Raw genomic sequence first — 144,179 nt, 5'->3', positions numbered from 1 at the left:
GCTTATTTGGTCAGCTGGATACAAAGCACATAGGCACTGCAATTTAGGCATGGAGTTGCCTGCATGTTGTTAGATGGCTGGCAGGAAGAATAAGAATGTAGAAGCCAGAGTGGGGTGCCTAGTTGTCTTGCAGAGAAGCAAGGTGACCTCTGGAGACAACAAAACCTAAGCACCTAAAGGAGGTATCTCCTGCTCTTTCCTGCTAGAGGGAACAGGCTCCACTTAATTCCAAGCCTGAGGATGGGTGCCTAGACCTTGATGTAAATCCTTTTTGAGTAATTCTGCTGATTACTATATTTAAGGCCTATGCTAGGGAATGGGATATCTGAGGTCTGTTCCCTTTTAGATGAGATATCTCCTTGTTGCTCTAACCACCAGATTACAGGAAAATTGAGAAAGAAAGAAGGAAAAGGTATTCTCCACACACTCAGGTTATGTGAGATCACAGTAAGGCCAACATGTAACATTCACATACCCAGAGACTGAGTAGTGATAAAGTGCATGTTGGAAAGTAGAAACTGGGAACCCAGTCTGATCTGTTCTTGGGACAGTTTGTGTTTGTGCTGAAAAGAAATCTCTGTCTCATCTGACTTCCCTAACCACTGCACTGGTCCTTTTTTATTAATTTTTTTGTTCTCTGCCTCAGTGATACTTCATCTGTGAGTGTGTGCAGCAACTCAGGTCCAAGAGCAAATACCAGAAATGCCCTGGTAGCAGATTGAGAGCTCAGGTTCACCTGTTTACACATAAAAGAGGTCTAGAAGTGGGTGATGCACTTCCTGGGTGAGCCCTTTGGTGCTCAGGTGTCTTGCAGAAAATGGATGACACTGGGAACAGCTCTGATTTGAGTCCCTCTATTCCCTTCTGCCAAGTTTTCTTTGGATTTAATTGGTCATGTTCAAGAAAATTTGGCAAAGGGCTCAATGTTTTAAAGAAGTTCCTAGAAGTTTTACCCAAAAGTCTCACAAGGAAGTTTATTCTATGCAAGGAAAAGCAACACACCCATGTATTTCATTTTTAAGAATACTGTAAACTTGGCTTCCCTGTTTCTATTGCAAAAGGAATTACTTTTAATGAAATGGTCACGGTGACTGGATTCTTTGCAGAACCTGATACCCTTGGCTTGTGCTGGCAGTCTTCTCAGGGGCCTCCAGCAAGCACAGAGGCATCAAACTGTGAATCACATGTCTAGGTAATCAGTCTGGAAAAGTCCCTGAGCAGGTCGAGGCACATAATATGAAGTACCTAGAGAGCTTTCAGGCCAGCCAGGAAAGCACATACTAGTTTGTGGTGCTCCTGTGAGTAGGCAGTCCTGGACAGAAGGTTTCTGAGATCATTTTCTCACACACAGATGTGACTAGTCATCTTTCTTTTGTGACTTTTTGTGTGCTTGGGTTGATTTTGTCTCTTCTTTGGATATGGCCCTAAGAGAGTAGAAGAGTAGAAGAGAGTAGTTCTGCAAACACCAGTGGTGGTGGTGGAGTCATGTCTTGATGTGCCTGGTGCTCCCAGAGTGCAGCTTTCAGGAAAGAGATTTCTCAGATTTCCTCACTTAGAATCAATCAAGAGGGAAGCAGCACCATCTGGTGAGCAAACATCTTTTCTATTTCATGCTTGCATGTGTTTTTGAGTACTGCAAATGTTCATGTTTAAAATGACATTACAGGTGAGGACCCCTTGTAGGAGAGGCATGAGATGAATATTCATCTCCTGGACAATTACATGGGATTCTGAAGTTAGAAAATTATATTCAGGAGCATCTCTCCAAATAATAGAGACAAAAATCGGCCCTCAAATGGACAAATTTGTTATATTTACAAAGAATCAGGTTCTGTCAGTTGGAAAATTCAGTCTCACTCTGCTACTGGTCTTTTGGTAACTTCAGCCAATCACAGTTTTCTCCATTTTCTTTGTAGGACTGAGTGTCCAAAAAAGTACTGCTATTCTGGGTTTCACGGTAGGGAAGATTGTAATATATTCAACGTGTAATATATATTCAACAATGTTATCACCAAATCTATTACAGGTAAATTGCTTGAAACATCACTAACCTCCAGGTGTTGGCACATTCTTGTACAATTGTCTGTTTTGATTGAAAGCTCTTCACGAAAGAAACCTTTTCTTGAATACCACAAAGATATTGTCATTGCCTGACATAGATTTAAAAAAAAAAAAAAAAAATAGGCAGAGAATTAAATTAGTTTCCTTCCAGGCTATTCAACAAGTCTGTGTAAATTTGGAATTACAATGGAAGAGCTCTTCACTTCTATTCCCATGTTTGTGGGCAATCTGACAGATTGCCTCTTAGCAAACTTCTTCTGGGAATGGTATAAGTCTTAAGATAGGAAGCTTTTTTCAAAATTAGTTTCTTCTGATGGGGAATTCTCTAAGGGATTTTTCACACAGGATTCCATCTCTTTGTTTGTTTGTTTTTGTTTTTGTTTTGTTTTGTTTTGTTTTAATTGTTAGCAAATATGCTTGGTAAGAAAACGCCTAAATCATGGAGATTGCCTGAGAATCTGCACCTTCTGTTCCATATGGAAACAGTCTCTGTTTTCAATTTATCACACTGTTAAGTTATCAGTTTGATCACCTGCTAACCTAGCAGCCACGGTAATATAAACTAGAATAGTAAATATCAAGTATGAAGTAATAGCTCCCAGTCATATTCTAAAGGCATACAAGGATGCAAGTTCTATTGTAAAAGTACCTGTATTCTTTGAAGATTAGCCTAATAGAGTCAGACACATCCATCTTCAAGGCTTAAACAAAACACACACACAGAAGGGACCTCTACAAACTGCCGCTGCTGAGTCTTTCATAATCTCGTGATTTTAAAATCAACCATTACTGAGATTTTTGTGAGGGCTGACTCATAAGTCTCAAATGTTTGTGATTGGCCAGTACTGAGTAACAGATGGATGATTCAGATTCAGATTGTATTTAATTATCTGTGAATTCAGAGCTGTAATAAAATGAAATTAATTCCATGAAAGTTCATAAATCAAACACAAAAAGCAAATATGTCATAAATGCATAGAGGAAAAAATATAGGAAAAAAAAATCATCAGAAAATTGTAATCACTATTTTACAAAGCTACTGCAAAACCACGCTACATTCATTAGCTATAATTTTGAGGCCAGGTCAGTTAAAGTCTATATCTACTTTGCATTCCAAATAAATATAAACTTGCATTGCAATGTGCATATAGAAAATTCCATCTATATGCTGTGTTTTGTTATAGTTATGAAATGTGATGAGATAGGGAACAGGTGGTGACTTATGTTTCATTCCTTTGTATTCATGCTATTCTTAATAAATTATGACTGCAGCTGAGTAAATAATTCACAGTGAATAATTTATCCAGAGGCAGATTCTGAATCAGACTGCTGGATACGTGGAAATAGATCAGGTTCAGATTTAATGCTTTTGCCTGGGAGTTGATTTCTTTTCAAAGTCTGACTAATACACTGGATCTCTGATAGATGATTTTAAATATTCAGAACAGTTTTTATGTTGAGTTAGAAGGGGATAGATATATTGAGCAGTATCATTTCAATGTCAAAATCAGAGAAGGCCAAAATATAATTTAAAGCTACTGTGCACAGTAATTGAAAATGTAGAAGGCCAAAATATAATTTAAAGCTACTGTGCACAGTAATTGAAAATGTAGTTATCGAGAGCCCTTATGGTTCTTCCATTTGTCAATAACACAGTAGGTGTTATTGCAAGCAGGCCTGTTTTTAGAAATACTTGTATCAGACATGTAATTGTTTGAATACTTGAGTATAGCTCAAAAATGTTTTGTCATTCTTATGCAAGTCTAATTGTAACTGGATATTCAAATACTAATAAAAATTGCTCCCTCTGATGTTATGGAGAAATCAGGACCATGATGATAGCCCTTTCTGACCACAGTCTTTCAAGTTGAATCATGCCAGAACAGAAAAGTGCAATTAGTTTAATACGTCTCTCCTTGCACAAGTTTTAACAAATCTATTTCATTATCTCCACAAACTCATTGCAAGTCTCTCACCACTTCTTTGCACTAGGTTGCTCAGAAATGAGGCCTGCTGTGACTCCACGTTTCCAATGTCCAATTATAAGAGCTGATATAGTGTCAGCTCTGCAAAGGAATGTAAATACCACAGCCAAGAGAAATAGGCTAAGATAAATGTATTGCCCTTTGACCAGTAGAGCATGTGATAAAAATAAGGCCTTGTTTTTGTTAGTGTCATTGACTCCTTTTGTGGGCTGAAAACGAATCAACTCCAATGGTTTGGTTTGTCTACTAAGAAACAAAACGTTACTTCAGGTTCTTATTTAAAGTGTCACATCATTTTTATTCAGAAAGGAAGAGAACATATTCCTTAGAGACACAGAATTCTCTATCTGGTTTGCTGCTGAAGAATAGTCACCATCATTTGTCTTCTCTTGAAATAGAGGGCCTTATCAATCTGAACAAGTTTATTTAAAAATCTCCTCCATGTCTGTTTGCTCAGATTCTGTTTGTATGTAGCTACTGATTGCTGCCCACTCACATGAATTTCCTCTTTCTTCCCTTACTCACAAAACATCCAGAGCTGCTATGTGATGCTCTTTACAGGAATTATCTTAGACTATTAACGTCAAAAGCACAGTGGTATTGCAGCCCTCCAGTGGTTGCCATGGTATGTTTTCTGGTGGGACATGCTTTGTTCTCTGGCCTGCTGAGGGTGCTGTGTATTCAGCTAATCTACACCGAATTTTGCCTTTGTGGATGTATAGGGTAAGGCCAGAAGAAGAAGTTGTGGGAGATTTGCCAGGAGGCCTGTAGAAATAAATAAATAAATAAATAAATAAAACACCCAGCAAGAGGTGTTGTTTAGAGGAAACTGAGGACAAGAGAAAGACACAAGAACTTTTGTTCTGTGAAAATGACAGAATAATTATATCTACATGATTTATTGATTTACCCTAGTAATAGATTCTCTTTTTCCTCCATAGGATTTTAATGCAAGAAGATGAAGACCAATTTTTATGTATATTTGCTACTGGCTGGGCTTCACACTGTTGCCCGTGGTCAGCTTGTTACCAGCCACCATGATCCAAATGAACCTAAAGACCATGTGCATTACACAGGTGAAGCGATTGCTTGCCTCAAACTAGTGCCAAGCAATGCTGACTTTGCATTTCATTTTTTTAACAAGGTTACACTCGAGGAGCCTAATAAGAACATTTTCTTCTCTCCTGTAAGCATCTCCACTGCCTTTGCAATGCTGGCCCTAGGGGCTAGGTCAGCCACACAGACTCAGATCCTGGAAGGACTCGCCTTCAACCTTACAGAGATTCAGGAGAAAGAGATACATGAAGGCTTCCACAACCTCATCCACATGCTGAGCCATCCCGAGAGCGGGGTCCAGCTCAACATGGGGAGCGCTATCTTTCTAACGGAAAAGCTGAAACCACTAAAAAAGTTTTTAGATGATGCCAAAGCTTTGTATCAACTGGAGACTTTAACCACCAACTTTAACAATCCCACAGAGGCTGAGAAGCAGATCAATGATTATATAGAGAGGAAAACACATGGGAAAATTACTAATTTGGTCAAGGAAATGGATCCACAGACTGTAATGCTCCTGGCTACCTTTGTTTTCTTTAGAGGTAAGTCCTCCAGCATTCAGGTTCATGTCATTCATTCTAATCAAATGATCTCTTCAGTTCAGCTGCCACCTTTGGAAATTGTTCCAGGGGAAATTTGAAATGCTCTTTGCTGGGACAGAAGCCCCTCATAGCATGCTGCAGCCAGGTAGAGCAGCAGGGCCCTGCTCAGCACCAGAGCTGACAGGAGAGCCTGCAGGCTCAGCTCTGCCCATAGCAGCCAGGAAGCTCTGCTCCAAGACACAGCCTCCAAGCAGCCTCAGCTCACTTTCATGGGTTTAGCCATAGCTACAATTGCCCCACATTCTTTTAGTTTTCACTGAAGGAACTGAGATGAACACATGACCTATTCCTTTAAAAGTATCTCTTTAAAAGTGTGCAGGATTCAATGGCCTAATTTACTATACACTACATAATCCTATTTTTTCCTATTGGAGTCCTTGAAATGTATACACATTAACATATTTATATACAGAAGAAGCAAGTAATGAGCAGAAGAGGGCATTTTAAGGAACAAAGTGGAAACAATGCATTTCTGATGTGGGTTTGATGATGTGCTATTAAGCCTGACACAACAACACTTAGATATGAGATCCTACATTAATCTTATCTATAGATTGAGGCTTATGATTAAAGTCAATAAAAATTAAATGCATACAGTATATGAATGCACAAATGATGTCATGTAAGCCCTTAAATGACAACTCGTGGAAAGGCCACTTAGATCACCCAAAGAAAAAAGTAATGGAACCTAATACATGCTCTTGACCAGGAAAAAGATTCTTTCCTTACTGTGACATGCATATTAAAATGTTAAGTTTGAAAATTGTGAATTTAGCAATTGGAGGAATAGGTGAGTATAATTAGTTATATAAAATTCCATTTATGATGGGATGAGACATGATATATTCAGCTGCATTTTCTCTCTCTATGTCAGGCGACTGGGAAAAGCCTTTTAAACCAGAGAACACTGAAGAAAGGGAGTTCTTTGTGGATGCTGAAACTATTGTGAAAGTCCCTATGATGTACCAGACTGGCAGATTTGACCTGTATTTTGATGAGGAGCTGTCTTGCACCGTGGTACGTCTTCATTACAATGGAAGTGCTACAGCATTTCTAGTTCTACCAGCAAAAGGGAAAATGAAGCAGTTAGAGCAAGTGCTGGTCAAGGAAACCATCCGGGAATGGTCAGAGCATCTACTCCAGAGGTAATCTGCCAGTCAGCTACAGTGGCACCTAGATTAATAGTCTATTTTCTTTTTTAGAAATGCAAACACTACAGATTTGCTGATTCTGGGAACTGAGTGGGTTATTTTTGGCTTGTGCATCCTAGCTGTAAAAATCTTGCAGCTGGTTGGTATTTAACTATTCTCTTGTTGATGCTTGAGTGACTTTCTGCTCCCCCCACTAGGGTGGAGACCATCGTGATCAAGTCTCAGGAGTACCAAATAGCAATCCCGTCTTGGGGTTTCTAAAACAGTCTACTGACAGAGTGAGAAGGTGGCAATTCTAAGGCAAATCCCCTATACTGAGGTTTCAGCTAACGTGTTTTACCTCACATATGTCACTGACACACTGTGACTCAGACGTACGTCTAAACCCTAAATAAACCATAACTTAGGCAGTTTGTATTAATGCATACATACATAATAGGTCCTACACAAATATATTCCTTACAAGGGCCATTGCAGCACACAGTGGTTGTTATAACAGGCTGGTGATTAATTACTGGTGCCCTGATTTTCTGGCATTTTGTTTTTGAAACTATAAAAATCTAATGATGTTCTGTTAGCTCCTACCACTGAAACTAACATCAGCTAACACGTTTTACAACCTTGTTTGTCTGGGAGGGAAGAGATCTAAGCACCAGAAGATGAGTAATTTCAAGTTAATACGTGCCTAATTTACAAAGCTCTGCCCTGATTCACAACTAACAAGGCTTTGGAGTTCACACCCATGATTCTTGGTGCATCATTATAGAAATGCCGCCACAGTTAATAAAGATATAGTGGGCAGCAAATTGGATATGAGTTAATAATGTGATGCCTCAACTACGAAAAATAAAAATGTATTCTCAAGTGAAAAATCAGAAAAATCCTTATTTAAATAGATTCTTGGTGCAAGTTCTTTCAAGACCAACATATAAATAAATTCTTCATGTGAGAGGCTGTGAGAACCAAGTGGCAATTTCAGTTCTACTACTACATTGATGGTAGTATTAATAAGCATGGTCCCATCATCTTCTAATGAATGGGGCAGTATCATAGAAAGGCAAAAACAGTGGGGTTTGGATTCTGTTCATTTTGCTGTTCTTCCCAAGTTACCTCCAGGGAGAGACTCAGAAGATGTGAGCTACCAAAAGGGTCACCTACCTGCAGTAGGTGACTAGGAAGCTCTGAGGGTCCCTAGACAGCACATTCAGCAGAAAGTATACTAAGCAGGAACTGCTCACAGGTAGTCTGGAGGTGGTGTAAATCCCATCAGGAGAAACTTGGAGAATACAATTTGATCTCTGGAGCTGGACCAAGCATGTCTTGCATATCCACTCTATCTGTTCTTCACTGTTAAGGGCAGACTCTGCCTTTATTTTAATTCCATGGCCAGCCCATGGAAGGGAGACAATTAGAAGTTGGGGTGTCCTAGGGTACAGACTCTGCCCTGAACCATGTCAAATGCCACAGCTATGCCAGAAACACTGCTTTGCTTTGAAGTGCTGGGGTTTGTCACATTTTTGCCCAAGCAGACCTGTCTGTGCCTACTTCAAGTCCCTCCTTGCTTGAGTGACCTGGGCATCCACCTCTGTGCCTCATTTTCCCTGGCTGTAAAGAGGGCCTCTCATTACTGTTCGCCTTTGCAGAGTACTCTCATATTTGCTAAAGCATAACACATGATAGATATCATTATTATTATCATTAGTAGCAGTAGTAGGAATGACAGTGTCTGTATCACCATGAGAAGGGCCAGCAATCAGATTAGCACTCCTTGTACATTCATCGCTTGTACAGTCCCGTGGTATTTAACATCCATGAGAGTTACACAGCGTTCCCACCATCCTTTACCTCAGTGAACAGTCTGTCTTACCACCCTCTATGTTTCTCTTCTGCCTAACAGCAAAGTGAGACTCTACTTCCCCAAATTTTCCATCTCTGGGAGCTATGAAATAACACACATCCTTAGCAAGATGGGAATTGTGGATGTGTTCACTGACCGAGCAGATCTCTCTGGCATCACTGGTGCACCGGAGCTGAAGGTTTCTAAAGTAAGTTTGAGGCCACCAGCCCTCTCCCTCCTTTCACAAACACGTCCTACCACAGAGAAAGCTACACCTTGTGGTAGCATCCAGAATCAACAGCTAAACACAGCTCCCAGCTTCCCAGCTTACCACAGCCAGGATCACCCTGGCTTCAGTCTGTCAGTTTACATCTGAGAGGATTTTGGCCCTAAGTGACATTGGAGATCAGATTAGTTTGCTGCACAACTCTTTTCCAAGACCAAGATCAGACAAGATCTCCTGAGGTGTATCAAGAACATGAGAAAAAAAATAATAATAATAATAAAAAAAATCAACCCTCAGCTCCTCAGGAGGAGCCACTGGTGGTCCTGGGGACACCAAGGCCCGAACACCCTGCAGACTCAGTTTTGGAGGGGCAGAGCTGGTGTCCCCCACATATGCCTGAAAGTTGGCCAAGAGAGCAGGACAGCAGCATGGTCACCCCTCCAGCCTGGCTAGAAGCAAGCACAGAGCCCTGCCAGGGCTGGGGCCCAGCTGGGCATGGCCACCTGCAGGGCCTCCCCTACCCCAGGATGAAGAGGAGAAACTGGTGAGAGACAGTAGAAGGCACATGGGGGAGAAAGGTCAGAGAAAAACTCAAGATTAGGGGATGCAATTTAGATAAAACAACCTCCTTTTTATTATTTTTATTTAATTTTAACTTGGGAGAAAAGAACCTCTTTTTTATTTTTATTTAATTTGAGAATTCAATAGAGCATTATTTCTAGTGGCAGTTTATTTGCATTTGCCCAAATAATCTTTTTTCCTGCTTTTTAGGTGCCTTCTTTCCTTCTATGTAATAGGGCAAATAAAAGCATTTAACTCAAAGCAAGAACAAAGTCTGTTATCCTCTTTTAATTTGTCTCAAACAGCACAAGAATCTCTCACACATTTCAGAAGCATCTTGTCACCCAGGGTGGATTTCACTGTGGAGCTTACAAGTGGGATGTCCATTCTTCATCCAGTCTTTGCAACAGAAGATAAATAGTTTGGGACTATAATAATAATAATAATTATTATTATTTGTATATTTGTTAAGATTTATGTAGCTCTATCCTAGTCCTCATTTAAAGCAGATATGACTACAACACAGCCCACATCTCTACTGCCCCTGCGGATCCTCTGCAGTTGATTCTCCAAAGCAGGGCTGTGTTAAACAGGGTCTGGTTCACCACTCTGGTAGTTGCTTTCTTCCCAGAATGACTTTGTGTTGTTTGTTTTTTTTTTCCTAGGTTGTCCATAAGGCTGCTCTGGATGTTGATGAAAGAGGTACTGAGGCAGCAGCAGCAACTGCTGCTGAAATAATGACCATGTCCCTTCCTCCTGCCATTGAATTCAACCGTCCCTTCCTCATGCTGATTTTTGATAGAGATACAAACAGTACCCTCTTCATAGGAAAAATAGTTAACCCAACTATCACTAGCTGAAGTGACATATGAATTCTTTTTGTTATTACTGATTAAAGAAGTTGAGAAACTGCATGACACCATCTATTTTCATTTGTATGAGTTTAATATACAGTTCTTTTGTAGGAAGAATTTTCATTCTATGCTACTGTAGAAAACTGATGGTATTGACCATGACACTTGCTTAGGAGGAAGCAAGAAAAATGTTTTGAATTCATTTAACAAAGAATGGCTTTTTTACTTAACTGAAAGCCAAGGAAAGAGCTTCTAAGATTTGCCAGTATTCAGGGAGAGACATTTGTATTACAATGGAAGATTCCTGCTTAGCAAGTCATTGTCAGCCAGAATAGCAGACAAAATGATTAACACTTCTGCAAACAAAGCAGAAGTGGTTGCAATTTAAAGTACATAAGAAAGTAAATAATAGATGGGAAGAGTTGGATCCACAATACAAGGCAATGGGAAACTGAAGCTTTGAATGGAGTCAGCACTGGAAACGTGAAAAATTGTCTTAAACACAGGGAGAGAAACCTCTTTTCTCCACCATAAACCTTTTATCACTTTTAGCATTAATCTATCAGCAAATATTCCTGAGAGAGCTTCTTGTAGCTCAGAACAGAGCTGGAGGATCAAATCTGCTCTCCAGCCTGAAGACTTTGAACCAAGTATTGCCAATTCAACAGCCTGCGTGGGTGGTTGACTTCTCACACATGTACCCGTCAGTGGCCAAAAGGAGGATGTAGCTGGATGAGCTGGCAAGGTATTTGGACAGCAAGGTATTTGGACAGCAAGGTATTTGGACAGCAATGAGCTGGCAAGGTATTTGGACAGCAATTACACAACATGTTGTCAGCTGAGATTTGTAGAAAACACATAATAAGGGTCTAGCAAATTGTAGGTGTTTGAAGTGCCGTCCTTTTATAGCTACCGAGGTAGATCAGTAGATATCACCCCATAAGCAGGTTGCCTGACTCAGGGGGTGGTGGCAGCCACCCAGGTGGGACTTAGGGCAGCTTGAGCGAAGCTGGTAACCTCTTTCAGTAGACTTGCCTTGGCAGCAGGTACAAGAGCACAGTTGCCCCTTTTTTTTCCTACAGCCGTGTTTTTTTGGAAGGAGATGAAATGGTGTCATGGCATCAGGAATCGCAGCAGGAGAGGCTGAATGGGTTGGAAAGCTAACAGCCTCAGTAACATCTTTTGTGGCCTCTGAAATTAGAGCAAAGGTGATTTTATCAGTCTGGTGTGCATGTGTAAGAAACAGTAAAGCATGGTCCCCTCTTCACAGTTAAAAGGAAAGACCCCTTTCTGCCCTGTGTTCCTACTAAAAATATCCTGTTAACTGTCACACTTCATGTTTGACAGTCTTTTTTGACTAACTGCAAATAATCTCTGCACTGATAAGTGTATGAACAACTCACAAGCATTGATGGCAGGAATCACAGTGAGATGTGTGCACACTACATCATCTTCCTGGCTCCTTCCTGCACTCACATCCATCTGTTTGGGTGGCTTTGTGGCCCAACATGCCCACATCAGTAATTCCTAAGGCAACCAATTTGACTGTAGAGGTTTCTCATCTTCCTGAAATACAACTGCACAGTGCAGTAACGATAAGGCCAGTTTTAGCACAGTGCAGCACCAATAAGGCTAGTCTTAGCCATTATCATTCCTACAGATAACTGCAATTAAAGAATTGGTGTACAGAAAAGCAACAATAAAACCTTTAGGAGTAAGAGAGCTCAGTGAGGTCAGGTCCTCAGGTATGTGTCCCTTGAATGCCCTGGTGTCATTCCAATTTGCACCAGTTGAAAAACTGATGTATTTGATTTTAGTAGAGTGGTTCATGGTTTACATCAAGAAGTGTGGAAGAAACAGATGTCCCAGATGCACAATTATCTGTGACAGCCACAAGACTAAATATTGCTCCCTCCCTTATAAACCATTTTGGAGACAGATATATGTATATAAATAAAGCATAGTAGGAAGAAGGTTGTCCTCATGTGGTTCTGGGAGAGATGTGAAGATCAAGACAATCCCTCATATCAGCTAAATCAGCTTTTGCAGGCTGTAAATCTTTCTTCCTACCCTCAATACCTTGGTGTTCTCACAGACATGCACCCATTCAGAAGCAGAATGTGGTAATTCTGTTCTTCTCCCATATTCTGGGAAAAATTGATCACAAGGATGTAGGATGGAGGTGCAGGGCAAATGTACTGCCACACAGCACCAGTGCTCTGCAGTGCATCTCCTGCGTGATATCTGTGTTTGTAGAAAGTGCTGGGGAGGTTGCAAGCGCATCAGGCAATGCAATGTCTGGGTGCTGGCCGTGGGAAAACAGAGTGGTGGAAACAACGGGTGTCTGCCATCCCCACAGGGGATTTCCTGCTAATGTCAGGATCGGCGCTGGGGAGCCGTCTGCCAGACTTGCTTCATCAGGCAACAGCTCCTGGTTTATTGACATCTTGCTGTGATTTTCCACTGCAGGATTTGCCAGAGACAGTGTTGAAGAAGGCAGGCACCACATTCAGCACAAAAGAGCAGCAGACAGCTTTCTCCCTGCCTACATCCATGCTGCACTGTTTATTACGTGGCCTGTCCTCATCTCTCCTCCCATCCACCAAGTCCTACTCTCTAAATCCTGCTCTCAGCTCAGCAAGCATCACCAAACAGATTTTCCCTATTACATTTGCTCTTTGCATTTCCTCTCTGCACCAGCTCTTTTTCACAGCCTCCCACTCCCCCTCCTGCAGACATATTTCCCTCCCACCACTGGCACAGTTCCTGTGGGAGGTGGACGCTGCCGGCTCAGCTGTGCAGCTCTTGCTTTCCTCCTCTTCCCAAAACAGGGGGAGGGAGGTAACGGGGCCCCTTGCCTCCCACAGACCATCCCTTGGGCACTCACAGCAGAGCAGAGAAGGCTGGGCAAAAAGGCAGGGCTTCAGGCCACCTCCTTCCCCAACCTGCTCCCTGTGGTGCAATGAGCAATGATTGGTTTTCATGAGATTAATCTCAGGGGTGGTTAGGGACCAGGTTCATTAGCTGTTGACACAGCTGACACATCTGGGGATGAGGCTCACAGCTGCACTTGTGGTGATCCTGTCTTTTGGTGACCTGGCTGGCCTCTGGTGACCCAGAATTTTCATGGAATCACAGAATCATTCAGGTTGGAAAAGACCTCTAAGATCATCTACTTCAACATTTAACCTAGTACTAAAGTCCACCACTAAACTATACTACTAAGTTCTACATCTACATATTGGACAATCTCCAGGGATGGTGACTCAACCACTTCCCTGAGCAGCTAGTTTCAATGCCTCACAACTCTTTCAGTAAATAAATTTTTCTTAATATCCACCTTCAACCACCCCTGGCACAACTTGAGGCCATTTAACCTTGTCTTTTCACTTGGTGCTTGGAAGAAGAAACCTTTCCTCACCTCGTTATAGCCTCCTTTAAGGTAATTGTAAAGTACAATCAGGTCTCTCCTGAGCCTCCTTTTCTCCAGGCTAAACCACCCGTTCCCTCAGCCATTCCTCATAAGACTTGTTCTTTAGACCCCCCACAGCTTTGTTGCCCTTCTCTGGACACACCTTGATGGACTTCTTGTAATGAGGGGCCCAAAACTGAACACAGTACTCAAGGTGTGGCCTCACCAGAGCCGAGTACAGAGGGACAATCACTTCCCTAGTCCTGCTGGCCATGATATTCCTGATACAAGCAAGATGCTGTTGGCCTTCTTGGCCACCTGAACACACTGCTGGCTCATATTCAGCTAGCTATTGAACAACACCCCCAGGTCCCTTTCTGACAGGCAAATATTTCTCTGTATTGTTACAAATATATATATTTCTATAACTAGTAGATATGAAGAATGAGCAGTTATTATGTGTGAAGTGTCTACGGCCCTAGAATGAAAAATAAAGGAATACAGGTATGGCGGGATGATAGCATGAGATTTGAGAGTTCAGGCACAGGATGATATTGGAGGCCCCAAGGCTATAAACAGCTCACCAAGGCTCGGTTACTGGTCTTCAAAAGATTTACTCCTTTGAAGGAGTAAACCAGTCAGGAGGATAATCAGGAGAACAGAGACTGAATGACAAGTGCATGGCACACCACAGGTAGTAAGCTCAGGTGTATGTGGGTCTGTGAACCAATGAAGCAAGGTGTAGAGCATGTTAGGAGACGTATAAAAATGATCCCATCTGGATCTCAGAGCATAGAGTTTGCACCCATTGGCATCATACTCCTCTCAGCAAGGACACAGGATGTGGCCATCCCACAGTCACCTTCACTTGGGGCTGAAGCCATCAATCTGAGGACCTAGTGGAGCAGAGAAAAGGTGAGCATAACACCAGAGAGGGAGGGAAGATGCTAAAAACTTTCTGCAATTTTAACTATATGCAATCTGGACTATAAATCTTAGTTTTGTAAGAAAGACACTTAAGACTTTAAATAGACTATTTGAAATTCTCATCTTGGCCTACAAGGCAGCAAGCAGCACGCTGGTCATGTACAGATGGCCTCAGAGGTTACTGACAAGGGAAGGAGGGCAGAAACCCACGATGCATGCAATAGGCTCACATGTGGTTACATGCTGGGTCCTGATAGGAAAGGGTTCTCCTATCTGCAAAGCTGCGCTGGATGCCAGCTTGTGTAGTATTTAGAACAGGAGCAGGAGTATATCACGGGTTCACCCAAAAGGCACTGTTTTAGCACAAGATTTGATTCACAGAGTGATACCAGTGCCCCAGAGGTCCCTTTTCCAGTGCGTAGGTGTCAGCACACAAAGAACTGAGGGAAAACATACCAATGGAAAAACCTCACTGCCGCCAATCAGCGAGCTCTGACAGCTGCCCAGCAGCTAAAACTCTGTGGACCAATATGGGACAAAAGGAAATCATTGGTGCAAGAGAGAGGGATGTGAGGCGAGGAGACACCCCTGCATGGCAGCCATCTCCCTCCGCCTCCAAGGACCTCTGCCCGGCCTAGCTTCCTGTCACACCCTGCACCCTGTGCCAGGCTGCAGACCTCCCGTCCCTCACCCCACCGCCATGCGGCTGACCCCACACAGCGCTTGCTGCCCAGCCTGCGGGGAGCAGGCCCTTGCTGCCACTGCTCCCTCCGGGCACAGGGGCACAGCAGCAGCCAGCAGGCAGTGGGCTGCGGCCCAGCAGGCAGTGAGCTGTGGCCCAGGGACCTTCTGGGTGACCACCCCAGAGCTCACAAGCTCTCTGCTGCTCGGCTGAGGGGGTCAGAGGAAACCTGTCCCATCGAAAGTGCTTCAAACTGCTTCTGTAGTCTGCAAACTGAGGGAGGCAGTGCAAAAGGCATCATTACAACTCCTCTTTCTTTGTCTCCTTATCTTATCTGATATACTACACTCAGTTACTCAGTCACTAGATATTTAGCAACTTGACCAAAGGCACTTTTTTTTTTTTTTTTTCCCCCTAGGGGTAGCCATAAGAAATAAGATTTCATCATTATTTATTCTGTCTTATCTTCAGTAACTGAGGCAGCCAGGCAGTCAGCTACAAATGAGTGCAAGGCATCAACCTGTCTCTCTACTCACTGCAATGGTATCTCACTGAGCAGACAAAACCACAGTTAAAAAATTCAGCAGATCGTTTTATTCATGGTTACATGAAAACAAGAAAAAAAATAAATAAAAAAATCTTTCCACCTGCAAATGACAACAGCTACACAGAAGGAGCCATGGCCAAGCCTCTGTGTGCTCATCCACATGCACCAAAGTCACCTCTCGCAGAGGGCCCAGCCTCTAACCAGAACCGAAGTCAAAACCTGTAATCCATTTGACATGCTGGGGCTGACGGGCCTTGCTCAGGCACTGACAACAGCCAGCATTTTTAGGGACAGCCTCCTGTAGGCTGGGTGAGAGTGGCTGTGCAAGTCATTACTTCCAGCAGATCAGCATGAGAAGCTAGTTGTGCTTGTGATTGCTCTTTAGGCAATTTGAAAATATGAATTTGAAGTAATTGTTAAGTTACAGCTTGATCCAATTCTATCCATTATTTCATATCCATGGTTTGCTATGTTTTTCTACACAGAGAAGCTATTTGCCTGCTAAATGATACAGCTGAGAGATAATCAGACTACCTGGTGTGTCGAAATAGCTGGCTTCAAAATGAGGGAGATAACTGTTTAAATAATGTAACATGTTTGGCCACAGATAAAAGCCTAGCATGACTTAATATTTGTGTAGCATCCAAAACTTTAACAAAAGCTTTAGCAATATACATTAGAAGGATTTATTTTATGTATGTTTTCCAGAAATATTCTGGACTCCTCATACAGGAAAAGACACGCTTGTGGCGTAGCTCTGCAGCAGAAATGAGCTCAGCCTGTTGCACTGGGCAGCAAGGGTGATGCTGTCCCATGTAGCCCATGGGCATTGGTCAGGAAAGCTTGGCCAACTCAACAGCCTTCCCAGACAGTCAGCTTTTGCATGTGTTTTTCTCCATGAAGTAGACTTTCTCTATTCACAGAAGAAAAACTTTATAACAATTCCAGATTTTAGTGAAACACAAAGGTTCGAGACACAGAGTATGTTTATACTGGCAGTGGCAGGAAAACTCAGCCTCCCTGGTTAGCAGGGGAGGGTGTGAGGGAGGGGGTGCTGGGTCTGCTTCTGCCCATGGCCACAGGGACCTGGTCACAAGTGAGCCCACCTGGGTCAGGAAACCAGGGGTATCCCTATGGTGAGGGCTGAGGAGAGAAGGAGCTATGGGGTCAGGGTTCCCTGCTACCACTGCCAAGTTGGCTGCCACTGACTGTGACACAACAGCCCCAGTGTCCACTGGCCAGCAGCTCTGTCCTGCTGTGCTGCTGCCCACCCTGTCCTTCCCTGGGTAGCTCAATTTCCCCAATTTGCCAACTTTCAAATGTCCAAAAATAAAAAATTCAAAAATACATTTTTAGGCTGTGACAATGGGGTTCACCAAATCATTGCAGAATCAAAAACAGGTACTTCAAGACAGCCAGACCATTTTGTTTCATCTTAGTTGTTCTGCCTATCGTCTATGTATTATAACCAATGCAGGCTACGCAGGGCATGTCTCAGTCACACTCTGGGAGGAGGTCAGTCATAGCCCCCCTGCAGACAGGGAAGTGGCAGGGCCAAGGCCATGCAGCAAGGTAGTACAAAATCTCTGCATTTTTGAGATTACTGGAAGATTGTGATGATAGCACTTCAGAACAGGTTTCTGTTTCCCCAACCCAAATGCATCCCTCATGAGTTCACAGAAAGAATGGGGGGTTTTAGCACTCTGCTCCCCCCGCCTACTCTCCCAGTGCTGGCACAGGTTGGCATGCCACCAAGGCATGCTTTCTTCTCAGCTTCCTTCCTCAGATCCGCTCTCAGGTGTCTGTAATTTCATGTTTTCTGAGCAAACCCTGGCAAACAAAGGGACACAATCCACATTGTGCTGGCTCTGCACCCATTGGCTTGATGTACCCGCATTTAGATTTGGTCAGTGTCATTGTATTTCTTTTCTACAGATCCATTCATGCACAGATGTGCCTGCACACGCATGCGTGTGCACACACACACATCTTTGTTGCATGTTTTGAGATCACAAGTGTATTAAATGTTCTTCTGGTTTAGATGCTTGCAATGCACAGTGGAGATTATTCTATGAGAAAATGCTTTGCTAGCTTATACCTTTGTTTTCCAGTCTCAGAGTAAATTTGAGATAACCCTGATGTTTGCTTTGCATCTATCATGCTGACTTTGCGTACTTCTCCCACCCCCATGCCCTCTTGCTTTATTTTAAACTAGGAGATAAAACTCTGGGCAAAGACTCCATTACACAGCTTATTTTTCTTTTCAGCAGAACTGAAAAGGAGAAGAGGCATTTACATTTCATGAGTGCTTAGGACCAAATTTCCAGGCTGGCTTCAACTTCTGTTTTTGCAACCTCATCTATTTGAGCTTGTTTGCCTGCAGGCTTTCTGTACCATGCTGCAGACTGGCCTCAACACCTGCATCTATCACACCCACTTGATTTAGATGTGCTACTTCCAACATAAGCTGCAGCATGTGCAAAATTACTAAATTGGTCCTTGCCTGAGAAAGAACAGTTAAACCCATGGCCTGCCCAGGGAAGTAACACAGCTATGTCATTAGAAAACTGTTTCACAGAGAGACTGTTCATGCCGCTTTGACGGTGCAGCACGAGCTGTACTGCTATCAGCACAGCTGTACTGCTATAACCGCTTCTACAGGGGGTCTGTCAGTGTCTCAGCTCTCTCAGAGAAAACTCAAAACACTTCATACTGTGGCTGCTCTGCACACCTGGGGTAGGAGCTGCTCTGTAAGGCCACTAACTGTGGGAGTCACGCAGACAAAGGGACAGTATATCTATGCCTGTGGTGCTAGCTAGCAGTGGAAGCTGTCAGTTTTGGATGGCTTCACATGTTGAAATTTAGTCAAAAAGTCAGAAAAAACTGCATTAATTTCTGCAAGAGATAATCTTTGAAAATCAATTCACTTTCACATTACAACCATATGCACACAAGATTAAGGTTCCAATATGACCTAAAAGATTAGTTTAAGGCAATATAGTTCCAGAATGGAATTTTCTGTACAGAACCTTTTCCTCTGGTGTAAGACAACCTTTTTCATATGTCACCTGATAAATTGTTTAAGCTCAACAAAAAGTCACTTTAATGATAGAATGAAAGTCCACACAACAATTTAGAGTAGTAACATTTTTCCATTATAGCTCTACTGCATTATCTCCTCATGTACCCAGCCCTATGTCAGCTAAATATTACTGATGCAGTAATAAAACATATCCACACTGAAAAGACTATCAATTTTCTTCTCATTATTATTGCAATGGTCTGTATCTTATAGATTTCTTTCTTCAGATGAAAAAGAAAAAAAAAAATCAGTTCTCTGTTTTTTTTTATGTTCTCTTTAGTGCATCTGCTGTGTTTGCTAGCAGACTTCCATCTTCTGTAGCCCATCATGTTACACATTACCTGAGAAGAAAAAATTGATCTGGTACACAATAACAGGAGTCTGAGCATCCAAACACATTATCACATATAGTCCATACTACTCATTTACAAGCCTAAGAAGGAGTGTATTGGAACATCTGGAGCATATTAGAACAAAGAACATTTGCCTGTACAGCCTAATCTGTACAGTACAGACAAGGTGTACAATACAGTACAGAAAGGGTGGAGTATCACTGGGTCTGACCTACCACAAATATCAAAGTAGGACCAGTAACTACATTCTTACTCTAGAGAAGGACTGCAGTACATCTTTGTGTCCAAGCTTAGATCCTCTAGTGTGTATTATAAATATGATGCACCTAAGCTGTAGGTTACGTATGGTCAAGCTGAAGGTATAAGTTTGGGTGGAAAGTGTATGAACTATGATGCTCATTATACCAAAACCTGTTCTCAAGTTCTTCCTTCTCTTGATACAGAATCCTCAATTTCACGTTATTACCATGCTGGCATTCACAACAGCCCTTGTTCTCCTGTTGGTCACAGAGAGTAAAGTCTTGTTAAATATAGTCACCCAGTCAATAAAATATAGTTGAAATATCATACTCACCCTATGTTTATCTTCTAGCAAATAGAAATGTTGGCTGACAAGAAGTCTGACCACAAGACTGCATTTCTTTAGAAGGACAATGACTGGAACTTGAGGACACTACTGCTCACTGAAGAAGAATGGGTGGTGAATGGTAATTTAAACCTCCTGTCAATGCAAATGCTTCCATGTTCATTGCAATGCTAAAATGAAAAATGAATACCCCCATCAAATGCAAATTATATGATGCGGATATCTCACATTCATTCTATAATCAGCTGCTGACCAAGGTTACTATGATTCAGTATGGAATGACTTCAGTGGGTTCCAAAAATTCTTTCATTATATAGGGAGCAAAGTAGGTGCTTTCAATCAAAAATGACTAAGAAGGAATAATTTGAAGATGCTAGATGAGACCTCATGGGAGGAAAGAAGGATGTCTTGGATGTATCCAGTGACTTATTCTGATCTGGCCGCAGACCCAAGGCTATTCTGAAGGCTATTCACGTGCTTGAGACTCCACTCTCTTTGAAGGAATATATAACATAGCGTACTGCAGGCTTTTAAACTCTTCAGTTTGCACAAAACCTTGACTGTAGGAGACTGGGAATCTTTCCAAGAAAAGGCATATTGAGTAGTGTTGGATATTATTCTTATGGCTGGAGCACAGAATGGCAAGATTAACCTATTCCTGACTCCAGAGAGGCCCTGACGGTGAAGGCACTTTAAGCTGGCCTATGGTCCATGTCCTCTGCAAACACATCCTTCTACTCCAAGTGAATAAGCATTCAAAGACACTGCACTGCCAAGCCAACAACATGGAGAAGTGCCATCACTAGCCAAGGAACAGCCTTCAATGGCCAGGTTTTGAGCCAGGATGGTTACTATTTCTGGGCTCAGTTCAATGAAATATCAGCTTCCTGTTACTTGTCTCCCTCTACTTCTCCCTTCCTATCAGCTGTCCTTTCACCCTCTGAATGTAGATACATATTCAAAAAATAAAAAATAAAAAAAAAATAAAAATATCAGTATGAACAAACCATACTATGGTTTATTATCCAGTAAGTGAATATTAAGGTTGCATTTACCTCCAATAAATGCACTGAAAGACTAACTTACCAGCACAAAAATAAATACCCAAATCCTGAAACATGCAATATTATTTGTAAATATAAAGTTATGTGGTCTACAGAATCAGTAAAACCTGGTTTCCATAGTCTCTCTGTAGTGGATTCTCTGATGTCTCACAAAGGCAAGCACATCAGCTCCAGCCTTTTACAGTGCAGGCACTAAAGGCTTGCTCTAGGTCAGGTCATTCAACTTCATGAAATTTGTCTGAATTTGGTATTTTGCAGACCTTTATCATTTTGCCATAGTGGATGCAAGCAGAGGATATTTCCAAAATATATAAAAAAGGAATGAAGTGAAGGAGAGATGAAATAAATAAATAAATAAATGAAAGAGTATAACCTCAATCTCCATTTTAAACAAGAAAAAATATTGAAATATCACTGAGTCACAGTTACAAAGCTGGATGACACTTTAGCTAGAAAATGTCAGGAAATGGGAAGAGCAATGAAGTGCTGTAGCACTCTGAAGGAAATCTCTCAAAAGAATATAAAATTTTCACCTGGATCCCATAAGAAGTGAAAGAGATTCAAGCATCAACTCCATTTCCCAAATATATTTTTTTTTTCTAATATAAATGTTATTCTCACTAGCAGTCTATGTGCATCCATAAAAAGTTCCATTTCAAAGATGAGTAAGGTTGCTAAGTGACATTAGCACTTAAATCAAGGAAATGAATAATTAACACCTCACATCTGGCACTGCCCACATATTAAATGTAATATTGTTATTAAGCATAAAGAAAATCATATTGCAGTCCCTACACAGCTCATAGACAGGGATTGTTGTCCATTTAACTGTTTCATTGTCTAAATATTTTTCCTTATGGAAATAAAACAATGAACATATCCGTTAATTTTTTTTTCAATTGATAGAGGACTTTTATGTCTGTTTCTCAAAAACTAACATTATATAAATGACTGAGTGATAGACACCAAGTGTACAACGTCTCTGTCCTTTCCTCTGAGGCTGGTCGTTATAGATATCTCTTCTATGCAGCAGTGTGCAATTTATCTTTTTAACTCAAATTCACAAGAACTATGTTCTTGCCATATGAGAACTTCATAACATACTTGAAAAAAAAAATGCTCACGTATTCTTAAACATTTGTTTATTTGCCCTTTCTTCTCTGCTTTATTTGTATCGTTTCAAATAAACTCAGACACTGGTCCCAGTATCAGCAAACAGGAATGGAGAGAAGTGCATGGCTCCTGACCTGTTTCATGGGATGTCAGGTTTAGTACAGCGCATAAGCCATTTCACATTAAAGAAAGACACTAATTCCTATATGAAAACTAACCCTTGCTTAAATATTTTGTGGAAGCACAGCCAGGCAGGTGCATGCTTTTTCTAGGAAGCAAACTTCTTTTTATATACCCACCCAGTGCAGCCTACTTGAAGTCCACGCTGAAGCCATGAGAACTAACACAAGACTTGTAGCAGGTTATTGTATTTGATGTCCATGTTTAAAAGAAAAACAAACAAACAAACAAACCAAACACAATGCTCAACTATTTGCCAGCCACTCTGGACACTGTAGCTAACAGTAACTGTGCTTTTTTGGTACTTAGTAAACCTCAGCACATTTCACAAGAGCAAGGGAGCATCTTTTTGCTTGATTTTACAGAGGCCAAAGGACAAAGATTTCTTCATTACACCAGGTAATTGCTTCAGGCCAGACAGTCAAAGAGTACAAGTCACAGGAATTCAACTAGATTATTGCAGCAGTAAGGAGATGCATGTACAATGCATGTAAACATGGAATATGGATAAGCAATATCCATAAGCAAAAATACATCATATTCCAAGTTCAGAAGATCACAAGCAGTTGATGACAATATTTTCTGTGACTTTGCAAATGCAGTAATGCCTTTCTTTTTCTTTCCCTAAACATACAAATCACTTAGACCCTTTGTAATTCATGCCTTTAAAGTTGATCCTTTCAGGAATTTAAGATAGATATGCACTTGCATTTCACATCTACTGGAGAAGCTTTGGGATGACCTCCCAAGAGGACAGAAATACTTTCTAGGGATTTTTGTTTTAGTTTGTCTCTCCTGCCTGCTTAAGTCCTGCCTCATGGTGCAGACTTAGTAAGGCACAGAAAAGGGCAGATGTCCCAGCACACAAAATTATACTTCTTCCCATCGGAGAAATAAAGGTTCTGATGACACCTGCTGGCTCCACAGGGACTAGACAAACACCAACCACTCCGCTGTAGGTCTTGATTCTTATATGTAAAGGAACATCTCAAATAAGTTATTCAGAATAAAAATGTTCCCTTGTTGTGAGTCAGAGAATCACAAGAAATAAAGCTGGGAGTGGCTTTAAAGGTAATTTACTCAATTCCCTGGAACAAAGCAGGACTCAGGCTACTTCCATTACAGCTGGTGATTGTTTTAGCTGCTATTGAAAACTGATAGTGCTTCTCACACTATTCCCTTATTTCACCATTTTCATATTCCTTATGAAAACTTTCACAGTAAGACATCCTACTAACAAGAAATTACATTTCTACTTCCATGCTCAAGGACAATTAGAATACATTTGACTGTGAATTTGAAAACAGAATGGTGATGCTTTAGCTCTATATTATAAAATCCTACAGTTTTACTGCTTTGTCCATCCAGTACTACTAAGCACAGTAATGCAGACAACCCACCCCATGTGATACAGGAATAAGTGCCTCTCAGAGATGCTTTCACTGTCACCCCATATGAACAATTGCATGAGCCTAGTTCTCTATGGCCAGGCTTATAAGCAGCATAGGTATGGAGCCATCAGGGTGTTTACATCCAGCTGATTTCAATTATAATGCACACTCTAAATGGAGAAGCATCAGCCACCTTGATGAATCATCTAGTTGACAAACTGTGCTCAAGAAAGTGTGTAAAGAACTGTTTTATAACTGTTAGAGCATGTTAGTTTGTGTTATGAGCAATCTCACTGTGACACTTCAGAGGAAATAATACAGATCCTTGAAAATCATCACTAATGTCTCTCGTGCACAACTCTTGGTGCAATGTTATTTGTTTAGTCTAGGAAGAATGTAAGAGGTTAGATCACATTTAACTAATACCCAGTCCCAAATATTTTCCTAAATTAACAGTTTTTACCTTAATTCTTCTCATCAAACTCCAGCCTGGACAGAATTTCTGACTGACCTCAACTAGCTCCATCAAGACAGGGAATTATCCTGTGTCTACCCTTAAGAAACCAAATCAGTAACAACTAGCTGGAAATTCCACAGTGAAATATATCTATCTGGTTACTAGCAGGAAACAACCTTGTTAAAAAAAAAGGCAAGAAACACAAGTTCAAAAATCTCTTACTGTGACCCTGGTAGTGATACACTTAATTAAACCACCAGCTTCCTCTCTGGAACCTGATCTCTCGGTACTGGGATTATGCCCATCCTATAGGCATTGGAGGCTTAGCTGTGGTCAGGTTACAGACTATTGCTGAAATGGAGCGTGGCATGTGAGGCACTGGCACTATCAAAGGAAACAAGAGTGTTGTACCAAGGAGCTTATAATTGGAACCACAGTTAGCATAGGGAACATAAGCCCAAAGCAAAGCAAATACTAAGATAACACTGATTGATAACTATGATGACTGATTGTGTCTCCTAAACCAGACTGAGAAAAGTAACATAATTTGGGTTCAAGGAAAAGCAGCCACTGAAGCAGAGGAGTTGCCAGCTCCTCAAGAACTGCAAAAGGATGAAATTGACTTGAAATAGTATTTGGAACAAGCAGGTGAGCTTGTCTGTGCCGTATTTACCTGCAGATAGCCAAGACCCGCAGGATATTTGACAAACAACTTGATGAAAACCTGGTCTACATATCACTGCCAGGTTTGGCAGAGTTTTATATGCCTCCAGAAAAAACTTGTCTATCAGAGGAGAAACAGTCTTCAGCTCCACTGATGACTTTGCAGTTGCATATTGCCCTTCCTCACTCAGCACTGTGGCAATGCTGTGCTGCCCAAAGTTCCTACCAGAGATGCAAATGGGTGACAGCACATATATACTGCTATTGCTGTTTTTGGTCCCAGGGTTGGTTTTGCCATTAGCTGCAGAAAAGTGCAATTTTGCCAGTGTGACACGCTGGCAATCCTCTCCCAGAAAATGACTCTTTAAGCATGTATAGTTTGGGTGCTACCCATATGCTGTGTGCTGGATTACTGCTCAAAAAATTCTGCTGAATTCAAAGGGTGACTGACAATATTAATAGTATTTGGTGGGAGGAATGTGCTACTCCTGGTCGTGTGTGGAGGATACTCTCAGCAAGGTGTTACCCAGCATGAAAACTAGCAGGGGCTTCATGAGTAGAGAGGAAGACAGCTCCCTCTGAGCTCTGTGCACAGTCAGTACATCTCATAACAGCCTAAATAACATTTCTGTGTTTTATGTGCTTCAGAAAAGATTTAACTGAGAGATTTGAAGACTTTAAGATCTCTTCAAACCCTTCTTTTCATCACCTTTTATACACAAGACCTCAGCTGTTGAATATCAGATATCACTAGTGCTATGTCTTAACTCAAGCAAGGCTTCCAGTGGTGACTGTGCATGCCAGGGGCTTGTAGCAAGGACTAGGAAGAGGCTCTGTTTCTATCATCATTGCTAATAACAATATGTAATTTTGCTGAGTACAAAAGCTGGGTATTGCTTTGTACAGATCAGGTTTTCCTTATAGTGTGTGGGCCAAGACCACAGTACAACAGAACACACACAGATTCAGACCCACATTACAGAAATGAAGTTTTTTTCGACCATATCAGATGAAAATTCCTCTGTGCAGTGAGAAGAAATTTGAATTTCAAGTCCAACTGAATCAACCACAAATAAATATAGACCAGAAAGTAGAAAAAAATAAGTCCAGTAATCAGAGAACTGAACTTGTGGAGTCACTGGAGCATTCACTGTGGACATTTTGGTGTTCCCTGTTCCCTGTCAGGGAACAGGCTGTGTGATGTTAACTCTGCAGCACAGTCTTACATTTGTGTATTCTTTAATAAAATGCCTACACTTGGGGCTTACTAGTAGAAAGGAGGGTTATTTTAAAAAGGAAGAATATTTTAGAAGAACTTAAACTAAGGAATAGTCTGGACACCTAGAGCCAGTGACCATTCATGGCTCTGTTGAACATATTAAGCACATAAAACCTACAAGTGCCCCCCAGCAGTGCAACCTTGAGAAGTGGACACAAAATGGTCACACCAGGGAGGGCTACGTTCAGGTATTAAGCACTTCCTCAGGCAGTCTTGCACTTTGTACACAAATGCTGTTGTCACTTTTAGAGAAGTAATGCTCATCAGCAACACACATCAGTCTTTTCACAGGGAGTCCTGGAAGCCCAGCCCCTTTATGGGCTTTTCTCTGACTAAGCTCCCGCTTAGGCTGCAAATGGTCTTTTTATTTATTTATTTATTTATTTATTTATTTATTTCAGTTGACAAATAGAGACCAGTTCTGCCATCTCCAGTTTTAAGGCCTTTTTTTTTTTTTCTTTAAAATCCAAACCAGAATGAAATGTTCTATTGCATTTAGGAGTATTTTAAATGTAATTTAGGAGCATGAGGGGGAGAGAAAAAGTTCCATGTTTACATTTTATTTGGAATTAAGCCAATGATCAAAATAGTGAAGAATTTAGATCATGCCCACACTACAGCAATTGCTGAGTAAACACTCTGTCTTAAAGTATGTGCCTTTCCCAACTTATAGTGCTCAAGATCCAAGAACAACCTGTCAAATCTCTCCAAGCAAGATCAACTGAAAGCTTACCCTTATATCTCATAGCTCCATACAACTTCTGCAGGAGTACCCGCTTCCTACATTCGGTCATTTTTAGGAGAAACATCACTTGGTGCTTATCGGTTGCTTAATTTTGGCATACTGCTACTTTACTGAATAGATGGTACGCTCTTGAAAAGGGAGATGAAAAGGCCCTGATTTCTCCACTGAATGGAACGGCCTCATTGCAGGGCTGGGGAGCTGGCAACACCCCTACAAATGCTCTGCATCTGCTCCCTCCCTCCCTTTTGTTTCACCTGCCTCAGTGAATATTGACCTATTCTTTTACAAAATGGCAACAGGATTGGATACTGCTCCCACCACGAACTAGCTTAGTAAAATAATTCTCATGGGCAATTGGATGTATGGGACCAAATCCTGTTGGGCTACTGAAGGGCTGGATGCAGAGAGTTTATAGTTCTCTTTTTTTCTAATGAAATTTATAATGTATTTACTGGAATATAACCCTCCCTCATTATGCCATTTATGGGAAACACAACACTCAGTGTTTATCAAGCAGTTAATTTATAACAGACAAAACCAGGTTATCACTCTTTGGAAGAGCAAATATTTGTTGAAAAACTCCTATATGGGACAGCCACCTTCATCTGTTTTTTAAACGTAGTTGATTAAGTAACAGAGGAGCTACCTAATAGGTAAGTCAATCTTTATATGAAGCATTTGTATTGTACGGAGGAGGATTACATTATTACATATATTAATGTCATTCATATATATTTGTCAGCTATTCTCTAAGATGCGATGTTTTAAATGGTTGTAGATCTTAATCAATATTCTAATATATTCAAATTTTCTCTTGCTATAATGCCTTCAGAAGAAAAATAATCTTGAACAATAAACTTATTTTATATTTGAGACTACTAGAAAACATTTCTTAAAATTAAAAAAAAAAAAAACTTTGTCACATATGTTTATTAAGGAACTGCCTATTCTTTTTGTAAAGATTCTCAAAATTAGTAATAAGCTTCACTCTAGAAATCAAAAACTGCAAGCCTATAATGTGCAAAAATATCACCTTATTGTTGCCAAAAATGTTTTTCCCAGTCCTAGAGGACATGATGTGTTTCTAACTCTGTTGTCAAAGGTGAATGACAAAGCTGATGTAATGTGTGTTTTAAAGTGCTGCAATATCAGTCTTTTAGTTACTGTTTAGAGAAATTGTGAGGTTCTTACTCCTGTGATGTTCGTAACACCTGAACCAGTAGCATTTGTTGTACACCTGAAGAAGCAGGACTCTTTTCTTGATTGCTGAGTTGGTCTGGGATGTGTCAGTAAACAAGGACTTCTGAGTTTGCCCCATCCTTTCAGTCTGAAATCTGTTTGTGCTAGGGCAGCAGAGCCACCTGGAAGGCAGCTCATGGCATTCCCCTCACGTCTCCTGGGGGGGATTTGGTGGCCCTCCCAAGGCAAGCACCAACCAGCCTGTTCCAAATGAGACACAGCAGTGACACCTGCCAAGTGCAGCACTGTTACAAAGCAACTGTGCCATCCACAGAGAAGATGGAAAGAGACGGTTCTCTGCAACAACTAGTGAGCAGTTAGGCCCGGTGCTCTTTTAGGGGAACTGCTGCTGTTGCAGAAAGCCCTTTCTCTATGATGGGGTATCAGAAGTGATGCTTTCCAGTCCCTGCCTCTTTGATAAGCATGACCCTACAGGGTCTAGTTACCTCCTTGAAGAAGGGATGATTTCTTGGGGAAAACCAGCCCCAAACATGATCAGATGCAGAAGAGGTCCTGCTCTGCTGGCAGTGTAGGCATAGCTCTGGGGCAGGAACATACTCTGTGCCTATCTTCCCTCCCAGAGGAGGTCAATACATAAGGGCCAGAGTTGCTCTAAGAGCTCTTAACAGATGTATTTATGGTACATCAGGGAGAGTAAGTGCCCCAACCCCACAGAAGCAGCTGGTGCTCCACTTGGTAAGGCAGGAGCTGAATTCAAGGCAGTCCCTTCCCTATTCTGGTCCTGCAGAATCCAGACCTCCTGGGTGCCAGGAAGGGCTGCACATCATCTTAGCTGAGAGACAGCACATAGAGCTGAGAGCTGGGTTTTCATGTGAGATTTGGGGATTACATCAAATGCAGACTAAACAAACATGAAGATTTGCACAATCTGCCTCTTCAGTCGGTAAAGGCAGTAGGAATATCACTGCAGATAAAGCAAGAGTTAACAGGAAAGAAAAAGAAAGAAAGAAAGAAAGAAAGAAAGAAAGAAAGAAAGAAAGAAAGAAAGAAAGAAAGAAAGAAAGAAAGAAAGAAAGAAAGAAAGAAAGAAAGAAAGAAAGAAAGAAAGAAAGAAAGAAAGAAAGAAAATCACAAATGCAGTAAGCTGCATATTTTACTATGTTCTCTCTGGCTGTCATGCACTCAAGAGGAGGCACAACATTCAGGGATCTCGCTGCCTCCCGATTAAGTCATTACAGCCCATCTGTGTTTCACCAAGTACAGAACGTGACCTATTATCTCAAAAGAAAATAGCACACCACCTGACTGCCAAAAGCACCCTGTGACTTGGCACCCAAATGTCTCAGTACTCACATCAACATACCTTTTCAAGACTAACTCCCACAGCCTGAATCAGGCAACTGTGAAATTCAGTTGAACTCTAAATAAATGGCAATCAAATAAAACCAGCTTTCCCATATGCCAAATCACAAATTGTACAATGACTGTAATTTGCTGTTATAGATCCTTAACTAAAAAGGAGTAGTTAATAGTTGCCATGTGTTTTCTAGGTTGTTGAATCACTTACTACTTTAATGATGGGCCATACAATCCATCTTTTCATCTCTTTTATCTATTAACATGCCACTGCAACACAAAAGGATTCTGTGCAGGCTTCACAGTGGTCTTGAACATCTTGTTTAATTTGCAATGGGAAAATGAAGCTCCAAAGATTTTAGCCATTCAAAATTTTTCCATAAGGTGCAATTCAACACTGCTTTATGGGAGAAGAGTTTGTATATTGCTTTAATGGAAAGATGAATGATGAGCATATTTGCATTCTATGCTTGAAAATTGCATTTGCATGTGCCATTTTACGCAAGCAATGTGTAAATGGTGCTAAAGTTTGACGACAAAGTTTGCCTTGAGTCTTTCTGGAAAATATGTCCAGTTCTCTCCAAACATATTGTTTGACAGATGAGAGACCCTTTATTAATTTTGCTCAGAAATCGCAACTTGTGTAAAACACTTTATTTGTAATCACAGAGCAACTGTTTCATCATCATGCTATTTGGCGTTGAAACATGGTATTTTCAGGCAGAAGATGGCATTGTCAAACCTGCTGGACGTTGAAATGTAAAAGAACAGGGAATCTTATGGCAAATGATCGGGAATGATCTGAATGGACATCAGATCAACCTGTATCAGAAGAAAGAAAAGTGAAATTAAATTATGAAGGGCAAGTATTCCTCATAATGACATCGTATTTTCAGTCTTGAGCCTCATAATCTTTTGGGGGCTTGGTAAGTATAGGCAGTAACATGAAATTTCATGTTGACTTAGTAGAATAAACTAGAAAAAAACTGCACAGCAGGCTGCAAACAGGAGTACATTAGCAGCTTCATCACTTTGCTCTACACGATACTGAGGTTAGAACTGCAACCTGTTCTCTTGTTGAGTTAGAGGCTGGCCCTCTTGATAGAGCCACATACCAGGATGTTATCACTAGGGATTCAAACACAGTAGCCACAATGTTTCCTTGAGTGCTGCTCTGTATGCGGCATAGAAAACCTTGTTTGTCTTGACCATATTTATCTGGGCTTTCACAGAACTTTGACCTCCTTTCTGACGTTGCTTTTGGCAGTGGAGTGCTGATCAGGTTCACTGACAAAAATTTCCTATATCTAAATCTTCCCTGTTTCTCCAGGGTCACATTAGTACTCTCCTTCACATTTACAGAAATACTTCACCTATTGATTGGTACACTGAGCTCCAGATGTTTTAGGGATACTAAAAGTGAAATAAATAAAAACTCTTTTATTCTTGTCATGAGAGTAGCTGAAGCCCAGCTCTCCAACAAGCGTTGACCAGGCAAGAGATATAATTACAGATACCATTAAAACCTACGTCTCATTTTTTCAACAAATTAACTTTTTTTATTATTATTATTTTTTATTTTTTATTTGAGCACAACCATCTTTCATATCCCTAAAAGAATGTTTTTACTTGGCTAAGAGCTGCTGGTGCCATCTTATCATTAGGCTCTTTGTTTTCCTTCACATATGTGAAAGATATCTCATCTTGACTAAGTGTCATTGCTGTCTAGTTCCCTATTAAACCACAGCTACATATTTCAAGACTGTTGTTTGTTTGTTTTTTAAACATGGTTAGAAGAATGAATGGGTAAAAGTCCCATAGGCACAGATTCTATCTTGTCTTGGATCAACTTTGTGCAATCTGTATGTCAGTGGAGTTAATCCTGATTTATTATGATGAGCTTGGCTTAACACCCTTTCTTGTAAAGACAGACTGGTTTTGTCTCATTTTCACTTTCTACATAACTAAGTAAACGTATCTTTCTAAAAGTTTCTCTTGGGAAAACTGGGCATAGGTAACATGGCAAAACTCAGTTTTTCAAGTTTGCAAAAGTAATTTGAAGTGCAGAACACCAGCATTCTCTGAGTCATTTCTGAAATATTTAGTAAGTATTTACGTACTTAAATATTTTTCTGTTTGACTCTTGGAATTCACCATTTCTAGAACAAAACCTAGTGGCTTTTGGGTATAACATACGTGTATTTGAGTGTCTGTTTGAAAAAGAATTTTAAATAGAATGTTCTCATGCCAGCTTGTTTTCTGGCATTTATCAAAGCAGACAGTTTTTGTGCTTCTCTAATGCTTATTTTTTCCTAAGGTATTGTATCTTGTTGATACAACATGCCTCTGACATAAAACAAGCAAGGTGACAGTGTCAACATCCCTACAGAAGGGATCGTGACTGTCAGGCCACCACTGACAGATGGATCCCATAAGAATGGTAACCATGATTAAGCCCCATAACATGGAGACTGCAACCCACCTGTCAGTGCCCTGAAAGTTACAGGTGTCTCATCTCCTCAGCCGATCGCCATCCGGGATTAGTCTGTGTCAGAGCTGTCCAGAGAAAGTATCACTTCCAACATGTGCTGCCTGGAGAGCTTGTGCTTATGGTTGGCATCGGTTTCACAGGAGCAAAAGCTGTCATGCTGTTCCAACAGGTTGATTGTTCCTCTTTGAGCTGGATGTCTCACTTGAAATCTGGGTTGGATTTTGTAAAAGAATTACAAATTAGCAAAGGAAAATCAGTGAAATACTTCTGAAATGAACTGTCAATAGCGGGTCATAGCATTTCTTCTGGATTCTATTACTAAATTTGGAAACTTTTCTCTTTCACTGATTGAAATTTGACCCTTCAGATAGGAACCAGGCCTTAAATTTAGAGTGTGTACATTGAAGATGCAGAAAGATCCTTGCTACATACATGACTTTTCGTGTTGTGAATCAAATAACAAATGAAAAAGTCATTGTTTTGCTTTATTTTTTTCCCTTTTTCTTTACTAGGAAAATAATAATAATAATAAAAAGCTCATTACTGGATGCCAACATGAAAACAGGAATTTATTTACTCCTTTTATGTGAAATATGTCTTGAAATCAGCAAGGCTGACATCAAACCTAAAACTCCGAAGAAGGACAAAAAGCATAATTTCTTAGGAAGAAATAAAAATGACAATATTTCTGAAGAATGGCATCAGCATAGAAATTTCTCTAAACCTTTGGAAGAACAAGATCTTGAAGAGTTCACTCTTTACAACTTCACTGAAAAGACAGCAAATTTTGGATTCAATCTCTACAGAAAAATTGCAATGACACATGATAACAATGTCATAATTTCTCCCCTTTCTGTATCAAATCTCATGGCTACATATATGCTGGCAGCCAAAGGGGAAACACACAGACAAATAGTAAAAGGTCTGAACCTTCATGCTTTTAAGGACAGAGATCACCACTATTTACCATCTTTGTTCAAACAACTGAAAGATAACATCACAATGAATGAAGAGCTTCTCTTTGAGCAAGGTATTCTTTCCTTTATCCAAAAGAACTTCATAGTCAGGGAAGATTTCCTCAATTTATCGAAGCAGTACTTTGATATGGAATTCCTGCATGTGGACTTTCAGAACAATACACAGGCAAAATCTGTTATAAATCAAAATATTAACCAAAGGACCAAAGGAAAAATCCCAGAGATTTTTGAAGAGCTCGACCGCCATAATAAGCTGTTACTTGTGGACTACATTTTGTTTAAAGGTAACTATTGTTTTTCTTTTACAAAACAGTTATTTTTTAGAAGAAACAGGACTTTGACTTCATCTACATCAGGGGAAGTTCAAATGAATTCTCATGTCCTGTTCTCTCTACATAGATTTACTTCCTAATAGGCTTATTCACTACAAAAATATTTTTCATGATAGGGAACCACACTTTTTTATTCTTTCTTCCATGCAACAAGTAGTCAAAGAGAACAAACAGCCCTATAAGCCCTATTTCAATCTTTCTTTGAACAATCCCTCTTTGTGACTAAAGAATTTTAGTTTTTCTCTCAGCTCTTGAAATGAAAACCCTTAATCACAATAGTTTTTTGAATACATGATACTGGGTGTATCATTGGCTGATTGTGTGAAGTACACAAAATCATGACAATAAAAATGTTCATCTATTTCATTCAAGAACCTTTTTCCCTGAGAGGAACCAAAGTGTTAAGGCAAAGGAGAACCTGACAGTGACAGGGAGCACAGCCCACACTTGACTCTGACACAGCCATATGGAAGCCGGAGACACCCAGTTAGGTAAAAGCCAAGCTGAAGAGCTAGGATGGCAAAGGGGAAGAGAGGAATGCTCTGCAGGGACCCCATACTCACAGTCACTGTAGTCCAAGGCACTCAGCAGATGCCATCCACAGAAACCCCACGAAAATAAATGCACCCATGAGAACAAAGAAAATTATGCTGCAGCCATACAGCCTCTCTACATACTAAGTTTATTCTTTTAGGTTTACAAAAATGCAGCTTGTCTAATGCCAAGGTTACTTTCCCTTGCAGAAAACCAGAGAAAAGAGATAAATGGCTGTGGCTAAGATTGAAAGCAAGTGTAGAAATCAGAATCAATAGCCTAGGAGAGGTCACATTCCAGTGCACCTTACCAGACAATGCACTGCTGAATCCCCATCCAAGAGAATGTATAATTACTTTAAAAACAGGATGTTGAACAGCTGGTAGAAATTTTCAGAGAAGGTGGGATGTTAATAAAAGACAGATGCTCATGTGGCATGCAATAAACAAAAGGGATATCAGTTCTGAATTTGACTGACAACTAATCCACCTTAGAAAAATATTTCCCTTCTTTCTCTGAGAATGAAGCAGTTTATTTTGTGCATTAGTTCCTTCTGCTGCTGTAAAAAAGGCATTTAAAGCACATGCACTAAGTATACTGCAGTTGTCATCTACTTTTCCCAGACACAACTGACATCCACTTCAACGAGCTACAAAAATGATTTTATGTGTCTTTAATACACATAAGAACGGGACAGGTGAATGACTGGCTGAGGGGGTGGTGTCTGGACCAGGGATTTGGGTATTTTCATTTTGGACAGTCCTTTGAGAAGCCGGGTATGTGGGCTGCTGACAGACACCAACTCAGCAAGTGGGGCGCAAGTGTGTTGGGGAACAAGCTCTCTGGGCTTTAAATTAGGTTTGATGGGGGAAGGGAGGGGAGCTAGAAGTGACAGAGAAGGGCTGCGGGAAGTGATCACTACTGTCACAGTAAAAACAGGGAAAAATCTCTGAGCTCTCCCATAGGATTGTCTGAGAGCTCCTCAGAGAAGGTAATGTTCCTGATACCCCATCCAGAATCTTCTTGCATCCCCCCAGGGGTAACTGCACCTGCTGCTTCCCTAAAGTGCCAGTACACCAATGTGCAGAGCATGGGAAATAAACAGGATGAGCTCGAGATCTGTGTTCAGTCGCAGGGCCATGATCTTGTTGTGATCACTGAGACGTGGTGGGACAGCTCGCATGACTGGAATGCTGTCATGGAGGGCTGTGTCCTTTTAGGAAAGACAGGCTGGGGAAGCGAGGGGATTGTGTTGTCCTTTATGTGAGGGAGCAATCAGAGTGTACCCAGCTCTACCTGGGGGAGGGTGAAGGACAAGTGGAGAGCTTGTGGGTGAGAATTAAGGGGTGGGCTGGTATGGGGGACACTGTTGTGGGGGTGTACTACAGGTCACCAGATCAGGAGGAGGAGGTCAATGAGGCCTTCTACAAGCAGCTGCTAGTAGCTTCACGATCACAGGTGCTGGTCGTCATGGGGGACTTCAATTACCCAGACATCTGCTGGATAAGCAACTCGGCCAGGCACGTGCAGTCCAAATGGTTCCTACAATGCGTTGAGGACAATTTTCTGACGCAGGTGGTGGAGGAGCCAAGGAGGCAGGGGGTGCTCCTGGACCTTGTTCTTACCAACAGGGATGGCCTTTTTAGGGATGTGAAGGTTGGGGGCAGCCTGGGATGCAGCGACCATGAGATGGTGGAGTTCAAGTTGGAACTTGGTGGAAGAAGTAAGGCTAAAAGCAGGATTGCTACCTGGACTTTCAAAGAGCCAACTTCGACCTCTTCTGGGAACTGCTTGGGAGTATCTCATGGGCTAGGTTGCTTGAGGGCAAGGGTGCTTGTGAGAGCTGGGCTACATTTAAACAGCACTTCTCCAAGCTCAGGATCAGTGCATCCTGAAGAGTAGGAAATCAGGGAAGGGGGGCAGGAAACCTGTGTGGATGAACAAGGAGCTCATCGATAAGATCAAAAGGAAGAGGAAGGTCTATGAAATGTGGAAAAAGGGCCTGTCCTCTTGGGAGGAGTATAGAGGTGTTGTCAGGGCCTGCAGGGACACAATGAGGAAGGCTAAAGCCTTCCTGCATGTGGACTTTCAGAGGCTTGCAAAGGAGATAAAGGATAATAAGAAGGGTTTTTTCAAGTATGTAAACAGCAAAAGGAAGACTAGGGATAATGTGGGTCCCTTGCTGAATGAGGGGGGTGTCCTGGTCACAGGAGACACCGAGAAGGTGGAGATACTGAATGCTTTCTTTGCTTCAGTCTTTGCTTCAAGGACTCCCCCCCAGGACTCCTCGCCCCTGGCGAGAGGACAAAGAGTCTGGGAAATGGAGAGCTCCCCCCTGGTTCATGAGGGAGTGGTTCGGGAGCATCTGAGTGGGCTCAACGCACACAAATCCATGGGTCCCGATGGGATGCATCCGTGTGTGCTAAGGGAGCTGGCAGAGGTGATTGCCGAACCACTGTCTATCATCTTTGAAAGGTCCTGGAGAACGGGTGAGGTGCCTGAAGACTGGAGGATAGCCAATGTCACTCCGGTCTTCAAGGGCAAGAAGAAGGATCCGGGAAACTACAGGCCAGTCAGTCTCACCTCTGTCCCTGAAAAGGTGTTTGGAACAGCTTGTTCTGGATGCCATCTCCAAGCAATTGGAAGAGAAGAATGTTATGAGGAGTAGTCAGCATGGATTCACCAAGGGGAAGTCATGCTCGACCAACCTCGTTGCCTTCTATGATGGCATCACCAGCTGGGTAGATGGGGGGAGAGCAGTGGATGTCATCTACCTTGACTTTAGCAAGGCTTTCAATACTGTCTCCCATTACATTCTGCTAGCAAAGCTGAGAAAGTGTGGGATAGAGGAGTGGACAGTAAGGTGGGTTGAGAACTGGCTGACCGGCCGAGCTCAGAGGGTGGTGATCAGCGGCGCAGAGTCCTTCTGGAGACCTGTGACTAGTGGTGTTCCCCAGGGGTCGGTGCTGGGTCCGTCTTGTTCAACATACAGACGTAAAGACTGGGCGATAAGATGCTGGAGAGCAGCCCCGCAGAGAGGGATCTGGGGGTCGTGGTTGACAGCAAGTTGCATATGAGCCAGCAGTGTGCCCTGGCAGCCAGGAGGGCCATCCGTATCCTGGGATGCATCAAGCACGGCATCGCTAGTCGGTCAAGGGAAGGCCTGTTCAGCCTGGAGGAGAGGAGGCTGAGGGGGGACTGCATCGCATTGCGGTCTACAACTTCCTCATGAGGGGGAGTGGAGAGGCAGGAGACCTTTTCTCCATAAACACCAGTGATAAGACCCGTGGGAACGGGATTAAGCTGAGGCAGGGGAAGCTTAGGCTCGACGTCAGGAAGAAGTTCTTCACCGAGAGGGCGGTTGCACACTGGAACAGGCTCCCCAGTGAAGTAGTCACTTCACCGAACCTGTCTGAATTCAAGAAGAGATTGGACTGTGCACTTAGTCACATGGTCTAAACTTTTGGGTAGACTTGTGTGGTGCCAGGAGTTGGACTTGATGATCCTTATGGGTTCCTTCCAACTCAGGATATTCTATGATTCTATGAACATCTTCATCGACGACCTTGATGAGGGAATAGTGTCTGCCCTCAGCAAGTACGCCAACAACGCAAAGCTGGGAGGAGTGGCTGACACGCCAGAAGGCTGTGCTGCCATTCAGCAAGACCTGGACCGGCTGGAGAGATGGGCAGGAAGAAACCAAATGCGGTTTAATAAGAGCAAGTGTAGAGTCCTGCACCTGTGAAGGAACAACCTGAAGTATCAGTACAGGCTGGGGGACGACCTGCTGGAGAGGAGCTCTGCGGAGAAGGACCTGGGGGTCCTGGTGGACGACAGGTTGACCATGAGCCAGCAGTGTGCCCTTGTGGCCAAGAGGGCCAATGGGATCCTGGCGTGCATTAAAAGGAGCATGGCCAGCAGGTCAAGGGAGGTGATCCTCTCCCTCTACTCTGCCCTGGTCAGACCTCACCTGGAGTACCATGTCCAGCTCTGGGCTCACCAGTACAAAAAAGACAGGGATCACCTGGAAAGAGTGCAGCGAAGGGCCACAAAGATGATACGGGGCCTGGAGCATCTTCTCTACGAGGACAGGCTGAGAGATCTGGGTCTGTTCAGCCTGGAGAAGAGGAGACTGCGGGGGGATCTCACCAATGTCTATAAATACCTGAGGTGTGGGAGACAGAAGGATGTAGCCAACCTCTTCTCAGTGGTTTGTGGGGATAGGACAAGGGGCAATGGCCGCAAGATAGAACACAGGAAGTTCTGTACCAACATGCAAAAGAATTTCTTCACGGTGAGGGTGACGGAGCACTGGAACAGGCTGCCTAGGGAGGTTGTGGAGTCTCCTTCTCTGGAGATATTCAAGGCCCGTCTCGACGCCTACCTGGGCAGCCTGCTGAGGAACCTGTTTTGGCAGGGGGTTGGACCCGATGATCTTTCAAGGTCCCTTCCAACCCCTACAATTCTGTGATTCTGTGATTCTGTGATAACTATTTTGTTTCATTCTTTCCTCAGGCAAGTGGCTCTATCCATTTAATTCCAAATTCACAGAAATGGAAACCTTCCACATAAACAAGTACAGAAGTGTACAGGTACCCATGATGTTCAAGTCAGATAAAGTTAATTCAACCTTTGATGAGAATTTAAGATGCAACGTGATAAAACTCCCCTACAAAGGCAAAGCCTACATGCTGGTTGTCATTCCAGAAAAGGAGGGAGATTACATTTCACTTGAAGACCATTTGACAACAGACCTTGTGGAATCCTGGCTTGCAAACATGAAGAGCAGGTACTGCTGTGACATCTATTGTCCCTAATGTATTTTACGTCTATTGCAGCAAAGCAACAAAGCAAAACAAAGTAGCTGGTCTTCCTGACCCCTCTAACATGCTGGTGTCTCTGTATCTACTGAGTAGACACCCTTTAATAGCCTACCCACATCCCAGAGTGCAGCGGCATCTATGGGCAAGCAACATGAGAAAGCATCTGTTCCAAGGTGATGAGTCTATGGGTCATCTCGGTTAGAGATGCCTCTCTCTGAGGGCATAGTCAACCTAGTCTGCCCAAATTCCTCATTAGGACTTCTCTCTCTTTGAATTTAGCCAGATGTAATAAATCCATACATTTGTGTTTATGAAATGTATGTATAAACATGTATATATATGAAAAAGATATATATGTATAGTTAGGAAACCTCTCCTACCAGCGGAAGCCCAGAGTAATGGATACATTTGAATATGAAAATGTAAAAACAAATTATTCCTGTGCAATGTGATTCCTGGAGTCACAGTCACTTCTACTGGTCTATAAGTGAGTGTGTCGCCCTGGTAGCAGGGTTCTGGAAGTATTCATGGAGTCTTTTATTCTGAGTAGGAAATTACTTCTAGTATCTTTGGCATGCAACAAAGCAAATGATGTCCTGGCAGCCTAAATTCAAGCAGACTCTGTAGCCTTTGCCTCTTGTTTTAATGTCTGTGTGAATCTTAATTCCCAAGTAGTGAACATTTCAGCATTCAAGTGACCTACCACATATCTCAAGTTTGCATTGATCTATTTATTTATTTATTTTAAAGGAAAATGGATATTTCATTTCCAAAGTTCAAACTAGAACAAAAATACAAAATGAAGAAATTGCTTTATGCTCTTGGAATTAAAAATATCTTTTCACGTACAGCAGATCTTAGTCATCTCACAGACCAAGAATATGTAACAGTTTCACAGGTAAGCCTTCTAAATTTATTTGCTAAGGGTCATACAGACTTCTAGGCATACTAGTAGGACAGGACCTCATCTGCCAAGTATATGGAATCTGCTCGCTTTAAACAGCATGGATCCCACTCCGAGTCTGAGGTCTGTAGAAGTAAGGGGCAGTCACATTTCACGTTTCACCTTCTTAAGCTTGCCTGTCACCGGAGAAGAGCCCTGTCTCAGTAAGAATATAGCTTGGGGAGGGTGGGGGGTACAATTAAACACAAACTGTAAACAAGACATTGTAAATGACAGTTAAATAGCAAATGCCAGAGTAAGAAAGGAAACCCAAAGAGGGAAACCCTCATACACAGTCCAAGGATAAGTATTCTTCTTAACAAGGACATCAGAAATCCTCCCGCCCCCCCCGCCCCCCCCCCCCAAAAAAAAAAAAAAAAAAAAATCTCAGAAAGGTAAGAGCAAGAAAGAGAAGTCAAAGCAATCCCGCCTTCAATTCTGCCCACTTTGGCAGGGAAGAAACAGAATCTCACAGTAAAGCATCATCACAACACAGTTGTATTCCAAACCACATGAAATAGACCACTGCAGATGCTGTAAAAAGGAGCATCCCACCCTTGTGAGTTCAGATGGCCAACTTTATTACTTAAGGTTATTTAGCAGAGAGCTTGGCACTTGGGAAGTCTTTCAACTGTCCTGACATAAGTCATTCCTAGAACTAGGAGTGTGGGGGTTAGGAATGCACCAGCTGACCTGGCAGCTCACCAATACAGACCCAAATGCAGGAGGAGTACTCAAAAGTGCTGGAGGCTGAAAGAACAAAAAAAGGAAAGAGAAACAGAGCCTGTCACGCTGTGGTTTCAGTGGGAAAGGAAGACCCTCAACCAGTGAAGGACTATAACCAATTGTTGCCCACGTTTACTCTGTGCTACCAAGTGTAAGAAATAGAAATATACAGGGTAAAAGTAAGGCTGGTACATCTGCCTAAGTTCTCATAAAATCAACTGCAAATGACAGCCAGCCATTAAGTGCTTGCAACTGGTGAAATCACACCTCCCACTTTTGAGAAAATCTGTCCTGTACAGTTTGGTGTCAAAGAGAAATGCAGAAATGCACCGGTTGCTGTACGCCACCAGCTGCAAGAACAAAATCTCTAAGTGAGGCTGACACTCAGGAACATAGAAAAGCATACTCATACCTGAACTAGCACATCTGCACCTTAGCTATTGTGGTCATGATGGCTGTGCCAACTCCTACACTTCTGAGGGAGACAACATATGGTCTACCAGTAACAGACAGTGCTAGATTGCACAGACCTACTCATTGCAGTCCTTAATATAGGCCTACTTCAACTGAGTTTCTGGCACGTTGATTTTCATTCTTCTTGTTCACATATAGTTCTGTCACCGATTTTATCTCTACGTTGCATTTCAGGTTGTCCAAAAGGCTGTAATTGAAGTGGATGAAAAAGGAACGGAGGCCACAGCAGCTACGGGGTCAGAAATAATTGCATTCTCAGCACCTCCTGTCATTAAAGTAGACCGACCATTTCTGTTCATGATTTTTGAAGAAACTTTTAAAACTTTACTTTTCATTGGCAGGGTGGTTGATCCAACTGAAATGTGAATAAAGGTAACAGTTTTTATTGTGGTATGTAAGAGGCTTTATTTTTTATTTTCTTTAAACTATTAGTGTACATTAGAATAAAAAGAAGCACAGTTTGAAAACGTGAAAGCCTCTTTTGTCTCTCCAGCTAGCAGTAGGTCATCATATCAGTATTTCTTTAATCCCAAAGTGATGTGTTTACTTCAATAGGGAACAATATGACAAAAATTGTTTTATTGTAAAACCTAACATGCAAATTCAAAAAAATAAATCACAGAACTGAACTTTCAAAATTCAACATTTTAATGATAGTTCTGAATGAAAACCAGAGATTCACACACCAGAGTACTCAGGAAGCTCACTCTCAAACACTACAGTGTTGATAGTCCTCAACACTATTTTCTGTTGCAAAGAGACTTAAGAGCCTACTGACATCTGCGTTAACAGACTTCTGCCACTTACAATAACAGAAGCAGGGTCAAGCCCTGAAAGAGAATTTACAGCTTCTGCCTAGAGATCCTCAGGTCTGTAGAAATTGTCTGTCACCAAGTTTGCATCATCCAGGAGGGTGACCTCTTTAGAGGTGTTTATTTGGAGTATCAAATCACCTCATTTTCGCAGGGTAAATGATGCGCCTGCTGTTAAAACCTTCTTTCTACTAAAGATGAAATAATTCTGAAAAGTAACTCATGTATTCTGTACCTGGAAAACCTAAATCTGTACTACCTCAAAACACCAACCTGGACCTCTCCTAAAAACAGAATTTTTGTCTGTATTATCATCTAGGTTTCAGAGAGAATGAGGTCACAGGACTCTGTGCCTAAACTAAGACAGACTTTGATAGGGGAAAAAAAAATACCTTCCCCAAATTGGAATAAATTTCACAGGGTTGATCCTAAAATGCAAAAGGAGTTTCCAAAATGTCCCTGAAGACTATTCCCAAGACTATTTCCATTCAAACAGAGTAGTGATTCCAACAGAACATTAAAGACAGAATAGGAAGATCTTTATAACATTTAGAAAATTTTAATTAACAGAGTCCATATAGAGGTTTGAAACAATGCAAGAAGCTACTTCTTGCTATATGTAACCAAAAGACCTAACCATTCCTCTGCTTTCTTATATCTTTCAGAAAACATCTGCCCGAAAGGGGGCAGAAGAGTTTTCAGAATCATTTGGCAGAGAAACTTCAAAGGTATCTATTGGCATCCAGATGTATCCACATGAGAGATATTTTCACAGGACCCAGGGAAGGAATGAAAGATAGACTTCAGTGTAAAGCTGGTAAACAGCTCTAAAAATAAAAACCTCAGTTACTATCAGTTGTCTATTTACAGCAACCCAGACACTGGTATAAGCCCCTCACAAAAGGGTTTATCAGGCAGACTGGTACCTGACTAGACTAATAAAGTACATCTAACTTGACTTCACATTGCAGTATGAATGCACCCAGAAAGAAGAGGAATCACTCCTTCCTGCCTCAGAATGATTAATAGGAGGGATGCTACTAGAGAGAACCACACAATTATCATTGTACAGTTGACCTCCAGCTGTTGTTCTGAATTGCAGGTTAAAAAAAAAAAAAAAAAAAGACAAAAAAAAAACAACACTATAGAAGATGCAGAAGTATTGGTGCTGTCCAACAAAAGTAACCCAGAAGTAAGCAGCCCAAAAAATGATTGCTGGGATGGAGGTCTGTAGTGCAAAGGACTGATTAAAATATACACAAAACCATGTGTATTGTGCACCTGGTGTACAAGAAGATGTACAGACAAAAGATGTACAAAGATGTCTAAATATAGCACTTCAAGACTACATAGCAGGAATTTAAAATACATGGAAGGGTTACTGAGTGGAACATGTGTTACCAGCATTACATAAATTAACCAGTTAAAAAGTGATGGACAAATGACAGCCAATAACAAACAAATGACAGACTGTATACAGAACTCATTACATGCTTACAAAGGGGAGAAATAACTTGGGTTCAAGTTTCTGAACTTACTAGCTGTTGTGCATTGTTCTAATAAAGGCATTTGAGGGTCAAACACAGTTATGCGTCCTGTTCTGCAGCTGGGCACTGCTGACTTGATCTGGTCCCTGGCAGAAGTCAGACTGAGAACAGATTGAGCAGTCTCTTCTGGCCCATGGATGAGCAGCTGTACCTGGTGTGTTGAGTCTGTTGTCCCAGGGGAAGTGAGAGTGGAACAAAAGCCAAACCGGGAGGAGCCAGCATGGGAAGTCTGTATATCTGCATCAGAACTGCGTGTCAGAAACATCATGATACTTGAAGTAGCTTTTAAAGAAATCTGTGATTTACAAGATCCTATGCCAGGCTGCAGAACAAACTGAAAACTTGGCAGTTTCCACAGAATCCAAATAATGTTTATGACGGAGACAGAGAATACACCTAAATCCAGCAGCAGTGTAAGAAGCTTAAGTATTCAGACAGTAAAACACTGCTAAAGGCAAAGACACATTTTGTACTCCACACAAGACAGCATAAATCTAGCATTATTGTTATTTAAAATAAATACTTTCTGTAGGTAAATGCTTTTATTTGATTATAAAAGATGCCCTGAGAAAAAAATATTTATTTCAAGAACATGCATGTACAGCATTGTCCTAGGTTTTATTTTGAGTAAATTCATCATTCATATTTTTACATTATAAAAAGTAACCACACGCATATGCATTCACAAATCAGATCATCTTTATCATATACCAACAGATTTTAAAAAACAGTTATTTCTGCTATCAATATAGTTACGCTGTTTCCATTTTGAAATAGAGAAGCTGACAATAGCTTCATACATACAATCTCTCTCAAGTATTGGCATAAATAGAACTTTTTTTTTAAAATAGAATTGCATGTTTTTTCCACAGACATATTTTGATAGAAACATTAGCATTAATACAAACAAATGCAGATGACATCACTGAAGCATGATTGCTTGCAATAAGAGCTAATTAAAAACTAGATTCATCATTATAAATTATTCAAGTGAAAATACAATCTGAAATACTAAAAATTAAAACAAGTATTTATACAACAAAAATTATGAAATAAAACTTTTTTTTAAATATCATCTGGAGACATCTGCTTTTAGACTGCTTTGAAACTTACACAGGATTTTTATTAACTTTACTTAGTACTTGTAAAAACATTACTTCCAAATTTATGCACAATGCTACTGAAGTTTATGTTTTATCTATATAAAACTGATCAATGGTTCTGGGTTTTGGTCTTAAATTTGAAAGTTTGAAAGTTCCTTAAAATATGGGATTACTTTTTCATATTCATAACAATTCCTTCTATTTCTTGCATAAAATATGGATGCTAAGAACTGCTAAAATTGTAAATAGGCCCAATTAAGTAATGGATATATGCATTCTAGATCCAAGAACTTGAACTACAAAGGCGTAACTGAAGAAATCAAAATCCTCTCTTTAGCTGCAGCAGTTAAGAGCACATAGCTGAAGTTATATTTCGTAACATATCACTACAACATTAGAATTCTGCAACCATTACGTTACTTATTGGAACATATTTTACAACTTGGGATTGTATTTAAAAGATAAAAGATTTTAACAATGCAAGATACATTTTGTCACTCCAGGCATTATAAAGTCCCATCTGCTGCTCCAGATTTATCCCACAAGAATGTTGCTTCCAACAGTCTCCGGTTCTCTTCTTTTTCTGTCAGAAGATCTAAGAGTTTGATTTTCTGTTTTTTCTTCATACAAAAGAAGAAACACATACAATATGTTGTTGCTATATTATTAAAGAAGATAATAAACTGCTACTGCGTGTAACATTCTGAAATAACTGTTAGCTGCTGTGCTTCAAAAATTACTAGCTGCTCTACTGCACTCACTGAAAAATCCTTCAAACACATTTTGAGGGAATTCTTCGCAGGAAGTATTTCCCCATCAAAATTACTACAGTAATGCAGAGATCCCTTTAAGTGAGATGGCTAAGGTCGTACATGCAGTCTACTCATGTCTATAATGCAATGTTTCCAGCCTTACCCATGATAAAATCTGGCAGAAATGGAGAAAGCGAAGAGAGAGAAGCTTAGAGAATTCTACAGTGTTATTTCTGGGTCTTCTATTGACCATAATGTGACTTGGACAATTTCTATACTTTTCATAGCCTAAATTTTTTAATCTTTAAAAATGTCAATTTCTGCCCTAGGATGATTCATGATCTAACTAGCATCTCTTCAACAGAAAGTCTGATCGGCACATTTGCTCTGCAAATTGACTTAAGTATGGTCTCCTGTGGGTTGAAATACTCAGCCAGTGTTCTTTGTGATTCTATCCTACTCCGTAAGGTGCTCATCTCTTCTGTGGCTCCACCATTAATGTATACGGGTGCACCTTCAGCATAATTCTTGCATTTGCTTTGCCTGAATATTACCTAAGGTTTGGCAAATGACACCAAATCCAGCAGTCATTTTCCAACTACCTGCTTGTAAGCACTAGATCAGGCTTCACTGAGTTTTTTTTTTCTTGCATCTATATTTTTTTTTTTAAAAAAAAAAGGGAATATTTTAATCAGTGCAAACTTCTCTAAAGTGGGACAAACAAAACATTTGAGCTCTTGAGCATGGTAAGTAAACACCTCAGTTCTGCATCAAAGTAACTTTGGATTTTGTAAAGTTCCTAGAATAGCATGAATACATGAAATATATGGAAACAGGAATTCTTCATCCCTACAAATTGCAAAAGGACTCGTCAAAAGTGAACCTTTGCAGATACGCATTAGAGAAATTTTATGGAAAAAAATACATTTAGTCAATTACATAATATTTTGTCCAAACATACATCACTTTTGAGTAAGAATCACTAATTACATCTGTTGGTATTTAATTATTAAACAATTATTGCTCTAATCTTCCATTCTTTAAAGACGTGTAATTACTTAGAAAAAGAAGCATATTAAAAATTACCTTATACATTCAAAAGAGTGAATAAACTAAAAGGTAGTAAATCTGTGGTCAAAAAGGTCATGAGGGAATGCATTTACCACCAACTGTTTCTGAATTTGTAGCTCTTACTATCTCTTTGTAGGGCTGCTCCATTTTTAAATGAAAACAATTAAGTACTGGGCCAGCTTACAAAAGAGAAATTGAAGGTACCGTACAATAAACATAATACTAACTTGAGAGATGTGTTCTCCCATAAGAACACAATATTAAAATTCACATTCAGAGCCAAATGTAGGCCATCCAAAGCGTACTCTTCTTTCTCCAAAGATCTTTTTCTTCCCCTTGTATATCCTCTTGGCTTCTGACACTATGCAGTTTAGGGACTTTCTAAACCAGAGAAAGCATCCAGATCATTCTGTATAATCAGATACCTACTTTCAAGTAGTTTAAGATATTCATTTGGGTATGGCACACTGACACTTGAAGCCAGGTTTCCTAAATTCCATTTTCCTGCCTGAAGTCAAAGGTATAGGCTGCTCTGTTGTGGGTCTTTTTCTCCCCCTTTGTATTCAAACAAAATATATTCGTTTTATTTTAAGTTACAAATAGCAAAAAAAACTTTGAAATTTGAAAATTTTTTATAAGATGTGAAAAAATGTCTAATTAATCTTAGTATCAAACTGTTTTGTGAATACTAATCAATTTTCAAAAAATCTGTGCAACATGAATGAGTAATTGGAATTTTTACAATGGCTGCTAGAAAAGTCACAATGTGTAAACTATTATTCCAGTTTTAAGGAGAGGGAGCAAAGGAATACATTGATTAGTGTAAAAGAACACAAGTTTTTGAAGACCTAATTGTTCTAAGTAGGTAGCATTGTATGTCATTTTATGTGTTCAAGGCATGTCTCATTTACTTACACAGATAGCTGAAAATGATCAGCACATCTACTAATCTAACCGCTTAGTATGCAATCAGGCACTTTGAAATAAGCGAGTACTTAATGACTACCTATCAAAAGTAAGCACTGTGTGGAGTTATTTAAGAGAATGCATTAGGCTCTGGCAAAGACAGGAACAGAGTGCAATTTGACTTGGCATCTTAAAGTACTTCTGCTGTGAAAGCACTGACTCAACATAAAGTGTCCACTTTCATTCAGTACTCACTGTCCAACTTTTTCTACAAAGAAAAAGCAGCTTAAGAAACAATAGGTCACTATGCAAGCTTGATTTTGTTCCAGAATAAATTTATCTTGTACAAAAAAGGTGGTAAAATTCTAGTTGAGACAGAGCAAGAGATTGTATCGTAATGTATACAAGTAGACAAATGCAAGCTGTTCAGAGAACATTTCTGACATCTGTTAAACTTTTGAGTGATTTATTTTACAATTAAATAATTGTTTATACTCATCTCTGAGTAAAGTGTGGAGGGGATGTCTTGATTTTTTTTAAGGAACCTGAAAATATTGAAGTGGAAAAATATGAGTTCATACAGGTGCTTATTTAAGTCACTAGAAAGCGTGATATCACTATTGTTTCCTCTTTGTATCTGGCAAACTAGTGTCAGGTCTCTTCTCTTCCTTATCTGGCCAAGCATCCATATCTCAGTTCCATTATTTTTGTCCAGCAAGACATAGCCTCAGATTCTGTACTCTCCTTGGTCTCTCCTACCTTTCAGACTTCCAAGTACCAGCCTGCATTTCCCCATCCTTTTCAACTAGCTTTAATTTCTATTACACTCAAGTATTTTTTTTTCCCAAATAACTTCACTTTTGTCCTATATCTGGCTCCTATCCTTTCTATCCTTTCTCCATCCTGCTTTGGCTCAGCAAGCAAATCTCTGATGGAAAACCAAGGTCTGTTTGAGCACCTAAAATTACAGCTAGTCAAATGACAGTAATTAAGAACTATGAACTATTCTGTAAAAGGAATCTGCAGGGAATTAGCTACTAAAATCTACGGAAGTTTGACCAAGTAAGTACACATCACAGAGATTTTCTAAGAAAAATGTTACAATTTTATCAAAGGACCAAAGAAATTCATCTTTCATTTTGTTTCTTCAAAATGTTGAACAGTTCAGGCTGTCATTTACAGAAAACCAGCCTGAGGAAGATGCCTAGGATTGAGGCTTTTTTTTTTTTTTTTTTTTTTTTTTTTTACCTAAATGATTAACATAAGGCAAAGAAGGCAGCCTTAATAACAACCAGCATTACCAGATCATCAAAACTCTCTAAAAATCTTTGGATAGTAACACATGAACATATACAAACACATAAAAAGAAGGAAGAGGAACAATTAGACACATACATTCTATTTCTCTAACTACAGGCAGCTAAATCACAGTGACTATAGTTATTATATATCAAATGCATTAACCTTCACTTTGTCTCAATCCACCCTCCCCATATCACACCAGCTGAATGCAAACATGTGCAGAGCAAACAATGAGAAAGACTAATTAAAAGGGAATGTACAGCATTTGAAAGCATTTGTAATTGCACAAACCACATTTCTATCCTGCTGGTTTTGTATTTCAAAATCTGGGTTAAAAAAGTATCATAAATATAGGTTTAATTTTTCAGGGCTCTTTTGCACTCCCTTTGAAGATGTTACCAATAAACTTGGCCTAACCTCTTGTCAACCACTTACATGCTCATCTTTCGGGACTGACTCTCTTTATTTCCATTGTTCTTTTGGTCAGCTGAATTAAAGGAGTTGCGAGAAGTTGTGAGAGAGGAACTGGAAGGGAAGGTAGCATTCCCACTATTACCAGTGGTACGAGTCCGGAATGTATCATCTGAAATAAAGAGCTGTGGGTTAGACAAAGAATTTTGTCGGAAAAAAAATACAAAGAGAACGATCAGAATGAGACATTTTTCCTACAGCAATAACTGGATATTTTATATTTCAAAGGATTAACTTTCTGTATGTGAATGGTTTCAATTTAACAATTCTTTAAGTATGAAAAAAAACATACTAGCTAATTATCTAGTAGTGAACAGAAAAAGACAGGTTCCTCCTGAAAGCATTCTAAACTAATAATCCAAACTCTTCAACTGCAAATGGAGAGAGAAGCATTTCCAGATAGTGGTTTCTCTCACCCAGTTCAGTAGAACTTGTACACAATATGCCTTTGCTCACATAAGATGGAAATGCCAAATTCATGTTTATTTTTACTACTTTTAACTGTAACATTAAATGCACATGAAGAAAAATATAAATAAATAAAAATCAGAAAAATAGACCAACTAGACTAGCACTTAGTAAGTGCTCAAACATAATGGATATATATTGTTTCTATGGATATCTATTGTTCTTTGGGAAGACAGTATCTTTCAGTATGCCTGTTTGACAGGGCCCAGAAACTCATCACCCTCACAAAACCAAATGTAAATATAAAGTAATAACCTACTTACCAGTAAAGGATAACATACAACTCTTCCCCATTCCTGATACTGAAGATGTATATCCTGTAGCAGAGCTTTTACTTAAATAACAAACAAAACAAAACAAAATTGCTTATTATTCTTCTCAATTGTATAATTTCCCATCCTACTCTTTGATAATATTTGAAGTAATTTCTGAGTTTATCTGAAAAAATTAAATGAGAAAGATATGCTAAATTTTTTTAGATATTAGATTAGATTATTAGATTTTAGATATAGCAGTTCATATTGAAAATAAATTTATATGTGATAAAAGGTGGCATATATGAACTTAAAAGGAATTCTCAAGAATTTGTAGACCTCAGTATGCCTTAAAATGAGGTTCAAAACTACATACCTTACCCAAGTAAACAGAAAGCTGAAAATTTAGGTCACAACTCAGTGAGCACATCACCACTTTTATAGATTAACATGCCTATAATTTCATTACAGCTATTTGTGAGGTAGCAATTAATATACAAAAAGATACTTAGGACACTTGTCTATGTTGCTGTATTTTGGATGTAGTGCTTGAGTACTGAAAGACTGGCTTCGAACCAACTTGGATTTCTTGTCTTCTTTGCCTAAAATTATAAGTAGCAACATTTTTAAATATAGAAATCATGCACTTATTTAGGAATTAAGAACACCTTTTAATATTATATTCTGTCAACCTATGGTAACTGAAAAACTGATATAAATACCTCAACAATTAATTGAAGTCGCCTATTATATACCAAAGAATAAAATAAAACCAAAAAGCATAGAAATTACACTCAATTCTAAGAATGGATTATTTTCCTATTTACCTAACTGAAACTCTGGCCCACAAAAACCAACAGCAGCTTTGCTGGTTTTTAACCTGCTTATATTAAACCAAAGCATTCTAGAAGAATTTTCTAAAGAATCTTCACCTGCTGATGTACCAGAAGAGTTCCCAGAAACAGAAAGGGTCATACTTTTTGCCAACACTGATGACGTTTTATTGTCTCTACCTGAAAAAAAAAAAAAAAAAAAAGCCTACTATAAATTACTTGTCTCTGTTTAATAGCCTTACCTTATCTAAAGAAAGAAAGCATAACATATTACAAGTCCTGTGGTAATAATATCTAATCCAGTGCTACTAATACTTTGGAAACACCACAGACAAGTTCTTACATTACATCCTAAAATGAAACATACTAGAGTCATGAATTTTATTAATAAAGCCAAAAGTCGTCTTGTTCTACTATCAGGTCAATTTTCTTAAGTATCTTTAGAAGCATACAGAAAATAACGACAACGAAAAATAGTTTTATTGTCACTTTCTAAAGTTCTGGTATTAACTGTATAAGCAGTGTCTCCTTTCTGCTTCTTTCTCTCCTACCTCTGTAAAAGTAGGAGCAATAAATGTACAAAGAATATGCACACAAATAAACTTACGCTTCTTTTCAAATATTTTATCATTAACATTTGTAGATCTTCCTTCACTTTGCTGCTTCTCTTTTTCAAGTTGTTCCTAAAAAATGAATAATTTACTGAGATGTTACTCAGTTAAAATAAAATAGTAATAATAACAACAACAAAAAAAAGAGCATTTGTTTTACAACTAGGCTGGACGTTTACAAAAAACGGCATGCTTCCAACTCACCAAAATAACGGTTAATTTCTACACTTTCCTACTATCACTGCAGAGCCTAATGAATATCCAGAGAACCAATTAAATAGTACAGAGTGAAATGAGAGTACATATGCTATATCCTATATAAAAATCATGCCAAAAATGTTGATTTTAATTATGAAAAAAACTCAGAGTTAAAGTTCTTGTTTCTAACATATTACTAAGATTATGCCTGGCTTTTTTTTTCTCCCCCCTTTCTTTTGAAAAAGTTCAAAGGATATAGAAATTGACTGTTGCCAATGGAAAACTGTGGTGCTATGCATAAATGCTCTGATAATAGAACATGCACAAAATACTAGATGTGGCTAAAGGACGCAAAGATACAGGACTGTCTGCAATTGAGGATATTATCAATTCAAACATCAATGAAAATATTTTTTCTCAAACAGTAAGGTGTGTCACATAGGCTTAAACTTTTAAAAGACCAAAAATTAACATCTAAAGTTGATAGCCTTTATTAAAACCAATATTACAGTTCTTCAATTTTAGGGATTTTGTTTTTTTGCCTTTCTGTAATATTAGCTAGCCTTAGAATATCTTCTGAGAGCACATCCAAAGACAGAAGAGTTAACTCAGATATATCAACAATTTGAAGCCAACACTTGTCTCGAGATTCTTGGTGAATAGGTATCACTTCATCTTCAAAAACCTATCTAATATATTAGTTTCTTTTCTGAGCTATATTCATAATAAAAAGTGCTAAGTGAACCTAAACTATTCTACACTTTTCTTCCACTTCACTCTAATTACTACCCAAGTTAAAAAAAAAAGAAAAAAAAAAAAGAAGAAAAAAAAGAGGTAATTAATTCAGGTCAAGGTTGCTGGAATATAGTTTCTACTAAGTCATTTTCTAAAATTAAGGAATCTTCTTAATAAACATATTAAATGATATTAAAAATTGTAGCAGTCAGATACATCTAACTGGGTCCAGTAACTCCTCATCTATTCAGGACAGTGACATGCCACAGTTTTCTGTGTACACCTCTGATTCTTCAAAAGTATGCCACTCAAAATATGCTCAAAAAGACCTCTGTGATACAGAAGGTATGTCCATATCCATGTCATACATCATAGAAATACAGGCACTCTTCTGATGTCTAGCTGTAGAAACATGGTAAAAATAAATCTTATGAAACACTACAACACAGGGCTCACTAGAGGCTATTTTGCCATATCCACAAATTCCTTCCACTATAAAAAACAGTAATCATATCAACCTAAAACCTGCTAAAGCTAAGATCAAGTTTTCTACTAAGATCAAGTGTACATAATGAATATGCATCCTAAGAACAAATGGTTGAACCATGGGCGCAAGATAATGGGAAGTGGCAGGATGCACATGAGACAGATACCATATAATTGAGAAAATTAACTGCCCAAGAGAAAGCCTGTAGTACCTATTGATATCAAAGTGGGCCACAAACACAGGCTCTGTAACTATCCTGCAGAGGAATCACGGAAAATTTTTGTACAGTCTTGAACCTGTACTCGTTCACTACAGAGTTCTATTGCAAGAAGTCAGAGGAACTGTGCTAACCAAACCTGGCCTTTTCTAAAGCCTCAGGTTCCTAGCTTTGCACACACCGGGCTGCAGAGAAGGCAACAGAATGGAGGACTATAGTCCTTGAAAGTCATTTATCCGAGGTTCTGTGAAGATTTAGTAGGCTATGTGGTGAAGTGCCTGATGCAGCCTTTGCTTACAGCCATGACAGACATATCATAAACGTTTTTCTTAGTTGGAAAAGCATTCTGCAGACTTCTCTTCCAAATCCTAGGTATCTTGTAGCTGATTTTGTTCCTTATAACCTACACTAAGGCTCCCTCCTGCAAGGCTACAGATGTCAATGGCCTTTCTTGCCTTCTTTCTGGCTAACAGGAAAGCCTGTAACACACACAACACACTGATTCTTCCTTCGGGGTCCTTACCACAAAATAAACTATAACATTAACTTCTTAGCTTGTGGAGGCTGTATGTGAATTCTGAGGTGTTTCATTCACCTGAAAAACTGCAAAGCTCCCTTAAAAGAGTTCAAATGTGTATCAAAGCACTTGAGACTTTAGAACTACAGAGGTGTTGTATGTGAATATTTATTAAGCAATTCCAGTTTGCCTTTCTAACTGACACGGTAAACTTTAGGTAGCAAAGAAAAGGAAGATCTTGTTATATTTTACATAGTTTATGCTATTTTGAAGGATTTAATCCTAGTGTAAAGGGTAAAATGAAATCACACACAGATTATAAACCTACCACATTCTTCTGTAATATGCACTTCCCCTACCGTACAACTATTGCCTCAATCATATTTAGCTACAAACCATTAGAAATAGGAAAAGACAGGTTGTACTGATAAAATATACCATTTCCAAAAGGAGATGTTCTTGTCTCTCTTTTTCTTGGTCCAATAAATCATTTTCGTAAAATCTTTTCTGAAACTTCAAAATAAAATCAATAAAAATAAAAAATCACTACATGAAAATGGGAATTAGAAGCATTTGGTAAATATGAAAACTAGTAAGTACTTACAGCATCTAAAGAGATATCCATTCTGTCCAATTCTAACACTGTCTATAAAGAAAATCAAAATATTATTTATCCTTACTCAACAGCAAGCCACACTTTTAACTCAAAAGCTGTGGAGATAGGAAAGCTTAGAATAGCAGTATTCAAAATGAAACAAGCCTTTTCTCCTTAAGCACTTGAAGTCTAGGCTTGTATTTTTGTGCTACAAATGCTTAAAGTCAGAAACTGCCAGAGAGTATTCTCAAAGCACTGCTAAGTCTCACAGTGAAGGACTAATAGACCACCTATATGCAACTCAGAATACACCTGAGGAGAGCTTGGAAGCATGACGGGCTGGAATATGGACCTAGAATCTAAGAATGAACAAATGAACAAGCCAGGGTTCTAGGCAGGTGTTTATCCAATCCCTTCTGCAGACTGGCCCTGTAAGGTAGCCGCCTCCTTTAGCTACTTCACAGCTTCTTTGAGATTGAGCATGAACATGCCTCAGGAGATTAATGTTTTGTGAATGTTCACATCCCAGAGGTATTGTAACATCTGAAACTACTGCAAATGCTTTCTCTTTATATTTTAAAATAAATAAATTAGCTAGATACCTCTAACTCAAAGACTTTTGATCATTTCTACTAGGGTTACACTAGTCCTATCTGGAGACATAAGCTATTTTCTCCACAAACAGTCATTGAGCCAAAATCCTTTATCTAGAAAATAACTGCAAAGTAAGTAACCAAGGAAAAAACAACTCTTAAATTTGACAGAATGAAATATATTACAACATCTTTTAGTTGTCCATTATAATAAAACACCTATAGGTTTTTTTTTCTCCTGCTTCTATACTAAGAGACTCAACAGAAAGCCTAACTTTGATCATCTTAACTTTTAATAACCCCAACATGAAATACTGCTTACTCTTTTCACAATAGTCAGGACATCTTTGTCTTTCTCTTGACACAAAAGTTTCCGTATAGATAACTCCAACTGCTGAAGCAAATGTTTATCACTGGGAATCTTCAGAGTAGATTTAACTTTTGGCAACAAATAGCACAGCTTCATTCTATCAAAAAATAATAAGAATGATAATTCATCTTTTGATGCAGAATTTAATAAACTATTGATTTTTGACTTGCATGCTGCTATTTGACTTTAGAAAAAATAAATTATTTGAAGATAAAGGATGTAATTAGTAGGTGTAATTATTCAGAAGTGATTTCTGTTTATGGGTTGTCTCCAGACATACTGTGACATTTTCAAAAAAATTCTCCAGAGATTGGGACCACAGACGCATATTTGAAGCTCAACAGATTTATTTTTTTTAATCTTAAAAGATAAGCAGACCTCTCGATTTTCAAAATGACCTACATGCCTAGCAGAAGCTGTGAGCTGCTATAGTGATTGAGGATGCAATTTTAAAGGCAGTAAATTAAGGGAGAAACATTATTCATACAAAATATCCAAGAACATAAGCTTCAAACTTAAACAGCTCTGACACTCTACGGATGCATTTTTATCTGTTACTACAGTGCCCTTGTGTAATTCAAGTTTGGCTACTTTCAAACTGAATGCAATAAAGCACTTAGATGAACTTAACCTTGTCGCTTCTGTACTAAGGACCAAAGTAATTATCAGCCTTAATCTCTAGATACTGTTTCTAAACTGGTTATACAAAAAATGTATGCATTCCTTTTTCTATCATTAAAATCAAAATGCTCTACATATTATTTAAAAAGTATTTAATACATTTAAGAACAGAAAAAAAAATCTGCATTTGATCAGGCTGTAATAGCATATAATAGTGAATAGTTTTAAACTAAAAGAATAGATTTTTAAAAATCAAGACTGTGATATTCTCTGCTGTTCTCAGATTCCACTGGCTTGTGATCAGAAACAATCCTGTGTCAGAGATGATAGCTTTGTGATGAACAGCATTCTAAAGATTTTTCTTATATGAATTTCTCTCATGTTTTTATACTTTATACTTTCAAAATATTTTAACCCTCAAAACTTCCCATTATAAAGAACTACATCACTCAGTAGAAAATTGGAATATCATCTCCCTAATTTTTTTTTCTTTATTTTTTTTTTCCCCTTTTTTAACATCAAGAGGTAAGGTCTAGTTCTGACTTTTAAAATTCACTCCACAACAGACTGTGCATTCCTTTAAAAAAAATGTTAGGGAACAGTCCAGCAAAGAATTATGCCAAAAACATAGTAAATTGATTACAAGTCAATTAAGGTTTCCATTAAATTTTAATATTGTATCAGTAGAGCTTTCAATTGAAATGTGTTTAAAAAGCAATAGATTACATAAGATTATACACAAGGTGGGTTTTGTTGTTTTTTTTTTAATTGTAATCACCTTAACACAAGAACGTGAAACATGAATGTCAATCAATATGCACAAAATGACTTAGTTTTTAGGTCTGGGAACCTGCTGACCTAACATGTAGTAGTTATACTAAACACAAGGTCTATTTAAACACTGTTTTGCTTGGCAATAAACTGTATTAGTGAACTTTACTGAATAGATATATGTACGTTCAAACTGTGCTTACATAAACCTCTATGAAACATTAGTATTAGATACTTAGACATATTAAGGATGACAACATGATTTGTATAAATCAGCAAAGTTAAAAATCACACAAAATACATGACAAAAACAAACCACCAAAGTAACAACTTTCTTATTGGTAATAACTACTGAACTGTCTGGCTGATTTGTTCAGGGAAGAAAAGAAAGGCTCTATAAAAATAAAAACAAAAAAGCACTGTAAGAAAATGAGTAACGTACTAAATCCCCCTAGATTTTTCTTTTCTTTTTCAATTAACCTTAACAATGAAGTAGAACATTTACTCATAAGGAAAAACTTACGCTAACTGCAAAACTTTGACCACTGAAAGAATTACTCATGTTTAGCTTTACGTTTTATGTTGAAATTGATGGAAATTAATGGAGACTGCTAGGTTCCACTTGTGTCCCTAGACCCATGAAACAGATTACTTTTTTCTCACCTACCAGCGTTTCTTTTAGCTTCATGTTCTTTTTCACTCCCAGTACCTGACACTTTTGATCAGTTCCCAAACACTCAGAGTGCTTCTGAGGTTTTTTGACATCATGCCCATAAGTCCTCTACACCTTTAGAACTGGTCGTGCTGAAGGCACTGTACCTTCTTCTTCAAGCCTCATTATTTAAACAAGACATAAAAATAATCAGTATTTGTTAATACATGATTTATTTTTTCCCTGTACACTGCTACATACTCTTTGCACAGTACCTCACATTTGCCACTGGGTCATGTGTAAGTTCAAGCACAGGCAGAAAGAAGTATTTACAGAAGAATGACTTTGAAAAGAGTTCCATAATGAATTCACAAGTATCTAAAAAACGAAGTCTGTTCCAATAACTTTTTCCTTGGCCCAGTTCTGAAAAATAATAATCCACAAATATTAGCTGTAAAGTTTTCATTGTTAGCTTTTCAAAGGTTAGCCTTTGACTCAAAGATGATAATCATGTTTGTCATAAGGCACACCTTCTCAGCCTAAATTCTTCCCATCAGGGAAACCCTCTGAAACCAGCGACCATTTCTGTCAGGGAGCACTTTTGTCAGATATCCAACCCATGCCTTTAATCATTCAGAAAAAAAAAAATATATCAGGTGAACTTCTTACTGGATTGAACAAAACCTGGCACGCCATTTAGATGATGTCAGAGCTGTATTAAAATTACTGTGTAAATATTTAAAAAATGTTAATGAGAACAATTCAACCTTCATAATTTATCTTTAGAACACATAACATAGGCGAGAATGTCAACTTACTCATGTGACTAACTCATTCAAAAATTAATTTCTGAGATTTATTCAACATTTCTTATGCTGAAGCCTTCAGAGAATTATACTTCTGTAGAGGAACCCTGCTTTGTGTATTGCAGCACCTACAACTAAATAATTTTGGATTCAAGAAGCAGGGTTGGAGGGGCCTTGGCATATCGGTTTCCCACATTGCCTCTCCTCAGTTCTTTTGCATAAGCTTCAGAGATATTCCTGAAGTATATATCCAAAGGATGTTTTGACTGGTGATAATGTGAGCAACTAAATGTCTAAGTATAGTCCCACCAATTATGGAAATTACACCGAATACATACATAACCATAAATAGATCTTCAGCCAATACTAACTCACATCTTTAAGTAATCAAGGAAAAATTATCTTACGTTCAATCAGTTTCTGAATAACCTCATGCCTCTGTTCTTGTTTGCGATTATAACGTAAATAAACACAGAGAGTTCGAGCAGCTGCTTTTTGGACTGGCAGGACATTCTTGAAAGAAAGAAAAGAAATACAGTTAAACATACCTGAAGGAATAATATAACCAAAAAATGTATAAAAATCAAGAAGTAGAATAAATAGCTAAAAGTTAGTCCAACTTTATAAATTTTGATATAATTGTCCCATCCCTGTAAGTGTTAAAGGACAGGCTGGATGGGGCTTTGAGCAAACTAATCTAGTGGGTGGCATCCCTGCCCGTGGCAGGGGTGATGGAACTGCATGACCTTTAAGGTCCCTTCCAACCCAAATGGTTCTGTGATTCTATGATCAATTGAGAATGTACATATCAGACTTGCAGAATGAAAAACATCAAATATTGCCGTACACATTTTTACTTGGTAAATCAAAGCTGAAGAGGTACGATTAAAATTTTAGATTGTGTTGAAATTGTTTATGAATCCAAGCCAAAAAATAAAGTAGGCCAAAAGCTTTGAAAGAGATTAAATGTTCTCAAACCCAATGATAACTGATGTTTATGAGGTTAAATTCAGGGATTTCCAAAATCTTGACTTTTCCAAGTCAATATGACTTCTTACCCTTTAATATCACATAATTGGCATTACTAAGTACTGGGCTCTTCTTTTTCTCAAAGTGAAATGTTATCAAACTTGTATTTTCTTTTCTTGCAATATAACCCCATCATACTTCTTTCAATTCAAGATTAACAGACATTGAAAAACATTTCATGATTGTTCAATTTAATTAGAAATATAGTGTTCACCAGGGCTCAGTACTGGGCCCAGTTCTCTTAGATATTCTTATCAATTATCTGGACAAGGAGATCAAGTGCACCCTCAGTAAGTTCCCACATGACACCAAGTTGAACAGCAGTGTTGATCTGCTCAAGGGTAGGAGGCTCTACAGAGGGATCTGAATAGGCTGGACCGATGGTCTGAAACAGAGTATGAGGTTCAGCAAGGCCAAGGACCAGGTTGTGCACTTAGGGCACAACAAACCCATGCAATGCTACAGGCTGGGAAAGAGTGGCTGGAAAGCTGCCAGTGGGAAAGGGACCTGGGGGTGTTGGTTGGCAGTCAGCTGAAAATGAGCCAGCAGAGTGTTCAGGTGGCCAAGAACACCAGCAGCATCCTGGCTTGTATCAGGAATAGCATGGCCAGCAGGAACAGGGAGGTGATCAGTCAGTCCCCTGTACTCAGCTCTGGTGAGGCTGCACCTCAAGTATTGTGTTCAGTTTTGGGCCCCTCACTACAAGAAGGACATCAAAATGCTGGAGCGTGTCCAAAGAAGGGCAACAAAGCTGGTGAAGGGTCTAGAGAAAAAATCTTATGAGGAGCAGCTGAGGGTGCTGGGGTTGTGTAGCCTGAAGAAAAGGAGGCTCAGGGGAGATCTTACCATGCCCTACAACTAACTTAAAGGAGGAAATAGCAAGGTGGGGATTGGGCTCTGCTCCCAAGGACCAAGTGGTAAGACAAGAGGAAATGGCCTTAAATTGCACCAGAGGAGGTTAAAGTTAGATGCAAGGAAAAATTTCTTCACTGAAATGATTGTGAACTATTGGAACAGGCTGCCCAGGGAAGTAGTTGAACCACCATCCTTGGAGGTCTTCAAAAGACATGTAGATGTGGAGCTTAGTGACACAGTTTAGTGGTGCCCTTGGCAGGGGTAGGTTAGACGTTGGTCTAGAATGATCTGAGACGTCTTTTCCAGCCTATATGATATGATAGTCCTTTAATATTTTTATTACTTTTTATAACCCAATTTTTTCTCAAGTTGAATAGATACATGGTTGGCATAACCATGAATAGATACATGGTTGGCATTTTTAGGTGCAACTACTTGCAAAATTCTTTTTTGCCTAGAAATTTGGTCCTGAAATGTTTAAACATCCGTATGTTTCTATCAAGCACAATTTATTATGTACCATTTTGTCTTAATTTCATTTCCCATAAAGCACTGTCTCCCTACATTGAGAAGAAAGACCATAATTTACTGCAGAAAATACCAGCCTGCCAAGGAGAATGAGAGAAGAATAGGAATATTAGTCAACTCAAATACAATTCCTGTGAAGCCCGGCAACAGACTATGCTTTTCATGACAGAGCTGTCATGTAAAAATGTAGATTATTTCGTGTCTATCTGCAATTGTAGTTATGTCTGTTATGCAAAATCAGACTGGTGGAGGTTATGCCAATGTAGAATATTAATTATACACTTTTTGATTCAAATATCACAGGAAAAAACAAAGAGATAGCACCTTTGTTTAATGATTTTAACGTGTATCTCAGAGGAAAGTGTTTTGATTTACCTAGAAACAAACTGGTAACAAGCACTAAGGGAGGAAAGAAGAGTTGAGGGAGTGGAAGTTGATAATCTGTCAATACAAATTTTGCTACTCAAACTGGGGGAAAAGAGTTCTTGGAGCACTTTTTTTCAATCTTACAGGAAATAAAACAGCCTGATATACTATATGCAATGAGAAATACTACTTTAAGATTAATGTTTAAATAGTGCTACATATAGCAAATATCTAGTAATAATTGTTCTAAATACCATAAGCAAATGAAAAACAACAGGAAAGAGATGGGCTCACATTTGTCAAAATGATTGTCAACATTCTGTGAAGAAAACGGTAATAAATCTGATCACTTGATATGATATGAGGCAGACATGCATATTTTTGTAGTAACTTCTCATGAGTTCTCCACTTCAATGAAGTTGCAGCTCTCTGTTCTGCTGTTGTTAATGCAGGAATCAAGTCAGGAATAGAGAGTAACTAGAAATAAAAATATAAATATAAAAATATAAACATAATTTCATATCTTCTACCTGCATGATATGTTACAAGGCTTAAAAACAAAGCACAACCACGTGAGGAGGAAAGAAATTTTAAGCAGCCAATTAATTGCTCTAGGCAAACAGGATCAGCTATACTGTGACCATTGCCAGGAGGTGTTAGTCTAAGTTTTTCTTAAAAAAATCTGATCAGGATTACACTACCTCTTCTACACAGTAAATTCCATGGTTAACTACTCAGAAAGCTATTCCAGTAACTAGCTAAATACACCTTCAGTTCCAACCCCTTCTCCTGACAATGAAAACCTCTTTGTAATATCCTTTTACAGGTATGAAGACAATTATGACAGTCCTCTTTGTCTTTTCTTCTTTAAACCAAATAAATCCCCTTTTCCTCCTAGACTCTTAAACTTTGCAGTTACTTTTCTCAGTTTCCTACTTCATTTTGGAAGCAATTGTACACTTCATCTCAGTAGAAGGCAAGGACTTTATAGCGGTCACTTTCTCTTTTGCACTAAGCAAAGTGAAATACACTGCCACACTTGACTTGGCACTTGTTACATGTTGTATGCATTTACAGTTACAAACATCTGATAAACTTTAAATAATAGTTTCAACTTTTGTATATAAAATAAAAAAATACATTCTCTATTCAATTAGCTCAAAACAGCATCTTGAAGCAGCAGATACTTTTTATGTTCCATTTTTCAGGTGAGGAGTCACTGAATAAACCATCACCCAGAGCCACATAAAATTAAATTAAATAAGCAAAGTTGAGAAGTAAATTTAGATTTCCCAAGTCCTAATTCAGACTCCCTCCTCCCTAAAACAGACTCCCTCCAACCATGTCTAAAAATGGTAACTATTGGTAGTTGCAACATCAATATACCAAAGAAGTAGGTATTAACAATCACTCTTTCAGTGTGAATCCAATTTTTAGCTTTGTCAGTTTTGATTCGACTTAATGACTGTTTCAAAATCTGATCTATTTCGTCAAATCTGTGGTTAATTAGATAAAGACCATGGGAAAAAAAAATACAGTAAGTCTAATCTTTATTTATTTATTAAAGTTTAAAAATAAAAATAATAAAAAGCCAGAAGCTCTCTTTCTCCAGAGCAGAAGCTAATCATGAAAACCTTATTATACTATTAATGAAATAACTTTGTTACCAGCTTCATTTAAATTTAGAAAATAGATTGAAAAACATAGTATTGCATACCTTGCTTTCTGATCCACTGTTTTCTCCTCCATTAGTCGTCATTAGTTCAAGGATTTCAGGAAGGTGGCCTACTAGTGCATCTAACACCTATTTAAAGAAAGGTTGCATGAATGAGGTTTGTAAATTAACTCCAGTCAATTTTTATCTCTCACAACTATATCCCTTCTATGTTACTGCTGTTCTGTCACACCAACGTAAAGATAGAAAAAAAAAAAAAGAATGAGGTACAACTTATTTGTACTGATGAAGCTTGGTCTGGGATTTAAAACTGATGTTTTAATATAGTAATATAAGTATTATAGGATTCATTTTAGGAAAACAGAATTATAGCTTTGATTTATACCAATACCACAGTCAGTGCTTTCTAAAATATTCACAGTATACAATACTTAAAAAGGAAAATTCATTCATAAGAAAGATCTGCATTTCATAGAGAGTTAAGTAACAGCCTAGACAAACATTAAGAAATGTATTTTGGATATTTTCTGTCTGAATCCTAAAAGCAGCCTTTCCTCTAACTGGCATTGATAAATCACAGAATCACAGAATTTCTAGGTTGGAAGAGACCTCAAGATCATCAAGTCCAACCTCTGACCTAACACTAACAGTCCCCACTAAACCATATCCCTAAGCTCTACAATTAGAACAGAATTAGAAAATTCTGAACAAATTATAACAGAATATTTAGCCTTTATTAATAGAATAACCTTACATTCAAAGGTTGCTAGATTTGAAACTAGACTAGAAAATTATATCATTAAATATTACTTGGTACCAGTTCTGACTGTTATAGTTTGTAACACTGGATATTTTTATTAGTTCAATATAATTAGGATAATTTTTCAAAATTACCAGCTGCTTCTGAGTCTCAACTTTCAGGTATTCAACTTGAGAAATCTTTTAAGATTGGTCAAAATTTCATAAGCTAAAAGTAGTTCTATGAATACTTTTAATTCCCTTGAAAATGCCTAACAAAGGATACCAAAAGGAGCACCTCAAAGCAAAATTATTTTTTCCATGCCATATCCAAAGTTCCTATACAGAAAAAAATGTATCAAGTATTGGAATAACTGGTACAAGAGGAAACAGCAGTTTTGTCTCAAACAAAGACCTTTTTCAATCCAAATGTTTTGCTACAGTATCTGTTATACATACCTAAGTGACTCATGCTTTACATAGGTTGAAACTAAGGCACACTAAACTAAACCATCTCAAGAAAATCCAGAAATTCTGTACCAGAGCTTGGACTAAAAACTTTTCTGCACGTGTTAATCTTTGAACCATAGACAACTTCATCTCCTCTTCAATGGAAGAAATGTAAATAAAAGAAAGCAAAAACCTGGAATGCTATCAACAAGTATCTTGACACAGTAGCAAAACCAAATATTTCCACAGAATTTGTAAGATAATAAACAATAAAACAATCAATAAAATATTTAGAATGAATATTTTTAAAGTTACTGAATTCAGCGTGGGTTAACTGAATTCAAACACCTTCCTATTTTCCTCCTTTTTATTCACAGAAGGCTTGCTTTATTCACATCTTTATGAAGTGTCTGTGAAACAGAAGTAAAAGCTACAGATTATTTCAAGCAGTTACTGTCTTATTGCAGAGTTATTAAACGTCAAGATAATGTGCCTCAATATAACAAACAAAATAAAGTTCCAATAAAAGTATATTACCTCCAGTGACTCATCTTGTAATAGCGTAACCAGTTCCTTATGAATTGTATACACACCAGAATTTAAAAGTTTAGCAACCTCAAAAAAAAACGAACAAACAAAAAACAGTGAGATAGCAAGATAAACCATACTCTAATTCCACGGTACTGCAAGAATTATGCTGCATGTGCTTACTTTTCATCAACCATGAGGGGATGCGAAACATTTTTTTAATATCAGCCTTCTAAAGTTATGTACTTTCCTGTTGATCACATTAAAATTATGCTTATATAAAGAATATGAAACAAGAAACACACCTATTACCTAACCATGAAACATGCTTTAAGAATAAACTCTATTTCATTTTCCAAAAAAAAAAAAAATAATTTAGGACTGCATTGCAAGGCTATAAAAAAAAAATCATTCTGGAATATTCAAATATCAAACTTCGTGATCCATATAAGTGTAAACAGTCAGCTATATAATTTACAAAAGATAAAATATAAAAACTGGCTGAGGCTGTTTTGCACTTCAAGGTTCCCCAAAATAAGAAGTTTTCACTCCTTCATTATTTGTCTTGTTTTTCCTGTGATAAGCCACATATAGATTTCTAAAAAACACCGAAAGTCCATCTCCAAACTGTTAAAAAAGTCTTATAAAAATATGATAAAAATCTGAGGAATGAGATTTTTGCCATACAGAATACTTAGACAATGATTTTTAATGGCTTTCTGTTTGTATAAACAACAAATAGAGCTAAGAGCTTACTTCCAATTAAGATTAAGCTTTAAGGAAATGGTTTCTGGAGGTCACTGAAATATATATACATATATCCAGCTACCAGTGAATGCCATAAAATACTTACATCTGCCTGTCATGTGGTTGCTTAGCTATGGTTTTAAAAATACATCAACCAGCACTAAATGTACATTCAAGACTAAGGTGTAACTTTACAGATTTTTCTTAATGAGCTAAAATACTTTACATATATTCAGACAGAACCTTAAAAGTGTTATATATCTGACATTAAACATGCAGAATGGTATGCTAACTTAATAATTTCAACAATTAACTGGATTATCATTCATTAAGGCAAGGCATCAACAGGCATGGAGAGGTGGAAATCCATCTTCCTTAATATTGTGGAAATAAAGCCACCTTAGCTTCATAGAATGTATGATTCTATGATTCATTTATTTCCCTACTAGTGATTTAAATGCTTTCAGCAAGCTGCTTAGCTTATCATTTTCCCCAGCTACATAATGGCATAACAGGCTAGTTTGAGGACTTAAATACAAAGATTCTAAGTAAAACACTACAAAAACCTTGAAGACTTCCAATATGGATTACTACAATCAGGAGAGAGCACACATTTTTCTTCTGGAATTCACTCCATATAGCTAATAGTATTTATGCAGTTCAAGAATTTTTTGAACTTTTATGAAAATAATGTACTGGAACTTTTGTAAACTGAGTGGCATAATAAAAACGCATTGGCTTTTAGATCTGCATAAATTTCCAAGTAGTTTCATACGAAATTTGAGCATTGAACCTAGTCTTGATATACATAAATATTCTACACAGAATGGCAGCATAGTAGCACACTGTACAGTTCTAAAGAAGTTTTTCTGGACCAAAGTGGCAAGCTTCTTTCTCCTGTGCCTCTCACAATAGCATTCAAAACATTCAAATATTCCAATTACTGCAATTGCTTATGTTTGCAGTACTAGACCAGTTTTTTTCCAGCTTTTGATTCTTAAAAGCTCACCTCACAATAAACTATTGTAGTCTAATGTCACACAACTTAAATACACTAATATGTATACAGGCTATAATTATGTTTTGTAAGGGACTGAACACTTTTGACAAACTAATTTTAACAAGTTTTTTCAAATCTTTTTCTTTGTGTTTAACAGTCATAAATGTAACTTTAAAGAACAAAACATAAACCAAAAAACAGGTAAGTACTAACAAAGAAGTTTTGTAGACTTACTTCATAGAAGCTTATGGCCATGGTGTATCTGACAGGAACTTCAGGGTCATGACAAAGGCAGAAGAATATAGAATATAGTTCTAAATGAAAGTTCTTTGGATCCACAAAAACTATCATGGCCTACAGAAAAATAAAGTCTCTAATTAACTGTATTACTAAAGGGCTACACTATCAGAGAAGAAAACACTGAATTACAACCAGCAAGACACTTGGAGAAAACAGGTTGTGATTTCAAAGACAAAGTGTGGTATTTTTGATGGTTGTGTCAAAACACAGGCATCAGACAAGTTAAAGACTTAAGGACTAACTGGATTTACAGATCTTCCAGATGTGCTGGAGGCTCTTCTGTGAAGACAGGGATTGAAAACACAAGGTATAAAACCTCAGTTTTATACATCATGTTAACGTTTTTGTGATCTAGTGGAAGCTGCAATTGGAGACCTCAGAACATTTTAATGAGCGAAAAAACAAGCATCTGAATTTCAGTGTAATTGTGTGTGTACATACCTTGCTTTTGCTCAAATAAACCAACAGATTTATACCTACATACTTGCTGTTTGTCTATAAAAAGTAGAATAAAAATAACTGTCTACTGGCTCTTGGTGCTATCTTATTTTCTTTATAAATGCAGAATGTCAAAATACAAAATAGATTCAGAAAATCATGAGTGGTAAATTTAAATACCTCTTACAAACTAGAAAATCCTTTTTGTATTCAGGCAGGAACTTATCTCAAATATGAATCTAAATATTCAGACAATCTTCAAGTCCCTGCAATGTCATGACACATTAAAAAAAAAAAAAAAAAAAAATGAAAACCTAGCCTTGGATGGTTTGAAAGAAGCTACTCTGTTTCACAGTCCAGAGACCAGAAATCTCTTGGAACAGCACTCTCTCAGACAAAATTTTCTGACAGTTTACTAAGAATCTGAAAAGAGGAATCTTTCCTGGTAACTCTTTTGAACAACCTCTACTTTAAGTCATAATCTTGAAGTTTCCAGGGGAGAGCTGGAATCTAGCTAAAATGTGTAACTGTTGGCAATAATATCTCTACCCTTCTCGTGGTTCTACTTAGTAAACAACATACATGATACAACTTAGTTAACTTCAAATTAATGTTACTTACTGGAAAATTGTAAGCACAGTTCTTCCTCACTGAAATATACTTCTTTTCCTGTTCCAGAGTTTGAAGTTGTAGTTGATTATCATTGTGTCCATTTTCCTGCTGCAAACCCAGTGTGGAAAGCTTCTTATAAAATTCCAAAAACCGTAAGTGCTGCTCAGGAGTAAAAATGCCTCAAAAATAAATAAATAGTAAATAAATAAAAAATTAACGAAGCTTGCTTTTCTCATTTCAAATGCTATTAATAATGTCCCAAAATCATTTACAAACCTTTCAAACTTGCCAAGTTTAATCTACCCTCCCTCCTTGAGCCTAGTGCAGTATCATCATTATGAATTATACAGTTAAAGTGTTTACAGAAAAATGTAATAGCTGTAACAGAGTGAATCTTAATTTCTGTTTATATCATTTTTGATATAGTTTTTTAAGATCAGGACTGTGTATATATTTGTTTGTTCCATTCACATTGGTTTAATTTTTATTAAATATTTAAATCTTTATGGAACTCAGTCACATGAACACTGCTTGCCTCCAGAAAGTAGAAAAATTGGGCCACCTTGCAACAGATAGTGAAGAGGTATAAGAACAAAATTAGAAAACAAAACAAGCTGGAATGCAACTAGCAAGATGACTTCAAAAAATTAAGAGGTCATTTCATAAGTATGCATTTCTAAGGGAATGATCAAGGAAGGGCTGATTTTTCTAATCAAGGGAGACAGAAGAGAAAAAAGATTGATACCAAGAGGTTGAAATACTTAATGCTTTTATCCTCTTTTTCAAACTTCACTAGTATAATCAGGCTCAGTACAATTAATGACTGACAAAGGTGCCAGCTTCAAGTAGAGAAGAAAAAGGTCAGTGAATACTTAAACCATGACAGACGTTTTCAAAATGTGCAAGGTCAGATGTCCTTCAGTCCACTATGCAAGAATATTAGAATTACCAGTTGCTGAAATCTTACCAAAGTGTCATCAAACTGGAAAAGAGATGAAGTGGTACTGATATCTAACAGTGAGAGGGGAAAGAACAAGCCATATAATTATAGATCACTCAGATTAACTTCATGTTTTTGAAAAAAATTAAAAAAAAATAAATCACAAAATCTACTTTTAAACACTGAAAAGGAATCAAGAAAATGAGCAATAGCCAACAGGGCAAAGGAAAGCTTATCAAACTGATTCCATTTCCTTCTAATACTGGATAAGACCTGTGAATACAAAAAATACAGTGGACGGCATGTGTGTTGACAGTTTCATAAGCAAAAATACGGGATCAGGAAATAGAGATGAAAATCAATAAAGCAGCTTCAAAACTGCTTGAAAAAGCAGTTAAGAGAGTTACCAAATGGTTTGCTCTCAAAATGGAGAAATGTATGAAGAAAGGCCTATCCTTGTTCTGGTACTATTCAAAATTTTTACTTTTTTGGACGTTGCATTACAGAATATGCTTATTAAATATTCTGACATCAACCTAGAAGGGATACTGTTATTCCTTCAGAAGATAGCCTTAGAATTTAAAATGATCTTCAGAAACTGGACTTATGCTATTAAAACTTTAGGCCATTATTCCATTAGGACAGTGGTAAGGTATCATGCTTAGCCAGGTATGTCAAGAAAGAGAAAGATAACTAGACGACAGTTTTATAAAAATTAAAAAAAAAAAAAATAGAAAAAAAAAAGAGCTACTTCTGTTCATAGGCTGCACTTGAACAAATAGTGTCTAACTATTGCAAACTATTGTAAAAAAAAAAAAAAAAAAAAGGCTATTTTTCACAGTTAAAAATGTAAAAAGCAATTTAGCTTGCAAGACACATGAAATAGGCCTTCCACTTTGTCTGCTCTACTAGGGCATAGCACTTCAGGAAAAACGGGAACCAGTCAGATGGCATTCAGAGGAGAAAAGAGATCACAAAGTCAGTCAACCTTAAGAAGACAGGGAAGACATGATAAAAACAAGATGGACTCTGCTAGCTCCGCATTTCCGTAAACAACACTTAGGCCCTGTGGAAAAGTCCTTTCAAGTTATTTGCAGTGAAGCAACTGTCACTTTGATAGTGTCTAACCTGATCATAAAGGATCATTTTAAAGATCTGTAAGAAATACCAAAGGGCTTAAGAACCTAGGGGAAAATTCTCTGTCATTTAAAACTGTGTTCTACCCCTTCCCAGGTAAGCTCTGCGTAAAGAGTCAAGGGTGGGCAGAATGATCAAAGAAAGATCTGGTGTGCTCAAATGCTAAGGTACAGAAAACAGGAATTGGGTACAGATTTGGCTTCAGCTGCAGCTGGGAATCTGTATGGTATTAGATCTCCTTTCTCCCTTGAAACTCCTTACGGGCTATGCAGAAAAGATACCAAGCACAAAAGTGAACATACAAAGTTAGCATCATACTGTGCTGTCAAAGGTTTCTAGTTTCAAACATTCAGTCACTCAACTCCGATGTTCCAGAATACCCAGAAAGTGTCAAAAAATAATAAAATAATAAAACCAGTCAAATCAATAAATAAAAGCCATTATGTTTCCACTTCTGTCCCTGTCTAAACATAAAAGAACAATAACCAAATGGACATCTTAAGAGAAAAATCACAAAACCCAATATTTAGGCAACAGATGATTTCAGACTTTTAGTGCCATATTTGCTATTATTTCATCTCATATATTCAAATCTGGATATTTTCTAAGTGCTTCAAATTTTTTGCCCTTCCCTTAATCTTAAAATATTTTTACAGAATATTAAATCATACCATATAATCCATTGCACAGTTTCCCTAAATGAAAAGACAAAGAAACTAGGATAGATTCATCTGCTTTGAAGGACTTTTCACAGAACGATTTCACTAAGGGGAGCACGGTTTGACTCCTATCATCTGTAAAACAAAAGACATTTTTAAAGTTAGACATTTGTTATCAAACATCTAAAAAGACCACATAGAGTGGACTTCTAAAATAAGTTATGAAAAATGTAATTTAACACGCTTAGGAATCTTTTTGGCAGTCACTTACTGAGGCAGTAAATAGGAGGTAAAAGAAAGCGATGAGCACTACCATAACAGAAGTCCTGATTTTTAATACCTTACCTGTTTTCTGTCTTTGTGCATTTATAAGGAAAGGGCACTCACCACTAAAAGACAGGACAAAGAATACACGAACAGCTACTAACTTCTTTGTTCACAAGGAATACAGGGAGATAAAGAATACAGCAGTATTCCAACAATAAAAATTCCTACAATAGTAGGAATACAGGGACATCTAAACCAAACATGACCACGATGGTAAAAAGAAAAATCTGGATCTAGTGGAAGTTAATTTTTTCAAAAAAGAAGAAAAGATTCTTGTTTGAGAACAAGTTTGAGAAGAAGAGGTTCCAAGTCTTTTGGTAAACAATAAATTCACAGAGAAACAAAATAATTAAGGGGAAAGAAAATAAATGAATTGTTTAGAAATTGAAGTAAAATCCAGCAAATAGTGGCAAACACCCTACTTCCCCATAAAATAAAGGAGCAGATGTTCAAAGAAGTTGATCCATTTTGACTTCTTTTAAATAAAGCCATTGTATTTTAAAATATTCAAATTTTAAAGGGATGGGGATTTTTTGTAATGGTAACTTAATTCTCAAATTCAACAAATTCATACGAATGAACAACAGATTTAGGTTGACCTGAAAAAATATTTTTTTATTGTGGGAAAGAAACCCTAAGATATAATTTTGGGTGATCTACCTTCATAATGTTTGTTTTGTAGTTCAGCCATGAAACCAAAAATTATTCAAACCAAACTTCTACAAACACATTCCTTGCAAAACTGTTAATAATCCCTGATTGCTTTCTCTACTTTTTTTTGAGTTTTGATAATTCTTTTTGATAGCTAAAAGCAGTAGTTAAAAGCAATTGGGAAGGTGGGGGAAAGAAAGGGAGGAAGAAAGAGAAGCAGAAACTTGACAGCATCAATGTAATGGCTCAAGAATTTGAATATTAACCTACAGGTGTACTTGCTAATATAAGCACTCTTTGCTAAAAAGTTCACTGATTGTATTTTCCCCAAAAATCTTATTTCTTCATGTATGTCTCCATATGGCTTATGTCATGTATTTCAATAAATCATCACCAAGTTCCTGTAAAGTAAATATTTGCTCTTCATTCATGTATCAGGAGGGAGTAGTATAGTCAGTAAGACAGGAGTGGGAGTGGGAAATGTGGTGCAAAATACAGAGTTGCTAATGACGATAAAGAACTGAAAAGGTTGGAAAAAGACCGTATAAAGAGCAAAGTGGCAAGCTATGGGCAGCAATCAACAATCACTAACAGAGCTTATAATTGAAAACTTTTTACGTATACATTATCACAAGGAACTTTTGTGTACTTCACTTCTTTTTACTGCCTCAGTTGTACACAGATAGTGGAGAACACAACTGATACAGAGCCAAAGCTGCCTGCTACTGTCTACCTACACACCACTGAAAAATCTGGGACAGTAATGGTGATTGTAGGACAGGGCACTGCAGTTATCCAGAATGTTCCCCTGCATTGGAGCAGTTAGAGTAGCTGTCCTTAAAGCTTGCTCCAATCACTGTTGAACTGAACCTGCCATGGGAACTTGAACGTCATGAATGTTGGCATCCCACTACCACTAAGCCAGAACCAGATACAACAGAGAATTTTTCCTTCCTCCCATGAAGATGCAGACAGTCACCTCTACACCTGGACAAGCATGAAATATTAATGATGTTTACAGGAACGATATAGAGTTCTGGGGAAATTGCAAGAATTTACATTTTCCATTATAAATAAAATAAAAAGCTTTATATAGTACACACACTTTCTCATTGTAATGAAGAAACTTTCACTGTCATGTATGCACAAATTTACAAGGATTAAAATGGCAATTGCTGATGCTTAGTACCTCTAAAACAGATCAGTTGTGCACACCACAGTTTATGGTACATGAAGAATTTTTTTTCTGTTCCAAAACTTTTAAGTGTATTTGATATACAACACTCCGTGTTGAAAATTGAAATACAACACATCATATCATTGCCCCAGCCTGGTTTCTTCAGCTCAGAAGGCAGGCTCCAGTCTGCCTAGGACTACCTTTACTTCGATTAAGAGGCAAAAAAAAAGCTAATAGCAAAAAAAAAAAACCGCAATCATCTGCATATGTTTAACTAACATTTTGTATTATGCCTATCAATAGTATTAAGTAAATATTAACAACCCAATATTCCTATCCTTTATACAGTAATTTTACTCATTCAATTTGGTTTCACTATATTAGATGCTTAGAATAAGAAAGTAACTTATTTTTTGGACAACTAGTTTACCTTTCTTAAAATAAATATATGCAAAAGCATTGCAGGACATGAAATACATACAGGATAAATGGGAAAAAAAAAAAAAAAGATTGCAGAGAGAACAAAAATTTAATTACATTTATACGATGCATTAAGAACTGGGCTACCAAACCTAAATTAAGTCCTTACCTGCATCAAACATATCAAGCAGATTCACTAATGTCTCAAAAGCTGCAAGGCGTACACTGCTGCCCTCATCTCTTGCCAGCTCTACCAGTTCAGGAAGCACTACAGTTTTAGTTAGTTCTGTCCTGCAAATCAAGGCAAGCATTTAAAGAGAAAACATTATGAAACAATGTTGCTATAGCAAAAAATAATTATTATTTCCTGAAATACCAATTTAGACATTATTTGGGTGGCCAAGAAAGAAAAAAATGACTAAGTTGTAATAAAATGAAAATTAAATAACAATCTGCAATCAATCTCAGGACTTTATTCTTCATCAGCCATAGAAATAGACAAGCTTAAATGTGAAACTTCATTTATATAAAAGCATTTAAATGAACTCAAAATAAATCAGACAAAATGCAATATGAAAAAGCTCAAAGTAGTCCAGCTATTTCACTAGGCCGCTAAGAAAACTCTTCTGATCAAATATACAGAAAATACAAACTGCTCGATGCAATAGAAGAGTATGTTCCAAAGCCAAAATGACTAAATATGGGTCATAGAAATCATAAAATACCTGGAGTTGGATTGAAGTATCTAGAAATACTATGTTTCAAAAACAAGCCTTCTTTACAAAGGGTAAGCAACTACTGCTCAGAGAACACACATCTTCCTGCCTAGTCCAAACACAAGCTTTTAGACTTGTTTTAAAGTAGTAATAAAAAGGTTCTGCTTGCCTGTTTTTGCCTTGATAATGACTAGCATTGTCTGCGTGTGTGATGGTCCTGACAATTTCAATCTCGACACTGGCAGCAAACTGCTATACTGGGGACTGAATTAGAAATCTGTTTCATGAGAGATGTGACTAAGAAGGAATGAAAGACTCTTGACACAGAATGATTTGCGCAGTAAGGTGACTACAAAGTAAGATGAAAAAAGATTCTTCTCCAGGAGCAAGAGCACAGCTTTCGTAGAAGCTACCAACCAGCATAACTTTCCAATGTCCCAATGAATAGCTAATTCTTCATTGCTTGATTAACCCTGACATGCTTTTTTTTTTTTCTTTTTAATATAAGTCATGATCATTTGCATGCATACAAATTAAGGAGCTCACTTTGTTCTGCTCTCATGTACAAGCTCTTTGTCTGCCCATCAATTGGTGAAAGCTGTTGCAAACACCACATCTCAAGAATGGGACCTCAACCATTTGTAATTAGCCAGGGACCTGGCCCTCAATGTTCACACTGTGCAAAATATTAAAACTGCAGAGAAATGCTGACACAATTATACTACATGAGGATTAACTGAGATGACAAAATCAAAACTACATTTGACACTTCTTGCAAATGTATTCAAAGAATTTAAATTCTATCATTTCAATCACAGTTTTTTTAATACAAAACTAATCACAACCTCTAGGATGACAGACTTTTACAGAACTATAAATGCCCAAAATTTCCTTCCTATTAGACTAAACAAGTAACAACTATCCCCTTTGTAAGTCAATATGAACACTTGCAAATTTTATAAATAACCAGCATCAGTGATTTGCACCTTGCAAAATTTATTATTGTTATTAGTACATCAAGCTGTAGCTTAAAAGTATTCTTCCAAACAGATGATTAATCATGTATTTAATATTATGATAAATAATATTAAATTAATATTAAGTTTGTAATATTAAATTATTAAATTAATATTAAAATATGAAAAATTGCCACTTCTATGAACTAAAGCATCTAAATCACTGGGGAGGGACCAGGAAGAAAAGTTGGACAGAAAGCAGTTCATATTGGTATGTAAATGCTAAAAACAGAAGCTGGGGAGAAGAGAATTAAAGAAAATGATACAAAATGGACCGCTAATTGATAACTATGTATTTAGCTCTATTAAACTACCGTACTAATGCTGGGTAAATTGACTGTAATACTGCCATTTGCCACTGAGTAATACCTACCTCATTTTTAGACTTTCATCTCCCAGGCATAATACATCCAATTTAGTTCATTTTAAAGACACTCAAAAGAATGAGGAAAATGTCATTTCCTTTCCAAAATGGTCATTTATTAGTATAAGGCATTGCCCCCTTGTTACACATGAAAATAATTTTATTGTTTCTTCTTTCATACCAAGTATACCTTGAAATTAAAAAGCATTTGGAGGGGGAGTGCAGAAAACATCATAAATGCACACATTTCAAGTGTATTGCAACACCTGCCTGTCCATATATACCTGTCTTATATGTGAAACAAAACTGCTGAAAGCAAATTCACAGATTCACACAAGTGTTTCCTAAAAGCTGCTACACAAAACCACTTTCTTCTTCTCAATAGACTGAGTTACAGGGCAAGGAAATCTATGCAGCTCTATGTACCTTTTTTCAAATACATAAAAGGTTTCCAGGCTTATATGAAAGCAATATTCTGTGACTGTATCCATATCCTAGACAAGAGTTATTTCATTCAGAATAACATATAGATAATTTTTTAAAAATTATTTTGCTGTGTTATGTGTAAATCATTTTCAAAGACAGATTCATATGATTGCTTCTCAGCTCTTGGTTATAAAAGAGGCTAACTGAAAAGGTTAGAGAAACGTATGGAAATGCAGATTGTATCTCATATGAAAACAAGAAAACATCATAGCATTGACCAAAAACAAACAAGAAAGGAGGAAGGAAGATGATTGAAAAAGACAAGAACATACAGTGTAGAAAGAGTCAGAGGAGAGAAGTAAAGGACTATATCCCAAGTGAAGATTGAAATCAGGAAGCAAAAATGAAAAAAAAAAATGTTTTGCAGACATGTTTTTGTGGCTTTCCATTTTGGTTGCATCTAAAGACTTCAAACTCACATGACAGGTTAGAACCACCCCTCCCTTCAAAGGAGCTTTTAAGTGGTCAGTCCCTGAAGAAAAACAAAACCCTCTCTTTCACTCATCTTTAATCTCCCACTAAAAAGAATTCAATTTTAAGATACTTAAAGATACATGAGATACATGAGAGCAATAAAAATAAATACATTTTCAAATTATTCAGTCATTCCGTTTAGTAAAGTGTATATTATTTTTTCAGTGTTGTAAGTACCAACAATATCAACAAATACTTTCTTTTTTTTCTGCAATCATAGGTTCTTTTAAATACAAAGCTGTTCAATATGAAAAATGTTAAAACGATTTACCATGCTAAGCTCCCTTTTGTTATAAAAGAAAATAAATACAAAAACAATTGAATACTTTGTTTAGTTATAAATAACAATGAATAATACTATGTTTTCAATATTATTCACATCTGTTGAATTTTCTACTGCAAGGACCTTGCAGTAGAGCCATCTAAAGCACAAATCTAAAATTATTTTGTATGCGATACGGGCAAGTTTATCTGGAAATCTAGAAATTACTGTTCAGTATGACATTACCAAAACAATGTGAAATTAAGTATGTTACAGCAATGCTTAGTTCTTGCTGTGAATATTATTTCCCCTCTATCCGAGTAGGTTAAAAAACATGCGTTTCTTCAGTATTCCCTGACTCAAAGGTTAACAACATTATTTGCAGGAATTTCTGGGGCTTTTTGTTTGTTTTAAAAGCTCAGAATCTAATAACAACATAATTCTTCATTAAAAAATATCTTCCACAGGCACAGGCATAACTTCCACAAACATCAGTACTAGCAAACTTAAGTGCATTTTTACAGTATCTTTCAAGTTGTTTCAGTGTCATCCCTGAATCTGCTCATAAATTCACAACTTTAAAGGCCAGAGGGACTATTTAAATTTAATCTATCCACCTGGGTAACAGCACAGGGAATATCACTTGATTATTTCTTCAAGTCTGTAAGACAAGGTACTGCTTTTTTATTTTTTTATTTATGTATTTTTATTTCCTGGCACAGGAACAGGTGGACAGGCCAAGAATTTTAAAATAGCTGTTCACTTAGGGACTGACTACCCATGAACGTGTGGTTAATATGTTCTGTGCTATGTTAAAATAAATCTTCATGAACTGTTACTATTAATATATGTGCATTATGAAGGTCTTCAGAATTAGAGTCAGAGTTGACAATGAACTGAAATTTGCTTGCAAAACACACATTCTTTTGCACAAAATGGCATAATAATAATTAGAAACCAATACTTGCCATAATCCTCATATTTTTAAATAGACCTAGTGTCATCAACATAAAATTGAAAAGGTCAAGAAGCTATTGATAAACTCATTTACCAAAAAAATGTTTTTATGGTTCAGCAATTCTACTATTATAAAGAAGTAAAAATCTGAAAATGAAAGCCAACTGTAATTCATAAGAACAAACCTGCACACTTAAAGTTCATTAAGTATGCAAAAGTTAAGTTAGAAATCTTAAAAGGGTTAAAAAAAAATCTCTTTTTAGGTTACCATTAAACATTTCATAGGAAAATTTTGCATCTAGAAGCAGTTATGCAAATTATACTCACCCTATTCCTTGAGCTATATGCTCCAGTTGCCGACACATACAAGTTCTTACTTCATACTCTACATCCTGGCACAGTGATTTTACCAATGGAAGAATCTCTCTTTTAACACTAAAAACACGAACATTTTTATTAATATATAGAACAATAATACATAAAATTCACTTCATAGTACTCATATTATATGACCTGTAAGACCATTTATTTGTAAGACCATTATATGACTATATGACTTGTAAGACCATTTTTTTAACTAACTTATCAAACGTGGCAAATGATTTTTCTGAAAACTTGAAATTATTAATTATATGTTATTAAGAATTAGAAAAAGGATTGTGTATAGTCATTATTATTTCCTCATATTTCATCTATTGTGTTTTTTAAACTAACAAAATAGCAGGTAGCCTTAGAGATTCTGTCCTCATTTTCAGTACAGTTTTTGAACAAACACTGAAAGAATACAATATAAATGGAAGTGCAAATCCCAATTAATCTTGACCTTACTTTGAAAAAGAAAAGATAGGAATCTTAATAAAAGTTTGGGGTTTTTTTGAGTCTGAAATCATAATGGAATAAGACGCCTACTGATTCAGATGTGGGTTAATCTTCTCCTGTGGATATCAAAGATGCTCCAAATCAACACTTGATTGATCTCCAAATCAGCACTTACACACTGCTGTAGGTCAGTCTTCTGTCACTTTTTGAAACTTTGCCACAAAACTTATTCAGCATTTTCCTGAAGATAAACCTAATTCTTACAGCTTGTGAAGATTTCATAGGACCTGAAGTCCAGCCTGGTACATACGTCAAGTAGAATCTTAGCTCCCATTGTGAAAAAGTGTCTTTTTTTTTTTCCTCTATTTTTATATTAAACAGTCCAAATTGCAGAACCTATTGAACATTTATCTAATTGTGAACTGAAACTGTGATCCATATACTACCATAATCACAGAAGCCATAAGGCTATTGTAGGATTATAAAATACATAAAAAAGTTAACTTTAATCTTCACTATAGCTAGGTGAAGGCAGTAATCTCTTCCATATCTTTCAGCCCTGAGGGTGAGATGAATGCAGGATTTCAACTAACGCACTCTTTGGCCTCTGTCAATGGGTTAGAATACTACTGTCCACGTGTTACAGAATTCTATAGACCAAAAAACATCTACACGAAGGAAAAAAAAAACACAATGACTGAGGTAGTGCCTAGTAATGCTGTGGGGTGAAGATTAGTCTGTGTATTTTTGCCATCTTGTGTATTTGCATGACATTTAATACAAGATATCACTCCTTATCAAGGCTTTGGGGCCTACTGAAATAAAAACAAGAGAATGCATTGGGAGAGACAGCACACTTGGCAGTCTCTAATACCTCAGCTTTGATATGTATGCATTACCAAAGAGATATTTAAGAAGAATGTAGAACAAGAATTTAAGATCAAAAGCTCCAGCACTGCAATGCCTTTAACAAGCAGATGTGAGTATTCACATTAAATCAATGGAAGATAGAAAACAACTATTTTGAATTCTCTTTAAGTAAAAACATAAACTACAACTTGGCAGATTCAGCCTTTGTGTTTCCTTTCATTGCCCAAGATACTGTCTTGAGTATTCTTAAAGTCTCCCTATCCAAATCTTTACATTGTTTTAAAATTCAAAAGAAAGAACATGAAGACAGACAAGCAAATTTTTAAGTCAGTTTGCACAGCCTCCATTTATCATAGTGAAAATTAATTTACTTCTCAGAACAGAATTTGTCTAAAAGTTTCAAAGATTATACATAGTCTTGGGAGCTTGGCACTTCAAATTCCTCTAAAGTAGGGAGTACTTCCAAAAAATGACTTGTTTTTAGCTAGCTGTTGGAATAGAGGGTAGACAAAGTAATGCTCTATTCCACATTTGTGACTTTGTCCAAAATCTATAGCATAACCTGGAAGTCAGGCGAAATACGAAATGTGAAAGAAAGGTTTTTAATATATTTTATGAGGAAAGCCAGTGCCATTCTGAAGAATAATGTGAAGATATGTTTATATATTGACTTCTCCTGAGGCCAAACACATCTCCTTAGCCAATACCAAAATCTGTCCTGTAAGAGGAATGATAGGGTGTCTTGCATCTTACTCGGCCTGTCACATTCTTAACCTGTGGATCAGTCTCTTTTCAGCTCTCTAAACTGCACCCAATGAACTCTACCACAGGATCAACATGTCCCAGAAAATTTTCAACAAGTTTCTTAAGATGTAGCTTCTATACAAAGATGGTGCTACTGCATTCACTGAAATGAGGGGTTTCATATTCCTAACAGCAAGGAATCATACCCAAAAAATAGGAATATTTGAACTCATTATGGCTAACATTATTTTAACCTCTCATAAGATTGCTTGTAATCTGGAAAGCCACTTTATTTTCACAAGAAAGTAACATCAAATAAATAAGAGAAATTGTTATTCTGCTAGAGTCCTACAAATTTTGTAGAAAAAGGTTTTGAAGGCTTTGGTAACTTTCTCAAAAAAGTTTACCATGCTCATCAACTTTTTCATGTCTGATATATGTAATCGACATAGCAAATGAAGGTGTAGATCGCTTCATTTTAGTTGCTTCTAGTTCTTTTTTACTGAAGAAAAAAAAACATACTTTAAATAAATTTATTCCTAAACATCTTGCCATACATTCCTGTTGTTCATGTTTTCTGTTACGCTGAATTTTTGCATTTTGTGGTGGATCAAAGCCACTAACAGAGTGAACTTCCTGAGCTAGACATGACTGCTGTGAATTTAGTAACCCTCAGTGGATTTCTTTTGTAACAGCAAAAAAAAACACATGACCACAAGTGTCCAATTGCCTGGACTGGAAATGCTTTAGGTGAAAAGGTACTACTATCATAAGACTGTATAAACTCCAAAGAATGCACTATACAAACTGTTTGGGGCAAATAAGGTATTCAGATTTACTTTTCCTGTTGTGAAACTTGCTTAGATTAAAAATTAGGAACAAGAGTTCTTAAGGGTTTGTCTTTATATCTAAGGTGATGAAGTTGTGTAACAATATGCAAGAATGATATGTAAATGGCACCTGTTTGAACCCATGAAAGACCATACAATCTGAAGTTATAACTTGATGTACATCAGCAAGCATGAATATGCTAGTTACACAGCAAACATCTTTTATTATTAATTACTACCCTGATAAGGAGGACTATAAGAGGAAAGCATTTAATTTTTGCAATGAAGTCTTCTTGCGTTAACTTTTGTCTCTGAAAAAGAAATACTGATATACACCATGGAAAGAAAATATATGGACAGTCTACTCACATATGAGCTTCAAATTTGTAAGCTAATTTTCCCATGATTTTACAACTAACTAAGCGGGACTGAAGTGTTTGAGAAATCTGTGCCTTGGAAACAAGTGGATTCAGGATCTATATGAGGGAAAAGAGAAGAAGTGTCAGCAGTAAATAATGTATTCTCCTTCTTAAAAAAAAAATAAAAAAATAAAAAATCCAGGAAAACATATAACCCAAGTGTCATCTATCCCATTCATGGAATTAAACAATACTAAAAACAGTAATACATATGTACATTAATATTCTACTGGAAACCTGCATTTAATATTCAGTGCTAATTATAGTGTATTAAACCAATATCTTCGGCCAAATAGCAGTTTGTGATTCACATCACAGCCAGTTTTAAATCTGTCTACTTGTGTCTTTATTTTGAGACTAAGTTGTATATGAATATTTATAGCTATTAGCTGGTAATTTTGACAAAAGTTGTTAAATATGTTCTTTTTTTAAAAAAAAAAAAAAGAAAGAAAGAGAGAGAGAGAAAAGTTCTTTCTTGTGAGTTTTCCCAGGAAACACCACTTTTAATGTTAAGTTTTGAAGCAACAATCCCTCTCATTTAAACATAATTTGGGGATCTGTAGTGAAAATATTTCATTTCCATATACATGCAGAAAACCAGCATCTTAGCTGTGCTGTGATTTGTTAGATCACCTCTGTGGTGCCAGAAACAGAGAAAGGCCTGCAGAACTCCACATTTAGATACACTATCTTTTGTCCAGAAATAATCAAAGAAATCCAGGTGCCAATCCAGGGAATACATGAAGACTGAAGACTGCTACAATTCTTCACTCAAGAAGAACTTCACTTCTCTCTCAGAAAAGACTTTCCTGCCCTGTATATTATCCTAACAGTATTCTAAAAGCATTTCTCTCCTCTTACTAACCAAAATTTTGAGGTGAGAGCATCTTTCCATTGTAAGGACAAGTAGTTCACCTAGACTATAATTAGTACAAAAGGTATGCTTCTAACTATAATACTTCATAAACAAACATTTCAGCCATCATCTATAAAACTGTATATTACTCACTTGGTCTTTGAACTATGACAGCAAACACACCACATCTCGTAACTCCAATTACTGATCTAGACAGCCTCTCCCATGAAGTGGCCGTTGCCAGAGAGAGGATACGGGGTTAGGATGACTGGTAGTCTGACCCAGCACACATTTCCTTACATCACTGGAATTTAAGATTGTACTATGATTTTCCCTTATTGACTAAAAAATTAACTACTAGAGTATTCCTAGTTTTCTGACATAAAGATCCTTTAAGTAACATAAAAGGCTGGTTTCAGTTGGTTTCTGTATAGTTGCCAAATCAACACTCTTTATCATCTGTGATCTCCCGAGAACATTTTTGTGGAAGCATGTAAATGTGTAGTGAAAGATCAGAATAAAAACTACATTCTGTTTAAATGGCATCTGTAAAATTACATTACATTTGGATTTTGGAGCTGACTATAGTTTGTTTTCACCTTTTAGAAGTTTATTTTTTTTAATAGTGCTGGATTTCAATTACCCACTGATTTTAATCGGTATTTTTAAACTACAGAAATGTTTATATAATTGCATCTCCATGTTAGACATCAAAATATCCCTGTCTCAAAGCTTTTAAACTTAACCGTAAAATATGAATTCTCAAAATAAAACCAAACAAACTAGCTGAGAAAAAGAGAGACATTATTTTCTAGTTCCTTGCTCTTCCTAAAGCTAAATGGCAAAAAATTAAGTGCTTGCAGGGCATTAGGTTTTTGGTACATCAAGAACAACTGAAGCGCACAATGAAACGCATCTCTAGCATTCATTCCTATTCAGCAGAAATCCAGAATTTTTGTCCACTCTGAAGAATGAGATATTACCCTGTAATCCAAAACAGGATATGTGAAAACATGTTACTAAGTGTCAGGGAAGTGTTAGAAAACATAGAGGATTCATTTGCTGAAGAGTACTAAAGCTTTTTTAGGTGACCTTCCTGTCTTGCCTTAGCACATTCCCACCTTACAGTATGTTCCATAAACATTACTGCTTTCGCAAGCATAGAACTGCAACAAATCATACTGATGTGAAATGAGCCTAGCAGGAAACTACAATCCTGTTGCTAGTTTGTTGCTAGCGTAAGTTGGGAGAATATTATTACCTCGTGTCTGATAGTCTCTTTGGGTAAAGCTTCTATTACAGCAAGAAGGGTTTCTAGCCATGCATTGCTGACACCTGTCAGAAAGAAATAGGTTATATGTTATGTTGTACATATAATGAGTATAACAAAACACCCATCAGTTTTACGAAATTACTTCTCTCTTTTTCTATTCACCCCGTCAAGGAGCTTTATAATTAAAAGCCATTAAATTAATATTCAAAACTTCAGACACTCATTAAAACTGGGCTGCATCAAAAAAAGTGTGACCAGCAGGTCAAGGGAGGTGATTCTCCCCCTCTACTCTGCTCTCTTGAGATCCCACCTGGAGTACTGCATTCAGGTCTGGGGCCCCCAGCATGGACCTGTTGGGGTGGGTCTTGAGGAGGTCCATGAGGACGATCAGAGGGCTGGAGCACCTCTCCTGTGAGGACAGGCTGAGGAAGTTGGCGTTGTTCAGCCTAGAGAACAGAAGGCTCCAGGAAGACCTTACCAGTACTTAAAGGGGGCCTATAAGGAAGCTGAAGAGGGACTTTTTACAAGGGCATGTAGTGATAGGTCAAGCAGTAATGGTATTAATCTGAAAGTGGGTGGATTTAGATTAGATATTAGGAAGAAACTCCTCACTCAGAGGGTGGTGAGGCCCTGGCACAGGCTGCCCAGAGAAGCTGTGGATGCCCCATCCCCTGGAGGTGCTCAAGGCCAGGCTGGATGGTGCTTTGGGCAACCTGGTCTGGTGGGAGGTGTCCCTGCCCATGTCAGAGGAGGGTGGAACTGGATGGTCTTTAAGGTCCCTTCCAACCCAAATAATTCTGTTCTGTGATTAAGAAGCAGGATAGGTGAGAACCAAATTCTGTCCCCATTACTTTTGCCTTATTAATTCTTGTACAGGAAAATTAAATTACTCTGTTTTGAAAAGACATTTTTTCTCATTTAGGAGCATAACCTTTTCTTATCCCCACTGAAATTTTCTAGTGTTACAAGAGGCCTATTTTTTTCGCTCATATCCTAAAAATAGTGTCAAAGAAGTTAAGAGAAAATATTAATTAAAGAAGAAACATCAACTCCTCTCTCCATTTTCTCAGCCACAGAATTCTGATACTTCATCAAAAGCGTGGATTCAGCAACAACTTTTTGTTGTCTTTCAAACAAAGTGCTTTTGATTGTTCCAATCGGTATGAAGAACTACTTTTAAATATCAGTACGTGCATGGTCAGTATGCAAAAATCTTTTATTTCATACAAGTTTAGATATACAGTCACTTACTGCTTTACACAGTACTTTACCGTCACTAAGGAAACAAAACATACAGAAATACTCAGTCATCAGCGTAGTTGTACAGCCCTGACCTGCATCTCTGTGTTCCAGGTTCTGGAGAATGATGTGTAGGAAGGAGTGGGAGTACGTATGAATGGACACCGACTCATCTTGCAGAACAGTCAAAAATGAAACAGCAGCTGTTAACTGCATTTCCACTCCTGCAACATGTAGCACCTCCTGTATAATCAGAAATTATATCAATTTAGAACACGAGGCAGAATTGCATTGCAAGAATATTCACATTTTTACATTCAGTTTTAAGAATGAGTATGCAAGGACCTGGGTAAACTACAAAATTGGTTGTAAACTTATTTTCCCCTAACAACAGTTAATAGGGGATATTCAGATCTCTGAAACTATAAAATAAACTTTTAAAGAAAAATAAAGTTAACTATATTTTCTCTGATTTTCAATTTCATCAATGTATACATGTGGATGTTTCTACTTTACAAAATGAGATGCAGAAAACAGGCCAGATAACAATTGCACTTCTTCTGTTTGTGCATATGAATTTTAAAATATATATATATTTAATTCATTCAGTGAGCAATACTAAAATAATGGAAGGTAATCTATCCTTCCTTGCCAGCTCACATGAAACACAAATGAAAATGTAAATATAGAGATCGTTTTAAAAACAGAGCAACATGTACCACAATATTTACTCAGGTAACTTGGCATTTACTAGCACTTGGCTTTAACATATAAGAAATATAACTATTAGGTTGTCTTTAAAAGCATCATTTCAATAAATAAACATACAGAATATGGACATGAAATATTACTAAATTTCTGGAATGAAACAAAAAGCAACTTTAAATTTCAGATTTTTTCGCATCCCAAAAAGCTTGCAGAATGCAATGTAGGACATAGTATTCATTTTAAGTATGTACACATCTATCAGCTACATGAAAATTTCATCAGTTTACTTCTCTAAATGTATCATTCTATTAAAACATTAAACATAAAACAGAATAATTCCAAACTCTGTATCAGCTTAAAAGCCTGTATTTCCTATTCAACACTCTATATATTTCATTTCCACTTTTTTTTTAATGGTCTTGAAATAAAATGCTTTCTCAGATCACATATTAAAAATCAACAATAAACTGATTCTTATGTAAAGAAAAACCCACGTAAACCAAATAAGAAAATATCCATTATATACCTAAGCATTATATAGAATTATGCTGAGAACATACAGTTGCCAGAGAACACCTGAGAAATGATTTAGACTTTGCTTACTTCAGAGTAGAACAACAAAGTTTTCATTGCAGTAATGCCAACCAGTTTGTTGTGTGCAAATGTGCAGCAAAGCCTAATTTTTAGTTTATCTGATTTCAGAGAAAATCATTATTTATATCTCAATAACTCTTTATTTTTTTATATTTCTGAATATATGTAACAGCATTCCCACCACAAAAATGACAAAAAGAAACAGCATTGTGCAGCTTACCAAAGTGCGATAAAATGTTTGCATTCAATAGCCATGGAAACCACCCTCCTGTTATCTCCACAGACTGCCTGTCCTTGCTCCTCTAATGCTATTACTAAAGCCATAGCCAAGAATAAGACCACCTATGAATTTTGTAATAAAAATGTTGCTGGGATCAGAATACCTGTGCATACTCTTCTGGGATTTCGGTTTACACTTGTTCAACAACACCCCCAAAATAACCAAAAGAACTATCGCTCACACTGTGGATGCTGAGACTTCACTGCAGATCAGACCATAACGGAGCTGCACTCCAGTTACGGACATACTCACTTTGCAGTGCAAACGGGCTTGCTTACTATCAAATCAAGTTTACAAATAGTCTCCTCCGCAGATCCGCACAACTCTGGATAACCATGTGTAAGAAAACGTTCTTTGGATGTGCCTCCTCATAGACCTCAGGAGACACTGAATTGTAAATTTCTAGAGCGCACTGATGTTTGCACTCAGAACCGTACAGATCCACCTATGAAGATGTATGGGTCTCCCCTTCTTATTTCAGCCACACTGAACTCAAGCTGGATGACTTAAATATACTTAATATAAATGTATTTATTTAGAAAGCAGTGTATTTTTCCACACATGGAATCTCCAAAGGCTTCCACTCTGGAGGAAAAAAAGGTTTTCCTGTCTCTCCTATTCAGACAAGTGCACTTAAAGGAATTTAAGGGTATTAACTTATTCTTGAATTTTCCTGAAGTCTATAAGTTAAATTTAGGCATCAAAACTTGGAGAATTTAGAAAGCATGACTTATTCCCTTAATCAGAAAACAGAAAAATAACTAGTTTAATGTGCTTTATGTCCTGAAGCAACAGAATCCTCTTGAAAGAAAGCTGTAAGTAGAAACATGGTCTGTCATTTTAGTAACCGTGGTGACACGACAGAAGTTTTCATTTAGCACTCAAAAGTCACATCAAAAAAGGAGAATTAAAGAAGATACAATGAGAAAGGACCTTAAAATAGGTTAGGTGTAAGGCAGGGTGAAAATCACCCCAGATCTTCCTAAACTATAAAATCAACGAGGAAAAAATAAAAGCTTTCAAGGGGAGACTTGAAATCAGGAAAATCAGTAACAGTGAAAATGAGTCTGGAACTAATCACACAGCTTTGAGTAAGGCTTGATTTATATACTTCAACAAGAGTAGCCACAGTTTTCTGCAGTAACAACATTTGGAAAAATCACATAGACACCTAAAATCAGATAGACACTTGAAATCTCCCTCCACTGCTTCTGGTGGCAGTGGCCATGGACAGAAAATACTAAACCTATTTCAGTGACTTCCAAGATTCATGAGGAGGTGCATGTACAAATCCAGAGTGGGGACCTCTATGCAAAAGAGTCCATACAAGGATTCCACTTCATTTTAACCATACAATTTATAGATATTTCATAATATCATTCCTTTTTTAGCATCTGAGATATATTTGTTTTATTACCATAACCAAAATACTAATACTCAATTTAATCATTAGATCTTCTATGTTTATTTCAGTGTTATTTTATTATTTTATTCTGCATATCTCTATGTTCTGCATATCTCATATTATCTTCTGCATGTTCTTATTTTATTCTGCATATCTCAGATCTAAAACAAATATGTCAAGTATATTAAGAGTCTTTGATACCATTTTAATTGTTTTTTGAAGAAAGATCAGCAATTTGCATATATACGTTATTTTATTTATTTACAAAAGTAACCAGGTTAATAAATTTCCCACAAATGAAATTGAAGTTTGTAATCCAGACAGCCAGAACATTTGTTGCATTTATTTCTGCCTGAATCTGTTTTATTCTCTGCTCTAATAAAAACAGTATTTTTGCTTTTGTGTTTCTGCAAATACACTAAAGAAGTACATTGGTTTTCCTATCCAATTATGTGGTGACAGTACTTTCAGATAAATGCAACCCTGAAACTCATTTTTCACATGCAAATTTGAATTTGCAAATTATTTTTCCCAATCTACAGTTGTGAAACCAATTGCAGAGATTTAAGTCAGCTTAGATCCTTGCAATGCCAGACTACATTTGCAGAAATGTAACTGCAGTTGAGTAGTTGGCTATGCCTCTGTAAGCTATACAAGTTCCATTTAATGGTCAGGACTCTCTCCAATAAAAACTAGGATAAGAAAAAAAAAAGTCAAGTGGCTAGTGATGCCAAATACTATTTTGCAGTCAAAGACACTGAAGTACATGTTAAAAATACAGTAAACGTGTGTACAATTGTTCTATTACCAATAATAAATATTAAATAACAAAACACCATTGAAGAACCAGCTTTGTAAGAATATATCCGCAGAAATAAATATATCACATATACATATGAAAGTTTTAATTTATAAGGTTTAAAGCTAAAAGGTACACTTAGAATTTGACTGGCTGTATACCAGAAGCCATTATATTTCACTCTTTCACCTCTGCCTTGAGCCCATTAACTTAAATTTCATTTAATTTATCATTTAGAAAGGCATTCGGTTTGGATTTAAAAGACACTGCAAGATGAAAAATCCACCACTTTTCTCAGTCTCTGAAAGATTGATCATATTTATTATTAACAATGTCTGCTTCATTCTAAATTTTCTGACTTCAGTTCCTAACTCTTGTTTCTTCATATACAGTTTCCAGTTAAATGGCTTTTATTATTATGCAGGAAGACACTTTTACAAAGTAATTAAGTGCCTCCTGATCTGAATAAACTAATCTCTAACTCCCAGTGTACTCCCAGATATTTTCCAGGCCCCAGGCCCCGATCATGCTAATGATCATCCTTTTAAATTTTTTCTTTATTCCTGTATAAAAAATAAGACTAGAATGAAAAACTGTATTCCTATGCTAGACATTTTATTAAAGAGAGGCAAATTCTACCATTTCTCCACAGTTATTTCCTGTTCATACATAATTATTTTGTTGCAGAATCAAAGCAGAATTTTCATTTCCAACAGCTTATTTATCTCGACTCTTAAATCATAACAAAAATTATTTTTTCCTTTATATTAATGTATAAAAACATCAGAATTTACTAATACTTAAGAAACATAGCCTGAAAATGGCCTTGATGGAAACACATCAACTCTGTGACACCTGACGTATTATGTTAAAAAAAAAAAAACACCAGTTTCTTCTGTTTCTTGTTACTCCCTCATTTCAGAAATACTCTGCTCTCAAAGTAGAAACACCAGTGACAAAAATTGATCCAGTATTTTAAATAGAAAAAAAAATTAAAGATTTTCTTGAAGCCAGTAGGTTGGTTTAGAAAATAATGCATTATGGTATGTCAGAATAACATGCGGTAGTAACTGCATAAACTTGGTGTAAGTTAAAAGGCTTTCAATTACTTTGCATCTTCAAGTCACTTTTTCTCAAAGCATTATATATAAAAATATTTTTTTAAATAGTGTCTATTGGCCTACATTTTATAGCACAGAACACGTCAACTAGAAGTACTCAATGTTTTTAAACAATCTGTCAGTCCTTAGCTCTGAGGACAGCTACTTCTTGGACATTTGCTGAATTTAAGCAATCACATCAAAGTTGGAACAGATCCTCTTAAGAATTAGAAGTCTCCTGGAGTCACAGAAGTCTCAGGAGATACAACAAAGTTGAAACGTGATGTCTGATATTCACAGAACCACCTCCTACGACCTGCTGGTGATATCCTGCCTAATGCAGCCCAGTATATCATTAGCCTTTTTTTGCAGCTGGGGCACATTGCTGGCTCATGTTCAACATGGTATCCATCAGGACCACCAGGTCCTTTTCTGCAAAGTGACTTTGCAGCTGGGTAGCCCCCAGTATATATTGGTGCATGGAATATTACTGAGTAGGGCTTCCATTTAAGTATGATACAGAAAAGTATTTGCTATATAATCATATTGAGGGCTACGTACATATTTGTTCATCACCACTCATTCTATCAATTTATAACAAACAAGCAAAATATACTTCATTGCATTTATTTCTCACAAACACTGAACTGTCTCCCAACAGCCTCTCCTCTTTAACATCTTTATTGATGATTTGGATGAGGGAATTGAGGGCATCTTCAGTAAGTTTGCAGATGACACCAAGTTTGGAGGAAGTGTTGATCTGTCAGAGGGTAGGAAGGCCCTGCAGAGGGACCTGGACAGATTGGGTCAATGGACAGAAATCAATGGGATGAGATTCAACATGGCCAAGTGCCAGCTCCTGCACTTTGGCCACAACCCCATGCAATGCTGCAGGCTGAGGGAAGAGTGGCTCAAAAGCTGTGCAGAGGAAAAGGATCCGGGGGGCATTGATCAATGTTCATCTGAACATGAGCCAGCAGTGTGCCCAGGTGGCCATGAAGGCCAACAGCATCCTAGCTTGTATCAAGAATAGTATAGCCAGCAAGACCAGGGAGATGATTATCCCCCGTACTCAGCTCTGGTGAGGCCGCACCTCGAGTGCTGTGTTTGGTTTTGGGCCCTTCACTACAATCAGGACATCGAGGTCCTGGAGCACGTCCAGAGAATGGCAACAAAGCTGGTGAAGGGTCTGAGACATAAGTCCTATGAGGAGCAGCTCAGGGAACTCAGGTTGTTTGGCCTGGTGAAGAGGAGGCTTCAGGGAGACCATATTGCTCTTTACAGCTACCTGGAAGGAAGGTGTGAGCAGCTGGGGGTCAGCCTCTTCTTGCAGATAACTAGTGATAGGACTAGAGGGAACAGCCTCAGGTTGTGCCAGGGGAGGCTTAGGTTGGAGATGAAAAGGCATTTCTTCACAGAAAAAGCAGTCAGGCACTGGGGACGGGTTGCCCAGGGAAGTGGTAGCACCGTCCCTGAGGGTGTTTAAGGAAAGGCCGGACGTGGCACTTTGCGACATGGGTTAGTGGATGACACTGGTGGTAGGGTGATGGTTGGACCAGATGATCTTGGAGGTCTTTTCCAACCTTAACAATTCTACGATTTTTTTCAATGATTTCTATTAGGAGACAGAGAATACAGCTTAAGACTAATTCCACAGGCAATAAGAAATGCACCAAATTATTTTACATAGTATTTTTAAAATTATTTTATTAATATAATAAGGTAGCTGGCTTAATAATAGTAATTTATTTTTTAAAACCTGAGAGATATATATCCACCCAGCTTATCAACAGAAGAAGCAAATAATTTCTTCAAAATTTCAGCAAAGAAAACAATGAAATATGAGAATTTACTGGACCAAACAAATACCATTATCACATGGGACCACTTTGAAATTTATTAATCATCTCCTCGATAGACAGAAAACTGTAACATAAGCATGTTACTCAGCCCATGTCACTTTTGTTACTACTATAATTATATTCTTTCTTACATCTGGCAGTGAGAATCCGATACAAACACAGCAAGAAAACTCACAGTAGCTACTACAGAAGACTATTTTTCTTCTTATCCCTAAAGTGCTTCAGAGAAAGAGGACAAGAATATAACTCAAGCTTTCAGTTCTACATATTGAAAATTGTCAGATTGATACTTGAGTCAGTAACTAGCTAAACTCTTTCCGTCTTTTTGAAGTGATCTAAATACTCTTCTCAACCACTGGCTGTTTGCAACAAGAAAATTATATTCCTGTTGGCAAACTGTATAAAAAGGGGGTAAGAATTTAAAATTCATATGGGGAAAAACCCTAACTTCTACAAAGTGGCTAGTAAAATCATGACTGAATTGCATTACTGGAAATGTCAACAGTTTCTCTAAAAATGTATCGGGATGCTCAGTCTGTCCATAAAGATATGAAGGCAACTCAGAGCTTTAAAAATACAATTTCTACAAGCAATCCTGTGATAGCTACCTCCTTTCCAATATAGAGCATATGCATTCACCTAAACAGCTACTAACAAACACAGTGATCATTTAGCTGATAATTTGTATAAATTAGAAAAAGGCTCAAAGTGACCTGTTGCGTGAGACTAGACCACAGATTGTTCTAAATCAAAACACTGATTTAATCACATAAAAAATGTTAATGGTACCAACAGAAGACTGACAATACCCTCAGCAATTTCCTGTTATCAAAATTAATTTTCAGACATTTTGATAGCCAAAAATAATATATTTTTCCACTTTGCTGATAGTCTTAAAACCACTGAAAATCAGGCATGCTAACATATTTGAAATCTTAATTCCTGCTGTAGCCTTACATACCTTTAGACTTATTAGGCTTTGCATTTGACTTTATATATCTAAAAGGAATTAACATCTGTTTCGAAATGCAGTCTTATTTGGTTGAAGCTGCTCCTAAAATTACACCTTAAATTAACTTTGTCATTTCTTCTAGGCTACATCAACCCATGGGTCACACCTGGGCCAGAGTATAAATACAGATATTTTTGTTTCTTAAGATATATTTTATCCAAATAAATACATGCATAAAAATATTGTTTTAACATTGCACGGACAGCATGCATTTATCACAGCTAGAAGTGGCTTACTAAAAAATTGGAGGGTAGTAGATGAATCTTAGGACAGCTAAAAGCAAAGTGTATTTTCTGGATTGCTGCATGAAAAACTTAAATGTTTGGATGGGAGGAGATTGAGAATATCAAAATGAACCATTATGACTGGCTGGTCCTCAAAAAGAGTTCTCAAAAAGCTGCCAAAGCATTGGTAACTCTTTAGAATATGTAAACAGTATTATTTCTACTTTTTTTTTCCTGTTGTAACATTTTTCAAAACTACATAAATTCAGTCATTTAATGTCGAAGATCTGTTGGACATACCTCTCCTAATGAGCAAGTCTGCAATCAAAAATAATTAATTTTTTTTTTTTACCCTTTTAAAGTATGTGGACTGGCAAAAAAAAAGATGCATTCAAACCTCATCACACACAAACTTACTCGTATTTTTGGTAAAACCCGACGTAGTGTTTCTGCAGGATTCTGTCGCATCAGAACTGGAAGATTTGCCACCACGCTTGTTCCTTGGATATCCTGGCCAGAGCTTACAAAAAGATATACAAACAACACATTACTCTCTAAGACGATTACAAGATCACAATTTTCTTTTTTTTTTTAAAAAAAAAAAGCCCCTCTCTCACCCCACCCAGGTTAGTATGTCAAAGGAAGCATCACTTCTTGTATATAATAGGCAGTAGAAAGCAGTATTAAAAGCACATCAACCATAAAAAGCTGTTATGTATCATTTCTAATATAGAATGTTCTAAAATATATAAAAAATATAAAGTTTTATTTTAAACTGGATGATCAAAGCAGTGGTTTTGTGCGATCTATTATATAAATACAGGTGATAAAGCACAGGAAGAGAGCAGATGGAAGAAATAAATGAAAACTACTCAGCATATAATGTTGTAACAGGAACCTATGATTTTTGCTTTTTTCAGAGAAAATAATCAGCTGTATATTGTCAAATGTGATTAAAGATGCATGAGAAAGCTTGATTAGTTTATAGATCCTTTGTTTTTCTTATCCTGTGTCTCTTGATAGTATCCTATAATTGAAAGAAAATAAAAAAGAGAGAGATGGATGGGTAGGTAACAATGAGGAAAAGGCATTAGATGAGACTAAAAACTACCAAGTTGATGAACTTCCAATACAGAATCAGAAGAGAAAGGATCAAGTATTCCCAGGTGCCAAAATTAACAATAAATACCAAAACATTTTTTCCTGTTTAAATGCATAAAATCTGTTTTTCTAAACAAATTCAAATTTGTTCTAACAGCAAAGCTCTTTTTTAAATAAGAATGTCACGCTCAACTGTACACACGCAAGCATTTTTCTTAGTGTTTATAGTTAAATGTGCAACATGATCATATATACATTTAAAAAAAAATCATAGTAAAACTGCATTTAAATCCTTCCATATACCACTCCCCATCCCACGGTCATTCCAAGTTGTCTTAGTGGAACATATGAGCTCAAGAAGGGGACAAGCACACAAATGGGTCACAAGAGAGTCGATTTACAGAACAACTTTCCAGTTTTGTTCTGCCACTGAAGTGCATTGGGCCATTCATAGTTAAGATGCAAACCTACCTGCAGCTTTTACAGCTAAAAAGATCTTTACACATTCTACTAATGCTCTAAATCATCCTCAACATTTACGTCTTTCAGAAGATCAGATGAAATTATAGTTATTTACAGGTACCGTCAAGCAGGCCAATTTAAATCTATTTTGTTAAATGCATATAAATGTACTTTTACAAACGAGAATATATTTGTGTAACAAGCAAGAAGCTTTGGTTAAAATCAATACAGACTAGAATATCGTAACATTAGTATTTTCATGTCCTGCTAGATTTTTTTCTTTGCATTCTATAATTTCCTAATGAAAATATTTAACATTTAGATATTAACATTAACTCAATCACGTTTAGATTAAGAAAGAGTGTACTTCACTGTTCTTGCAAAGACAGTTTTTTGTCTAAGACTGAGATCATGTTCTGGAAGATTAAGTACAGACTGAAAGGCAGGAATCCCAGAACTGACATCCTCCTTTGGTCTGCGGAAGGTGGAAAGTCATACACACAACAGTTCACTTCTGTGCTAGGTTTCCATTCTGCAGACGGGTGTAATTACTGAATTCACCACCTGCAAATGATCACACTGTGTAAGGTTCTTAACCTGTGAAAACCTCTGCCCCAACAAAAACCTCCTCTTCCATGAAGTGTAAACCTGGCTATTGCCTTTATGTCTCATTTTTTGTACAGAATAACTTGAAAGCATGTGTCTAAAGCATACATGATGGGAATTAAACTAACTTTAGATTGTGCACGTCTACATCTGAGATAATTTCCCTTAAAAAAAAATCAATGAAGAGAAATAGGACTGAATAAGGAGCAATTTACTCCAGCCTAAATAAATGGGCCATGCCCCTGGTGTACCTGTTTTCTTCTACCACCCATAAGGGCAGACACAAACACTAGCTCTCCTGTGTACACCTGCATGGTGAGCAAATGATGGATCCTGCGCACAGAAAGACATTACAAACCTTAGTCCTACAGGTATTCATGTTCGTGCTGAGCTTCGCCATTGTGAGAGGTCCCATTGATTTTTCACACAGTAATATATAGCACCTTCAGAAATCTTTGCCTGGCTGTAGCAGCTAACAAACATGATGCTATAGCAGCTAATTGACTGATCTTTCCCACTTCTCTGAGCTCAAGAGCAATCAAGAGGGTTCTTTCATGAACTCAGTCATGGCAATAACTGTGTTCTAAATGAAACAGGAATCCCAGGAATCAGTATTCTTGTCTTTTATTTTTGGACCATACAAATCTTAAATATTACAAAGATAAAAACCCAAATGGAAGAGTTATGAATTCTAATACGAGTCACAAGTGAGCAGGAAGCTGTGACGACAGCACTAAGGTATCACACATGCTGTAAGCAGGGTTGCAATATTCTGACCTTCTAGCAGAATTTGGGAATCATTCCCAGAGTAGACTCTCCACATTTATTTTATCTCTATTCTTATAATAAAAAGCAAGCAAAAATTGCAGCTGGAGAGAGAGGTCAACACAGATAAAAAATTGTCTATGTATGTTACTGCACAAAGCTGAAAACCATGTTTGTATCAGCAAAAGCAAAAATACTCTTTTCCAATAAATGTCTATTTCAGATTTTCATAAATTAGTTCTTCCTCTCTTTGTCAGAGATAATGCGATCTGAAGAAAGGTTAATAGAGTCAGGGTCAGGAGATCCTGAGGTCCAGTTCTGTCTATACCACTGATTTTCCATGTGGTTTTAATGCCAGATCATTTAATTGAAGAATCTCGACTCCAATTTCTCTTCCCTCGTTTTCCATTTTCTTCACAGCAGTAGCTGTGAAAGCAGTAACAATGTTAATTTAAAATATATTTTTTTACAACTCAGTGTCATGCAAAGTTTGTCGCTCTTCTGAACTTTCTGAAAATTATACTACAATACTTAAAAGGTAAACTGAAATTCACCATACCAGAGCACAATAACAAAAGTATTAATAAACAAAGTTCAGCAACCTGAAGACAAACTTCAGATACATAATTTCAAGCTCAATAAAAGACTTCACAATGTATAAACAATTAACATTTCCTACATTTTTGAATAGGATGTTATCTTTTCTCCGGCTATCTACCTCACTTTTGGAATAAATAATATGACTTACCAATAATGCTTTTTTTTTTTTTTTTCTAATATTGACTTTTTATTTAGTATGGTACATATTCTAACTGAAAAAAAGACTATCAGCATTTCTGTTTTTTAATGCTCTATTCAGACTACCACTGATGTAAGCTGATGTGGTTTTCTTGAGAAGCAGGAGTCAATTTAATGGCTGGTTACCACACACACCACTACATATTTTTAAATGTTGTCTGTAAACACAAAACTGTTGACAAGTTTTGACAGGGCAAGGCTACACCAAAGCCAATTTTAACACCATTCAAAAACAGTGATAATGGATAAAAGTACAGATTTTTAGACTGATTTTAATATTAGGATGCCTGCAATCTTATTTGGAAAACATGTAAGAGTTCTCTCCCTAAAAACATGTCTCCCAGTAACATCTAAACTCAGTGGAAGAACAACGTTGTGCCAGCCACTGAAAATGGATTTAACTTAATTAATAACTGATCTATTTACAGCTTGCATTATTTTTGCATTATTCAAAGCAATTTTATTATCTAATTTAACACAATGAATATTAAAGCCTTTCATGCTTATGGCAAATTTCTCTGAGTATTACATACTAATTCCAACAAAGCTTTAAAGCAGAATTGGGAAATATAGAGCCCCCAGACTGGAAAAGGGCCACGGGGTAGATTAGGCCCACACCTTCTTACAATACATCTTGCTACCTCTGCAAGGAAAAGACGTATACCTTCATATTATCCAGTCATAATAATGCAAAAGGTCAAAGTAACTTGGAGAAGCTATGATGTTTTATTTTGAATAATTTATTCACTGTGTATCAAGGTGAAAGAAATCCTAACCACTAAAAAGAATACAACCAACTTCATCCGACAGAAATGTAAAGAAAAGGGCAGTGTTCCCCTTTAAAGCTGAAATGCTTAGTATCTGGCTTGCTGCCAATTAAGAATGTGAAGCAGGAGGCATTTCAACACCTACACAGCCTGTAATTTTCCAACTGCAGAAGATTTTTCTTCTGTTTCCACCAAAGAGGCTGCACCAGAGATTCACTTTCCTTTTAAATATTAAAGTCCTCAGGATTAAAGCGAATTATTGCTAAACACTCAGATTAAGATGTTTTTGTGCTAGTAAATCCATGAAAATAAATACTGAATAGTTATTCTCTTCAGTCACAGTATGCTTAATGCTCTGAAGGTGCTATTCCCTTATTAACAGTGCTAAGTATAGAACTCCAACAGAGCCCTATACTTAGAAGCAATTTAGCTCCATCTCTTTTGTGCAAGCAACATCCATACATATAATTTAGAGATCAAACTTCAGGACTCATCTTCCGAATTCATCCTAGATGAGATCCCAGAGATTTTCTGAAGCCGGGAATCCTCAATCCAGGAGGAAAAAAGCTCTGCCACCCAAACGCTTCTGTCCTAATTCTCACCATCTCTGCAACACCAGCTGCTCGCTGCAAGCCAGCAGTACCAGAGCTCCTTTAATCACGAGGTTCATTACAGACCTGGTACTTCTCAAGAGCAAAGGCAGCACTAGGCCTCGCGCTCCAGCTTCTGCATTTTTTGCTTGTCTGTCTTTTTCTACCCTCATAAAATGAGGTCTACATTATATGAGTCTGCCTTGAGATTGGAGCAAATCCTCATAGAAATTCATTTACAAGCATATGAAGGAAAAAAAGTGACTGGGAGGAGTTAGCATGGGTTTGGAAGGGGAAATCTGGCCTGACCAGCCTGGCAGCCTCCTACAATGAGATGACTGGCCTGGATGCTATCTTATTTTAGCAAGGGTTTTAAAACCAGCTCCCACAGTCAGTTCACAGATAAACTGATGGAAGTACAAGTGAGATAAATAAATGGAAAGCGATGCGGACTGAAAACTGGATGAATTATCAAGTGTAAATGGTTGTTCTCAGTGGCATGGCAGCCAGCTGGAAGCCAGCCACTAGTGGTTTATCTCAGGGGTCCACACCAAGAGCAAAAGCGTTCAACAACTTCCGTAACGACCTGGATGATGCAACGCAGTACACCCTCAGGTAGTATGTAGAGGATACAAAACCAGGAGTGAGCGACACACCAGATGGCTGTGCTACCTCAACATGCTGCAGAAACAAACCAATACAGACCTTACACAGCTCAGCAATGGGAAATGCAAGTCCCGCAGCTATGTGGGAATAACCCCATTAACCAGTACAGGCTGGGGTCTATCGGCTGGAAAGCAGTTTGTCAGAAGAGGATGTGTACATCTCTGTGGATGACGAGTTGACCACAAGCCAGCAAAGCAAGCTGACAGCATCCTGTGCTGCATTAGGAAGAACATTACCAAGGGAGGTGCTAATTCCTCTCTATTCAAAAGAAAGTCATAGACAGACTGGAGCTAGTACAGTGAAGGCCCCAAAAAATGATTAAGAGATTACAGCATCTAGTATCTGATAAACTTAGATATCAGGGATTTTTAATCTCCAGCCGAGAAAGCTTTGGGTCTTATTTAACACATATAAATATCTGAAGTGAGGGTGTAAAAGAGATGGAGATAGGTTCTTCTCAGTGGTGCCCAAGAATGGAACAAGAGGAGATAGGCACAAACTGAAATATAGGACAAAAAAAAAAAAAAAAAAAAAATCAGAGTGCTCAAACATTGGAATGGGTTGCCAGGACATGCAGGGAATCTCTGTTCTTAGATATGCTCAAGATTCTGAGGTCATGACAAAACAGTGCATATATTGTTCTAATTGACCCTGTTTTGAGCAGGGAGGTGGCCTAGATGATCTCCACAAGTCCCTTCCAACAACAGGCCTGGGATTCTGTCATTATATTCAGGACAGGCGTTTCCAGATTTACAAACTCTTAGTCAAGGACAGATGATAATATTTCTTATCTTTCAAATAGGTACTTAAAATAAAGGCTTAAAAAGTCCATTTTGAGTTTAATTTTAAAAAAACATTCCGCAAAATAATAGAAAAAATAAAGGTCTGTAGGTACTCAATTAGGAACATTTGTATCTGGAAAGGAAATGAAAGACTACAGCTTCTACAGCATGAAGATTAGCCACTGAATGTTCCCCAGATGAATGTTACCACAAAGGAGTTTCAAAAAGAGGAAGATTTACATCTTTCTTTTTTTCTCCTTTGTTGGCTCTAGTCTGCAAAACACAAATAACAGGAGCAGAACACAGCATTGCAGGGAAGACTGAGGTACAATATTGGTTTACCCGTACTTGAAGTAAAGCATTGTCTTATGAACTGACTTTTGTTTAGTGTTGTAGCTAAATGTATCATTCAGTAAAAATGATTTGCTGAATAGTCATCATTGAATCAGCCACTGAAGTCTGTGTTTTGCATAATTTACTTTTACAAACCTAGAAGTTCTGATGCATGGGATTACAGTGCTAACCCATCACCCCATAAGTGACATTATTTTCAGTTCAAGATTTCAAAATGTGTTGTTTGCCTAAATCTGCATTTGTTGAAAACAAACATAAAAGTTTGCCAACTTCTGTGAGTGAGGTATTACTATAATTTGAAAACACTCCTCAAAATCTTATTCTTAGTTTTAACAAAATGTATATACTTTGGTGGACTGTAAAAGTACAACTCTAGCACCTTAAAATTCACCTGCAGACTTCAGCTACCTAGAAATTTCAAGTTTTTCTTAGATTTGATATGGATCACCAGTACAGAATTTCTACTTACAGGATGTATCCCTTTTCAGAGTCATTCAATATCATTTCTTCTTTCACATTTTTTTTTTATCCTGCAGAATATAATGGCTGTCAAGGCAAACTAGATATCCAGATAAATATTCGTCAATAGCACAAAGGTACCTGGCCCGTAAGATTTCCTTAAAGAATCTTCTCTACTTGTATTGTGAAGATTTTTATATAGCAGTCTTTCCTATGCAGAGGGGAGAGACAGACTGAACATTTAAATTGCTTGTTAAGGACTTCTCTTGCTAACTAAAAACTAATAAAAGTTTTTTATTTTAAAAAATTTGTCTTTGTTAAGTTTCAGGGGGTCGTGTTTTTTTTGTTTGGTTGCTTTTAAAAAAATAAGTCCTACAAAGTAGAAAAATGCCCTGAAATCACAAATATTAACAAACAATTTTATTTCAAGAAGAATGCTCATATACTCTGGTATTTTGTGCAATCCTTTCTTAACACTGGTGTAAAATATACGTGAAATGCAGTAATTTTCTTTTTAATTCATGTTATCTACACTTACATTTCAAGCATACTTCTGTAAGTATAAATTATGAGTGTCTAAACATCTATTTGACATATATTGTGTTAAGTATATAATAAACAGACCCAGTCCCACAGAAGGATCTGTCATTTTATTAAAATAACTTTCTTTCAGAGCTTCAGTTGAATAAATATTTCTACAACTCGTGCTTCTAAATCTTAACAGTTTTGAACTTATATATATATATATTGCAAGGGAGATTTTATAGACAGCCTAAGTGCTGCAAAACTGTTTGTACACTATCCTCTACCATGCTGCAAGTGACAAATAAGAGTATCTGGAATCAAAATAAAAGTTTTATCTTATCCCTTGAAACTACAGATATTTGGGATACCTTTTTTAAAGACAGTTATCAGATTTATCAAAATGTTTACATTTCTGACACAGTACAGGTGCTAAAAGGGAGGCTTCCTTTTCAAAAAATGCTCATATAAGAATTAAAGAAAGCATTTCTCATTCATACATACTTCATTCCAAATCTATGTATCATTAACTATTTTATGATGTTTATTATGCATCTTATGTATTAAAATACAATACCGGGGCTCCTAAGCCATACGTTGCACGTTTTTCACTGTCAGAACAACTTTTCAGGGTCACAGTTAGCTGGGTACAGCACGTAACAACCTCAAAACTAATTTAAGTTGTCCTAGAAGCCAATGGCCTTTTTCTGTGTGTAATTATACCTGGTAAAATTTGTGCACCCCATCCTTCAATATACATGAAATTTAGGCTACTATGCAAGATTCTAGAAAAGGGACATAAACCAGGCTGTATCTAAGCCCAAGGCTGAAGTGGCCAAAGTAGCATCAAGCAGCTTTGCCCATCAACTATTCAAGTCCCATTACCAGCCTCACCAGATCAAACAGAGGAGAAAAAAAAAAAAAAAAAAACAAAAAAAAAACTTGTATTTTCAGACTTCTGTAACTTCACCGAAAATAAGATGAATCCAAAAATGTAGCACCTGATTAATAATCATTTTAAATGAATTCAGAAGTCCTGATAATATCACAGTATAATCATCTCCTTATAACTGACATGGTTAAGAGTTTTTTATTAAAAGTCATATTTTTCAAAATCACGTTTTCATTATTATCTTTTACTTCAGAACCACGTGTCCTCGGTCATTTTAGAGCATATTTGAATAAAATCTACATGATCTACATATAAAAAAATCTGATCTTCATACATTATCTGAACATATACCACTACATATGAAACTTCTAGCACAATTAAAATAAGAACAGAAAACCCCTATGTAGCTCCACAGTAGTTCTGTATTCATAATAACCTTGTTTACCAGGATCAGTTTAGTCAACTGAAGTTTATTTCTGTTTGTTGAGTAATTGTCAAAGAAAGAAAGGATTTATAATTCATACAGTCCTTTTTCTTCCTAAGCTAACAAAAACGTACTATAATGATACAACAGCTTCAGTCTTCCTACTATTACCAGGTTTTAGTAATCAGTGTCTAAACTCACCATGAGGATACATCAAGCTTTTCTGCCCTGGACTTTAAGAAAAGTTTCAGGAATATAAGTAGTACCTCAAAAGAACATGTTTTCTGTCCCAAATCTTAGCCTAGTATCAATATTACTATCTCGAAAAAGGTGCTTCCTCCTCCTTAAGTGATTCGTAACACATACTGCATTTCGTATGGTCTCTGGGTAGAATATCCACCTTGGTGGTTTTTATTTTGAGTCTAAATTTGAGAAATAAAACCAGCCTCTTCACTCCAAGATCAAGATAATACAATTTCCACTCCCGGATGATATAACAAAAATGAGGTAGTAACTGATTCTATTCTTCCCTCTGCCCAGTCCTCATCCACTGACTCATAATTTACAATTTTCACTTTCAGCAAGAATTGCCATTCCACGCTGTGTACTATATGATATATGGACTCTCCTGAAAAAGTGCAAGGTCTGTAATTTTTCTGCACAGGAAGTGAGGGGAAAAAAATTACACATGCTAACCAAAGCATTTTACCCTTCTAAGGGTAATTATTTCTGCTGACCTAAATTTATCTTGTAGTCTAATTTAGGCACAGGATGTCTTTTCATTCTCCAGCCTTATTTGTTGTATCACTATTTCATCCACAGAGATAGCTGTTTCTGGTATGAAAGGGATAAACACCTCAAATGACCTAACAAGTACTAAAGTCTACTTAGTCGTCAACTTATGAATCATTTAATTGAGGGGCATTATACAAAAAAGCTTTATTACTTATCTGTGTGTCTGTTTATCATGCATACTCATCCTTGCTGAAGATAACATATTCCATCTTTTAGCACTTCTACATTGTTTTTTCATAGCAACCCTAATCTAACACTTGTGGAAGCTGACGAGGATCTTGTCATAAATATTTAAAAGTAAAGATACTCTTTTCTAGATTAAAAACGTTTCAACCTCTCCTTTAGAAAATGGACTTGCAGGTAAAAAAAAAAAAAAAAGGCTATTTTTTCAAAATATATTGACTGATCTAACAGAAGATACCACTCCCTTTCACCTTATTCCTTACAATGAGTCTCTCCAAACATTTATTTAAAAACTAACTATGCTATACTAATTCCATCAGCATACCATTATGCACATCACAGGTTAGAAAAGTAAATGTTTCTGGTCTGTTTGTCTAGATTTGCATTGCTTCATTAAAAAAGCTTTTTATGTAAAATAATTTGTTTTAAGGTAAAAACAATGCTAAGTCTGAGAAGGTGGTTGGGCACTGGAACAGGCTCCCCAAGGCAGTGGTCACAGCACCTAGCCTGCCGGAGTTCAAGAAGCATTTGGACGGTGCTCTCAGACATAAGGCTGGATATTCAGGGTGGTTCTGCGTGGAGCCAGAAGTTGGACTTAATGATCCTTGTGTGTCTCTTCCAACTCAGGATATTCCATGGAAAAAGCCTAAAATAACCATGATGTTCTAAGGCTTAAGTATAAGTACAAATTTTGAGCCATCTTCCAAAAAAAATCAAAACTTTTTAAAATAGGTTCATAACATCCAGAATAACAAACTAAGCTGCTACATCAATCATTGTCACTTAGACAAATTGTACATAAAACACACTTATTACTGACTGACTTGACTATCCATTTCCAAAATGACACAGAAGAATGAACCACCAAAAGCAAATAGAAAAGAGACCAATAGAGAAATTTTTAAGAAATGCTGAGTACAAGAAGTCAATGAACAAATGAAAAGCAACAAAGAAAAAAGAAAAAAAAAAAAAAAAAAAGGGTATAGGCAGACTGACCCCAAGGGTTTAAAGCTATTACTCACAGATTTTCATGTATATGCAAGAGAAATATATCTACATGTCTATCTGTATAACATCTAGAGATACTGTAGGTAGATATAATAATTAAAACTGAGCTCCTGTTTCAATTTGAAAAATATGGAAGAAAAATTGTGAGCACTGAAAAATGCATCTGAAAACTTAGAAAACTCTTTCAAAACTTTATCAATAGAAGCAGTTCTTTTTCTTCCCAAGCAAAGAAATCTGATCGTGAACTCAGAATGACATCAAACCAATAACACTAAATTTTTATTAAATTATTGCTGTCATACTCAAAGGCCCTGGAGACTCAAAATAAATAAAAAATTAGAAAACAAACACAAACCCATGAACTCTCATATAAGGTACCTTTTAGACAGCTTGGTCTAAACAAGCCCTGCTTGTTCTACCTGTGTTCATTATTCAGATGTTTTCAAGAAGTAATGGACATCTACGTCAGGCTGAAACAGTTACATGCATCAGCAATACAAAGTCATACAGCTTACTGTAGTGTTGCTCTCTCAACCATCAGAAACTGACACAGATCAAAGGCAGCTTTCTGAGAGAAACATGCAAATAACTAAAAATTACTTCAATTCCAAGCTGTTGCTGATTCACATCCAGTCAAACAAAAAAGTGCTTTACTTGATTCATGTTCAGTTTGGAAAGCAGGGTGAAAATCAGCTTCTTAATTAAAATGAAGTCAGAGTCACATCCATCAGAAAGATTTCTTCCACTGACAGCATACAGTTTGGACTGGACAAATAATCAAACCAGATAACAATGAACAGAACAAACAAATTGAAGCAATGACAAGTCTGGCAGATTTCCACCTCTCTGGCAAAATGATTTCAAACAGTAAATAAAAATACATATTATATATACACAGATAATTCATCTGTCTTTACATTCCTGTTCAAAACCATTATGACCGAAACATGAGAATCCTCCTGCCTACCCAACTAGGTTTAGGTAATTATAACCCCAAGCCTGTCTTAATAATGTTCCCTACCTCCAAAATCACTACAATGATCTTAAACAGCCTCTTGTTAGACTATTTTTTCCCCTCACATACTCATATTTTAAATTATTTCTAATGGTACAATTATCCCAAAAAGAGTTTGACATTCTGCAATGGAAAGAATAAATAAAGCATTTTCCAGTAATTCCACCCACATTTACTAAAATTAGTTCAGAATCATCTCTGGAAGAAAAGAATCGCTCTTTCTTTTGAATGCATCTCAAATATGCTCAGTTGCATAGCTCCTTCACCGGGTATCAGTTTTAACCACCAGAATACTTGGATTGACTATTTACTATGTTAGTATCAATATCCTTCTATGGAAATTAACATGGAAAAAGAAAAGCTACAGTAAAAGGCAACCACTGGTACAATACTGTTTTTTGTTTGTTTGTTTGTTTTTCCCTTTGGTTTGTTTTTGTTTCCCTTTTTTGTTACCAGAAACATAACAGTATTAACAGATCACTAAAAGGTGTAGGTCAGCAAACCCTTAGTCCAAACTCATTGTGGGATGTTAAAGCAATGTATTATTCTTCTGTGAATAATACTTTGATTAGGTATCCGATATGGCATCCTTGCAGATGGATATCTACAGGTGGAATTTAACTTAAAAACTGCACACAGGGCTTCAAATTTCAATGTCATTTCAGTGCATCCAAATCTTGAAAATTCTGTGTGACTGGACCCACACAGTCTTTATTGGTGTCACAAAGGCCATCTCAACCCGTATTCTGTATGTAGTCTCCTGGAAACAGTGAGTTTAAGGCAAGCCTTCAATCACAGGGATGATGGCAAAGAAAAAGAAAAATAAGATGTATGCACCTGAAAGGGAAATAATAGCACTGGGGTGAGGGGGAATCAGTTTTCTGCATCTTGGACTGAAAAAGTGAGAGCAACAGAACATAAAAATACTTAGTATTTGTGTCCTTCACTAAAAGACATCCTTATTTAATCAGAAGGTAAGATGAAGTATTAGAAAAGTAGGTACTTAAAATCTTCAGAATTAGCAATAAATAAGATTCAAACGTTTTGTTATGAATTTTACTGATCTAAGTACTCTCTAACATTGCTTAAAAATAGGTGGGACAGTTCAAGTGATCAAAGTGAAAGCAGATTTATCTACTCTTAATATCTGATTTTTCCACACCAGTATGTACCTAACCATTTACAACAAACTCATGGTGCAAGTATTTTATTTGCATATAATACAACAGCCACGCAAGGTTCACAATATACAAGCAGCCCTTAAAATGCACCTGCAGTTGGCCTTACATGGTGATTAAAAGTAAGAGGAAATAGACATACTCTTGGGTTAAACCTTGTACTAAAGAAGTAGGTTAATTTGTAGTCATCACTCTCATTTCCATTTATTAAGTGTTTTGCAATTTTAAAAGGCAAGAGTAGAAATAAATCTTGACCTGAAGAATATTTTTTACGTGTCTTGCTCCCAAAATGGCAGAAAAATAGGTACTCTAATCCTGAGCTTTTAAATGAAATTACTTAAGGGAGATTAACTGTTTGTAACAGAAGCAGTTTGGTGCAAACAGCAATGAGGCAATGACTCATGTTTTGCTATTTAATATGGACATAAATCCTCCTCCTCAGAAAGCTCTGTTACAATTTCAGCAGTGAAAATGGCATCTTTTCTGTTTCTCCCTTCAAAGCCAGCACTTTTATCTTCAGGCCTGCACAATAATGTAAGTAATATTACCATGTAAACATGCATATTAAAGCAGAAGCCTTCACATTTCTCTTCTACATATGCTTATTCTGTCAGAGACAATACAATCAATTCATATTCACAGGGAAAACATGGTTAGCATTTTTAAAGTATGTATTTATGGTCCCTTGCCTAGTTTAATTTAAATCACTGAAGTATTAAGGTTGTCAATGTCTTAAATTTGACTAGTTTCATCCCCATTTGACATGCAAGGAAACTGAACCACAGACATTACCAAGCAATTCCAGGAGAAGGGCACATACTGCTTCAGAAAGTCACGCTACAAGCTGGTCAGCTGCACTTTTCATGAAGTACAAGCAAAAAGCAGACCCCATTTTGCAGACCTAACCTTGCAAACAGAACATAATGGTATTGCTGAGTGCAACAACACTCCTGCTGTGCAGCTCTGCTTATACAAGTTGAGTTATCAGTGCTTTGACCCGGCTGGAATCCAACTTCCTGCTCTTCCCCAGCTGGTAAAGAGAATGGAGCTGTAGCAACACAGAAACTTTGAAGATCTGCTCTTTAACCTGAGCGTAAACTGCTCCAGTGTTTAACTGTCTTCATTGTTCACCAACACCTGTCTGGGGATGCCAGCGGGGTAGAGCAGCTATGGATGGTAGAAGCTTATTGTTACCTGCCAAAATTAACTCACTGTTTTTACTTCAAGAAATGTGGACTCAAGTCTTTTTATTTGGGACTTAACAGACAAATCTGTACATAAAACTATTTCCTGAGGGGGAAAAAAAAAAAAAAAAAAAAAAAAAAAAAAAAAACCACGCTCCAGCAATTTCTCCTCGTACCCTTCGCATGCCCCTGGACTGCCACAGAAAACCCTGTGGCTGGCAACTTTTCCAATTTAATTCAAAGTTAGAGTGCACTGATGTTTTAAAAAATAAAAATAAAAACAAATTACATCATTCTGATTTAAAATCCATTGAAAAACAAACAATATTACGTATTATGTTTGAAATTAAGTGGAAGATTTAACCTTAAAAATCTACAGAAAAATGCTGTAGGTAAAACTGTTTTGATCCATTTGCAAAGCCAGGAATTCTCTTAAACTAGACAATTACTGGAAAATGGATGAGGACAAGAAGGATGGATAAATTACTTTCCTCCACGTTAGCAATAACCTAAGATTATGCTCTTTATGGCTGCAGTCTTTCTTCATTACATGTTATTTTGACTCATTGATGCTGGGCACGTTTATTTATATAAACTTTCGTGAAATGCAAGTTTAAAAAAATGTCTAGAAGTGCTACCGATACTCTCCTAGCTACTCTAAGTAAACAACAGCAATACCCCTGGTTACTGCCCTCAGCTTGGATTCATACACACTTAGAATGACGTAACTGCATTCATATCAGTTAGTTTATCCCTGCTGCCACACAGCCTCAATCCAAATTTGTTTTGCTATAGTAAACTCAAGAACAGTGGAAGAACAGTAAAGCAGACATTAGAGATACACTGGGACTGAAATCAGACTGCAGCATGTTTCTCTACGCAAAGTGTGTGATTTTGAAATTATATAGTGACTAAGAAATATTCTCCTCCATAGAATGTGTTAGGAAAGTGGTAGGTATCTAAAATCCATTAGTAGATAGGGGGTAGATGGGCAAGATATTTTCAATAGCAGTTAACAAGTTCAAGAAAGCACAGCAATTGCACTCAGCCCTGCTGTGAATTGACACGGCTGACAAGGAGTGACTCAGCTAATCTGCACATTAGAGTAGTACACATTTGCAGAACCCACAGCCATGCGACAACATGGAATAAAGAAACCTGCTCCCGAAACATCTGCTATCAAGATACAGGCGATTATATCCAAAGCCTGACGCTTTTATTCCTTAACATTAACCCCTCCTAGGGCAACGCTTTGCAAAAAGAAACAAGCAGAAACATTGGGTTCAATGCAAAATAAACTACAAGTACAGAATTTAAATTAAAAAATTCTGCATCAACAGTCCATTAAGAAAATAATGTGAGTATGAAATATCTGGTGCCTTTCCCTGCTTGTATAAAAGTCTCAGCCAGAGGCAATAAGGCTTGCCTCAGACAGATGTATCTAAGAGATCTAGGAGAAGTTTCCAAGTCTTTTGTCTTTTCTCTCAGTCTGGTTTATTATGACTCATAAAGCAGAAAGCCATTTTTCTTCCATAGACAGTGGCGTTCATCTGATAGCTATAGGGAGCTCGCATTCGTAGGAAAGACTTTTCAAGAAGTACCTCCCTAAGACCAGCAAGGCTATTTGTGGAAAGAGTAGCAACATCAAAACCCGCAGTGACTGTGATAGCCATGTAAAATTACTTTTAACAGATTGAGGCACAGGATTTAGGGAATTCACATCCAAAGACTGCAAAGGCCAATGTTATTGTTCAGACTGGTCAGACCTGCGCACAGACTGATCTAGGACAGTAATTATACAGGGGAAGGGAAATCAAAGCCTAAGGATGCCATTGCTGTTAATTCTCAAACCATATTACCACCATGTTCAAATGAAAAGATTCTTGCTACTTTTGAATCGCTAGCCTATCTTTAAAAACCTTTCCCTGAGGCTATAACTCTGTCTTTGGCTAGAGATACCACTTACAGCAGTCTTCGAACCCAGAAGTATTCAGTTTCAGAATCTGAAGCTACTTTCTTTTTACAGCGTATAATCCTATAATTGTGTATAATTTAAACCGTTGGTTCTTCAGCCATAATATGTTGGGTTTATTCAGACTTTGCCATTAGAAATCCTCACTGTAGAAATTGCTTCCATTTTCCTTTTCAGTTCATCTTCAAGACCTAAAGAAAACTTTTCTTACACAAAAAGCTGCCCCTGGAAGATTAAATAAGATGTCCCTTCCCAAAGTACTAGAACTTCTAACTGAACAAAGGTGATGAGATCTCCTTGAATTAATTCATCTCAAGAACCATCTACATTCCCATCGTGGTTACCCTGGTGTACAAGTCTCTGCTTCACTGATGGAGTATTTCTGGTTTCTCTTGTGTAATGCAAAGCTTCAGACTCTGAAGTTTGACAGTCAGTATAACCTTACCACAGCACATAACCTTACCACCGTGTTGGCATTTAGACCACTACCTGGTGAAACAGAGGCAAAAACATTGCTAAAGTTACCCTAAAATTAGCTAAATTATACTAGTTATACCGTTATACTAGTATACCCCAGACAACAAGGATTAATTTTAAGTCTTGACAGAATGATTTCTTGTCACACTCCAAATTATTCCTGTCATAGCACATCAACTCAGGCATAGACACAGACCCAAGCTTGCAGTCCTAGTTCCCAAAGTCCTTAAATTATAATCTGATTTTCACCTCAGTAAAACAACCTCACCTTTACGAAGAGTGAAAATGTGAACCAAGACATAATGGAGTGTTATCTGCTTGGTTTGTGGAAAACTGGGAGTAGGTCAAAGAGCTCTGAATTCAAAAATATGTGAAGTGGTGTATCAGCACTAAGAATCACTATTCAGAAGAGTCTTAAAGTACTCACACAAATGACAAGCATTTGTCAAATCCCTGTCACTAACAGCGTATGCTACTATCCTGACTCTTACAACTCAAGCATCTACTACAGGCTTTGGGGGAAGAGTAGCTGGATTATTCACTGCTACTTCTGCCTGTCAGCAGAAACTGAATGTGAGTCAGAGTGCAGGGCCATGAAGCTATCACATCATGATGTGTGAAGGGCTCCCAGCACCTAAAGCGAAGTAGCCCTCAAGGCAACAGAAGGAACCACTGCCATACTGCAGTCACTATATTAAGGGGCACCATCTTGTGACGGTCAGACTTACCAGAAATGACCTACTCTTTGAGGAGTCTATACTTTGTGTATTCTAACACTATATTTTACCATCCCTTGCAGTTTCCATTGGATGCTTCTTCAGGTCCTGAAAAACTAGCACAATGCTATTATCTGGTGCCAAATCGGTCAAAGGATACAAAAATAAATTACTAATATTGAGCAACCATGAGGATAAAAGCTCCTTACAAGTACACAATGTTGTTATGAACAGTTGGAGCTTTCTAAGGAAGGTGATACAAAGGCGAATTATTGTACTTGCACGTTAATTATGTGCCATCTCAAAATGAGCTGTGCAGCTGTTAAGAAGTCATTTATTAAGTGACAGTGTTCATCTAAACAATAGGAAAACAAACTCAGTATCCTGCTGGGCAACATGCTATCCCTGTATGGGATTTATCATGCAGAAACAACAAAAATTGTAAATACTTAGCTGGATATTCCTATGTAGATCTTTTCTAGGAGAGCATGACAAGGTTCTCTGAAGTCAATAGAACAGGCTTTAGATATTAAAAAAAAAAAAAAACAACACAGTTCTTTCAACTGTTTATACTACGTAAAAGGGCAACCACACAGCTACATAGTTTCTCATTATTATCTCACACCTGAAGATGATCTGAAACAAATTTAATTAACACCTCCAAAGGAGAGGTCATCAATGCAATAAGGAAGAGCTACCACTGCCCTGACACATCACAGCTCTCATGCAGACTTCCAGAAGTCCATTTAATGTCAAAGGGCTCATTAAATACACTGTCGCTGATACCTTACACTCTCCAACCATTTCAATTGGTACTTAACTTCAAAGACTAGGAATGTAGATTCAAGATTAGTGTCACCTGATCTAAATCTGTTCTGCTACTGATGGGGAGAACAATCTACCAGGTGTGACCCCTCCTCTCCACTCATGCTCCCACTTAAACCAGCATGAGCAGTTATGCAGTTGCATATTTTATTGGAAGTGAGTACCTGGAAATGTTTAAATTACTGTCAGTTCCCTAATTGGATTGAGACTGCATGGCTGCAGTTGCAGGAAAGCTTGCACATGAAAACCATCCCAAACATGCAGTCACACAAGGAAAGGAAAGAAGAACCACTCATTCTGATATGGCAAGAGCTTCATCCAACTTAACTTAAATTATGCCAGGAGACTTTACCTTCATTAATACCATAAACCAACCAAATCTAATGGTAAGTCTCAAAGCCGTTTCATCTGCTGCAGAGCCTTACTTCTATTCTGCTACCCGCTTCTCCTGGGCCTTTTTTTTTTCTGTTGCATGAAGTACTGGATGACTGAAGTGATCTGTTTTAAAGCTAACCATAACTTACATGGTTTGGCTTAAGTAAATTCCTCAGTGGGCTTGTGAGGGGGAACAAGGGCTAGAACAGGGAAACAATTGGTAATAACATCTTCCTGCATTGACTGTGGCCTGAAAGATGCAAGAAAAATGGAACAGATTTTTCTCTTTTGTTTCTTTTTGTTTGATTGTTTTTGGGGTTTCCCTGAGCACGTTACTAACATATACTGTGTATGTTTTCAGATGCTTCCTTAGCTGTCATTTCAAACCAAGTGGATCAACAGTATTTGCACAAATCTAAATTTTAATAAAAGCATGTGACTTACCATTGTTTCAGAAGAATACATCTACCCTTCTCACTTTAAGGAAGCAAAAATATCTACTACATATACATGAGTTTATTTGCATAACAGAGTCAAGGTCATGCAATTAGTTTATCCATCCAACTAAGTGAATCAAGAGTGAAACTTCTAAATAATTGTAATTAAAAACAAGACATTATTACCCTGGGTATAATTCAATAAAGAGTGAAGAAGACAGCTTGCAGGTATAGTTGAAGAATTATTTTCCAACACACTTAATGTTGGATCCTTCAGTACACTATCTAGGCAACAGGACCATAAATTCCAAAGCTGTATAATCTGTTATATTAAACAATGCTTATATTTGAAAACTAACTCCTAGAGTTATATTTAAAGGAAAGTTTTCATTTAATTCAAAAACTGAGTTGCTTGCCCCTACAGAGAAAATAAAATCTCAGAAACTAATACCATGAAGAATACAAACTAAAGGAAATTAAAAAAAAAAATCTCTAAAGTACTAGCTAGTTGTTTAGATGCTCACAGTTAACAACATAAGGTGCAAAGTGACTTTAAGAATACTCTAGCTAACCAAAGATGGCTACAATAAAGTACAACTTTTTTTTTTTTTATATATAGAAAAGTACTAGGTTTATAAGCATCGAATTCTTTCCAATCTAGATAGAGTATCTATTGTATTGTCAAGAACTGTGTTAAAGGTTTTGGAGGGGGACTGTGTTGTTTTCTGAACTGGGAGATAGATTTACTCCAAAACCAAAGAACAGTATGTTCCCAAGAGGGTGAATAATTCAGTCTTCCACCTTGATAACTCATTATTACCCTGTTATTTTGAGTATGACAGAAATGTCAAGGCCTGTAAGCTTTAACACTAAGCAGGCACAAATAAACAAAAAGTAGCTGAATACAAAATAATACAATACACACAACAATGCAAAACCCCCTAGGGAAAGCTATCAGAAAAGCCTTCAGAAAACAAACCACTATACAGTGCATGCTAGTAAATATCCCTGAATCCAAACGAAATTGACATCAGACAAACAATGCATACTTAGCTATTGGCTTTATGCCATAAAAGGGTAAGTTACAGTAAGACAACTAAGTGCGATCATTAAACATCAGCAATCATGGAAACTACAGGCAAAGGTTCATAGCATGAATAAAAAGTGATGTCCCTGAGCTGCTTATTGTCACTCTCCTGGCACAGGTCACGATGCCCTGAAGAGTCAGCGCAATGCACAGCATTCAGTTGCTTCAGTGCAAAGTCTAGCAGCTTGTCTTAATCTGCTGATGTTTTTCTATGATAAGCCATCAGTCTTGATGCTGACATGGATGAGATAAACATGGTTGTTCTGCTCTCTTGGCTCTTCTGTAGGGACAGCAATGTTGAAAACTCATTCAGAATACAACTCTGGTGTAACCCAGCAGAACGCCAAACATTTGGGCTAAAACTCTAAAACCTAGTTCCTAGGCATTTTTAGATGCCTCTCCCTCTACAGGCACCCAAATCTATTTGATTTCAATGGGAAGTTCATAGACATCTGACAGCCTGGTCTAAAGAAGTCCAGTTCCTCAACCAGAATCGAGGTTAATCAAGATTACAACAAGTGACATTCTTTTTAAGTTAGAACCTGATCAGTCTCACTGCAGAATGTTACCTAATTAAAATTGAGTACTCTCAGCAACAACAGCCTGAAGCTGCAGTTCACCCATGAACTGCATATTGAAGTGACTCCGGCCAGCAAGAGAGCTACTGAACCTGTTTCTTTTGCTTGCACAACTGTTTCTGTAGCTACACGATGAGCCAAACCAAGGAGCAATCTGTAGTACCACTGTCAAATGAGAAGTAACAGAAGAGACAATAAGAACAAACTGATGAAACTGATAAAAGAGCTGGGAAACGAGCATCTCCTCACATACGCAGTAGAGCAAGCATCAGTCAAAAAAAAAAAAAAAACACAAACGCATGTTATTCAGGTACTAAAAACTCAGAGTAAAAGGCTGTGCTGTTCTCTCCAGCTAGGATGTCAACACATCTATTTTCAGACTACTATTGTAAGGCTTCAGAAGCAGATACCTAAGTGGTGGAGGTGGGGATTCTACTAATCATAAAACAGCTCTGCATACAAGCAGCCCGGAGTATCGAAGTTCAAGAGTGGAAAGGCTGCAAGTGGGAAGTAAAGGCTGGGAGGGGGTTTTGGAAGGAAATGAGGCTAGCAAATGAACAGAAAGTGGCTGTTTTTTTTTTTTTTTTTTCCTGTTTAGAATGAGAGCCATTACAACATGATTCTTTTTGGACTTTCACAGAAATTAATTAGCTTTGCTGTATCATACAAAGGCTTCCCTGAGTATTATTCAGCTCCACTGTGCTGTACAAGAAATACTGCTTTAAAGAGATCCCCCCCAGTAAATTAAACATCTCCAGCTCACGGATTAGAGTTATATAAATAAGTGACAACATAAATATTAATGTGCCACAACATTAAATATTTCAATACTACTTGTAGATACTGAAGGTAATAGATTTACTTTCTATTATTGTTCTTGAAAGGTATTTTTGTTTGTTTGTTTTGGGGGTTTGTTAAGTATATGGATTTGGCATCATCCTTTCCAAATGGAGCACAACACATAAATCATTAACAATTCATTTCAATCTCACTAAAGGAAGTTTTCCAGGGGGGGGTTCAGAAATGGCAGTGGCTTTATGGATAACATCAAGGAGAGTCCAACATAAGGGACAACCTGAACGAGGGCAAATAATGCATCTGTGTGATAAAATGAGGCATGAAAAGAGCAGACTGACATTACCGTCAAACAGGAACAGGCAGAGATATTGTATTATAATAGATGAAAAAAATACCAGACAAGCCAAAAATACATACCTTAGTGCATTACATAAAGGATACTACTCGTGTTACAGGCAGCTTTTCAACTCTGCTTATGCCCTACTTGATGGGGGAAAGGCAATATAAAGCAAAAGCTTCCATTGGATTAGTGTATTAACATACCTGGACAATCACAGCAAGTGATTGCCTTACTAAAAGCTTACCAAGCAGAGATGAAGCTACCTTTCAGCAATAAAAGACTATACAGAGGCAAAAATGAAAACTTCAGCACAAGGAAATGAATATTATGTCTCCAGAACAGCTGTTCAAGTAGAGAGAAAGCAGATGAAGATGTCAAGAGAAGTTCAAGGCCAGGTTGAAAAGCAATTAGTAAGATGAAAGACATGAAGTAGAACCTTTTACCCTTTAACAAGGCAATGATCCAGTAATGACATATTGCTAGAAACATGATCTTTAATTGAGAAAAGAGCAGAAAGAACAAAGAAGTTTGTTGCCACGGGGCTAGGGGGAAGTCAACCATGCTGCCTGCTGTGAGGTAAAAAATGAAATTGATGTGCATCTTTCCAATGATATGCACCACATGCAAACTGTTTCCTCTGAATTTCCTTAGAGTCAACAGACTATTTTGATTACAGGTACTACTTGCAAAACAGAAGATTTTAAATCCAGTATTTAGTAAGGTTTGGCATTAAAAATATATACATTTTCAAAAGTAGTACTACTGGACAAAAAACCACTTAACTAAAAATAATTGCACAGACCCCAAGAAGGGAAAATTAAGGCACTGGGAATACATACTCTAAACACTGAGGACAGTAATAAACTAGAAGAGCACTTAAAATAGCAGAATAAGCAAACTGTGAGGAATCTGCAGCTGTTTCTCCAATTACTAGGTATTGTTTAAAAATGAATATGCAAATCAAAATCCTTCAGAATACTTGTACTCTCAAAGATGACTTACACAATAGTTGAAAGAGATCTGTATTTTAACTATCAGTGTTAAAGTTATTCCAGTAACTGCAGATAAATACTTTAAAGAACAAGGAGGAGGTAAAACAAAAAAACAGAACACAGGGAAGCATTAATATAGTATCTTCCACAGTATTTCCTCATGACAACTTGAGAGATCAGTTTTGTATTCTCCTCAGAAAGCCCAGATTTATAAAGTATGCTCAAATAGCTCTGCTACCAGTGTGTGTTAAGTGCTCATGCCTTAGAGCAAATACGAAGGCATTGAACGATTGGCATTATTGATGTTAACACTCAGGGTATCTTGCAAAATCAGCTGCAGGGGAAAAGAAGATGAAGTACTAGTCAGTGTTGGTGAGGGCCATATTAGAAACTCAGAAATGTTGGTACATCTACACAGGCAGCCTATTTATGCAATGGGAAAAAAAAAAAAAAAAAAAAAGAGAGAGAGAGAAAAACTACAGTACCTATTTTTATCTTGTTTATACCATCAACGTAGAAGAAAGTAAAAACTACTACTGCAAGGCAGAAAATAAAAGGAGTGAGGAGTAAATACACTTAAAAAAAAAAAAAAAAAGCTATACATAATCATGAAGGTCAGTAATGTTTGACAGTAACGTTTTATGAAATACCTGAGTAGGTAAACAGCCCTTTCAATATCATTGAGTTCTTCATCAACTGTCAGTCTTTCTATTTCTTCTGGTGTCTGTCAAGCGTGAAATAGAGATTATGAGTTTACAATGCCTTACTATTTCCTCATTTTAATCTTCTTAAAGCAACCCCTTCCTCCCCACATCCAGGAACAGCTCCAAGAGTAATTCAAATTTAATCCTTAAAATTTGTAGCCTCGAATTGAGTCAAATAAATCGTTCACCAGGAAAAGCTGGGAGGTATTGAAAGAACAGCTCCATGCCAGGCACTACTGCAATTAATCACTGAAAGTATAAACCAGTCGCATGTAAATTGATCTAAAGACTTAAGTTAGTCTATTTTATTATTATTATTATGCTGCAGCTTAACAGCCTTATTCTGAAATTATTAAGTCCCTGCTGTATGGGATTCAAGACCGTTTATTGCAGGACGAAGGAAAGCAGGCTTTAACACCCGGTGCCGTGCAAGCAGCCCGCCCGCTCAGGTAGCCGGGCACAAGCCCAAGCAGAGACAATTTCTCGCGGCTCGTAAAGCACCGTTCCCCGTCGGAGCAGATACCTTCAGACTCCTGCGGACCGGCCTCTCTATAATAGTTAGCTCCTGCAGGTCTTCTATATATCCAAACAGATTGCCCTGGCTAAAATCCATCCTGGAGAAGAAGACCATCGGGTGCACGCACCACCTAGAGCCTCTGGCGAGGCGCTGCTCCCCCGGAGGCTGGCGGAGGAAGGGCCGGCACCGCGCAACGCCCCCGAGGAGCGGCCGCGCCGCGCCCGCCGCCGCCGCCCGCCCGGAGCCCGGCCTCAGCGCGCACACTGCGGCAGCGCCCGGTGCCCCGCCGGGCCCGGCCCCCGACGGGAAACTTTCCCCGGCCGGGCCGGCACCGGGCCGGGACAGCCCCGCTGAGCCGGTCGCCGGGGCAACGCGGCGCTACAGCGGCCTCCGCGAGGCAAAACTGCTGCCGAGCGCGGCAATATCTGAACGCGAGGAGGGGGCGTAGCTCGATGGCAGCCCCGGCCCCCTCAGCGCTCAGACATCGTGGGCTTGTCGCTGTCCCCGTCCCCTCCCCGGGGGTCCCCGCCGCCACTGCGGCCTCCCCCGTCACGGCTGCGGGCCGGGAGCCCCCTCACACCGCCCGCCCCCGGCCAGGTGTGCTCGGCCGTGCCTCGCCTCCAAAGTGCTTGGAAGGAGAATGACACGGGACTAAATCTGTAAACATTCTGCATTTAATGTGAAATGCCCAAAGCAGATTCCTCCCCCAGTGAATGCTTTCGAATTAATTTCATTTAAAGGAGGAAGATAAAAAGAAACCTTTGACATAGTTATCAGGGAATTGTGACCCTGCAACAAAGATATCATTTCCACTCTTCATAACTCCTTATTCCTCATCTTTGCGGTCCTTTTCCTCAGCCCCGATGCAGGAGCTCTTCCTGAGGCATGCACTTACGCCTTGGGAGCCGTAGGATTAAATATGCCTCAAAGGGTGCAGTGGGGGTATAAGGAAGAGTGTTTCACAATAAAGGTATGCCACTTTCACCCTTGGCGGATAGACAAATAAACAAGCATAAACAAATAAACAAGCATGGAAACACTACCTTTCTGAATAATTTAATATGACAACGTCTTTGGAGTTGGCTACCGAAGCAGAACGTATGCAGGACGAGAATCATCAAATACAACCGCACCTGGCGTTCACCTGGCCAGGGAGTTCTCTGGGCTTTGAGACAGTGGCCTTTGCAATTACTGCAAAGAAAACAACCAAACAACCATGTTCATAACAATCAAACAACTGTAAATACTTTACAAGAGCGTATCTGAGGGCTTCATATTATTTCACAGATGCTTTGAAAAGCACCCATGACCCAACAAGTTTTGTTGGTAAAGATAATTCCAGAAATTGTAAGGATTAGACAATATTATGTAGCGCATCACCCAGAATTTATTGACTTTTCTGATTGGTATCTCAGCTTTTATTTAGCAAAAAAATAAATAAACATTGTGCGTTATTTCTCTGTGTATAGATAGGCCAAGACCTATGCTCAGTTAAACCACTAAAACAGTAAAGAATTAAAGCATCTCCATTAGTTCAAATATACATCAAAATTGCCAAGAGAAAAATCTGAACCAAAGTGCATACAAAAATTAAATAATGAATTGTTATGTAACTGAAAACTGAAACAGTCAGAGTTTTCAAGACATTGTGATGAGCCAATGTGTACAACCAGAAACACTATTTTGAAAATCTCTTTTGCATAACCCTTTTAAATAGGGAAAGTTACCAGACAGGAAATTGATTTGTTACCAATGTTCTCTCAAAGTCATTAACTAACTAGGCAGAAATTAAGAAAAAAAAAAAAAAAAAAAGAGCTTAATAAAATGTTCTCAAATTCAGAGTCCTGACAACCAAGACATCCAATGGTAAAATATTAGGAAAACATCTTCAAATCCCAATCTTAGTCAGAAAAATCCTTTCACAAGTTTGTTCACAGCCAGTTTGTGGTTATTTCACCTTGCACATAGTTCTCATGAATCTTAAAGGCCCTCTGAGAGCAAAGACGTTTTCTTTCATGTTCCTTGAATTAGGAGCTCATTGCAGTTTTCAAGTCAGGTATTTCAAAAGTCAATTTTAAAGACTGAGGCATGTTGAGTTTAGCTTTATGATTAGGATATTTTTTCATATTATACATTATATATTTTTTGTAAGCCACAAAAGAACAGGCTTTTTTATAAAGATGCAAATAAGTCCCTTAATGTCTTTAAAAAGCCGTGCTTATAATTCAGTCCAGGCAACATTACACAGGCATGACTCCTGTCAATATTAAAATCAATAGATATGTGAAATATGTTTATAGTAGATACGTTTGTAACATCCTGAAAATGTGAAAAGCGGAATAAAGATGAGATTTCTTTTAATTAAATACCAGACCAGAATGAATATCACAGAAGGAATTAACTTGCCACTATTCAATATACTTATCTCCTGTTGACCCACAAATTTGTTAGATTGGGGAAAAAAAAAAAAAAAAAAAAAAAAAAAAGGTTTTCATATTTTGTTCCAAAATTACATATATATGTTAATCTCCCCAGCAGTAAAGCTGCAGGCATATTCTTCCCAAATGGTCTTTCATTCTCATCTGTGATGAAAGTCACGCATGATTTCATTCCACTGCTGCTGCTTTCAGCTCCTCCCTTTTCCACTGCTCTCTTCTCGCAAATAAAGCTTTACTTCCAGCTTCATTCTCAACCTTGTCAGAGCTATTGTAATAGTATGAAGTGCTATTTCAGACTGCTTTTGTGAAATCCAGAGTGAATTGGGACCTCCATTTTAACAGAGGAGCTGTGTAAGCCTGTGAAGTCAAAACAGAGTTGATTTTGAATAATCCTTCATTGACGGAGAAAATTGCAGAGCACCTGGGACAATGGCATGCATACCTAACTGAAAGAAGAGAAATAGTGTTATGTGTTCTGCCACAATAAACTGTACGTGCAATACAGATTATGACTAAAACCAAAGACAAGATAGTGGGGAGGACGTGGCTATTCCTCCAGTACGCTGGCTGAATCCACAGACTCTTGGGTGTATGGATTTACCATGTTTCATACATGTGCAGTTCTCCCTTGCTGCCCAGCAGCTAGATGTCTACATTCTAGAAACTGCTTTGAAAAAGTTGCAATTCTTTACTTTTATCTGTCACATGTTCCCAAAGAATTAACCTGTAAGTAAATTATTCCCAAGAGTCGAAAATTCAAGAAGTCTCAACATGCATTGCAATGCCCATGCAACTGAAATTTGAAAGAACTGGTTTGGAGGATGTAGAAGGACATGCCAAGAAATGCTTTCAGACAAAGTCTATGTACTCTAGATTAAAAGTTAGAATTTCCTATGAAGGGCCAAACCATTAAGGAGGAAAAAAAAATCAGTAGAATATATTTAGATTATTTTGTAAAAAAAAAAAAAAAAAAAAGAAAAGAAAAAAAAAAAAGAAATGGGACAAAGCACTTTTTTTAGGACTTTTTCCCCATTTTTTGGCCTTTTAAAAATATTTTTAATTTAGACTACTTTTTAGCTGAATATTTCCTTTCAAAATGAAGAGTTTCCTTAAAGGTCAAAATTAAATTAAATGTTTCATTCTGTCATTTCCCCTTTTTCCTGTTAATTTAATATTAAAAGTAATAATAAATGCTTTTTCATGCAGTACACTATGTAAATTAGGCACTGCATAATCACAGTTCTGTTCAGGACTGAACCCCTAAACTGATTGTGCAGAAATTTGATTCAATCTGTTCACCACCACCAAGAGACAGCCAGAGCTGTATCAACTGTTGCCAACATGTCCAAATGAGCAGCTTCTGATGGGACTGGTTTTATTTTATTTTAGTATTTCTACAGTTCAACAAACCATTAAAAAATGCAGCTTTAATGTTCCACCTAATGCCTTTGCCTTGCAAAATAAGATTTCTTTTTCCATTCTTACTCGAAGAAAAAATGTGTCCATGAACAGCTATTCTTCAGAAAACTTCCATGTCAAGGCAAACCTGTAAGAACATTCCTCTAAAAGAACGGTGCACAAAAAGCTGTGTCTACTTCGGAACAATGCTTGGAATGTAGCATACACAAACCTCAGCAGGAAAAAATATTATTTAGCATATTTTCTAGTTTGTTGCTAAGAAACTGTTGCTTCATTTTCCTATTGCCATTTGCAGAAAAATTCTGATTGTTCGTTTGCCACTTTGGTCAACTCTTTGTAACAGCTATATAATTAAAAAGGAAAACACTGGAAAGTACTCATTGTGCTGTCATCATCTGTACTCTGGTCCCCATATTCTCTCCTATAATTTAGTGCCCTCCAATAATATAAAAAAATAAAACAAAAAAATAATAATAAATATGTATTTGCAAGATTATAAGTTGCATTCTTCATATCTTTCTGTAAGAACTACCAATGCCCTACAGTGTCAAATCTGCTATCCACTTTCCAAAAGTAGTTAATTGCTCTTGCATGAAGACAGAGTAAGAACAAAAAAAATACATTTATGTCTGTCATCATTCCAGGTATTTGTAGGATTTCTGACCTAACAGTAGCATCTAATAGCAAATTACTTGATGGCATTTAAGTGAACTATTTTCTATTTTAAAAAGAACATTTTTCCCCCAGGTTTACTATTTTTTGAATATCTACATAAAGCAGAATTTACTTACATTTTAATAATAGGAACACAAGTAGTAAAAATCTCAGTAATGTTGGTTGGATATTAGAAAAAAAATCTTCACTGAGGGGGTTGTGAGGCATTGGAACAGGCTGCCAAGGGAAGTGGTTGAGTCACCATCCCTGGAGGTATTTAAAAGATGTGTAGATGTGGTACTTGGGGACAGGGTTTAGTGGTGGACTTGGCAGTGCTAGGTTAACAGTTGGACTTGATGATCTCAGAGGTCTTTTCTAACCTAAGTGATTCTATGTTTCTATGATTTCATTAGAGAGTTCTATACAGTATGGTACCAGGAGTTTTCTCAACCCTTTACAATGAGCAGGGACCTGAAAACATCTCTGGAACTAGTAACGTGGATTAAATAATACTGGGCACAGTAGAGGGACTGGAGTTCAACCCAGCCCAGACACTCCTCCGGAGGCAGTAAGGATGCCCGTGCCCCAGCTCGGGAGGTTAAGTGAATTTGTGTGTATGGACGTCGTGAGAGAGCCTCAGAGCCAGACTGGCACCGGTAAATTCCTAACACAGAGGTAAGCAGTGAGTCCAGTTCCTTGCTATGACAACCATGAACACGATCTGTCATAAACATGTCAAACTTTATATTAAAACTATCAACTTTTTGTCTTTGAGTAATCTTTACTCTCTGGTTGCCATAGAAACTTCAGATTTCCTACCTAAAATTACTGTTGGCCAGTTTACCAGGTTTCTTCTTGTGCCAGTGTTGTCCTGTACTTTAAATCATTCTTCCTTTCCTGTTATTTAAAGACTGTAGTCGTATCTATTCTAATCCTGGGTTAAAACAAGCTAAGGTGAGCATTTAGTCTTCACTCCTAAAACAGGCTCTCCATTCGCCTCGTCACCCTTACTGTCCTCTCTGCATCTGCTGCAGTTTGACTTCACCTCTCTTGAATAAATGTGACCAGAATGACAAATGGTATTGCAGAGAGGAATTTCAGGGAAGTAATTCCTTCCATGAAGAACACTGTACAGGAATTAGCTTACCAAATACACCACATTGGCAGCTCGCAGCTGTCTTGTGATCAATTAATGCATGAGGTCATTCTTGTCCACAGTCTTCTAAAACTCATTAACTCCTATCTTAAAGTCTGAATTCTCAGCATTAGCCTTAGCTGAATGGTGCTGCACTCCGTGGGAGTAAATTCATCCCATTATTCTGGTCCTTAAAGTCCTTTCGATCTGGCTGGTATCATAATTCCGCTCTGTATTAATAACTTTGTGTCATCAGCAAATTTAGCATTGTATCACAGTTATTAATGAAGTATGATTAGTCCTTAAGAAACTCCTTGAGTAAACTCCCTACACCTGATAGGTTAATTTATCAATATACACACCAATGTGCTCCTGCAAATAAAAGAAGCATTTCCCTTCCCTCTTTAGCCAACTCCTTTCATCTCAAAATTCTCATCTATTCCTTGTTATTAACCATTTCTCATATAGCAGACATTTTGATGGTGTCCAGATGGATTAGATGAACTGTATATTTCTGTCCATAAAACCATTTCTATTTTCTCTCTTCTACCATCCCTCCCAAAAAATAATTTTAAAAAAATAAATAGAAGAGGTCAAGTAAAATAGCCTGATTTCCCATCTCCTCTTCAGTAACCGATACAGGATTTTATTTTATTCCCTGCTGTCTTCGTCACTTTCTTTATTATTCTTTCCTTTAAAATACATTCTGAAGTATCTATTGCATCTGACTATACTTGCAACTATTGCAAATGTTTCCCATGTCTTAAATGAAGGCCTCCCTGCTATTCTTCAGCCACACGGAAAAATCTTCACCTTGATATATCTGTGCTTGAAAAAGTCTTTGCTATTGTACCTACTGTTAAATGTGCCAGTACTCTTAAAACTCATGCCTGGAGATTATCTTGCTCTCTTGTTTTTATAAGTGCATTAGCTGAAGAAGAAGCACTGTCTTTGACAAAGCATCCTATATTCCTATATAGCAGAAATCCTTCATGCAGATTACTAAGCAAATCAGCTGCAAAGTTAAAAGAAAGAACAAAGAGAGAGAGAGGGAAAAACAAACAAACAAACAAACAAACAACAGTGCAGGCAAAGCAGTATATGTTTTCAAATCAAATGAGGTTTAACAACAGTGGAGACATAGGAAAAATGTTCCAGAATACCGTAGAAGACAGAAAGAAGAAGCCAAATTCTCTCCCAGTTAACAGTCCATCTCTCAGATTATTATTTTTATGGTGCTATGTATTAATGGATCTTGTCAGCCCTAGAATGATATTGAAGAACTAAATATGGGAACAAAGGCCTTGAGCCCAAGAGAACCAAGAGTTTACCTTCCCACTTCAGAGCCAGGGCGACAGCCTCATCTGAAATTCCATAAAAGAAAGACAGAAGACCAAATTCTACAGCCTGCAAAGCACAAGAAGTTTCAAGTACCCCAGTGGCCAGTGGCCACATATTCTTCATGTGCAAAATGTGCCTTAAGGTCAGTACCAATATAAATCATTACATGGTGACATTCTTTTATTAGCAGAAGTAGCTATTAAGATCAGGAGTTAGGCAGATACTGATGTTCCCGCAAGAGAAAAGAAAAAATCAAGAAATAAACCAAAGCACTACAGATTTGATTACTAAATGAAAACCTACATCAGTCTTTCACATGCAGATTCAGCTGTTCCTGGCACTGAATGTAGTTACCGTGTCACTTATACCAGAATTAAAGGTTAAAAAGATCTCTGGCTTGACCTACCCTAAGAGAAGTCTTCTGTATTTTATAAAACATCAAAATATTAATTCACAAAACATGTAATGTCTAACATATAATACCACATAGTAGGGCTTAAACCATGATCTACAAGTTCACAGCTGGGATGGATAGAAGGATCTGTTGTCAGCTAAAGGTTTGTAATAAGGACATCAGTATTCTCGATTTCTCTTGGACCCACAGACATATTGGCCTTAATCATTTGGAAATTATTGATAAAGTAATGAAATATGTATGTAACAATGTGAGTTAAACAAACATACAGCTGGTATGGTTTGCAACTATTACTAATACACATTATTATCTTCAATTCACAATATCCTGGCATTTAAATAACTGTTGATCTAAAGACGTCCTAGGAGGAAAAGCAGACCCTGAGAAGCTTTGTTTGTCATTGGCCTTTTAATTAACAGCTCACTTTACACTGCCAGTAATGGAATTGTATTCACCAACTGCTTAACATCTGACTTTCAGGTAGGACACAAATGTGCACTTCTTGTAGATAAAGGCTGCTCGCAAAACAAAGCTGTGTCAGTTTGAGGTAACAAAGACTCGGAAAGATTAATGTTGCTTGAAAACCAAGCAAATGTTTAGTTCCTTTGGTTATGCCTTTTCAAAGCAACCCAGAACATTAATGCCTTACACAAGTTGATGTCATGGTAGTAGAGTTGCCACCTCTTATGCGGACTGTTCTGAACCTCCACGCTCATTACAAACTGTCATATGCCTTCTTTCAAATTAAGATTTAGGGACTGTAATTCTGTCTCTTTGTCTACAAATAGTATATAGAAATACTGATTAAGAAGTCAGCTGCATCCACAAATGGATTTTTGAGGAATAACCAGAATACTCCTATCCTCTGTAAAAGTATCCCCATAATTACATCAAAAAGCGTAATTCAGCATAGTTTGGCAAGTCATTATCCTGTTAAAACTTTCTTTCAGGACAGATCTACAAACTCTGAAACTATTTAAGGACAATATATCGGTAGGAACTCTACTGTCCCCATTTTTTTTACTCTTTATTCAGAAGCCCACCACATCTAAATTTGAGAGTAATTAGTCTCTTTTGCTTCTGAGAATTTCCTGGCCCCGGGGGGGGGGGGGGGAGAGGGGGGAGGAAGAAAAGCACTTCCTCTTTCCCATCTTGTCACACAACCAAGAAGCACCTGCAGATACCACAGAGAATAATTGTAATTGCTGCTGTAATTGCACCATAATCTACCACCCTAGTCTTGCCTACGCTGAAGTCTCCCATTTTTTCTCTCTTCCCCACGTCTCACAGCAAAGAATCCGTTCAGAGCATCTGCCAGTCTTTCGGAAGAAAATAAAAAAATCTTCTATTATCATAGTATGCAATTTATGACGTCCTCTTCCTACACCAAGCTGAAGCTGCAAGGAGCACTGGATGACAGAGGAGGGAAGAACCGCCGTGACCTCCGCGGTACGCTTGCTTTGGGAGCTGTTTGCAGCTTTCCTCCCAACCACGCTACTTCACCCACGTTCTGAACAGGGAATAATAAAGGACACAGTAACACACAACAATGAATAGCGAGGCTTTTATTGAAAGAGCAACGCTGATGACATTCAACCTTAGGTGCTCACTTCAGAGTTGACATTTAAGAGGCCCTTAACGCATTATTTCATGAATGAGACGTATTGGGCACATAATGATGTGCTGAAATAATCTACGGAGATGATGACTATGTTTTGAAGGAAACGTTTCAGTGGCAGGAAGGTAAACATATTTTCCTATCCCTCCTGGGTAAGAGCTCCATCGGCACGTCTCATCAAGCAGAAATTAAGCGAACAGCACCACAGCCGCTAACGCGCTGCGGAGCGACGACAACCCCTGACAGAAACGAGGTTGGGCTTCCCCCGCCCCAGGCCCGGCCGCCCCAGCGCGCATGTGCACATCTCCCCCCCTCCCCCCCGGCAAGGCGCAGAGGGCGCCGTGCAGTGACGTCACGGGGTAATGGCGGCGCCCGCGGGGAGAGCACGCGGCGGGTTCCGGCAGTGACGGTAGCGGCTGTAACGGCTCTGACGGTAACGGCGGCCGGGACGGGCCTGCGGGCGCCCGTCGTGGGCAGGGCCCGGGCCCTGAGGAAGCGCCTGGCCGCGCGGCGGGGCCGCGTCTGCCCCGTGTGCCTACTGCCGGGACGGTTCCCTGCCCAGGAGCCGCGGTTTCAAAGGGTGCGGGGCGGCCGGTGCCGGTGGCTCGGCAGGTAGCGGCACTGCGCTGCTTGGGCCTCCAAATGCCCCGTGGAAACGGGAGTGCGGCGCTGGTGCCAGCAGTGCCAGCGCTAAGCAGGCCTGGCCTTCTGTACCGATGCTGGAGGCCGCTCATTCTAATACAGTATTTTTAAAAGTAAAATAATTACGCCTCGCATTCACTTTTTTTTTTTTTTTAACATCGTCAATGTAATCTTCATTCTTCAGACATGACGCCCTAATTATTTTTTTTTCTCTCCCCAGTTTCTTTTTAGGTAAAAATGAAGGCCAAAAAAGGAAGGAGGTTTACATCTTCCGTTAAACTGAAAAGAAAGGGTATTGAAGTGATAGGAAAATGGAAAACTGTGGAAATCGACCCCAATCTCTTTGCTGATGAGCAGTTTCGAGATATAGTATGCCTGGAGGAACTTACAGATTACAAGCTAGTAAATTCTAACAAAGTGGGAAAAGTAAATGGGCAGAAGAGGAAGGCTAAGAGTCTTTCAGAAGGAAGTAAGGAGGAGGAAGAACCTCTTGTCCCTCCCAAAAAGAAAAAGAAAAGCAAAGATTTGAAAACCAGAGCAGATACAAGTGATGATACTAACACAACAGAAATTGATGTGTCAGTTGATGAAGAGATAAGATGTGAAGAAATAACTGAAGGCTCAAATTGTGAGGGCAGTGGGCATACCGTTGAGAGCGCTTTGAGCACAAAAAGTGCTGTGAAGAAAAAGAAAAAGAAGGTAGATAAAAAAAAGACCTCTCAAGATCAGGAAGCTCTTCCAACAGTAACCACTTCTAAAAAACTCAAAAATTGGTCAACGGAAGTTTTATCTGCCTCAACTGATCACAAAGCTGATGTGTCTGCATGGAAAGACCTGTTTGTACCTAAACCAGTGTTGAACGCCTTGAGTTACCTGGGGTTTAGTGCTCCAACACCTATTCAAGCACTAGCCTTGCCTTCTGCAATCCGGGATAACATGGATATTCTTGGTGCTGCAGAAACGGGTATGAGCCTGTTAAACTGATAGTACGTGCAGTCAGCTTTCCATCTCCACTCTTCAAATGCTACTTGTTATAATTTTTGTATGTAGGGTAAGGGCATGTGGATCCTGCGTATCCAGTATATTAGTAATGGTTCCTGGTAAAGGTGGAATATTTTGACAGTTACTAAATTTTAATGCTCTACAAAGTAAAATGTGCATAAGTTTTAAGTCTCAATGAGGTTTTGTCTTTTGACAGAATTGCCGTTTTCTGGTCCATCTCAAATTCTCTTATTTTAAGAACTCTGATACGTTACAGCAGAATTAAGGGAAGAAACAGGGTCATACTTCAACTGCCTACCTCTAATGGATGTCCCTGTGTCAAGGCAAGAGAGCCAAGCCTCCTCTGGATGTGATTTGGTACTGGCTTGGAGAAGCCAATAGGAAAGATCAGGTGGAGAGTGTTAAGCACTGTGAGTATGGCCCAGCGTATCAGAGCATTATTGGAGCAAAACAGGCCCAGACAGTGCCCTGAATCTGGACTTGGGCTGTAAGTTGTTACCAGCTGCGGCTATTCTCAGTGCTTGTGCTCGAAGTATTATATAGTACTGCTGAAGCTAATGGAACAATCTCTTGTCCAGATTGTGACCAGCGAATGCCGTTTATCTTTGAGCATTGCTAGCCATAGTGAAATCTGTTATAGCTTCTATTTTACCTAAACAATACTATGAAGTCTCCGAGCATTACTTTCCCTCTAACTTTTTTGCTGATAACACCTTTGAAGTTTTGTCTTCGCTGGCGCTACAACATGTTTTTCCCATAAAAGCTAAAAATAGGAAGCACAATTGCAAGCTGTGTTGGTTTAAAGGATTCTTTTTCATTCTTCTCATCTGTTCCAGTTGCCTTATCTCACTACTTGTCTTGTAAAGCCATTTACTGCTCTTGAGCATGAAGGTATAGTAACTAATTTAATAAGATATGCAGTCATTTGCATTTTTATTTTAATTAGAAGCCAGGCTGGTGTTATTAGGCTTTAATAAGATTAGAAAGGCCTCAGGGAGTGTTTTTGAAAATGGAACTGAAAAATTAATTGCTGTATTTGTGCTGCAGAAAGGTGCCATTTTGGCAGTGCTGGAAAACAAATCCCTCCCTAGCTGCAGAATGGAAAGTACAGTTGGTAACAGGTTGTGCTCTTGCTGTCTTAATTTTGCATAACCCTGAGCTAATAGGACTGATTTGCTCATTTGTTTTGCTCTTTTATGAGAGAATGCCTGGTTCCCTCCAGAGAACCCAGTGGGTCTCAGTGTTCCTGCAGAAGCTTGAGAGGAGATGTGAGCAATTAAGTTATTTGAGTTAAGAAATTCTTAATTGAGTTAAGAAAGTGTTGCAGGTGGGAGAATCTGAAACTCCCATTCTGTTTTCCACATCATGCATCTTCCCTCAGCGTTGGGCCTGAGGGAGGGCGCTGGCAGATGAAAGAACTATTCTTCCTCACCTTTCGGTAGCACCGTAGGAGAGAATAGCAAGATTTTGATATGGTGGTAGATTCATGTGGGGATCAGACACAGGACATTTCAAGGCTTTTTGCAGTGAAGCTAACTAGTTCTGTTCATAACCATGTAATCGTGGTGAAGAACTAGTGAGGTTTTGAGCTGAGAAATCTCTGCAAAAATCTTACGATGTAAAATTGTTTAAAAGGGCATTCATTAGCTTAAGCTGTAGGATCTAGGGGCACCGAGATGCACTGTTCTGGTGTTGCAGATCAGGCTATATGTTATGTGATCTGTGTGTTGTAAAGATAACATGGCCTGTGAGGTGATTATTCAATATTTGAATGAATGTGGTGTCTGCAGATTATTTCTGAGTTTTACTGCCATAATCTGGCTGGGTGCAGTGCTGACATTTGCACCAGGCAGATCGCGTTGTATTTGATTCAAGATCAGCATGATGTCAGGCTAATGGTACTAATACTAAGACTCTCCTCTAAGTAGACAAAATATTGTGCTGCTGACTTTGGCAGACCACCATGGGCTTGTAATACAGACAAATACTGCTCAAAGAATTGAGATGAGATTTCCAGAGGACTATTTCCCAGCAGTGGCCTGCTGCAGGAGTGGTGTAATAGTGTATGGTGCCCTGTGTGTGTGTGTTTTTTTTGTTTGTTTGTTTGTTTTTGTTTTTGTTTTTGTTTTTTTGTTTGTTTGTTTGTTTGTTTGTTTTTATAACTAATGAACTGACATTTATGAGAACCTTAGCTGAGGTTGCTGTGCTATCAGGATTCTCCTAACATCTCTGTTAGTGGCAGATAGTTTGGAAGGGAGTATGTGTCAGGGATGTGACTCACAGTTTGGTGCAGTGAACCCCAGAAATTATAGCTAGGGGAGCACTTCTTTTTCTTTGACAATTCCCTTCTCTGTTGAATGCCTTATCTGTTTAAATCAGATATATGTGTTTTGACTATAAAAAACTGAGTTTGTGATGGATCAGGAAATTAGAGGTTGGAGTATGTCAAAATACAATTTTTCAAAAAGTGGTAAACTACTACGAATTGAAGATGGAAGTGAATCTTCCAAGTACTTTCCAGTTTGTCCTTGGCCTCATTTGTTATTCCTTTATTTGGAGAACATTGATCAGAACTGTCAATTAGGGCATGGTATTCTCCTTACGGGCATACAGTTCTTTAAAAAGATCTTGGCTGCAACTGCAGCTTTTTAAAACTACTTTCAGAACAAATGAATCTGCCTGACCTGCTAGAAAAAAAAATACCTATTCCCCAGGAAATATGGTATTGGTGACCTCAAGAAGATGTATGAAGGGAACAGGAGACGAGATGCTATTGTTGCAAGTTTCTGGTCTTCTAAAAATCAACAGTTTTTGTGGGATACAACTGTGTATTTAAGAACAGTGTGTGATTGGCTGCTGCTTTTCTCATCTTTTCAAATAACTTGCATGTCTTTTCAGTCTGTATTAACTCTGTTTGTTTGTTTCTTAGGAAGTGGCAAAACGCTTGCATTTGCAATTCCTATGATTCACTCTGTGCTGGAATGGCAAAAATCAAACAGCTCAATGAGCAGAAATGACAGCGTTTCTAAAGAATCCCATCAGCATCATGATGAAACAAGATGGGAAAATGAGAATGAAGCAGAAAAACTAACCCATCAGCAGATTGAAGATAGCGGAGATGAAGATGGTGCATCATTTGCAACAGGCTGTGTGAAGGTGCTGGAAAATGCTGAATTTGATTCTAGTGACAAGGGACATGCTGTTGGCCTCCATAAAGTGCGACCTCTTCTAGGACTGGTCCTTACTCCCACAAGAGAATTAGCTGTGCAAGTGAAACACCACATCGATGCAGTCACAAAGTTTACAGGTATGTAGACCCCCAGGTCCGTGTCCCAGATAACACTGGGTATGGGGCTTGGCAGAGGTGTTGAGCCAGAATGTGTGCCACAGTTTTCACAACATAAAATTGGGTGGTTTTTGAAGGGTTAGGACTCTTTGGGAAGAGCATCAAAATTCTTCTCATCTCTTTAGGTGCAGGTGGAAGTAAATAATGTGGGATACTTTGCTTTAAAATGTTTATTTGTACAAATAGCTATTGACCTGGGCTTTAGAAACACAGAATCAATACTAGATACAAAGCCACAGTTTGTATATATATGTGTATATATTTAAACAAACAAATTTTAAGGGTAGAAGGCTTTGCTACATTGTTTGACTTACCTGCAACAGCAGTCAAGCACGGTGACGTATTGCTGGGTAGTATGTTGCTGAAAGGAATTTCATCCTGCTCCTTTCTCACCCAAACAGGGGTCAGCACATCTGTTAAGGGAGTGAGCGAGGATGTGAAACTACTAAAGAGTATGGGGAGAATAGGGAAGTAACTCCCCCCTTCTCAAACTGCAGCAATTGTTTATTTACAACATAAACCGTAGGGTATGAAGTGCAGTGAACCGTTTAAGAGCATCTTCCTTTGGTGTCTACATACCCTGCTGTGCTCATCAGTCTGCAGCTGATTACAAGGCTAATTTTAACTCCTAGCCTAAAATAATCAATTCATGTCAGTACAGTCCTGACAGGAGTGGTGCTATTTGTATATACAAATCTGCTGCCCAAGTGATGTGCAGTTGCTGTAGCAGGAGAAAATATGTTTTGATGTCGGCTAGCTTTGTCTTAACACAAAACTGTGCACAGTATTTGCACAGTAGCATTGAGTTCCTCACGTGTGCTGGTGTATCTTCTGAAGTAGGGTGAACTAAGCCATGTGTGGGTCTGTGCTTCCAGAGCCAAATTTCTAGTACCTGAGCGAATTGCTTAAAACTAGCTTAGGGTTTCTGTGCCACTCTGCAGTCTAGAGAATCATAAATTAGGCACTAACATCCTTGTTAAAATTGTTCTATAGCAAATGAGCAAGACAGGCCTTTCTTATTCTTAGAGGGACCTGCTGGTTATTCCTAACAGGAACTTGCTTGCTCGTACAGATATAATTGACAAAACAGGAGTTTCTGCAGTACAGGTAATACAAAAAGCTGATGGCTGTGAAGGACATACATGATTATTGCCGCTTTTGGAAGACAGGTACACTAAAAGGATATTATATGCACTAGGAGAAGGACTGCTTTATTTTTGACATCTTCCTTTAACAAGAATTTCTCTGCAAAGTTGACAGCATTGTGTTAATGTTGACAGTGTTGTATAAAAGCCCACAAATCTGGCTGAGAAGCTTGATGCTAGTTGTGGTATAGACTCTTTTAACTCACTTCTCTGAGTGGATGTATGTAAAGATACTCACTGATAAATTCAACAAAGGCTATAATTTATATCTTCTAGGTATTAAGACTGCAATTCTAGTTGGAGGCATGGCGGCACAGAAGCAAGAACGTGTACTGAATCGAAAGCCAGAAATTGTAATTGCAACCCCAGGCCGTCTGTGGGAACTAGTGAAAGCAAAGCACCCACATCTCTCCAATCTTCGGCAGCTCAGGTAAAGGTGCTTTTAGACTAACCGCTGAATGCTGTAATGGGTGTCACTGCATATAGTGATTGCATTTACTAACTGATTAAGGAATTTAAGCTATGTAAGATAAACTTAGTTTATTGCCAGAGTGTTTTATTGAAGGGCATAGTGGTTGTGTGGAAAGAGGGAAATGTTAAAATCAGTAACAAAAAACTTATTTTTCTTTTAGAAACCCATTTTTTCAGAAAGAAATGTGGAAGGCTATTGTAGCTACCCTGGCATATCTATTGTTCTTTTGAGTTTCGCATACAGATCTTTTCTTATGTGTTTATCAGGAAAGATTCTTTTGAAGTATATCAGATTTGTATTTATCTACACAACTCTATACCGTAAGTATTCTATTTGACAGGTGCCTCGTGATTGATGAAGCAGACCGAATGGTTGAAAGAGGTCATTTCTTAGAGCTGTCTCAGTTGCTGGAACTCTTGAATGATTCACAGTATAACCCTAAACGACAGACTTTTGTTTTTTCTGCCACCCTGACATTAGTCCACCAGACTCCCACAAGAGTTTTACAGAAAAAGAATGCTAAGAAAATGGACAAGAAGACCAAACTAGAAATGTTAATGGAAAAAGTAGGAATAAAGGGCAAACCAAAAGTGATAGACTTAACAAGGAAAGAGGCTACTGTTGAAACTCTGACAGAGACCAGAATCCACTGTGATACAAACGAGAAGGACTATTATCTCTATTACTTTCTTCTCCAGTATCCAGGGAGAACCATGGTCTTTGCAAACAGCATAGACTGTATAAAGCGCCTCAGTTCTCTCCTCTCGATCTTAAGTTGCGATCCTCTTCCTTTGCATGCCAACATGCACCAGAAGCAAAGGTTAAAAAACCTGGAAAGGTTTGCTGAGCGAGAGAGGTAAGTTGATTGTTCTGCTTTCTCATAGAGGAAAAAAATAAATCAAGTAAAGGATGGGGGTGGGAGGGGGAGAGAGGAAACAGCCCTGTTAGAAGAGGAGAAGGTTTGGAGAGTTGGCTGGGGATGCAGGTCCCTGGTTCCTGAGCCAAAGTTACTGACAATGAAGGATGGGGTCCATAGGGTGGTTGAGGCATTCAGCTGGAGTGAGTTTAGTGAAGGGTCACCAGGATGGCTGAAAAGCACTTCCTCCATGAAGGGAGGCTGGGGACACTGGGTTTGTCTCACCTAGGAAAGAGGAGGTTTAGCCTGGACCTAATGGCAGCCATCCAGTGTCTTCAGGTAATCAAGGAGACAGCTAGGCTTTTCACAGTGGTGCATGGTGGGAGGATGAGAGACCACAGGCACAAATTGAAATGAGAGAGCTTTAGACTGGGTGCAAGAAAGAGCTCTCTCTGTAAGAACAGACAGGCATTGGAGGAGACTGTTCATTCTAAGGAGCTTTAAGGGCTTGATTAGATAAAGACCTGAACAACCTGGTCCTATAGCCATGTAGCTCACCCAACTTTAACACAAGATTGGGCTGGAGACCTCCTGAGGTCCCTTGGAGTCTGAATTACTCAGGGATCCAGCAGGTCCTTATTGCTGAAGGAGTTGTGATTTACCCTGTTCTCATCTGTATGCTTTTATAACCATCCTGCACATTCACTCTGACCCTCTACCTTAGCTTTACAGCTTCTGTAAGTTTTTTCCTCTCACCAAGCTATCAAGAACTAAATAATTTTTTGCAGGGCTAGGTTTTTGTGGGTTTTCTTGGGTGAATTAGCTTCCAGAGGGTCAAAGTATCATAGAGCAATGTGAGAGAAGGGGCAGTTGTGCCTTTCAGCAGCAATGGGCAGGCAGATTTACCCAGCCATGCCTATTGTGTCATTTTAAAAATGATTGTTTCATTCTGGTTTTGGAATGGCCTTTGGGAGGCAGGTGTGTGTTCTCAACACTTCAGTAAACAAGAAACCTCACAGTGCAAAGTACTACATGCTGTCTGATTGTGCTGGAATGTGTACCAAATTAATAGGCTTGGGCAGTGGAAACAGATTGTATTGTCATGATAGATCTGCAGCATGCATTGGCAAAATGTAGGATCAATAGCCTTGGCATAGGCCAGGCCAAGCACTTTTAAAGTCTGCAGATTTTCAAGGCAAGAAGCAATCTACGAGGCCATCTATTAACAGCCTCCTGCAGAATGCACGCCATGGAATTTTCTGTTTATTTCTGCTTTGAACCTTGTAGCCATAGGGTATGCAGTCAGATGCCATAAAATCTTAACAAATTCATGCTACCTACAAATAACTCTCTTCAGCTGCTGGGAGGTTGTTTTTTTTTTTTTTTTTTTTTTTAAGAACAAATTGCTCCATACCCTAGGCAGATTTCTGTCTCTCTAACAGTCTTTTATATGAAAGAATAACTTTTCTAAGTAGTACTTCATTTCTAGGGGTGAGGGGAAATACTAATTATCAGAACAGAATAACCACCTTATATTTCTAGTTTTTAATTTATATAAAGAAATTATTTGAGTATGACTTGGTAGAAGACACTTCAGCCACCAAAAGTGTTAATTAAATCTATAATGTTAATAATAATGTGATTTTCTTGACTGGTGGAATGTGTAATAGCCTTTCTCTCCTGCCAAAAGATGAACTGTGTCGTTAATGCTATTGTTGTACCAAAGTAATGATATTTTTAAACCCAGCCTGGGCAGAGTGCTGAGAAATGTACTGAGGGAGACCTTTTAGCCCCCTGCCAAGGGGTTGGATTTGGTTATTGAATAGTGATTTATGCTATTTCCTGTGAATTCCTGAGAATAAAAGCTTAGGAAAACAGGATACAGCAAGGTAGGGAATTTCATCATTAGAAACAGAGTTAACCTGCTGAAGGTAACATTTATGTTATTTCTTTTATTGTAAGAGTTTCTGTTTCAAGACTGCCTGTGAGATAATATTGGGTATCATTTTCTGTAAGGGCAAACAAATAGCGTATTTCTAGCAGGTGATATAGTACAAATTTATTCCTTAAATTGCTGTGGTAGAATTCAGGGTTATGTATTTTACATTCCTTGGCAGATGGTTTACTCTTCAATTTTATGTTCATTAAATATTATCACTTTCTCAGCTGTGTCCTCCTGACAACAGATGTTGCAGCTCGTGGTCTTGATATTCCCAACGTGCAGCATGTCATCCACTACCAGGTTAAATATCTTTGATGCTTTTGCTTTTACTATTTCGGTTTGAATTAAGTTTCTTCTACTAGCAACCTAAAGACTATAAAGCTCTGATTCTCAGTCCTGTGTTAAGAGTATAGGGGTTTAATCATCTTTGATTAAACTGTCCTGTAGTGCTTTGTACAGCTGATACAATGATTGTCATTGTAAGTGTGTGATTATGTACAAGAAATGACATAACAGATACGATTCTCTTTGCTTTTTGCTTAACTTTGAAACCCAAACGTGTCACATGACTCGCCCTTGTAATTCTTCTTTGAGGACACATACATGAATACAATTTTTTCCTGCTTTCTAAATGAAATGTCAGAGGGTCACAAGTTAGGAGAAGACTTCCTGGCATAATCTGTTAAAAAATACTAGGCCAGGGAACAAAAAGTGTCCCAAGGCAACATCTTTCACCCTTACCTTCAGCTGTGTTACATGCAATGTGCCATGTGCATATAAAAAGCAATTTATCATAAGGCCTGGTACTACGTGGTAATCTCTTGGCCAAAGAATGACAAGTTGCTGCTAAGCTTCCGTGGCCAGCTTCATCATTTGTCTGACTTTTTGCAGGTCCCTCGAACTTCTGAGTTGTACATACACAGAAGCGGCAGAACAGCCCGAGCTGCCAATGAAGGCCTTAGCTTATTGTTGATTGGCCCTGATGACTTGATCAATTTTAGGAAGATATATAAAACCTTGGAGAAGAGTGAAGAGCTGCCATTTTTCCCAGTTGAAACCAAGTATATGACTTCTATCAAGGTAAAGAAACATGAATCTCTTTGCAGCCTGAGTTGTTGCTTGCTTGCTTACATTACTACATTGCCCATCGCATTATTTCCAGGTTTTAGATGACATTTACTCTTCAGGACCTGGATTTGAAAAATCACACTTTATCTTTTTAAACCAGTATTTGTGGTTTCTCCTCAGTAACTGGCCCAAGAAAAGTATGCAGACATAAACACTACTTACATTTTTCTTGCCTGTCATTGCATAGAGCTTCTCATGACTAGATTCCCAAAACTGGTACAGGGAGGTGTGTATGCTTGGTGGCTGGGAAGCTGGGATGTTAAGTTGTTTAAAGTCTCTGTTAGGAATGGACTAGAACAGGATCTTCAGTGGTCTTTGGCTGCCACTGATCCCAGTCAGAACCAGGTGTGCTCCCTCTTTTAGCTGAGAATTCAGACACTCAGTAACTCCCAAGATGTACAGTGGTTAGGATTTACAAAACAATACATTTCAGAAAGAAATGCTTCTGCTTTCTGAAAAAATAACTTGTTTTGAGAGTGCTCCTGCAGAGGTCCCTTTGGCATTTCTTCATGAGCAGCTCTTGGCAGTTATCATGTTCTGTCAATTAATGGCCAGGTAAATATTGTTCCCGCACTTAAATTTTTCTGCTACCATCTCACTCTCTTCTCTCCGTAATAGTGCTTCTTTCCCCAGGTAAGGTGTCTTTCTAATTGTAATTACAGAATTCTAGCCTCCTAGGCCCTTCACATGGTCAGATGTCATTTACACTTTGTCCCGGGCTTAATCACAAAGCCCTTGTAGTTGGGACTCGTAGTGCTGCTAGTTCTTTGTCAGTCCCTTTTGCACTCTATTCCCTGGTTCTGCCTGACTTTATTCAAGTTGTAAAAAATCAGAAGGAATTTCACACTTGAATACAATTGGCAAACCATGGTAGAGAAGAGACCAAAAAAGGACTCAAATTTTACAAAGATGGAAAAGCTATTTAGAATTTCTTGTAATGATCTAAGGAGATGTGACTGACTTGTTTTATTAGTCAATTACAAGTTTAATTTATTATTTTTTCTGTTTTAATTATCTTGGCAGTTTTGGGTGGTGCTGTAACTGTGCAGTACCCAGCTATTCATTTGGGCTCGTAAGGGAGTCCTGCACACAGTTTTTGTGCAACCGCAGGCACATTCCACACAGCAGAAGTTGTTGCTAGCTTGATTTATTGTTTACTGTCAGTGCAGATATTCTTTCTGTAACCAATTAGCTATTTAAGACAGCTTGGCCCAGCTGGAAGGCTGCAGGTCAGGTTAGGTTAGGTTTGCTGGACATCTTCATTCCACATATGAGCAGCTGGGAAGAAGGATGGACATTTTGTCCTGTGCCTAAACAAAGTCAGGTGCATTTTTGAAAATGTGTGTGTGGCCTGCGGGAACTTGGTTCTTCAGATTAGCATGAAGTTAGTGGCTGTCCCCTATTGCTGAAACTGGTAACTTTTAAGATCCAGCTATACTTCAGAAATGATTGGTGATCTGTCCCTGATGTCTCTGAAGTGTTTATAACAATTCCTTTAAAGAATGAGGTGCTAACGTTCAGTGATGTTTAGAAGTTGAGATATTTTAGGAGTCAAATCCAATCATGGATATCTGAAGAAGGAAAATGTTTTGATAAATGACGTGTCTGTATTACATAGGCTGTCTGCTGGGACAGCAGTAGAGAACAAATGCATCTGTCTCTCTGCAAGGCTGATACCTTGGTTGCATTGTAATGCATGTATTCAAACACTGATTCTGCTGGAGTGCCCCACATTTAAACCTGATTGAAATGTCTGAAATGCACTTTTGTTGCAGGAGCGGATGAATTTGGCACGGCAGATTGAGAAGGCAGAATTTTTCAACAGTCGAGCAAAGCAACATGATTCTTGGCTCCAGCAAGCTGCGGAGGCTCTTGAAGTTGATCTCGATGATGACCTCTTTATGGGCAAGTAGTAATGCTTATTATGGCTATGCTCAGTTGGCCCTATAGCACTGGACCAAAAGGAGTGCCACCATGGCAGAGGAACTCTTCAATCTTGCAGGGCCAAAGAGGAAGTTAACCAGCGTTAATACATGGCATTGCTAGTGTTTTCAGGATGGTTGTGTAGTAGTGCTGCAGTGAGGGAGTGAGTTGTGACAGTTGTGGCAAGACACAGACAAGTCCATGCAATATAGGATAGTTTAACTTGTGGAACCTTTTAAAGGTATTCTAACAGTCCAGTATGTCCTGTGGGAGTCTCTTCCCCTCTGTGCCAAAGAAAAAGCTATTTATTTACTCCTGCTTATTTCTCCCATCCCCCTGTAGTCAAGCAGCAGGACAGGAGCCAGGCAGTGCTGAGGAGGAACACCCAGGAAATGCTGGCAAATACCAAAAATTACATGAGCCTTATGTGGGTTGAATTGTGTGGGCTAAGTGTCGAATAGTGATATGCAAGTTGTTGAGGTTTCAGGTGGTGTGTTAAAACTATAATATTTTCTTGTACTTTAAGATTAAATATTCTGCAGGCTGTGCCTGAGGGAATGTGTAGGGCTCTGCAGCTCCAGGTGCCTATTAGTTGAATGCCACTTTGCACAGCTTAGATGGACTGTTAAATGCCACACTGTGTTCCAGTTTTAGGAGCTGAAGGTATAATTTCCTACCAGTCCAGAAGGCGTACTGAATGGAGTTGCTGCCTGGGTCACTTCAGCTTAAGCTGCCTCTATCCTGGTAGCTGCTTAATATACAGATGCCTGAATGTTCAGATATATTTTTCCCCTTTCTTTTGTCCATAGGCTAGCTTGTTTTCTCCTACTTCCAAAGCAAAGACTAATCAGATCTCTCCAAACAGTTCAGCAGTGCTCTCAGATAATTAGCACCCTGTCTGTTTTGACATAATCTGAGTATTCTGTGCTTTGAGATAAGTTTCAAAACAGTACAACTAATGCAAGTTAGTTGTGGCTCCAGTGAAGCGCTTTGTAATTGCCACCCAGAATCTTGCCAGACTCATGCAGTTATTCAGTCTCAAATTCTTCCATAGCTTGTTGGAAACAAATGAAAGTCTTAGTCATACTTCCCATAAATAAAATGCTTCTTTGTTACAAAGGATGTAGTAATGTCCTTTCAATTTACATTACAGATAGCCTTGATTTCATTTATTCCCTCCAGATCAGGCTTCTGATCATGTTAACTATCTCAGGTCTCTTTTGTTCCCTTCCTTCTATGCTATTAAATCTGGCCATCTCATTGTGGTTTTTTTTATGTATAAGGAATAAAGGGCTTCCCGCTTAACAGGTGCTGAAATGAGGCTCGCATAAGGTAGCCACTTACAGAGAAGTTTCTGCCAGAGCTGGAAACCCTCAGTTAATATATTGTCTTCTGGATTCCTTTTCTTTTTGTTCCTGAGAGAATGCTCTGGGTTGAGAGTCAAGTGAATGATTTAACAGAATGGTACCTGGGATGGAGCTACTCTTTATTCTTTTGTTCTATTTATCCTTACTTGTTTGTCTTGCGGACAACCTCAAGTGATCTAGAAATGTCACAGATAACTGGAAAACTACCTTGGAGTTGAGCGGTTTTGTTGGAGAGAAATTTGTAGCAGTAGGGGCAGATGCTAAAGGCTGATGAAACAGGCCAGTGCAAGTTCTTCTGTTGTTGTAACATGCGGTATCTTTGATTTTTGTTCCCAAGGAAGAAAAGCTAGTGAGCAAGAAGAAAGCCAGAAGCAAAAGATGCTGAAGGGAATGAAGAAACAGCTGAAACATATGCTGTCCCAGCCACTGTTCAAAGTCTTTATGAAAACCAAGTACCCAACACAGTCTGGAAAACTACTCCTGCCTCAGACCTCAGCGGGCAATTCAGAATCTGCTCTGGGTACCGTGTCAAAACAACAAGCCAAGAAGAATAAATCAAAAAAAATTAGATAACTAAGCAAGATCTCTTGCTGTGATGGAATCAAGGACTAGACTTGTCAAAGCTGACAGTTCTTATGCAGGAGCTCAGCTAGAAATCACGTAGTATCAAGGGATGATTCCTGTGTCTTGGTTGCGCAGGCACACAGAATAATGTTAATCTAAAGGGCACTGTTCATATGTGATTAGTTAACTCTTGAATCCTGTCTTCAGTCTTATTTTCTGATGTCCTTTTTCTTACTGTCCATATTAATAGAATGTAATTAGTTTTGAGATAGTTCTGTTCATTGCTTTTTATAAGGCAGGTGGAAGTACTAGGTAAAACTTGCTGTGGACATACTCTAATGTAACTTGATTTGAATTTTAATGTTATTAAAGGGGAAGGTAGGCTTTATGCAGGAGACAATCTGAGCTGGTGGTAATGGCAGATTTGGCTTTTACTGCAGTCATTTCAGTGAGAAAGGCAGTAAATACAGGCATTGTTACCAGTAAGGCTAGAATTGTAGTTATGGGAATCTGTCCCACTTTCCTTTCCCCTCTTATACTATTTCTCAGTTCTGTTACCCGCTGTTTATAATTCCATTACTCCTTTGTTAATGTTTAAGAATGTTGGGAAAAAAAAAGTCAAGGTGGCAATAGTCTAGAACTGATCTTGAGAGGTATGCAATCCAGGCAGACTTTTCAGGAATGAGTGTTGCTACTCAGCACGTTATTAATTAGTATCTGGAGTTAAGTCTGTATTTGTAAACATGTTTGAATCATGACCTTTGTTCTATTGGAAAAGATGATGATGTGAAATGTCACTTATGAAGACTGTTTCCTGATTATCGTGCTTCTGAATCATTTTAGCCTGACCTGGGCAAATACTTTTTAAAAATGTTTTTGTTTTTAACTACGTCAGAAAAATTTATTTTGAATTCTTGTTAAACTATATTTGGTATAAAACCCAAAGTCTGTGTCTGCTTTCCATTCTGTGAAACTTCTAAATTTCTCATAGCTTTCCCTTTGCATTTAGCAGTTGAGGAGAGGAAATTCAGGGGAGAAGCATCCAGAAGGGAAGACACGGCAGTGACATCTATATTGGTGGGAGCCCAGAAAACCTTCACCTGCCATCTCTAGATTGAGCAAAGTGTTTGTCTTGTATTGATTAAGTGTGACTGCCCTGCTAGGAGGCGCCAACTGACTCAACTAGTCAATGTTTTTTATCTATGGAGTTAAAAAAATTACCTATGGAGTTAAGTGTCCTCACAAACCACTTGCTGGTTCTGGGAGAGTAGCGAGCTCTTTGCTCTTTATGAATAATTGACTCTTCTGCTCTCCATCTCTGGCAGTGGCTTTTCTCTCACATGCTGCCTTGCATTCCTGAAGCAGAGATGTGACAATACAATCATGAGTGTACAGAGCTTATCAATTTTGTATGAAGCTTTTCTTGCAATACACTGTTCATCTGATGTTCTTTGGGGTGGTTTTGGGTGGGGAGGGGAGAAGTTGTAAGGATCTTTATCCTTACCCATGTGAGAAGACAAAACATCTTTGCAGTCTCTGACATCTGAGAAACTACAAATTTAAATAAAGCTTCTTGCAAGGAGAGCTGAAAAATTGAAACCTAGCAAAGGCAAGCATGCCCTGTCACATTCCTTTTATTTTTTTTCTGTACCATTTTAATCATATCTTTAAGCTATGGAGAGAAAACTTTGATTGCTTTTTGCATCCCTGAAGGACTGAAGAGCAGGTGGACCTTTTATGTATCTTGTGATACATTATTGCTTGCGATTCATCAGACAAAATCAAGGCCCAGTCCTGACACTAGAGTTCTGCATCCCCTCCCTTGTCTAAAAATCTGCATGAGGTAGAACAGTTTGGCAATTTATAATTCCACATGATGACAGGAGGAACTAAACTGGAGGATAATGAGAGTATTAGTTCTTCTCTATCATTGCTGTGAAGTTTTTTCAGCTGCTCCTGTTTCCTTGTGCTTAACAACCTAGTTCACACACCCACCCCTCCGTCTGGCCCTCAGCCCACTGTCTTGCTAAGTCTCCCTAGGATGGAGCGCAACACCTCTGCCCTCCTCCTCACCTTCTTCATGCTTGCCTATGGTGCACTATGGTGCTGGTTTTCTCCCACAGCCCTGACACGCTCAGCACGTGTTCTCTGTGCTTAATCTACTGATACAGCACCCCCATGGGAGCTCAAGCCATGCTTGGACCCTAAAAATATCCATGTCTTAAAAAGAATACTTGTCTAGCACTCTGCGAGCTCTCTTCTGCCTGCCTGCCTTCCCTTGTCCTCTTACCAGCATACATGGATTCTTCTATCTATAGGAGGAACCTTATGCTTGCTTTAGATAATTTAAGCAAATTATTAAACAGTAACTGGAAAATAGTACTGCTTAACGGTCCTCCTCCAGTGTGGACTAGGTTACTGCTGGAGGAGAAGAGGGCAGGGGAGCAGGTTTTTATCCAGATCTGATTATTTGCATGTGTTTCACTGATGCAAATTAGACATGAACAGTTTTACATCAAGTGCATATGGGTAATTTCAGTATTTAATGAAATGTGTAGTAATGAATTACTTCTGTAATGCTCTACTGGCACAGCAGTTATACCAAGGCATCCAACAAGTAATCTCGTGTTTTGTGGCAGCTTATGTCTGCTAAAATACTCATTAATTAATAGACTAATTAGGTCTGTTTAGGCTGTAAGAGCAACTACCTAATAAATTAATCAAGGCACGAGTTCAGCAAAGTGTTGGTAGTGGCCAAGCTAATACAGAGCTACCAGTAATACATAACAGAAAACTGAAAGCCTTCTAGCTTCTGAGCCTACATTTTTATTTTGTGAGTGAGAGGCCACTCAACCTCATCCTTGCCACAGAGCTCCTGGTATATCATCTGCCTGTCAAAAGAAGGAAGAGTCCCTGTAGTTTAGGACATCTGCTGAAGTGATAGTTTGGACATGTTCTCATACTTTGGACAGTAAAGTTTCCTGAAATTTGTAGCCTTTTCTTTCTCTCTTCCCCGGCGTGTTAATGAAACAGCAAGTTAGCAGAGGAGAAATTGGAGAGCTGCCTTAGCATATGCCGGCAGCCCAGGCGCACCTCTTGCCATGAGGCATATGGCAGGTAATTTGCACCTTGCCGGTGAAGGGACGGGTACCTCACATTCTCCACACTCGCCACAGGGAAAGGGTGCACATGGAGGAAATAGCAATTAGGAAGCTGATGCAGAGCAAGTTCCTGCCCTTGCTCAACCCTCATAAGCCTGTGTTCACATCCATAATGAGGAAAGGAGGAAGGAAAGCACACTCATGATGATTTGATGATCATGACCTCATGCTGTCTGATCCCAGGAGGAAAATCTGGTAATAAACACTGTGCTTTCCTGGGTGTTAAAATACCCACTGCTTTGTCCTGTGCTAGCAGGGTGCCTTTGGGGGACAGAGTAATTCCACGTTGTCTGATGAGTGGCTTGGTGAAGGAAGTTGTTCAGAAGACTGTGAGTTAAGCAGCAAGCCAGGTAACATAGCAAGCAATGTTTAAGTAATATCCAGCCAGTGGTCTTTGCAGAAAAGAGGATGGTGTCAGAGGTCATAGGATTGAAGCAGGAGGGACATGACAGACAAAAGGACTTTCTGCTTTAGGAAATGGTGCTGATTTTGTAACCCTCTATAGATATCTTCCCTCCCTTTCCCCTTCTGATGCTATGGCAATTGTTTGATATTTTTCTGGCCCATGTGAGATTTCCTGTTCCAGATTCCTTTTGTGAAAGGTACTTAAGGGCTCCAGTGTTTCCTCAAGTCAATCAAAAGCTCCTCATGGGGCTGGCCTCACAGAATGGAGACGAAAGAGGAAAAATAATAATCCATGACTCCTGAGACAAGTTCATTGGCCTCTGAAAGCGAGCGAACAGGGTTGTTAGAGTTGTTTGTCTTGGAGTTCAATAGCTCTTGCTGTTAAGCTAGAAGAAATTGAGGCCTGTTTCCAGAGCAACCAACTTAAGATGGTACAAACTGCCAAATTTCTCTAGGTGACGGCTGCAGTTACAGAACACAGCCCCAAATCCTAGGTTCAATAAGGAGAAAGAGCACTGCAAAGTACACAAAGACTTTGGGTACCCCTAGTTTGGTTAGAGGTATGGTGTCCTGTTATTGCTCATGTGATTATATCGGCCTGCTTGGTAGTGTGAATGCTCTTACAGCAGTGGACTTTATTTTCCTTTCCTTGTGGAAATACCTACAAAATTATAAGCAATTTTAGTACTGACAGGAATATAACTATTAGATTTCTGTACCAGCATTGGTAATAAGGTGCTATAAGGTGCAAGGTGGAAGGAGACTGGCACTGTCAATCCATTTTCCAGCCATTTCAGAGTGTTTTTTGAAGAGTTGTTTCTAAGCCAGCTCAAATGAAGTCAGATCCTCTCAGTTCTCAGATGACCTCACAGCATGGTTTTCTTGGCAAGTTAAAATAAATGTGAGAATTAAATTTGCTGAAATACTTCTTTTTTTTTTCTTTGTTTACCTAGGTTCTTAAAATCTCTTGAATTCCAACTGCAAATAAAGTTTATCCTTACATCACGGCTGGAAAATATGTGCCTTTCTTCATAGAAGTTTTCCAAAGTTCATCTTCTAGCAGATCGTTCAATCATAGACGTGTGTGCACAAATAATGTGACCTAGCTTTTAGCTAATATGACAAGAACAAAAGGGGCTGGAGCACCTCTCCTGTGAAGACAGACTGAGGGATTTGGAGTTAGTCAGTCCTGGAAAGGAGAAGGCTCTGGGGAGACCTTACTGCGGCCTTCCAGTACCTAAAGGGGGGTTAAGAAAGCTGGAGAGGGACTCTGTCAGGAGGTGTAGTGATAGGACAAGGGGGAATGGGTTTAAACTGAAAGAGGACAGTTTTAGATTAAATATTAGGAAGAAAATCTTCACTGAGAGGGTGGTGAGGCACTGGCACAGGCTGCCCAGAGAAGCTGTGGATGCCCCATCCCTGGAGGTGCTCAAGGCCAGGCTGGATGGGGCCGTGGGCAACCTGGTAGTGGGAGGCGTCCCTGCCCATGGCAGGGGAGTTGGAACTGGACAATCATTAAGGTTCCCTCCAAGCCAAACCATTCCGTGATTCTGTGATAAAATACTGACATCAGCTAAATAGGTACTGAC

At 38.2% G+C, this 144,179-nt stretch overlaps 4 protein-coding genes and 1 long non-coding RNA gene across 10 annotated transcripts in view; 3 read left to right on the top strand and 2 right to left on the bottom strand.

The window, feature by feature from the left end:
* LOC118168385 (alpha-1-antiproteinase 2-like) overlaps positions 1–10,393 on the top strand; it is a 10,642-nt gene extending 249 nt beyond the window's left edge. The window contains exons 2-5 of the mRNA XM_035328744.1: positions 4,988–5,644; positions 6,579–6,849; positions 8,753–8,900; positions 10,145–10,393. Of these exons, the coding sequence (XP_035184635.1) occupies positions 5,005–5,644; positions 6,579–6,849; positions 8,753–8,900; positions 10,145–10,339 (1,254 nt within the window). The 5' untranslated portion in view covers positions 4,988–5,004 and the 3' untranslated portion in view covers positions 10,340–10,393. The remainder of the gene's footprint in view (positions 1–4,987; positions 5,645–6,578; positions 6,850–8,752; positions 8,901–10,144) is intronic.
* Positions 10,394–27,342: 16,949 nt separating this feature from the next.
* Positions 27,343–41,055, top strand: SERPINA10 (serpin family A member 10). Of its 2 annotated transcripts, none has more exons than XM_035327455.1 (6): positions 27,343–27,467; positions 29,004–29,028; positions 32,392–33,122; positions 38,220–38,493; positions 39,278–39,425; positions 40,845–41,055. In XM_035327455.1, the coding sequence occupies exons 3-6, from the start codon at positions 32,417–32,419 to the stop codon at positions 41,034–41,036; spliced, it is 1,320 nt and encodes a 439-aa protein (XP_035183346.1). In that variant the 5' UTR covers positions 27,343–27,467; positions 29,004–29,028; positions 32,392–32,416; the 3' UTR covers positions 41,037–41,055. The 2 variants fall into 2 exon arrangements, with proteins under 2 accessions (XP_035183346.1, XP_035183347.1); XM_035327456.1 differs by having other exon boundaries at positions 27,354–27,467; positions 29,004–29,024.
* Positions 41,056–43,556: 2,501 nt separating this feature from the next.
* PPP4R4 (protein phosphatase 4 regulatory subunit 4) lies at positions 43,557–116,132 on the bottom strand. 3 transcript variants are annotated; one of them, XM_035327453.1, is made up of 26 exons: positions 115,624–116,132; positions 115,047–115,120; positions 91,666–91,768; positions 83,360–83,507; positions 82,014–82,087; positions 79,847–79,953; positions 76,542–76,649; positions 72,109–72,230; positions 69,377–69,499; positions 66,638–66,807; positions 65,513–65,632; positions 63,541–63,618; positions 61,858–61,944; positions 60,435–60,617; positions 57,770–57,875; positions 56,832–56,979; positions 54,465–54,609; positions 53,559–53,600; positions 53,393–53,467; positions 50,797–50,872; positions 50,289–50,369; positions 49,865–49,958; positions 49,366–49,436; positions 48,599–48,746; positions 48,455–48,489; positions 43,590–44,752 (listed from the first exon to the last, which is right to left on the bottom strand). In XM_035327453.1, the coding sequence occupies exons 1-25, from the start codon at positions 115,729–115,731 to the stop codon at positions 48,483–48,485; spliced, it is 2,598 nt and encodes an 865-aa protein (XP_035183344.1). In that variant the 5' UTR covers positions 115,732–116,132; the 3' UTR covers positions 43,590–44,752; positions 48,455–48,482. The 3 variants fall into 3 exon arrangements, with proteins under 3 accessions (XP_035183342.1, XP_035183345.1, XP_035183344.1); XM_035327451.1 differs by lacking the exon at positions 48,455–48,489 and having other exon boundaries at positions 43,557–44,752; positions 115,624–116,131; XM_035327454.1 differs by lacking the exons at positions 48,455–48,489; positions 53,393–53,467 and having other exon boundaries at positions 43,557–44,752.
* LOC118167712 lies at positions 110,666–112,747 on the bottom strand. The gene is made up of 2 exons (XR_004751235.1): positions 112,258–112,747; positions 110,666–111,968 (listed from the first exon to the last, which is right to left on the bottom strand). It is a non-coding gene; the product is annotated as an uncharacterized LOC118167712 (long non-coding RNA).
* An 8,794-nt stretch (positions 116,133–124,926) lies between the features above and the next one.
* DDX24 (DEAD-box helicase 24) lies at positions 124,927–139,969 on the top strand. Of its 3 annotated transcripts, XM_035328285.1 has the most exons (10): positions 125,096–125,192; positions 125,388–125,392; positions 125,500–126,243; positions 129,211–129,588; positions 131,049–131,202; positions 131,585–132,100; positions 134,267–134,342; positions 134,934–135,122; positions 136,946–137,075; positions 138,798–139,969. In XM_035328285.1, exons 3-10 carry the CDS (start codon positions 125,517–125,519, stop codon positions 139,031–139,033), a joined length of 2,406 nt encoding a protein of 801 aa, XP_035184176.1. In that variant the 5' UTR covers positions 125,096–125,192; positions 125,388–125,392; positions 125,500–125,516; the 3' UTR covers positions 139,034–139,969. The 3 variants fall into 3 exon arrangements, with proteins under 3 accessions (XP_035184174.1, XP_035184175.1, XP_035184176.1); XM_035328283.1 differs by lacking the exons at positions 125,096–125,192; positions 125,388–125,392 and adding an exon at positions 124,927–125,046; XM_035328284.1 differs by lacking the exons at positions 125,096–125,192; positions 125,388–125,392 and adding an exon at positions 125,010–125,070.
* The last annotated feature ends 4,210 nt before the right edge of the window (positions 139,970–144,179 follow it).

The sequence above is a fragment of the Oxyura jamaicensis genome, chromosome 5 (assembly GCF_011077185.1).
Source record: "Oxyura jamaicensis isolate SHBP4307 breed ruddy duck chromosome 5, BPBGC_Ojam_1.0, whole genome shotgun sequence".
Lineage (NCBI taxonomy): Eukaryota > Metazoa > Chordata > Aves > Anseriformes > Anatidae > Oxyura > Oxyura jamaicensis.
Note: the sequence above shows the minus strand (reverse complement) of the source record. Positions and strands in the feature narration are given on the sequence as shown.

Bases quoted from the DNA above. Each gene is read 5' to 3' on its own strand.
- PPP4R4 (XM_035327451.1), bottom strand. From the start codon at position 115,731: ATGGTCTTCTTCTCCAGGATGGATTTTAGCCAGGGCAATCTGTTTGGA. The intron at 115,121-115,623 runs GTATCTGCTCCG...CACGCTTGACAG, and splicing joins CGGTCCGCAGGAGTCTGAAG to ACACCAGAAGAAATAGAAAG. The intron at 66,808-69,376 runs GTATGATTTAAT...TTTATTTTTGAG, and splicing joins ACTGTGCAATGGATTATATG to GCATTTTTACTCCTGAGCAG.
- SERPINA10 (XM_035327455.1), top strand. From the start codon at position 32,417: ATGAAAACAGGAATTTATTTACTCCTTTTATGTGAAATATGTCTTGAA. The intron at 38,494-39,277 runs GTACTGCTGTGA...TTTATTTTAAAG, and splicing joins CTTGCAAACATGAAGAGCAG to GAAAATGGATATTTCATTTC. The intron at 39,426-40,844 runs GTAAGCCTTCTA...GTTGCATTTCAG, and splicing joins AATATGTAACAGTTTCACAG to GTTGTCCAAAAGGCTGTAAT.
- DDX24 (XM_035328283.1), top strand. From the start codon at position 125,517: ATGAAGGCCAAAAAAGGAAGGAGGTTTACATCTTCCGTTAAACTGAAA. The intron at 131,203-131,584 runs GTAAAGGTGCTT...TCTATTTGACAG, and splicing joins TCCAATCTTCGGCAGCTCAG to GTGCCTCGTGATTGATGAAG. The intron at 134,343-134,933 runs GTTAAATATCTT...GACTTTTTGCAG, and splicing joins AGCATGTCATCCACTACCAG to GTCCCTCGAACTTCTGAGTT.